Below are 144,179 nucleotides of genomic sequence, written 5' to 3'. Positions count from 1 at the left end.
GCAACTTTTCTAGTAGTGAAACGTTTTTAATTTTGTGGCGTTATGTTCGGACGCTTAGTTCTAAAGCAGATGATTAGTTCTACCCAAAAAATTAACTTATGTAAAAAATTGTCCATGTATATTGTTAATGTTTTGCTTTTTTTTTTTTTTATAAGAAAAAACTAAAAGGTTTTTCTTGTAGACATTGTCTATGTTGGACTAAATCTCCGAAGTGGTCCTTCAGATTTGCCTCGTGCACCAATTTAGCCCATTAGATTTCAATTGCACTATTCTTGTCCTTAAGATTACGCTCCGGGTTACATATTTGTTTTTCACTCGAATTCCGGCGTGAGTCAGTAACGGGCTTGCTGATATGGCACATCCACTGTCATCTAGGATCTCATTATGGATAGATGACATGGATTGTGTTTAATAATTTTTTAATTTGGTCTCTGTCCCACCTTAAAGCTTCATCTGCTTCCTCTTATTCTGGTTCTCTCCATCGATGTCTCGTTCTTCATCTCTTGTCTACATCAATAGTTGTCCTCCATGAGAGGAACTGGGAGCCACGTTGCAGGAAGCTCGAACCGGTCTTCATCGACAGAGAACTGGACAAGAAGCACAATGCGAAGCAGGCATGGGCGGGTTTGGGAGTGGTGCGGCTGTGGTTGTCGCCCTATGCTTAGGTGGTCAGTGACAGAGACACATCCTAACAAGTCTTTCTTTGGTTGTTCAAACTATAATGTGAGTGAAGGTAACTTCTTTGTAATTTAATTTTTTTATGGTTGTGACATTAATTTGCAGAGGGTTGTTCGCAGACAAGTGAAAAAAATGGTGTGGGTTATTCGTTTGGGCAGATTGTGTGCAAGAGGAGCTGACTAAAAAAGCTGTTCCAGGAGATGATGATGGTAAAATGAAAATGAACTTTACATGGCGGCTGGGCAAAATAGAAACAGAATTTAAAAATCTAAAATTCATGATTCAAGTTCTTGGTTTTGGGTTGTTAGTAGTTATTGTTTCTGTAGGAATGATGGTGTTAAAGAGTTGGGAACATGGCAATGTAACATTATGTAATATAATGAATGAACGAAAATTGTTATTTTGATTAATGAATGTTCTGTTATTAATATAATATCATGTAAAATGAACAGACGATACAAGTTAATAATTAAGGGCAAGGTTGAATCAAACCATCCATAAGATTACTTAATCTAATAATTAAGAGCATTCATAGTTTTTATACAATACAGTCATAAGTATTTGACAAAAACAAGTAATATGACATACTTGGCTAAACTTAACAAAATGAACAAAGTATGCTTATAATGAGCATAGTCACAGTCACAGTTTCTTTTTCTTAAACAAAAGATGAACAGTTCGCTAAACTAATATCCTAGTCTTAAGTTTCACTTCTTCCGTGGGTGCTTAAATCCAGAAGTGGGTACAAACTTCAGAAAATTTGGGAAGCGTGAGGCAGTGGCTGAACTTGCTCCCTTCATTGGATCCACTGCTGCAGAGGGTGTTGAAGGTAGTGATCTTCTTCTAGAGGGTAATTTTGCAGGTCTTGCGGCCGGTTTAGCAGTTGATTCAGTTAACTACACAAAAGACATACAAGAAAGAAAAACCCAAATTCATCAGCCATTACCAAAGAACCTAAACCTTTTTTAGAGTTGTTAGTGAAGAATGAATAAAAAAGCTAAGTGAAAAATTATTATTAAACTTTTTGAGTCTTCTGGTTCAGAACAATTTGGCTGTGACAGATCATTCTCTGAAGCTTGACTAGTTGGAACAGCAGTACTTGTCGCAAGGATATTATTTGTAGCAGTAGCAGTAGCTGTACCAGTAGCAGTAGCAGTAGCAGTAGCTGTGGATGTAGTAGCAGTGGCAGTGACATCTGAGGTTGCAACAATAGTAGCGGTTGCAGTGGCCTGAGTAGTAGCATTCTTAGGATCTTTAGCAGCTTCGGCAGCCTTTGCAGCTGCAGCAACATCAGCTGTAGCTTGAGCAGCATCAAAAGCCCTCTTATTTTTACACCCTCTCTTGGCATGACCCTTTTGCAGACAATACTTGCAGGTGAATTGTCTTAACTGTCTTTTCATGGTTGAACTTGGCTTAAATTTTTTGTTAGAACTGGTGCCTTCATCTGTATCCTTCCTCCTCTTTGTTTGAAGGTTTCCGGCTTTCTCTTGATTGGTGGGGCCGATGGCATGTTAGACTGACTTTGTTCCCAGAAAGGTTGGCCAAGTAGAAGATTAATGTCGTACTTGTATGTTTCTTTGTAAGACTCTATGGTTATCAATTTGTGGTAAAATTTCTCTAGGTGCTTGTTCACTCTAGCAAGTGCTACACAATCATGAACGCATGGAATCCCTACAAATTATCATTGCAAGACATTAAAAAATACAACATTGTATAAGACAACATTAATATGCAACAAATCATGAAACGTTTGATAAAGTGGGTTGGAAAATTAATAACCCGTCGACATCCAAAATTGGTAGGTACACAGTCTTTTTTCCAAGTCAACCACATGGTTGGTAGGGTTCCCATGAACCTAAAACTTCTCATAGCCAGTATCTCCAGCCCAGATAGCATGCCAGTTTTTGGACTCCTTCCTTACCTTCTCAAGCCTACTGTTAATTACTGGTGGTAACAACTCCAAATGGCTATCCAATTTTACCTTGTTCTTAGCTATAGTCCTCATGACGAACATCCTCACCTCTTCTAGAAGATAAATTATTGGCTTTCCCCTTACTTCCTTGATCTTTTAATTGAATACCTCACATGCATTGTTGCAAATGGAGTCCAGTTTCGGGTTGTGTCTGAACTGTAACCTCATCCATGCCTCTCTAGGCCACTTGTTAAGATATGCCCATGCATCCTCGTTCAGCCTCTTGATCCTATCTATGTATTCCTTGTGAAGCTAAAATGTTGAATTTAGTTCTCTTGAATTACAATAACTTAGAGATATTAACATTAAGCAGAATTGGATTTTGCATAACCATAAAATAAGGACCAAGCAGAACACATATAATAAGACTAACTAGCTAAGAGACACTTTAACTTTTGACACACTTTGAATCACAGTATCAATACCTTAAACTCTTGAAAGGTAGTTGCTCGTGTGCACTCTCATAGTAAACCCCTCAACTCCAAGTCCTTCCACTGCTTGTTAAAATTTCGTCATAAATACCACACACAGAAACGGTGACCCGCGTCAGGCATCACCTCTTTCACAGCAGGTGGTAATCCCTAAAGACAACATAGATCATGTTATAGACGTACATATATTCAACAACAATAATCATTCACCATATTAGACCCTTACTTTATGAATCGTTCACCATAATAGTCCCTAAGTTTAATAATCATTCACCGTAATAGTTCCTAACTTTACACCACGTTCACCATAATAGTACTTGTAGTTAAGCAGCGTATATCTAAATTAAACCATTCAGTGTCTATCTAAATTAAACCATTTAGCAAGTATTATAGTTTATAGTAATCATTCACTGTTCTACCAATGATGTTCCAATAAAGTGCAACAAATAAGAACACAGTTTACACTATATATATCTAAGATCAGAGAGGTGATGATAGACAAATAGAGTACTACCTTTTGCATATCAGAGATGAAGTTTCATCCATGAGTCTTGTAGTCTCCAAGATCTTCATGTAGCAACTCTAGGAACCACTTTCAGTTTTTCTTGTTCTCCACTTCCACAATTAGCATCTTGTCCAACAGAAGATAGAATTTGCCCCCTGAATACAGTCTTCAAGAAGGCATCATCAGGTCTAATTAATGGACGACAACCAGCCCTGAAACCATCCTTGCACCCACTCAAACAGATGTACATCCTCTAAAAAATTACGTCACCATTAGATAGTGGCTTTGTGCATATCTGAACTGTGGAGCCAAGATTGGTCTTCAACAGTCTCACCATAATCTCTCACCATGGCATATTGTTCCTTTGCATCCCCATAAACTACATTCCTAGCATCAGAGAGTGCACGCAATATTGAATTCCTATTAAGTGACAAATCATATTTCGTATTGAAAAATGTTGTAGCCTTGCTGTTCCTGAAATTGGGATATTTTCTTAACTTTTTTTACCAACTTACCTGCAACCCAGTTTCTATTTGCTGCCCTGTTCCTATCCTCCCCTGGACAGGTGTGATAATTCAGGAATGCCTTAACTTGCCAACAACTATCCTCGTGGTCCCTCGAAGCGTAACTACCCACTTGCATTCATTCACCTTACATACTGCCCTTACCCTTTTGCTACCGTTCTTCCTGAACCTCATCCGTCTTCCTTCTTGTATACTAAACTCCCTCACTGCCTCTTTGAAATCCCACTTAGTGTTGAACTTCATGATTACTTCAAAATGCAATTCTCTGAACCTAGCACCATGCCTAAACACGGGAAAAACTTCCTTCAAATCGTCCTCTACATCTAGCTCATCCTCTGAATTCAGTGGGGTTTTCATCTCCAAAGAGTACCATGAATTTGCACTATCCGAATCTAAACCCGGATCATAGGCATCATAATTATCAGTTCTGCCACCACCAACAAATTCAATATTAACATCTTCATCGGAAATGTCCTGCACAAATGCATCATCATCAACACAAACCTTAGCCTTCCTTTTTTCCTTTCCACTCTCCTGCTAAACCTTCTTTCTCGCATTGTATTTTCTTACTTTTTTCTTGGACAAAGGAATTTTGTCTCCAATGCCCGATTCACCTGAACTATCTTCCAGCGATACGGGCTTATACGCCTCGTCCTCAGCACTCTTATAGCTGTCATGAGAGTTTGAGTCAGAGGATAGCATTACATCATCACCTCCATCTACCTTTGTTTTTGAAAAAGCTTTCCATGAAGCCTTGGGGGTCGAAGATCTCAAACAGTATCTCCTGGTCTTTGTCACTTTGTCTTATGTGGGTGTGGGTTTGGGAACTGTCTTAGGCTTAGGCTTCAGTTTCAAATTGAAATTGATCTTCCTTGGTACTGTTTCTTTAGCTTAGGGAGTATTGGTTACTATGCTCAAACTCAACGGAGGTTGCTTCTCGGTAGTAGTTTTCAGAAAAGGGTTTGGCACAGTCGTAGCATTTGACTTTGCTTGCTCTCTAAAATTTCTCACTTGGTCATCAAGGTGCACAACAACATCCTGCCCTTGTAGTATCTCAGGTTCTGAAATTTCATGTTCGATGTAGAAATCAATAACACAGTTATTTTTTCTACCATGAGAACACATCTCTCTCAGCTCATTATCAGAGTTTAAATGCCTAACCCCACTTCCAGGCTCCTTCCTGGCACTTGCTACCAAACTTCCTTCATCCCCTCACACCCTAACTCTTTGAAGTAGTTTCTCAGATAGAATACATCCAACCTGTCCACATCAAGATCACCTAAACAGTGCTTATTGTCAAGATAATATGTCCACCTTCCATCATTATCATTCTTAAAATTTTTCCATGATGAAACATTATATCTAACACTTCGGCGTCCATCTGAAACATAACAAAAGAAGAAAATAATTTAAAACGCATGCAACCCAAAATCAATAAATAACAAACATACACTGCACAATCAGAGATAGTCCCTGTTCTATTCAAAAGAAACAGAACATCCAGTAGTAGTTCAAACATACCAACAACAAAAACCCTAACAACATATCATTTCCAACAAAATCTTAATGCAAATGATAAGGCAAACTTAAACAACCTCTCGTCGGAAGAATGAAAAATGAGCCAAAAAAAATTTTTTGAAAAAAAAAACTGACCATCAAGATAGCTTAAACGGTTTTTCATGCTTTGCTTCAATGACTTCCCACGAAACTTCCTCCAACTCTAGCGCAACAAATGGTAGAAATCAGCAATCAAGCAGCAGTGCCTTAAGCTATCGCCATTGTCTCCAGCTATGGAGGAAGAGAGTAAGTGTTGAAATTATGAAGAAATTAGGAAGAAGATGTATCAAGTGACCAACCCTTCACCCAAGCAACCATTTCATTCTACTGGGAGCAAAACGGCAACGTTTTTGTTTCAAAACGTTTCACCCATGAAAATGCGTCGTTTAGTAGATTCTAGGTGGCAGTGGCTGTGCCACATCAGCAAACTCGTTGCTTACTTACGCCGGAATTCGAGTGAAGGACCAGTATATAGTCCGGAGCGCAATGTCGAGGATAAAAATAGTACAATTAGAATCTCAAGAACTAAATTGGTGCACGAGCCGAATTTGGAGGGGACCACTATAAAGATTTAGTCGTCTATGTTGAATGAAATATCTCCATCTTTATTAAAAATAAATATATTAAAATATATCTTAATGTACATACAACTAAAAAAAAATAATCTTTTCACACTAATATTTTAAATAAAAGATTTGGTTCAAGAATATTATAAAGACAATGGTTAAAAATAAAAAATAAAAAATCAACATCTTTTATATATGTTTTTTTATCAAAGATAAGAAGTCTCGAACCCGAAACTTCTTAAGTGAGTATGGAGAAACTATACTATTTGAACTATAACTCATTGATAACGATTTCTATACATTAAAATTACTCTTAATTGATATTTTTATAAGATTTTTTTTATAATATCCTTAAGTATGATCCTTACAATTTGTTAGACACCCCAATTTTTATATTACTAATATATATTTACAAAAAATTAAAATAAGAAAATTTATAAATAAAAACAGAAATAATGATCATTAAATTTATAATGTTATTATATTTTATTAATCTAATTTAAAAATAATGACATCTTTAATCCTCATGAAACTTGGCTTCCGAAAAAAGTGATTTGTCTGGCATTAACTTTAGAAAAGAAGCTTAAGAATATTTTTGAATTACAAAGTATGTCGTTTTTCTCTGCTCTAAATGGTTTTTGGAATCTCCCATCCATTGGTACTTTTAAGATTAATTGTGATACTAGTTATCTTGATTCGGGTGATAGTGTTTGTTTTGCTTGTGTTATTAAAGATTGTAATGGGAGTTGGCAAATGGGGTATTTGGAAATGATTAAGAGTAATAGTATTCTTCAAGGGGAATTATTTGCTATTTGGAGAGGATATCTCTTAGCCTGGGATGTAGGTCAATGAGATGTTATTTGTGAGACAGATTGTGTGGAAGCGTTTAATCTTGTTACTAATCACTAAGATGGTTTTGAGTTTATTGATCCATTGGTACTCAAAATAAGAGATATCATGCATTGAAATTGGTGTGTTGACTTTCGTTTGATTATGAGAGATGCAAATACGGTGGTAGACACTATGGCAAAGATGGCAATGAAGTTACAACATTTTCATGTAAAGCTTCCTTTACCTTGGGAGGAGTTTAATAGTAGTTTTAAACGGAATTGTCCCTCTATTTAAGCAGTTTCTTTGTTTTGTTTTTTTTTATTTAGTTTATTTTAGTCACAAAAAAAAATATTTTAAAAATAATTAAATTTTCATTTTTTTATTTTATCGATTTAATTTAGAGAAATTTGTTCCTTTTGGGGTTCCCACTTTCGATAGCGAGGCTGACGTCATAAACCATGAAAGCCAAGAGCGACAAGATTAAAGTGGAAGAAGCATCAGAAAATGGATGAGATTCAGAAACAGAAACGGGAAACTGAAAAGAAAGTAGGATTAGGAATGCGTGAGGTTTGCTGTGATTCGCAACACCCTCGTGTGATGGTCCCCAACTTCCTCTCCCCTGAAGAATGCAAGGTTAGGTTCCCTTTTCAGATTCTCTTGTTCGCTTCTTCCCTTCCCTTGATTTATTCCATTGTCAGGAGCTGGAATTCATACACAAGAGTAGCAGCACTGTTGGCTATAGACCCAATGTCTTCTCAACCACTCTCTCCCATCTTGTTGCCACCAACGCTTCCCACTTCCTCATTCCCTTCATTCCCATCCGAGGTACTCTCTTTCTTTATCATCTTTCCCTCCATCAAAATTTCCAACCTCAATCAAATTTCTTCACAGAAAGGTTGAAAGACAAGCTAGAGGAGTTTTTCAACTGTCAATACGAGCTCTTTGTTGAATTCACCGCTCTAATCAGGTTACTACTCTATCTTAAGGACCATCAATTGCTTGTTGGTTGTTGCTTCTTTTACAATCTTTTACCTTATTTTATTTATGAATCATCAAACAGCTGGAGCAGAGGTGCAAGTATTGGGTGGCATAGTGATGATAACAGACCCTACCTCAAACAGCGGCACTTTGCAGTCAGGATTCCACTTTCCACTACTCTCTTTTATTAAATTTTATTTAATACTGTTGCTGACAACTTTTGTTCATCAAAGGTGGTGTGCTATTTAAATAATTATGGCAAGGATTTCAATGGTGGACTTTTTCGTTTCCAGGATGGCCAGCCAATGTCAATTATGCCAATGGCTGGAGTGAGTTTATACTCTTTCACTACTACCACTTGTGTTTTTCTTTTCTGGTCAAATGGTTTCTACTGCTAAATAAGGAATGATTTCTCAAAATTTCGTTATTGAAATGATTCAATGTAGGAGGAAATGTTTCGCTTTTTAATTTATGTTACCCTTTTTTATCTTTTAACAGGATGTTCTGATGTATACTGCTGACCAGCGTAACATTCATTCTGTTGATGAGGTATATTCAATTGTGCTCCTTTCTTGCATGCCCTTACTTACTTGGCCGTGTACATAATCAGCTGTTTTATTTCGATTTAAATCTCCTTCTCCCGGACTCTGTTTCCTCAGAAGAAAAGGGATAGAAGAGAAAACAGGAAATCATAACTGTCATCTTTGATAGTTACCTGACGGGCAACCATATTAATTCTCGAAAAGAGTACTTACTTTAGGGTACCATTCTAAAGATTCCAGAATTATTTTTAGCGTTTTGATTCCTATCTTTAATATATATTAGTTTCATCAATAAGTTAGAGTCAATGAAGTCCAATGTGGTAATTAGATAAAGTAAAAGTTGTTTTAGATTCTATAACAGATGAAGAGAAAATAATGAGTGGGTAAAATCAGGATTAAAAAAGAGTAGGAACTAAGAAGTTTGTAGTTATCTAAATTATTGGCCGTCTTAAATCTTTGTTTTGTGATATTTTTCATTGACAGATAACTGATGGAGAAAGACTAACGCTTACTTTATGGTTCACTCGTGATGGTTCCCATGATGAGGATGTGAAGCTTGTTTATCTCCTTTCACAACACCTATTACATAAGGACATGGCTGCATCGTATCTTCCTCTGCCTGCATCCTTTGATATGTATTGTTTTTCGCAGGATCAAGCTTCCAATGACCAGTTCGGTTTTAATATATGTTGGGCCAGACTTCATATTCTTGGATATGGCATTTCTATATCCGAAGACGGTGCCTGTGACTCAGATGTATCTGAATTACTGGTGAAGCCAGTCCAGTTAGTAAGAGGAGATGAGTTGTTAGACCATGAATTTGTCAATATTTTGCAGGCACTTCAGGTATTTATAAGAATCCTTTTGGTAGATTTATTCATTTATTAATGAAAAAAGGAATTTATTAAGAAAAAGAGATGATGATTACAAAGAGAGAAGAAAGAAACCTATCAGTTTATTCAAAGTCTGGCCGTTCATCAATGCAGGAAATTCATGCAATTTGATTTACAGAGAGAATACTTTACATCAACTAGTGCTTTCTGCATTTTTATTAAAATAGAATTAACAAGTTTTGGTTTTTTGAACTAAAATATAGTCCTCATTTTTCACTAACCTCATTTACTACAGTTGTTTATGCATTGCTGATTTCATGTAATTTATTGTGGAAACATTTTGGCAACTACTGACTGAAGTCCTTCTGCCAAACAGGTCGTCCATTTCTATTGTTGGCAAGGATCTGCCTTAAAGACCAAGGCATTGAATGTGCACACGAACGTGCTAAAACTTTCAGATAAGGACAAGGAGAGAATCAACTATCTGAAGTCTGTACTTTTGAATGATGAAGATTTGGTATTGAAGGTTTTTGGGAGTATGCCTTTGGAAGAAAATGGAGGCATTTGCTTTGACTGGACAGGAATTGTGGCTGCAATTGCTGCTTGGGAAGATTATGTGACGAAGTTAAGTAAACAAATTCATTTAGAGTTGCCTTATTGGAGAATGCATGAATCTATATATACGGTGCAACTTGATGAGTAGTATACATGATCAACCAATCCAGGAAAATGTAGCACCTAAACGTTGTGCCTGGGCCTTGGAATTAGAAAAAGACAATGATGAAAAAAGTGGAAGATAGTTTATGAAGCCTTGTTTGATAGCATTCCGAGTTAATATGCTTTTGCGGAATTTTATAACGAAGTTTCTTAAAGAGAGATGAGGAATTATACTCAAGTTTATCCGCGAAATTTTCATAGTATTAAAATATTACAGGTACAAGATGGCAACTACTAGTAGTCTAGTACATATACTTTATGCCTTTGTTGATAGAATCCCGGTAGCTCTGGTTTTGGCTGTAATATTATACCTACTGCAAGCTCATTAAGACTATTTTCAAATTCATTTCTCTTATTTTGTTTTACAGATAGTGAACCAGTGCAACAAACTTTCAGCCAAAGTGATCCCTGTCCTAATGTGTTTTTGCATGCTTTTAGCTTATTTATATTGAGGCTGCATGGTTAAGCTTTTTGGATAAGCTCCACGTATGCAAAACCTTGCCATAAATATCATAGAACACTATATCTGCTTTGCTTTCAGTGATTTGCAAAGTCATGAATCCTTGTCCATCATAATATAACTTCAATTCCTCTTGGTTCCATGGCTTGATATCACCCTTCCATGCCTTTGATCCACCTCCGCTTGTTAGAAAGTGAATTCCACTGCATATTTTTGCAGGTCATATAAGCTTTGATTTCACAACACTGGTGGCATTCTAACTAACTATTTGCAAGTATGTTATGCTTACCTCTCTGCATCAACTATGTGCTCCAAGCAATGGTCATGTCCATTTATGTATGCATCAACATTTCTTGCCTGGACCAACAATGAAGAAATTGGTTAGAACAATAACTAAGTAGGCATTGGCAAAATATGATTTTCATTTGTTACCTTTAGGATGGGAAGGAGTTGCTGCTCAACCTCTACAGTATTACCATGATGCCCAGCACTCTTGATAGTATGATGACCCACCACTATCTTCCATTTTGCCTTGGATTGCCCCAATGCAAAATCAACATCCTGCAAGAAGAAAGGATTACAAGAGTTATCAAACCATAACCTGTCTGGACATATATGCATGATAGTAATCAACCTCCAAGAGTCCTGAAAGGTAAGCTTCACGAGGAAGCACGCCACTCCAGTCATAGGTATGGTCTTCTGGGTCCGTAAAGTAATCATCGCGAAATGGAGTTGTGTCCACAAAGAAGAATTCCACAGTACCTGATAAATATGAAAAATGTGTCATATACATGTTCATTTTAGTTTCAGATTTTGGTTGTTGGTGAATAGTATACCTGCATCAAGAATGAAAGATCTCATGCAAACCCATCTGCTATCTTTTTGTGTTAGAATGGGGCTCAGTTGTGCCTCAACATCACCTCTGTAATCATGGTTCCCCAAAACTGCCACATTTCAAGGGGAAAACAAGCTTGGTTAACAGCTAGTACTAGACTACTAGTGTTTTCACTTTTCAAATGATGTTGATGAATGGTTGATTAGGTTAATTGATTACCATTGTACCATATCTTTTGCAAGCTTGGGGCAGTGTAGATATTGACAAATGAATCGTAGAATGCTGGATCATCAACTCCTGTTAGGCCATCATCGTAAAAGTTGTCGCCCGTCGATATAACAAAATCTATGTTTTGCTTCTCTCCCACATCTCCCATCTATCAAATTCGTAGTCCAAAATGAGTTACTAGCTCTCTGCTACAACATTAATAAAGAAACCTTTTTTTTATTTGCACCTACAATATTTTGTTAGTGTTAGTGCAGATGAATTTTGCACTGACAATATATTGTTTTGATGGGTTCATGGGTACTAAAACAATAGCATTAATCATAATGAAATTATTATGCAATGTTCTTAAGTATATAAAAGGAATGTTTCTTTTTCCTTTTGAAAAAAACTATTATGCATAATTAATATGTAGAATGAATGAATTGAGATCGATTTATCATGGCTTGGAGGGGATGAAGTAAATAAATATGTTGTATTTTGGTAATTCATGAAGACGAACTCCAATTGAGATGATCCATCTGAAAATTATATTGGAATTGTGCTTTTTCCTATGTTCTTTATCATCTGTACTTATAGTAGCTACATTTTTACGATGAGTAAAGTATCGTTTTTGTCACCAACGTTTGGGATAAGTTCCAAAGTTGTCCTTAACATTTCAATAGGAATCCGTTAACAGAATTGACAGCGGGACAAAATTGAGACGATTTTGAAACTATAGGGATTTAAATATGACGAAAACGTTAGAAAAAAAATAATACATAAAAATAAATTTTAATTTAATTTTATCTTTCAATAATATTAATTTTTTACTGTACATAGTATTCAATTATTTTTTAATTACATCTAAATAAATTACACTTAATCACATTACTTTTATTTTAAATAAATTTATATTTTTATAATTTTAAAGAATTGATACATTAGAAACAAAAAGTATAATTTATATTTTATTGTATATATATTATTTTTTTCTTTTCTACAAGTTTATATACTAGTCGTTCTACAAATATTTCATGATAACTAAAAATCTTTAAGAGTAAAATTATAAAAAAATTAATTAATTTAAAATGAAAGTAATATGATTAAGTGTAATTTATTTAGATGTGATTAAAAAATAATTGAATACTATGTATAGTAAAAAATTGATATTATTGAAGGATAAAATTAAAATTTATTTCTATGTATCATTTTTGTCCCTAATGTTTCAAAATCGTCTCAATTTTGTTTCACCGTCAATTTTGTTAACGGATCCCTAACGGCAGGACAATATTGAGTCAGTTTTGAAATGTTAGACACTTAAATAGGAGGATTGAAATATTATGGACAACTTTAAACTTACTCCAAATGTTGGGAACAAAAACAACAATTTACCTTTTTATGATTTATTGGAATAATGCTACAAAAAGATTAAGCAGGCAAGGTGCATGTTCAGCCAAATCATACGGTTATTGTGCATGTGGTTTTACAGAAACCAGTTGTGTGGCTGTGGCATGATTCATATTAGTTGGTGTAGGTCTACTCTATATTATTAAATGATTGACGTGTTTTCAATGGTAAATACAAATAGTGATTGATTGATATGCTAAGAATATGCCTGGAATATGCTATACCCAAAAGGAGCCTAAGCCTTTTCTTTTTCTGGGAGCTTTCAGTTCGCACGCAATTAAGAATTAACTACTACACTTATACAATTAACAAAATCAAGCAGTTTCATAGCAGTTTATTGTAAAATTATTTTTCTTGGAATAAACTAGCAATATAATTTGAATTTAAAATTTCTTACCTACTATCTAAATTTTATTATCTTTTATAAAGTATATGGTAGTTGTACACTTGTAGGTAACTAGTTATCTTCATTAGAACCAAAAAAAAAAAAAAATCTTTTTTATAATGACTTGGTAGGAATAATCTCTTCATATTTGTGTGGTTAGTAATATTAAATTAGTCTTCTCGACATTATCATCTATCGGCCCCCAAAAAGAGACTTAAAAACGCCTCTCTCATATTCGTTATAACTTATAATAATTAAAAACTAAAAAAAATAGTAAACCTCACGTTTCTTGAAAAATGTGTCCCAACAATATTTTTTATTCTAAAAACTAAAATCCATACCTTGGGACAGCATGATAGCCAACCAACTCAATTAGAACTGCCTCTTGGACCTATTAGCTCAGCCTATTCTGGACTGTATGTGGCAGCAGTGAAAACTAAATCTAAAAATTCTGAGAATTCATCAATGCCTCAATGGCAATGACCAATGAGCTTATGTATGTTTCCAAAAATATTGAAGTGCTTTTTAATGATTTTAACTATTGATCTTAATTGTATGTATTATAATAAATATTAGCGGTCAAGATCATTAAAATTATAATATTTTAGAACACTTGAAAATGTTCAATTATTATTATTTTTTTTACATGTTCGTATGGTTGTACACATGAGGATTAAGATTTATACTAATTTGTGCACATGATAAGATATAGAGAGTAGCTAATTAACCTGATAAGCGACCAAGGACTGGTTATAGGTTCCTTTTCTTCCCCAGTCTCCGACCACCAGAATGTTCAGAGGTTGATCTGCTTTTGTTGGAGTGTGTTTCAGCTTCTGAAGCTCTGCTATGGAAGGACTTGTTCCCAACAACAATAACACCACCATAACAGGGAGCAACACGCGTTGTTTTAAACACCAAGCCATGTTTTTAATAAGAACCTGCAACTCAAACATTCAGAGAGGGAGAGAGCTTTTTAGAGAGAGAAATTATTGGAAGTTTTGTGAGACAAGTTAGTTATCTATATATATAGTGACAGTTTTTGTATAACATACCGTATTTACTTTATTCGAGAGAGTAGAGACAATCGCTCACGAAAAGGATTACGTATAAGATTCGTTTATCATCCATCGAATCTTTGGATCCACGGTATGCCTTTCATTATAGCAACTCATAATATAATATAATAATGATAAAAGTTCAAATATGTTCTTGGTGGACTAATTTTTTAAAAAAATTTAAAATTAATTCAATAATAATTTTACAAAAATAACTTTTCATATAAGTAAATTATTAGATTTGTCCTTAACTTTTTCAAAATTTAGTTGCAAAAGTTATATATATTTGATACAAATTAAAAATTTAAAAAAATTAAAATAAAATAAAATTTAAGAATATTTTTAAAATTTTTAATAAATTTTAAAGACAAAAAATACATTTTATCTTAATATAATATATTCTTTTTTTGAGTTGGAAGAGAGATAAGGAAATAAGATATTTTTGGATTAACTTTATTACAAAAATGATCTCCACGTATTTAATTTAATGATAATATTAAAAAAATAAAAAAATAAAAAATTATTTTATTTAATATTCATTAATTATTTTAACAACCAACCATTAATAAATATTAAATACAATAAATTTTAACTATTTTTTATTATAAAATATTTTCGTTAATTTAATTATACTAGTTAATAGACCACTTATACCGAGAGAGGTAATATATTATGTAACTTTTATTATGCTTTATATATCAGTAAAATAGTAGGACCTATCACTATTCTATTTCAATGGTAGATGGTTGTTTTTCATGTATATGTAGCATTATTGGTGAGAATTTATTTATTTATTTTTCTTTTCTTTTTTTTCTTTTTTGTTTATAGAGTAGTGAGCTGATGAGAAGTAGATATAGAGGTTAAAGAAATAAAGATCTTTGTCTGGTATCCTATATTGGTGAAAATATGATACAAAGAAACAAACGAATGGAGTTTCGGTGAAATTTCGGTTTGAGACTTTCTACTTAATTTAAGAAATGAGAAATAGAAAAGGAAACCTGTCCGCGTGTGTGTGGGGAGGGTGGGAACTGGGAATTCCATAAGTGTAGATTAAACAATTATTGAACGAGAACCATAACGAAAATTTGGTATTACCAAAGCTTTTCTTTAGTGGGACATTATTGTAGATATCCACCCATTAACTTTTCAAGGTTTAAACAACCTGCTAGCTAGCACCGCTCATGAATCATGTTTGTAACTACTTTTATATTAAAAATAAGATATTTGTATTATTTTTTATTTCTTAATTATTTATTTTTAATATAAAAATAAAAAAAGATAATTTACTTAAATAAAATAATTGGAGTTTATATTTACGTAATGCAAAAATTCAAAACTAATTACATGTGTATTCTATTACAACTCTATATAAATCGTGAAATTCTTATCACTTTTTACAAATATATATAAATCGTAGAATTCTTATTATGATTTATGAACAAACAAGTATACACACATAAACCGTGAAATCTCTACCACGGTTTATGAAGAACTAAGTTTGTACATAAACCGTCCTACTACAACCACGATTTATTAAGAGTTATGGCTCTATATATATTAACTGAAGCCAATTATTTAGAAGAGTGTCATTTTTACAATGGCTAGTGAGGAGGAGAATTTCTTAGTGCTAGTGTATTGTTCTGGAAAAATTCATAAAAGCAAAAGAAAGGGTGTAAAATTCACAGACTAAGAACCCTTGAGTGTATTTATCAGTTCATCGAATACCTTTTCAGATCTAAAAATCAATATATTTCAGAAGCTTGGGGTATTTGGGACCAAGTGGGTGAAGAAGTTATTTTATAAGATTCCTATCGTAGTTGTGTCAACCGGTATAAAGTATGATACTTTGTGATAGGGTCTGATAAAGATCTGCAAGTTCTGTTTCATTGTCATAGAAGTTTTTTGGAGTTCAGAATACACGAGCTGTATGCAAAGTTGGAGGACGGTGTCTACAGTTCTGGGGCATCAGCTCCGAATCCTCAGTCGATTGCCTTGGGAGTGCTTCCAGTTCAATGGTTGTGGTTGCACCAGCTCATCTGTTCATTGCATCTCCATCCTTTGGGGTTGATTTGAACCGTACGGATGAAGATGATTATGTAGCATTGGAAAACCGTTCGTTTCGGCAGTTGGCAGTTGAGATGGCTAGTTCTCCTGTCATGATTTCTGATTGTGTAGGGTTGGGTGAACATGATTGAGTTGAGAATGCAATGCGAGAGGATGATTCAGATGAGGATCCTATCGACATAGTTGGGGACAATGATGAGGATACAAGGAGCAACCCATGTACACAACATGACCCATCAAGTTCCAGTACACAGCAATATCCTCCGCACTTTTTAACCCTAAACTTGGAGGCTATGGGGCAATAGCCGGACGCAGATGCTATCTTCGGAGGGGGGGTTAAGGATTGCGTCATGGATCCGCTCCTATAGAATTTTAGATTGGCAACCATTCAAGAATAAAGAGAAAAATGTGTTGAGTGTGAAGGATTATAGCATCCGTCAAGGTGTTGAGTACAGGGTGTTAGAGTAAGATCATCTTAAGTACCATGAAAAATGCAAGGAATTCGGCAAAGGTTGCACATGATTGATTCGCATCTCATTTTATGCATGAAAGGGTACCTAGGAGGTTAGAATGTATAATGGTCCACACACTTGCTTAGCTACCTCGATTTCGAGTGATCACTGACAGCTTGATTACCACGTCATTTGTGCGAGGATCTTTTCTGTTGGTTAGAGCGGATGCTACGGTTACGATAAAGCTGTTGTAAGAAGCAACAAAGGTAACTTATGGATTCAGGCCTACTTACAGGAAGGTTTGAATGGCAAAGCAGAAGGCAATTGTACAAATATATAGAGATTGAGAAGAGTCCTATAGCGAGTTTCCATGTTGGATGCCTGGGGTCCAGTCCACCATGGCCGGCACTGTTGCAGTATTGAAGACTTCTCTGATTAGAGTTGGGGATCAGGTTGATGAATCTACAGTGTACTTTCATCGTCTTTTCTAGACATTTTCTCTTTGCATTGAGGCCTTTCGACATTGCAAGCCCCTCGTGAGCATTGACGATACCCACTTATATGGCAAATATGGAGGTACTTTGCTGCTGGCTATAGCGCAAGATGGAAACTCGAACATCTTGTCGGCAGCATTCACACTTGTGGAGGGAGAAAATGTGGAGTCATGGTCTTATTTTTTTGTCCAACCTACGACAGCATGTGATGCTACAAGAGGGTATTCTTGTTATCTCTAACAGGCATAACTGCATCAAGACTGTCCTGAAGGCCCTTGATAGTAGTTGGCTACCTCCGCGTACTTATCAAGCATTCTACATTCATCATGTGGCGGCAAATTTTTTGCTGAGCTTCAGAGGTCAAGACGCAAAAAGGCTACTATTGAATGCTGCATATGAGAAGACCGAGGTGAAGTTTGACTATTGGTTTGATATTATGTAGACTGAGAATCCGGATATGTGTGATTGGGCCAACCGAATGAAATATGACAAGTGGATCCAACATTAGGATAGTGGGATACGGTTTGGCAACATGACCACCAATATCAGTGAATGTGTTAATTCTATATTAAAGGGCACAAGCATCAGTCTAAGTATATCATGATCCTCAATGTCGATACCCATGGTAGTGGTAGCAAAATCAATAAAGACCTGAGTGCCGACATCCTCGAACACCTGAGAGCTGGTACTAATAGTGAAATTGCCGCCATCGATCCCAGTCCCAATATCTCCAACACCCACACCCTCAGTATGACCTCCTTGGTCTGCACCAGTGGAGCTACCACTGTCTCCAACCTGTCCACTAACACCTCTCTCCCCATATCGTCTAGCTCTACCTTGACAAACACGATGATCGCCATTGCCTCCCCCGTGATCACCGCCTTCATCCTCATTCATCATGTCATTTAGCCATCGCCACTTCTGATCAGAGGCAAATGTACCAACACGTCGCCACCACTCAACACGCCTGTTATCAGGCACGTCCAGTGCACTTTAGCAGGTGCCTGAGATGACCCTCTGCGATGAGCTTCCTCTAAGATGTCCACTAGCCTAGGATCATCAAACATGGCCTCCAGAGACAAAACACTGTAGGCCACCCAATGCAACCAGTCAAGGTACTATGCCGATGGACCTGGATCAGTAACTCTCTGGATCTGAAGGACGGAATAAACCCTGTTGTTTCAATGTAGATGCCATGTCTAATAATAAGTGGGGAACCATCGATCTCCACCCTTACCATCCTTCGCATAGAGCCAGTCTATGTTCAAAGCTGAATGAGGGAGAAGCTGTACGCCGCCGAGCTGCGGTACCACTCTATCAACTTGATGCCATTCTATCACGGCAAAATATATCAAGCTCGTGACCGCCCTCCATAACCTACGGTGCTCCTCTGTTAGTATCTCCGGATGAACCACAACTACCACCTTAGCAACAGAATAAGATTCCCACAAATATTGTAAAGGGCAAGCTAAGCTTCGTAAACACCATAAAAAGATGCATGACGTCAACTGTGAATCCAACATAAAGCAACATCTAAACAACTTACGTCTCGATCATGAAATCTGTAAAAAAAAAAAAAGACGTATCAATACCACTCTTTGCTCTCTGGTATCGAAGGTTGGTAGATATGTCGCCCACCTACAATCTTCGTTGTAAGCATTGTATAAAAAAGGATAGTACATTAAAATAAATATGTATAACACATAAAACATTAAATGATACCTGGAGACTAGTGAAAATCCAAATATGTCAAAACCACTCGGGCTCAGCATGGAAAACTGCCAAAAAATCCAGGACTGTAGTAGATGAAGTGGTTCGGCCAAGTTAATAATATTTCTATTGGCCACTCGACTCATACATCTATACAACTAGGCCAGTGCATCTGAGTCGCTGCTGTATTTGCCCAACTCGTCAAGCCTCACCAAAAACAGCAACCATTGAAGATGAACTCGGTTCCCATTCTTGTCATCGAAAAATTGAGTGGATAGTAAAATCATAATGTAAGCACGTACATATATACGCACTGTCTCCTCACTAGTATCAGCTGGGAGCACCCGAAACCTTTCATGGAACCATGTGAAATGGATCGTCATCTGCTTGACTATATTCGGTGGCAGTAGCTCGTCAAATAACTCCTGCAACCACTCTCGCAATGGTCTTCTGTTGGGAATGAACTGGTCAAAGTCAGTGAGGCACCCACTAACAGCTTCCCTATTAACGGCAAACCCCAATACGCCATGTCTTACAACGTGATGATGCATTCTTCGAAAGACATGTGAAAGATGTACGTCTTAGGACACCACCTTTTAATGAATGCGCTCAGCAGAGGCTCATCTACCCAAAACCAATAACTGTTCAGTCTAGCCAAGTGATACAAACCAGCGATTTTCAAATAAGGTCTGATCCAATCATGTAGAGGCATATTCTGTTGCCTCTTAACACTATAAATACACCTAGTCGGCTACATTATGCAAAAACAAAATAATTTGGTTCTAATCAAATTTTAACAGATAAGTCTATAAATTTTTTATTATTTATAAATTAAATAACTGATAGATAAAAGTTTAACACAGTAATAAACTAAAAAATTAATTTGATACTAATCAAATTTTAACATACAAATTATTACCCTATAAATTATTTATAAATTAAATAAGTCACAGATAAAAGTCTAACACCTAAATTAACAAAAAAAATAATTCGGTACTAATCAAATTTTAACATATAAATCAATTAACGCCTATTTAATTTTTTATAAATTAAATAATTCAAAGAAAAAAGACTAAGACATGAGTTAACAAAAAAATTAACATGGTACCAATCAAATTTTAACATATAACTCACATTTTCAAATTATTTATAAAAATACCCTAACCATACAACAAAGTGACATGAGATATGAACAGAACAACAAACAACTAACACCTAAAGAGAACAACATATAAAGAACTAACATCTTCATTGATGTTTCCAGCTATATGAGTAACGTCGTTCAATTGGTACAAATGATCTTGTTTTTTCATAACCACACCCTGCCAAAATATCGTTGTCACCGGATTCTCTCTCAACTCCTTTCAATTCCAACTACTCACACTCTCAAGAATGCAATATGTCCTTTGGTCTCATAGTTTATGTACAAACTTAGCTCCTTATAAACCGTAGTATGTGTAAATCATCCTCTTCATAAACTGTGATAGGAGTTCTACGATTTATGTGTATACTTACTTGTTCATAAACAGTAGTAGAGATTCTACGATTTATGTGTATTTGTAAAAAGTGTTAGAGATTTCCCGATTTATATAGATTTGTAATATATAGATTTGTAATAAGACATATAAAATTAATTTTAAAATGTTGCATTTATATAAATATAAACTCTAATTATTTTATTTAAGTAGTTTGTCTAATAAAAAATATGAAAAATATAAAAAAAAACTATACACAAAAATAATCTGTATAATATTTTTCTAATCCTTTTATATATAAATGGTGCACATTATACATTGCACGTAACTAGTTTATTTACTCTATTGTACACGGATATTTGGGTAATTTCTAAATATTTAGATATACTTGGTTTGAAACAGAAGGGTGTCAAGTGTGAAGTAATTTACAACAACATTATTGCCAACAAAATACATGTTCAGTATATTTTTGGTATTTTAGAGTTAAGAAATAAAAGGATAATTTTGTCAAGTTTAAAGATATGAATATTAGAAGAATTATATGATATTGGTCTTGTGTAACACTTTATCACACAGAACTTTACGCTTAAGTTTGTAAATTAAAAGTGGTGAAGTATTATGATCTCTAAAAGACAAAATATGTACTTATGTATAATTGAAGAATAGTTTTAGCTAGGAGCCTTAAACAAAGGATAAACAAAATAAACAAAGACCGCGTCGCACTCGAAACGTGAAGAATATAAAGCGAGATAACGGAAAGCAGAGGAAACAATATATATATATATACACACACACACACACTTAGATAAAGAGGTCCAACAACCTCTAAAAGGGACAAAAATATAAGTTTATACAAAGTGGAGAGTACTATATACTAATATATAAAAAAATGCAAAACACAATTATCCCCCAAAAGTAGTTCTTCGCTCCCAAAGATTCTCTAGCACGCTCAGCATGGTGCTTCACGTCCTGCATCTGAAAAATAACAGAATATGTATGGAATGAGAACCGGGGGTTTTCAGTATGGTAACATTGCCTAAATAGTTAAGATATAAGGTTTCGGGAAGCCAGAGACATTCCTAAACTCGAACAACCCATATCAAAATCCTAAAGTTCTCCCTAAACCAAAAATAGGGTGACTAATAAATGCACACTCAAACCAATATAAATGCACACTCAAACAATTCATACAAGTGCATACGATGCATGTCTACCCTATGACTGATGAGTCTCATTTGTCGGTTATACAACCAAACCCGATATGTCTGGTAGTGAACCCTGGACAGGAACACCATAACATAGAGCAAGTGGGACAAGATCACAACCCTTGCATCTTACCTACGTAATCCGGAGCAAGGGGGACAACCTCACCCTTGCCTCTTACCCAAGCGGTGTTATAATTCTCAACCTGGAGCAAGTGGACCACGCCACTGCCTCTTACCCAGTGTCTCGAACCTTTACCCGGAGCAAGTGGACAATGCCACTACATCTTATCCGGAATCTCAACTTATACCTGGAACAAGTAGACAATGTCACTACATCTTACGCGGTGGTATATCTCAATTAGATTCAATTTTCTTATCAAGTTCATCCTCCATCTTGTTGCATTTCATTCATAATCATAATCATCATCATTTATCAGTATCATAATCATACTCATCATACCTCAATTCATCATCAATCATCTCTCAAAATCTCAACATTCATAAATATATTTATTCACATAATTCTCATCCTCATCATCATCTCGCAAACCATGCATCATCCCTACCTCTTCTACCCTCTATTTCACCGATTTTAGACCCATAACAAGATTTAAAAGGTTAGAGAAATGATTGAAAACACAAAAATTTTATTTCAGCCAAAACAAGGTGTCGCATACGCGAACTTCTTCCGCGTACGTAAGCATGTCAAAACACCAAAGTCGTGTACACAGTCCTCTTCTACATACGCGAGGGTGTGGACAGAGTCCAATACCCGCGTATACATGACTTTACCGCGTACGCATGCATATCAATATTCCCAAAAAAGCATTTAAGTTTAGAAATCAATTTTTTCACACCAACTTCAAATGTGCATAACTTTTTTATTAAAAATCATTTTCAGTTCATTCTTTGAACTTTATAAACTTCTCGGACCCAATTCTTATTCAAGATAAGTTTCACAAGATTTGAGAGTCCAGAAGCCAAGTTATAACCCGACGAAGTTGGTCAAAATCAATTTTGTACCAAAATCCTCCATTTCCAAAATCCTCAATCAAATTTCAAATTTAACTATACCAATTCCATACTAAATACTCCTACACTATAACAAATACTCCTCAATTACTTTTCAATCATTCTAACATCTAAACCATTCAATTCCCAATTTATTCATTTCAACAACTTCCAACAATTACCCTCTCCGCAATAATCACACCAAATATATACAATTCCAATCCATCACAATCATTATACATCAATATAACATTCACAAGCTCATATCCAACCTTCATTCAATTAGTCACATATTGCCCATAATTCCATCAACCAAAACATGCAATTCAATCCTCATCAACACCAATGTAAATATCATTCAATACTCATCAATAATCATCATCATTCAATATCATAACAACACTCCTTCATATACAACCTCATTCCACATTCTACATCATCCTATTCATTCAATCAATTAATTCATGCAATTCAACCTATCAAAAGACTACTAATCTAATGTTCACACAACGTTATATATTAACTACAAGAAACTGAAACTATACCTTGGCCGATTTCTCCCAAAGCTTAAAACATCACCGAAAACCTCTTTTTGACAAGCTTCCAAGTTTTCAATTTGCCAATTTAGCTAGTTCCAGCCAACAAAGCTCCAATTCAAGCGCTCAAGTTCACCAATTTAACTCCAATTCACATGTATTCAATGTAAATTTTACACAATTTACCAAAATTACACTGGGATTCCACTAATTCATCAATTTACAAGAGTTTAGTAATTTTCTACCTTACTCATGGATGCTTGGGGTACAACTCGATAATTACCCAATGCTAGATTATACCTAAACCATCAAAATCATGAACATCTCTCAATACCCGTAACTAAAACGCGAAATCAGAATGGAAAAAGGAATTGGGCAAGAAATTCAAAGTGGCTTACCATTTTGTTCATATAGAATTGAAGAGATCAATGAGATGAACGCGTGGCCACAAACGGTGTGACGATCGGAGCTCCGGATTGAAAGTTATGGATAAATGAAGTTTTGAGTGATTTGGGGATTTAGGTTTTGTTCCCCTTCCCCTTTTTTTAGCATGAATGCCACAATTCAAGGGAAGGTGTGGCTGAGTTAATGTTATATATGTTGGGCCTTGAACCCAATATGGGTCCGGTTCAACCGATTTGATTTGTTGGCCTAATTTCGGACTAAAATCTTTAAAATTAATGTTTTAATTCGTATTTTAATTACTTTTACTTCTTCAAATTATGAAATTTAATTTACAGAATTTTACATCTTGAACATCAAGAAGACCAAGAGTTCGTTGAGAATGAATTTGTCAAAGTCAGTGAGGCACCCACTAACAACCTCCCTATCAACAGAAAACTCCAACTGATACGCCATGTCTTGCAGCATGATGGTACATTCTCCGAAGGGTATGTGGAAGGTGTGCATATTAGGACGCCACCTCTCAATGAATGCGCTCAGCAGATGCTCATCCACTCAGAACTAATGACTGTTCAATCTAACCAAGTGATACAAACTCGCGGTTTTCAAAAAAGGTCTGATCCGGTCATATAGAGGTATATTCTGTTGCCTCCAAACACTACAAATACACCTAATCGGCTGGATCATGCAAAAAAATAATTTAGTTCTAATCAAATTTTAACGGATAAATCAGTAAACTCTTTATTATTTATAAATTAAATAACTCATAAATAAAAGTCTAACACAGTAATAAACTAAAAAATTAATTCGATACTAATCAAATTTTAACATACAAATCACTACCCTATAAATTATTTATAAATTAAATAAGTCATAGATAAAAGTCTAACACATAAATTAAAAAAAAATTAATTCATTACTAATCAAAATTTATCATATAAATTAACTACCGCATATTTATTTTTCTATAAATCATATAATTAAAAAAATACTAACACATAAGTTAAAAAAATTAACATGGTACTAATCAAATTTTAACATATAACTCACTAACATCTTCAAATTATTTATAAAAATATCCTAACCACACATCAAACTGACATATGATATAAATAGAACAACATATGAACTAACCTCTTCATTGATGCTTCTAGCCACGTGAGCAGCGCCGTTCAAACAGTATAAACGATCTTTGTTTTTCATAACTCCACCTGCCAGAGTATTGTTGTTGTCGGATTCTCTAGCAAATCCTCTCAATTTCAACTACTCACATATTCAAAAATGCAACCGTTGTTTGGTCGGTTTACATACAAACTTAGCTCCTCATAAACTGTAGTATGTGTAAATCCTCCTCTTCATAAATCGTAGTAGGAATTGCACAATTTATGTGTATACTTGTTTGTTCATAAACCGTTTATGTGTATTTGTAGAAAATGATAAAGATTTTACGATTTATATAGAGTTATAATAGGACACACATAAAATTAATTTTTAGGATTCCTAATAAGGTATTTTAGGATACAATTTCATAATAATTTTTAGTTGTTAATATAAATAAATAAATATAATATATGAAAAGATGTTTGAAATTTAACAAACGAGGAGTGCTAGGAGCTAACAGATTTTGTGATTTGTAACCATTAATTAGTTATCATTAGTATTTTTAATAGTATAAAATTATATCTAATAGTATGAAATTACTCATTGTTTTTATTAGTTAAATACGAATCAAATTTTAATAAAAATGCTGGCCCTAAATTTTCTCATAACGAAATCCTAATCTCCATGCAACGTTTGGAACCATGCGACTTTATCGCTCTTGTAGAGTGTTTGGCCATAGTCACATCTTTCTGCGCAAGCAATTCAATGGAAATTCAAGCAGCCATGCAAGTGATTTGGGAATTTATCTGTCCTAAATCCAAGCTTGGTGTATGTTTATTAATTGAAGTATGATCTGTTTTTATTATTACTTACTTACGAAGTTTTTCTTTTTTCTTTTTTTTTTTTTCAGCAGGCACTTAAACTGCGTTTGTTTTTTAGAATAAAATAAGTTAAGACACTGAGAACAAAATACAAAGGACAGAGATACAAAATTTTGTGTTCTTATCTTTTGTTTGGTGATAAACTAGAACAAATTATAAAAATCTAATTTTTTTTTTCATTCAAAAAATTTGAAAAGAAAATATAATAATAAAAAATATAATTATAAAAAATTAACAAAAATAATAAAAAAAATAAATGGTATCTTTTATTAGTATCTTTGTATTCTTTCTATCAAAATAAATACAAAATATACTAATTTAATATTTTTAAACATAATGTCTCTATTCATATATTTTGTGTTTTTGTATCCATATCTCAATGTTCTTTTCTTGTAAACAAACGCTGCCTTAAAAACTATGTCTTTATTAATACTCTATCAACGTTAATTTATGCTTGGTTGTTTCTACTTTCAAAAGTAGATATGTGAAAAATCATCTCCGGTCATTGGCAAGAATAAGTACATTAATTTTCTATTTTATATAAGAATTTAATTTTGATGTATCAAAAATATAAAAATTATTATTTTTTTAATATGATAATATATAATTGAATAAGTTTAAAAATTAATTTTTTTTATAACGTGATAATGCATGATTAAATCTCTATGTAAACTTCTTTCACACATAAAAATTAATTCTTTAATATGATCTTCATTGTTATAAATTATAAATAACAGAAAAAAAATATACATCGTACAATTTTGTTTTTTGCGGCTAATTACCCAGTGTTAAAATCCATAAAATTGATATTTATTTTGAAATTAAAAGAAATTGACAAATGTTTAACTTAATAACTTTGCTTTAATTAATGATTCTTGATGTAGGGTAATTTCTCGGTTCTTAACATTACTCAAAGAAGATGTAACTTGTGTTGCTGCCGGTGAAGCATTAGCTTTGATATTTGACTGCGATAAAATTGACAAGTTTTTTGTTAAAACTGAAGAATTATTATTAGAGTCTTACGATGGATTAAGAAAATACATCAAAGACATTATTTTGAAACAATTAGAGAGTACTTCAATGGAAGCTAAAACTGCACTTCTTCTGAAATAAATGTTCAACAATGCTGCACTTTCTCTTTTATGAATAGCTCAAATTTCTCAAGAATTTTTTGGGAGAAAAAAAATTTTCAAACTATATGATGGTTAGCTTTTAAAAAATTACTACATAATTAATAAATATAACTCTTATTTATTATCAAATATTTGAATTTTTCTATCGTTGTTATATTAGGAAAACAAAGTCATTCAACAATTATTTACATTTGTACCTTATTATGAAGAGGAAGACACTCCATACCTGTATGAACCTACCTTAGAAAAGGTTAGCAAAACGAATTTTGTTTTTGTTGGAAAATACAATTTCTTAGTTTATTAATAATTTACTTCATTTCTAACAGATTATCTCTGTGCTACTTGAGAGAAAGATCCTGAACTATTAACAAAAAGTAAAATAAAAAAAGAGCGAGAACAGGTATAACCAAACTTCTTTTTTTATATCCATATTTTCTCATTTACATGAATATTTATGTTACTTCATCATTTCATGATTCATCTTTCAGATAAAGTCAATTGTTGATGAATCAAAGACTAAACTTATGAAAAAAAGGCGCACATTTGCAGAGGTGAATCCTTAAATGATCTTTTTCTATATATATAAAAATATGTTTGATTAACTAATTTATACTTAAATTTATTTTGTCTCAGGAGAGAAAAGGCAAGGCATATTGTGATGAAATTGAAGCAGAAATTCTCTTTGGGCTAATTAAACAATATTACTTTTGTACATGATTAACTTTGGAATCCTTTGGATTTTTAATTACTGAGTATTATTAGATTAGTGATTTTTTATGTTTATCTTACCTTGACATTGATATACATAAAGCCACTAAATTTTTAACGTGATTTCTGAGGTTGACATCGTGCACCAAAATCGTCTCTAAGATTTTAATTGTACAACGTCTTTGAAATTGAAAAAATTATACCATATTAGTCTCTCACCCATTTTCTGTTAACGACGCGCTGATGTGAACTTTTAGTAACACATGTCACCTCATGATTTGATTACGTATACCGATATGATGACGTGTCGGTCATTGACATGTGGCATATTAACGTGGATCATTATACCACATATCACAATGCTATTTTGTCACGCGTCAGATTATGCCACGTGTCATAATATTATTTGTCCACGTGTCATCCACTATGTTATCATTACATATGCACCAAATTGGTTCCTTACTTTATATCAAATAACTCATTTTAGTTGCTAAAATTGAATGTCGTGCACTAAATTAGTCTTTTCGTCAGTTTTTTCTCTTTTTTTTTATAAATTCAAAATTTTTAATTTTTTTGAATACACTAATTTTAATTTTATCTTTTCACAAATTATTTAAATACAAGTGCTTTTATAAAATATTTTAAAAATTTTAATTTTAATTATACAAATTTTTTCTACAACATTTTATTAAAAGAATTATATGAAATATTGATATTGATTTAGTAAAGAGTGTAAGTTAAGAGTATAATAATATCTCTAAATACAAACTTTTAAATATTTAGCATCTTAATAAATATTTTAAAAATACTTGATAAGACACTTGTTAACTAATATAAATTCATTATTCCCATCCATTTTAAAAATGTCTCATTCTCCATCTAATTGACTTCTCACTAATTCATATATTACACTATTAATTAATATAAGTACTTATTGTAACCATGACTTGAACAGTATTAAAACAAATACAAATAAACACAAGAAGCAATAATAAAATTTTGGATTTAGCTAACATGTGCTCTATTAATACAAGTTAAAATTATTAATTAAAATTTTATTATAAAAAATTATATAATAAAAAATATAATTAAAATTAGTGTACCAAATGTCACTGGCCAATACATCATCATACCATTACACATGGACAAACCATTAAGTGACACATGTCACCAAAAATCCACCTCAGCGCGCATCGTTAACGAAAAACAAGTTAAGGACTAATATAGTACAATATTTCCAATCCCAAGAACATAATTGGTGTAATTAAAATCTTAGGGACGATTTTAGTATACAACGCCAATTTCAAAAATCACTTTACGCTAAATTGAAAATTCACCCGGGCACTATAAATCAAATTGACAGATTTAACATATAAATAAATCTAATATCTTATAATGTGAATTTCATATGCATTAAAACATATAATGAGTAAAATGTATATATTAAGGATAATACTGATTTAGGGAGTTGTAATGTTAACTTTGTATCACAAATAGAAACTGGAATATAAGCATCATGCATATCTAACAACATAGTCACGTAGACAATGCTCTCTTGTTTTTGGGTCCATGTTTGGGGGCTTCCACGTCCCTTTGAATAGTCAACATAAACCCAACAATAAGTGGAAAATCTAACTCTAAATGATGCTTCTGTAGACCTGCGTTTCCAAGCTCTAACAACATAGTTGAACTCTAAGAAGTAAGAACCCATCATCCTCTGGTCTCATCAATGGTGAAACTTCTATCAATAGCATAATCCACAAAACTGTAAAGAGGGACCACACGCTCCCCATACTTCTCAAATCCATCCAATTCTTGCTTAGCCTTTTCTCTAAGCTCTTCAGCCACCTCTTGTGCTTTCTCAACACCATAAACTTCCACATAACTCTTACCCTTCTTTTTCCCGTCATTACCACCCTTAGCTTTCAACCTCTCTTCCAAAATATCATCCACAACTGCATATAGTACCCCAACAGCTCTCCCATACCTCCTCAGTCTCTCTATTTCATCATCTTCAGCACCAGCCAACAATCCTCCACACACTGCAGAACACTCCCCCATTTCACCGTACTTTTTGTCTTGTATAAATCCAACTGCATTTGGTCCTCCTTCGAGGTCCAGGAACTGCCCTGCCGCCATACCAGTGGAGCCTACAGAGCGGGCTATCTCTGCAATAACACGAAGGAGGTAGCGCTCGGGCACAAGGTCGAGGGGAGTATGAGAAACAATGTGACGAAATCCAAGGGGAAAGAGTGCATCACCCGCCAGAATTGCCATGTCAACACCGTGGACCTTGTGGTTTGTTGGTCGGCCACGACGCGAGGGAGAGTCATCCATGCAGGGGAGATCATCGTGTATCAATGAAGCCGCATGAACCTGTTTGCAATACGATAAAGATTCATTTTTATAACCATGTATCTTAAAATAGAGTTTATCATAATCTTTTTTAAGAAGTACATATCAGTAATTCAAAAAATCCATTGTGCTTGATGAGAAGTTCCAGACAGAGACAAACTCAGAGAAACGGTTTTGTTATATAAAAAACAGTGCAAACAAGGGATTTGTTGTTACAATAAAAGATTCTTAACAGTTTCTTATTTTTATGCAGACTGCTAACTACTGAACAAGCAACTAAAGTTGTTCTAATAAATCAATAATGGAAGGTGAAAGGAATTCCAGAAGAAAGCCCACCCCCTTTTTAAGTTGAACTTAGAAACAGTTTAGAGTGTTTGTTTGATATAACTTACCTGTACAAACGTCAACACCAAAAAAACTTATAATAATAGACCAATGTCTCTCAAATGACATATCATAAGAAACTTCTATTTTTTCGGGGTTGGGGAGATTACGATACATAAAGGAGGTTACCATTTCAAGAGCACAAGCGGTGGGGAAGGCAGAAAGGCGGCTTCCCCCAAATAATTCACAGGAAGCAATGCACATAACGGGAGGGGCTCTCTTAGCACCCTTGGCAAGGACTGAATACCTCATAGCTTCATAAATCTGGGGAGGATACTGAACTGGAATAGCTTCATTGAGTTTTTGATTGATCTGCACCATTAGGGAAGCCCAATATGTCATCAAATCAAAGTTAGCAGCTTTTGAACGAGTGGAAACCAGGGCAGGAGAAGCAGTGGTGGAGCAGCGAATTGGGAAGACAAGATTTGTTGGCTTCCGAAAGTGGAATATGTGTGAAGAGGGCACCATTGCAGTTGCAAAGGGAGCCATCTTTAGATCTACATGAGAAACAAGAAATAACAAAGAAAGATAACCCCGTCACCAAAAACACTCAGAATCAGATTAGACAACCCTTTTTTTGAAAGAAAAAAAAGCTAGTGTTATCTGTACGAAGAAAGAAAGGCAAAGTATATGAGAGCATCTGAAAATAATTCATGCAAAGCAAGATAATGGCATTTCATCAAGCAGTTGGTGGGCATGAAAATCTTATAGCCGACTTTCAGAAAGTGACAATCACACTGGTTGGATCCACAAATCAAATTCACAACGCACAGTATATCACCAACAATTTCCAGTCTCAACATCGAAGACCAGAACCATCCTTCCCAGATTCTTGGCTAAATAGCCGCCACCCCAAAACACTAAATTGCACAAAATTCAGCATCAGGGTAGCCTGAATGAAAGGGGGAAAAGGAACATTACCAAAAAGTGAATGAGAGCGAAGCAGAAGAGAAGAGAACGAGCAAAGGGGGAAGATTTCCCAAAGTGTATAGGAATGTAAAAAAAGAAAGCAGAGGTAAGAAATAGGATAAAAGAAAGGGATTAGGTTGACAGAAGGGAAAGTGGAATTGTAGGGCAGTGAAGATGAAAGAGAGTTTGTGATAAGCGTGGTGGTGGGTGCATTACGGTAATGGTGGTGTGCCCACCCATTTTACATTAATAATCTCTTGTTTGTGATTTCGGCTTTTTTTTTTTTTTTAATACAAATAAATATATAAAAATAGAGGAAGTATAGGGATTGGGGTATAGGAATGTTCGATTCAGATATAAGATGTTTATTATCTGGTAGCAGATGATTATTCTGGATAGTATGGGTGTATTGTGTTTGAGAAATTAATAGTATTTTATTCTGAATATTCATTTTTTTAATTTATATTGGGCCAAATAAATAGTCCATTGTACACATTGTACAAATATTCTATTGACTCCTTAACGGAATTCAAGAAGTATAGAGAGCCAATACATATGCCGTACAATGCATATAATAGGATTAATTTTAAATTAAAATTAAATTAATATTAGATGTTTGTTATTCCTGATACTCGGATGATTATTTTAGATAGTATAGATGTATTATGTTTGATAATTTAGTAGTATATTATTTTTTGAATACCATGAAGAAAAATAATCATCACAATGCGCAGAGCTATTTTATTACTGACGTTCGGGAAATGAAATGTACACCAATTTTCTCAAGACGCCGGCTAGAGGTGGCAATATGTACCCTACCTACGGGTATCCAATCTGACCCCACCCGGTCGGGTAGGGTTGCCAATCCGATCCGCAGTGGGTAGGGTATGGTGCGAGTAGGGTTTTCGTGCGGGTCGGGTAGGGTGCGGATTGAGCCTCAACCCTACCCGACCAACCCGCACCCTATATATGTATATATTATATACTTATATAAAAATATATTTTAAGTGGATGTTGAACTAAAGACTTCTCACTAAATACAAAAGATCCTTAGTCATTAAAAGAAGATCATTAATTGATAATTTAATAAATTTTTTTTACATAAAAATCAATTCTATTTTAAATTATCATCAAGTTATATAATAACGTTGCATTTTTTTTTAACCCGCGGGTAGGGTCGGGTACCCACAGGTAGGGTTAGGGTTGACTCCAAACCTTACCCTACCCTACCCATTGCCACCCCTAACGCCGGCAAAATGGATAACGAACAACCGACGCTCACAGACCGTCGGTCATTTCTCACCTAACGGACGCGAAATAGATAATAATAATAATAATAATAAACAACACAAATAATAATTATAAGGTTTAATTACTCTGTTGGTCCTTATAATTTTGCGAAATTTTCAATTAGGTCCTTATACTTTTTTTTCTTTTAATTGGGTCTCTGTATCAATTTTTTTTCAATTGAATCCCTACACTTTTTTTACTTTTTATTTGAGTCCTTGTACCAAATTTTTTTTTAGTTGGGTTCCTATACAATTAAGTCAATTACTACTAAGAGGGACTTAATTGAAAAAAAAATTAGTGCAGGGACCCAATTAAAAGAAAAAAAAAGTATAAAAACCTAATTGAAAATTTTGCAAAACTATAAGGACTAACAGAGTAATTAAACCTAATTATAATAACACTAATAATAAATAATTATAACTATAATAGTAATAATAACAATGATAAATAAGAATATTTAAATTACAAAAAAAAAAGATCATTATAAAATATATTGACTTTTTCAATTAAATGTGCAAAAATATGATATTCATCTATCCTATTAAGATTTTTTTCGAATGAGTAGTATTAACAAAATAGGAGTGACGTTATTATAATGTAAATTCATACAAAATATAATGCAAAAAATCATATAATTTTAAGAAGTTAAACCTTAAAATGGTCTATGAAATTGACGTCGTGTACCAAAATCATCTGTGAGATATTAATTGCACTAATTATGTTCTGAGATAGACAAAAATGTACCACATTAATTCTTGACCCATTTTTCTTAACAGCGTGATGATATGGCTGAATGACGTGGATTGTCAGTGACACATGTCACTCAATTTGGCCACGTGTAGTGTTATGATGATGTGTTGACCAATGACACGTGGCATGCTGATGTGGACGATTATGCCACGTGTCACAATATTATTTAGTCACGTCAGTTTGTGCCACGTGTCATCCACTATGTCATCATTGTAGATACACTAAATTAGTTCATTACTTTGCATTAAGTGACTCATTTTAGTCGTGATATTGAATATTGTGCACCAAACTAATCCCTTCACTAATTTTTTTCTCATTTTTTTAATTCAAAATTCTTAATATCTTTAGATGCACTAATTTCAATTATATTTTTTCACATATCATTTAAATATAAATGCTTTTATAAAATTTTTCGCAAGCGCTATTGGAGAATTGGTGTGCAATTCTATTTCGCGGGCGCCAATAGTAAAATGGTTATGCGGTAACCATTTTTCTTCATGTGTATTTATATATTTATTTGTATAAAAAAGTCTTGTGATTGCACAATTAAACCAAACCCAACTCAATATTACACAATTCACGCAAATGAAAAAACGTTACATGGATCTCCCTAATCACCTCTCTATGTAAATCGAATGAATCAAACTCGAGTTAGTTGTTCTCATAGTAAATCGAATGACCCAAATTCGAATTAATAATGACACATGCAAATCGAAACAGCCTGATTCGATTTATGCATGCATGTATCTTGTTCTAATAAATCGAATCAGTGTAGCTCGATTTAGCCATGCACGTACGCCCACAATAATTCGAAACAACCTGTTTTGATTTACATATGGTAGTAATTCGAATTGGGCAGTTTCGAATTACATACAACGTGTGCCCATGGTAATTCGAATGAGACTCATTTGATTTACTACGAGTATCCCTATAAATAGAATTCGAATTGAGCTCATTCGAATCACAAATAAAAAACCCAAGCACTCCAACATCCGAAAAATCTGCTGATGGGGGATAACTCGGACCGTCTTTATCGTTTGGACAGAGTTGTCCATATTGCTGGTGTCATCAATGAAGAGGTTAGTGCATACATTTTTTTTTAAAACAATATTAAATATTTTTTTTTTGTCTCTTTTAACGCTAGTCATTATTTACAATTGTTAAACTAGATAGAGTGGTTAAATTAGTGGCTTAATAATTTTTAGAGGTTTGACGGAGCAAGTCTTAATTTGAATAGTGATTATAAATAAGTAGAAGAATATGAGTAGTGAAAATAATGTGTAGTGAAACTTAGTTAAAGTAAGAGTTGTAATTGGAATCTGTGTTGTGATTCGGATTGTTATTAAAGAAAGTATGGGTATTGACTTGCTTTTTTACTTAGAATTCATGTGACGTGGATTAAGTCAAAATTTTTATTAATATTAAACTTATTTTTATTAGGCCCACTTTGTATTGAACCCCACGTCGAATGCTATAGGTCTTCACGCTTAATACTACCTCCTTTTTATCCTGAAACTGCTGATCAACCTGAAACTCCGCTAGTCCTCCAGTATCCTGTGTATCTCTGACACCAAATCCAACAGGTTCGCTAGGAACCCCTGTTGGTGGGTCCCCAACTAAGTGGGGCCCACAATTTTAAAAACAAAAGAACAAAAATAAAGAAAGTGGCATAAAGCCACGGGAAGGGAGAGAGAGAATGAAGCCTCTCTTTTCAAAAGAAAAGAAAGAAACAGAAAAGGGTTTCGACGTCGAGGGAAGAAGAAAATTGGGGGAAAAGAGCTTTGCCATCTTGATCACATTGACTTGGTAAATTCGCTCCATTTCTTATGAAATTTCAGTATTTTATTCCTGGTATAGAGATGAACATTAGAATATAACTTGTTAGTTGTATTGCCTTCTCTTTTGTCTGATTTAGGATACCCACTTTGTGGAGGGTTTATGTTGATTCCACCAGTTTTGGTGATGTATTTTGTTGATTGTTGAGATGCCCTAGTGTCACTAGGAAGACTGTTTGTGTACCCATTATTCTAATAGTAGAAGATTTTGTTGGACTAGGTCCCGTGGGTTTTTTGTCCCTCTTTTGGGGGTTTTTTCACGTTAAAATTCTGGTGTCTGATTATTTAATTTCTACCATTATAATTGTTGCTTGGAGTATCTTTGGTATTGCCTATTTAATCGCATAGGTTGTGAAAAAATTATTTTTGGTGCTTCCACTGTTAGACAGGTTCTTGTTTTAAACCTGTGTTGAGTTTTCCCAACACCCCCTACTGTCTCATGGCATCCAAGTCCAAATTTGAAAAGTGGAGGAGGTACTGTTGAGTCCCTGAACTAGACGCTCCACCACCCCCAGCTGGATTACTACCTGCTATGTCATCACCACTATCATCGGCAATGATGTTCGGCTCCACATCATCATCGTCATCATCATCCCGTAGTACATCGTCTATACCATCCGGTGTTCCACCCTGTAATGAAACCGGCGCCGTATCAGTAATACCTACTTCTTCAATTCGTCACCACTGCAAAGGATGGGGAGGCAACCAACATTGCCCCAGGTGAAATCACAAGCACGGATGAAGAGGCACCAACAGGCTTCGAACTAGAACAGCAGGTTGCCGTTGCTGGAATTTGGGGATTACGGTTCAAACTTCCTGAGTTGAAGACCACATCTACAAGCTTGGCCAACAGCTCAGGGGTCCTGACTTCGAAAAACTACCGACGACAATGGAACAGAACTTCCAAATCTTCATTACTCCCTATGACAAACGAATCGTATTTTACATCATCCCGCAAAACTGAAATCAGAATTCTATAGAATAACTTCTCAACCCGTTTCACGCCTTGCAATCCCAGTTTTTGGATTATATAATTCAGGAACTCAGTGAAACTCATTGAAGGTTTCAGTGAAACACTAAGGGGATCCTTATCAGTAAACTTAATTCCAGAACGTGTTTTTTTCTTAATCGACCCTTTATAGTGCACCAATATTAGAAAACTATCCTCGCTAGCCATTGTGTTTTACTCTCATAAGGAATTCACGTTCATATCATATTTATATAGGTTGGCCGCACAGTAAATCGAATTTGCCTAGTTCAATTTACGTATGCATAGTAATTCGAATCAGCCCATTTGAATTATATAAGGATAAAACCAGGGGTAAATCGAAACAGCTTGTTTCGAATTACCATGGACCTTACATGCACGCATAAATCGAATCAATGTGATTCGATTTACTAGGCTAGAATGCATGCATGCATAAATCGACTTAGATAGATTTGATTTACATTTTTCCATAGTTATTCGAGTTATGCTGATTCGAATTAGTATGAGAGTTGACAAATCAAATGAGGCTCATTCGATTTATATAGAAATGTACTAATGGGAGATCCATGAAACATTTTCTCATTTGGGTGAATTGTGTAATATTAAGTTGGATTTGGTTTAATTGTGCATTTTGCCCACTTAATTACTATTACAAATTAAATCATTGAAAATTCTAAATTTTTTAATTATTTTTTAAATTTTAAATAAATACAAGTTTAAATATATAATTTTTAATATATTTTTAAAAATATATTTCTATTTTTATTTATTTAAATATTAAAAACTAATTAATATGATAAATTAAAATTTTAATTACTATAAAATTTGCGCTTATGCTTATTATTTGTGGTCCAATATTCCGTTTTATATAACATAATTGTTCTAATAGTAACATGATAAAATTTAGGGTAAAGTACATAATCAAACCAAATGAAAGTCAATATTATATGATAGTCTTAAATGTAAAAACATTACATGGCTGTTTTGTTTGTGTTTATATGTAAATCGAATTTACACATTCTCAAGATAAATCGAATTAATAAGATTCGAATTAGTAAGGATATATATAAATCGAAATAGACAGCTTCAATTTAGTAGACCTAGCACATAGTAAAACGTTGAAATAGTTAGTAAATAGTAAATTAAAATAATAAACTTCGATTTATGCCCATAGTAAATCGAAACTAGTGATTTTGGTTTACATTCCCTGGTAAATCGAATATAATAGTTTTGATTTATGGGCATAATACACTATAACTAAATCAAATGTATTAATTAAGTTAATCTAGCTTTTGATTTGAGTATTTTTTTGATTCTCCTATAAAGATAATATTTTAAAACTATTTTAATAGTTTATCCGATTTAAAAATTTGTAATAAAGTTTGTTATATCAGATAAAAAAATTAATTAAATTTTTACTTATAAAAAAATATTTTGCGATACATGTTACATAAAAGATGGTTAGTAATAATTTAAATATTTTTATCTTTAAATTTAATTATAAATTTTTAAATAATAAAAATATTAATTAGGAATTTAGTGAAAATATAAGATTTAAAAAATAATTAAATCTAATAAATACTACAATAAAAACGTTTAGTATCGTTAGATTTATCGGCTGATTTATTAAATAAATCCGCTGGTAATTAGTTTATTGTTGGATTGAATTTGACGTTAATTACCGGCGAATTTTGTGATGAAAATAAGCAGTTGGTTACCGTCAGAATTTTTTTACGGTAACTTTGGCGCCATATTATGTTATGTGGCGTCTAAGTACTGTCGGATTATTCCGCCGGTAAGTCCAACAATATGCTTTTTTTATATTCTTTTTTATTTTTTGCACAATTAGCCCACAATTAGTAGTCAAATTAAAATTTTTGTTTATAAAATTAGGACACAAATTCAAAATTACTAATAATTTTATTAAATATCAAGAGTCTGAATATAATAAAAAGTCAAAGAAGTAAAATACAATGAAACAGATATAAAGGTCTCCGCTAATGTCGCCTCACACTCCCACGACTTAGACTACACATATTGAAACCAACTAATAAAATAAATCAAGTAACAATTAATTCAAGTAATAATTAACAAAGATTAACAAACTATATACTAGCCTGCTCCTTGTATTCATGAAAGTTGCCGACCCACCGGTATACTTCGACGACCTCGACAAAGCCCTGTTAGTTCTGTTCGTCAAATGGCGACGCTTGAACCCCTTATCAGTACTAAAATAGATGTCCAGTTCCTTCTTAATATCTAGACGGAGCCAAATCATGAGGTGATCATGCCCTTGACAAACGTCCTGCATCATCTGTTGAAGTCGCCTAGCTATCCGGTGGTCGTAGATCTTCCTGATCAAGATATCATGTTCCTTATCCCATATAAATTTCTCTTGTACAAAGTAATTCAACAGCATTAGTTAGCCAAAATAAAATACAGTTAATTTAACAACATTGGATTTTTGCCGTCCACTTATGAAACCATCTCCCTTTGGTCTCAGCAGGGATCTTCGTGTAGTTCGACCATGGATGGTTGTACATGGACTTAATCACATTGAAGATCTCCTGTGTACATGCATTGTTATTTGGTGCAAACCTATCAATGAAAAACTTCATATTAGCAAACACATAACACTTAACAAATTCAAAATGGATTATGGATAAAAGACATTAAAATAGTATGTACTCACGCCTGCATGCTATAAGGCCAAATCCTCATCTGTATGATGGATGGTGGTGGAGGGGCATCTGGTTGGGACGCATTAGAGGAATCACCCACCGCAGACTCTGTTACTGGAGCTGTAGGGCGTGGAGGGGGCATAGCAGAATGAGCTACATAGTTGAGATTTGCGACCATGATGAACTGCTGGTCCGCGGGATCTACCTGTCGACGGGGTAGTCGAGGTTGAGAGCGATGACCGAGAAATCTCTGGAATACCAGTGGAAACCCTCCTTCTACCATGACCACGAGACCCACTCGTGACACCTCTGTTATCTGTCATCATGTCTGCTAAGAGAATACCAATTAACACTAATCAACATATATATATACAACACAAATCCTTCAATATTTATATTATTTAAAAAAAAAATTGACATAACCTCCCATAAAATTGGACATATATCCACATTTACGGTTTTCACAAATCCAACTAACCTCAATCCACATTACCAATCAAAACTCAACTAAATTCACAACAATCCAGTAGAATATATTAACTTGGTTATACTATCATATACATTTATAAGGGCATCATATATTAACTTGTTTATATTGTTGTATACATTTTTGTTTCAATTATGCTAAAAAATTTTAGCAAATTATTGTTATACATGTTCATCCAATCATCATGAGGTTTATTTGACAATAATAACTTCTTAATATATTACTTCATATTTATTTATAATAATTTTATATTTTCTATGCATTCATATATATTAACATAATGAATACTTAATTAGAACCAATTCTTTACGTTCTCATTAATTCATAGAAGTTATTACATTAATATAATATAATTTTTATAATAATAATTTTATATCTTTCAATATCATAAGCAAGTAAATTAAATTTAATAGCTAAAATAATATTTGATATAGTTACATAAAAAAATTCTATTTATTAATTATTTAAACTTTAACAAGGAGATTTAGTATATGATACCAATTTCACTTACTAACTATAATTTAACGTATAACTAAATCCTAAATTAACTTAAACAAAGAAAAAGTGTGATCATAAAACTCGAGCTTCAAAAAGAGGAAGAAGAACTCGAAAAAAGAAGAAGAATCGGGAGAGGAAGATGCAGTTGCAGCGGCAGCCGTTGCTGGTGGAGCGTCACGGCGGTGCTGAAGGGCAAGACACGAATAGAGAGGAAGAGAAGGAATCGCAGCTGACGACGGAGGGAAGAAGAGGAAGAGACTGGTTTTGATCAGGGAGAGAGGAGGCGGTGGCGGCAAGAGCACAGTAGTCTTTGGTTTTTACTTGTCATTATAAGATGTTAGAGTGAGAGAGAAACGGTTTAAGTGTTTAACTGTGAACTAAAATAATTTTATTTTTTTAATCCCTTTCCAATAAAAATAACTCACGAGACATAAGTAGTTATTACTAGTTTAGTTATAAGAGTTAATAAGAATAAATGATTGATAGCGGACAAATTTAATTTTGTTGTATTTGTAAGATGACCAAGACAATACACATATATAAAATCAGAATTGCTTAGTATGTTATCTTAAAAATAATTATTGCATATATAAAGGGATAGATGAATGGTGAAGAGATACAGAAGTGAGTTTGAGAGGCAGTTGTATGAGTAGACTTTCATTTTCTTATCCCAATCAGGATAGATCATAGATATATAATTAAGCACATGGAGTTGGGAAACAAACAACGATGGTGATTGGTGAAATTGATGAATGCTAGCTAGCTTTGATTGTTTATGGTAATGTATGTATGTTGGGCCCACGCATGCAGGAATAATTGGATGATCATGATGACATGGTAAGTGATATAAAGAGCTGGTTAAGCAGCCAGCTGGCTTCTTCATCAGCATGGGCTTCCTCGCAGTGTGTATGTTTTTGGCTGTAGCCTCCTACTCCTCCGCAAAGCTTCACCGCTTTCAACATGCACCTAAACCAGATGGCTCTCTCACCCTCTTTGTCATTGGTGACTGGGGACGAAGAGGCACCTACAATCAATCTCAACTTGCATTTCAGGTACATTTCTTTCATATTATTGCATCATGCATCCAATATAACCATTCCTAATTACCGTTACTGCTTTATAATTATATAGGAGGAATATTAGGGGCCAGCAATTTTGGTGTTTTGTAACCATTAATTGGCCATCAATATTGTTTTTAATGGTGTGAGATTATATCTAATGGTAAAAAATCACTCATTTTTGTTTTGATGATTAAGTGTTGGCCAAAAAACACAAAAATTAATGGCTCCTAGACTCTTCCATTATATTATTTTACTTGGCAGGCACCGAGCCAAAAGTATACTAAAACATCTTTGTTAGCTAATCAACTAAGATGTTCGCCAATTCTAACCAATTATAATATGGGTTGTAATAAAAAAAATCAATGAAATAAAAAAATAATTTAATTATTTTATTGGTTTTTACTGTTTTATTAAATTTATAATTAAATTTATATATATATTTTTTAATTAGATCTACGATACTTTTAATTTTATAATTATGTTAGTTATTTTTATATCAAAAATATTAAAATTAACAGAATATTCTTTCTAAAAAATATATAGTAAAAAATTTAATTAGATTTTTTATTGTGGGTACCTTCAATTTGCAAAAATATTTCGTTAATTCTAATATTTTTTTATATTAATAAAGACTTAAATACAAAATTAAAAACAGTGTAAGGACTCAACTTAAAAAAAAAAGTATATGAACCTAATTGTAAATTTAATGAAATTATAAAGACCAACAAAATAATTAAACAAAAAAATTTTTCAATCTTTCCCAAATCTAATCCTATTTTCACTTTTCAATATTACTCACAGTAAATAAAAAAAAAACACAAGTGCACACATTTTAAAAATTTCAAAAATCGTTTTAAAAAGTTCAAAATTCATTTTAAAACTTTCAAAATTATTTTAAAAAATAAAAAGAAACATCCAAAATGTAACAAAAACGAATCCAATTTTTTTTTTAAATTTCTAGTAAAAAGAACATCCAAAACCTAAGAAAAATCTAAAACTATTAAAAAATTTCAAAATTCAAAAAGAAAAAATATCTAAAATATAAGAAAAAAAATTCGAACTTACGAGAAAGAAACATTTAAATCTGAGAAGAAAAAAAAAACATAAGATGAAAATGAACCAAGTAAGAAAACATAAGATGAAAAGATACCACATTCAACTCAAAATCTTAATGTGTCAAGTTAATAAGCATCTCATCTTATAAACTCCTCACTCTTTCTTTTTTTTTTTTCAATGTGGGATTAATTTTTACACTATTCACACTTACTACTTACTAGAGTTGACAGAATTAGTCACCAAAAAGAGTTGACAAAATTAGCTGGTACCCTAATTAATTTTCTAAACTTTTTCATACTAAAATTATCCCATGTTGCATTTTTAATTATCGTTTATTTTATTTTGTATTTTTTAATTGTTGTTAATAATTAAATAATATTATGTACAAATATAAATATTATATAGATAAAATTATAAATGTTAAATTCAATAAAAAATATATTTTAATTGTATACTAAAATTAATTACTAATATATAATACACATTAAAATATAAAATATATATAAAAAATAAATAATTAAATTATACATATATTTATACACACAAATTAAATATATAGAGACTAATTTTAATATATTCAAAACATATTTTTATAGTTAGTTTTAGGTCTGAATTATTATCATTATTGGTTTTAATTTTATAACGTTATTAGGAGCTGATAATTAATTTCATCAGAGTTCAATTGGAAAATAAAACCTAAAAATATAACAATACATGAATTATTATTGGCAGATGGGTATTGTTGGAAAGGAATTGGACATCGATTTTGTGATATCAACGGGCGATAATATTTACCCGAGTGGTTTAAAAGGAACAGATGATGCAGCCTTTGACTATTCATGCACTCAAATCTATACTGCTCCAAGCTTGCAGAAGCTATGGTACACTCTGCTGGGTAACCATGATTACAGGGGAGATGCTCTGTCCTTAGACACGTTGATAAGAGATGGATATGCTTCAGATCTTATGTTGTGGATGCACGAGTAGCTGAGTTTTTCTTTCTTGATACAACTCCCTTTGTGGATAAGTACTTCACTCAACCTCCACAACATGTTTATGATTGGAGAGGAGTGTTGCCTAGAAACCGATACATTTCCAATCTCCTCACGGATCTCCATTTTGCTCTCAAACAATCAAATGTAAACTGGAAGATTGTGGTGGGTCACCATACTATTCGAAGCGCCGGCTTCCACGGCAACACACTAGAGCTTCAAAACCTTCTTCTTCCTATTCTTCAGGTACCATATATACCTACATATATATGTATGTAATGTACCTTACTCTATTAAATATAAGCATGAACAAGTGTTTGAGGAAATGATGATTTCAATATTATAAACGGTAATATTAGGAAGACAAAAAAATTCAAAATTTATTTTGTTTAGTATTCATTAATTTAATTAATACTAAATAAAATAAATTCTGACTGTTTTTGACTAATTATTTTCAGTTACCAAATATTTTCGTATTATAAGTGTGACTTGTGTTCTGTTCTCCAAATTAAATTCCAAGTTCTTTAATTTTAGTGAACAAATATATAAGACAACATATAGTTACGTAAAACATATATATTTATTATTTAAAAATGATGAATCGGGTTAGTGGTTACTATTATATGCTTATTTACCTAATGCAGATGATGTTTTGCAAGGCTATAAATAATCTGCAATTGCTTCCATTAACAGCCAAATTCTTCTTTTTATTATTGTTTCTCAGGAAAACAACGTTGATCTTTACATAAATGGACACGATCATTGCCTACAGCACATAAGCAGTCTTGAAAGGTTTGTTATGTATTAATCATAATAAACTTGTGCCTACTTGCATATACATGAGCTTCACACATTATATATGTCACATGTCTTTTCATTTGAAAGCGAAACGAGGAATAATATATACGTTGGAATCAAACAAAATTATAGTATAAAATGATTTTAATTATTTGAGAGCTATAATAATGGATATGTATGTGCATGAATTTGACCAGTCCAATCCAGTTTTTAACTAGCGGTGGTGGGTCAAAGGCGTGGAGGGGTGTCGTGAACTGGTGGAAGCCAGAAGAGATGAAGTTCTAATGTTCTATTATGATGGACAAGGATTCATGTCTCTTCAGCTTACTCAAACTCAATTAGATATTGCATTCTATGATGTCTTTGGCAATGTTCTACACAAATGGAGCACCTCTAAGCACATTCATTTTTCAACCGTCTGAGCAACTTCAAACCGTGGTTCGTGTGGTTTCATATTTTTACCTACTAAATATGTAGTATTAGTATATGTACTTGAATCTATAATAATCCGTTACAATATATTTTCTTAAGAGAAAAAAATAATATTATATATATATATATGGCTAAAATAAAAGATAAATTACCTTCTGTGATTTATATAGTGCCTATAATTATAATTAAGTTGAATGTTAACTATAATAATTAGGTATATGTTATCTACTTTTTTTTCTCTTTCTTGTGATTATTTAAATTTAGTTTAACACCACCAGTCTACGGTGGTGGTGGCTGTCACTACTGAAAAAAATTTTTGCGGTGAAATCACAAATCCATCAACAAGGTGCAAGTACGTATTCAGTTTGTTACATGTGGCAACATTTGTGTTACCGAGGTACGGAGAATTTCTACTACATAGGCGCAATTCCTTTCCAACCTCAGCGTACATCCACTGTGCCTCCTCAATTCCTTTCCAACCTCAGCGTACATCCACTGTGCCTCCTCCACCCTCTTTTGTATGGTGATAACATTCTCGGAGTTTACTATCCGCAAAACTTGTCACATGAAAATGATTAAATTCTTGTGCATAATTGTCACCTCATCTTGCAAATTTTATTGATCTTCACCTCATCAACAACAATGTCTTTAATCTCATGAGGATCCAAATCTACAATTTTTTAAAACTTGTATTTAACAGTATCTTTAACTGTGTTTATGACTTAAGGATCTAAAGAATCTTTTCAAATGTCTTTATGGCTTCTATCATTATGGACCATAAGCTCTCTTCTACCTTAAGTGCATTAATTGCATTCGTAAAGATCTCTTTCACGTTATAAGACTCAACTGGTGAATCACTAATATATATTACAAGAGATAATTTATCCTTTATTTTAGAAAGAGTACGATAGAATTCATATGTGTGTGTGTGCGCGCGCGCGTGCGTGTGTGTCGAGCTTTTCGTCTGATCTCACAAATCAACCGAAGATAAGGTTACAGTGTTCATATAGTGGTAGTTAAAGTATTATGGTTCATGATTGGGACAGTATGATTCTATATGATTTATATATGCTAGTAATTAATTGTTAGCATGTAGTGCAAAATTCCGTCCATACTGTAATCTTAATCTAAACACACATATTATTGTTGAATCAAATTTCATGCATAATATGTATTATGTTTATTTGGACACAATTTAATAAAGTATATAACAATTACAATAACTACGCTTCATCATATATGTTCCACAAATCATAATTCCTTCTGCTTTTTTCAGACAAGCCACTAGGACTCTGAATTATTTCTAGGATGAGTATTTTTGGTGAACACAGTTAAATAAAGTCAAACATGCATTCAAAAGACAACTAGCTATTACCGTATGCGTTCAGCCCACAAATCATAATTATATATATTTTTTTAACGTCAATTAAATGACTGAAATGTTAAAAGATTGGAAATGTTTCTTTCAAAATTCTTTGGTCATTGGGCACGCAATAAGGGTATACATATCTAAGATGATCCAACCCTATTTGGTTGGAATCTTCTTCTTGAAGTTGCTGACCAATTGGACAAGGACAAGGCCTACTTAATTTTTTTCATGTGGACTGAAAATATCGATGGGTGATTATTATTTGATTTTCAACGTGACAACCAATGAATGTTGTTAAAAAAATTTAATTAAAACAACTTGCAGTTAGTTTAAACCTTCTTCCAGCCCCTTCTTTGATTTTTCTAAACGAAATAAAAGTTTGATGAGAGTGACAATTATTGACAAATAAGGTAATTATTCTTGCATATCTATCTTCCACGACCAACTTTCCTAAAACGAGAAAACTTTGCGTTTTAGTTTGATAAGCAGTGTTGAACTCATTAAGTTGGAGAAATACATTCTATATTTGCATGTTGGTATTGTCTAAGTTTCTATTTATATTCTACAATATATTGTAGTTTTATACTTTTATTTGCTGATGATTTTTGTCAGCGGATTACTACTAATAAGGTTAGATTAAGTAATGACTTACATATAACCTGTCGTCCAGTTATTCGTGCTGATTCATCACATGGGGGCTAGTAGTGTTAATTAAATATAAGATATATCAACGCAATTAACCAATTGATGTTAAAATTCAACATTTTTTTGTTTTTTTTTTCTTTCTCTTTTGATGCATCAACATTTGTTTTCTTATTGCTATAAGCAAAATATATTGAGCAAAATATGGTTCAACTATTTTTTTGATGATAAGCAACATTTGTTAGCAAAATATGGTTCAACTATTTTACATATGATGAAGTTCTCTCTGCTTTTCACTTTTCAACTATTATATGGTTCAACTATTTTTTGTTATAAGCAAAAATATGTTGGCACAAAAAAATTCCGATACTAAATAAAAATCTTATGGTGTTAGTTGGATATCAATGTTCTAAGTATTTGATTCTTTAAAAATTTGTGTTGTATATCAAAATTTTTGTATAATGCATTAAAATTTTTATGATGTAAATTGAAATTTTTGTACTTTAATTTTTTGAACATATAAAAAAAGAAAAAATATAAAGACGACGACTTGGTGATGATAATAATAAAGGAGGCCAGGATGAAGAGAAAAAATAAAAAAAAATAAAAAGAAAAGAAAAAGGATGACAACGACATTGTTGAAAAAGAGAAGAAGAAGACAATGACAATAATAATAACTATGATGTTATTGAAGAAGAAGAAGAAAAAAGATGATAACAATAACAACTAAGTTTAAAAAGTTTCTACATATCTAATTAAAAAAGTATAGGGTACCAACATATTATCAGTTAATTTATTATTATATTTTAAACACATATATAAGGAGACACATCCAGAAAATATATCTATAAAGACACTTCTATTAAACACAACCATAAAAAAAATATTTTTATTAGACACATCCATAAAAATATTTCCATTAAATATAGTTATAAATAAAAATTGACAGAAATTAGCAGAAATATTGTTGATAACGTAATAAGATTGTATTTAATTTAGTTGAGACTTGTTCAATAAAATTGTTTGACCGCGTAATAACTTTATTAGTAGAGTCAATGTACTCACTTTTAAAATCTTTTGCATTCGTCAGATTTTATTTTAACACATTACATAATTTAGTGATGGATATAAATGTTAGGGAGAAATTAATAATTGATATTATCCATCAATAAAAACAGCATTGCTGATAGTTTTTGACGAAAAAGTTTTCATTCATCAATAATTTGTGACTGAATTTAGTGACGGATGGTGTAACAAATTTGTTGCTAACCTGAAGGGAAGAGAAATTAAACTCCTCTTTTAGACACTTTCGTTTATCCATAGATAACTTTGGCCAGAAACATATTTTTAGACTAGCGATGAAAAATAACTAATTAATTGTAATTGAAATCTTTTAACGCACCCTTTTAGCTTCAATTAGATTACTGAAAGATATTAGTAGTTTTCATTCGGTTTAATTACTTTGCGAATCTATATATAATTTCACTAAATTTTTAATTAGGTCTCTATATTTTTTTTAATTAGGTCCTATATTATATAATTTTTTTAATTAAATTCTTACCGTGACAAAAATGTTTAAAATAATAGAATATTTTATTAAAAAAATAAATATTCTCTTTTTGAAAACTTCCATATTTCAAAAACTCCAAAAAAAAACCTTTCTCATTTGACTGCAAATTCACAGTCCTTAGCCCTAACATCTTTACTTGAGTTTTGGCTTGTAAGTGTTACGTTCAGTAACCTATCCTACAATGGAGATGCTGTTGCTGCTTGACAATTGAGGTGGATCTGCTGTTGGAAATGGTGCTGTTGGTGCAAATGGTGCTGCTGATGGATCTGATGTAAAAGTTCGTAGATTTGAGAGAAGAAGACAGGTTGAAATAGACAAAGAAAAAGGAAAGAGTAGAGAAAGGACTGCTATATCAGAGAAGGAAGAAGAGGAGCAACGAGAAGGAAAGAGATATCAGATCAATTAAGACCCTATTACAAGTGGAAGACAAGGGCTATTAGTAAATTCACAATTTACTAATATTTTTTTGGACTTTGTTAGGTAGACAATGGTTTTTGTGAACAATATGAACAATGAGCTCTAAAATTAGCCCAATAAAATAAAAACACACTACACCTCTAAATTACTCACCTAAATCTTAATATTAGGATAACTATCTGCAAACCTAGTGAATTGAACATTCGATATATCAAAGGTATAGAGACCTAATTAAAAATTCCGTAAAACTATAAAATCTCGCAAAATAATTAAACCTTTTCACTCTATATTTACACATTTGGTCTAGTCTAGCCTTGGATTTGTTGGCGATTTTTTGACAGTTTAATTAATAAGAGTCTCCTTTTTTTGACAATATTAACATTTTTTAATTTTAAATTACAAATCTTAAATATTAAAATATAAATTTTAAATTCTACCTCTGATCTAAAAAATAGCGTTAAAAAATAATTTTATATTAAAAAATTAATAATGTTAATTAATTAAAAACGAATTCTCTGTATTTCTTCAATTAATAAATAATCCCAGCAGATTACGTAATACCTTACTTCATATAGCCTTATTAGCCATTTAACTTGCGACACCTCTTTTCTGTTTAACCGTTTATAATTGACATTTCGGTGCCTATAGATTTGTGGCTTTTAAATTACAAAATTGGCAGTCCATTCCTTATCTTGTTAATTTAATTACTATTTATTTAAAGTTAACATTATTAACCATATCTCACCTTCAAAAAGTGTTGTAACACTTAGTTTTTGGATAAGAAAGTTAACGTCCAATAATTGTCAATGCAATAAAAAAACCAAAAATACCAACAATGAAATACGACATAATATATCATTTATATTAATATCTATAAAATATTTACTACGTTTACGATACATATAAATGAAAGAAAAATCAATAAACAGATTCGAAAACACATCATCAACTCGATGACGGGCTTAAGAAAACAACACCATGCACCTTGTTGGAAGGTTCAATTAGAGGAATAACGACAGCAATAATTTTGTATTAGGAAAGATTATTATCTAAATACGGTTTGAACAATTAAACGATTCAATACAAATGAGAGGGCAACACTTGTTCCAATATATTTGCTCTAATTTGGATTCCAGTCTAGAGCCTTACGCTTACGCATCACTACTTATAATTGTAATAAAACATGTACTATGTTAAATTCATTTTCTTTTTTGCACTTTCTAAATTGAGTGATGAACTCATTAAGATGATGGTGGAAGAGTCTCGATCTTTTCTGTTGTAATTTAATATTATAATAATTTATTTGAATAACGAATATGGCTTCACAATCCATCGTGATTCAATTTATTCTCTATCAAGCGATGAATCCACACAAAGTCATCATATTTGACCAATCAAAGCTACTCGATACAACTGCAACGCATATTTTTCGTATCTTATATTATGGTGGAAACTCAGGTGCAGTCGATTTCACGTGAAGTTAATAGTTAAGAACTGTTAGATGAAAATTTAGTTAAATTAGTCAAATTATCTAACGACTATCAGTTATCAACTTTACGTGAAGTCGACTGCACCTGATTTTTCACCCTTATATTATACTTATGCTCTATTATTTAGTTTGTTTTACTTTGATATACATATACATAGCATTTTTTACTTTTTAGTTGCATATATACCTGGTGATTCACTAGTCGCATATCTCACATGTATTCACAAATAAAGAATTAAACATTGGATTAATACTTAAAATAACTCCTAAAAGTTAACACATAAACCAATCTGGCCTTTTAAAAAATTGAGTGGTACAAATTGAATTGATGATCTTCTATTAAATTTTAATTAACATCGTAACCATTATTATTAGTGCGGTGCATATGCATAATAGTAAGAGTTGATAGAATGGAATGGTTGAAAAGGGGTTAGCTTGGACCACAGGGACAATAACAGGTCAACACCTGTCTGATTTGAACTACACTTTTGGTGTCAGTAGTGCAACTGCAACTTAACTATTCTTTTCATAACACTCCTTCTTGTCTTATCCTTCGTTAATTCGTCCAAATGCATGCATATATATAATTATGCAAAGGATTTTCGAATGCTATGCGGAGCATCTAATCCTCTTCAATTGTTTAATTTGTATTATTTTTACAAAGGAAAACTATAGGAAACAATTCCTCTAGAAGCTAAGATAAACCAACTCTATTATAATTTAAATTTTATAAATAAATAAAAATTTAAAAATCAAAATTTTAAAATTTAAAAAGAATTCTTTCTATATTTATCCTAATCACATTTATAATACACAATAAAAATAATCTATAAAAAATTTAATTCCTTTCTATTTATTTAGAAACAATCAAATCTCTCTTTCCACAAACCCATCGTCTCTATACATTTTTTATTCCGTCATCTATCGACCACCGTCGTGTCTTAAATCGTGTTGCGCGGCTTCTTCCACGCGTCCCGTCGTCATCCTTCTTTCGTCGACGCCGTCGCTTACCGTCCCGACGTATCTGCACCGCCGCGGCTCCATCCGTTGCGACGCAGCCACTATCGGTCCCCCATTCGCGACACACGATCAACTATTCCGATCCATGGCGACTCCTCCACTCGCGATGCGCGGCTTCCGTGGCTTCCTCTTCACAACGCGCCACCACGAGTCACCCACCGTCCACGCAACACCGTCTAAGATGTCATCACCGGTCACCCTACGGCTCTTCTCCTTTCATGTTTGGTTTTGAATAATTCTTTTAACTAGTTTTTTATGTTTTTTTTTCCTAAATTTCGGATGATATTTTTTTATTAGTTTTGAATGATTCTTTTTCCTATGTTTTGTATGTTTTTCTCGTAGGATTTGGATGATTCTTTATCTTATGTTTTGTTTTTTTTTTTTTTAGTTTGGACGTTTTATTTTTGAAAAGAGAAATTAGGATTTGTGTAGTAATAAATGCTAAAAGATGAATTAGAGTAAAAAGAGGCAATTAATAATCATTAATTTTGTATCTTTTAAAAAATAAAATTTAAATAATTATTAATTAATGACAATTAATTAGTATAGAGTGTAGGTTCACTACAAGAAAAATCACTTTTAGCGGCCATTTATTTTGCTTTTAGCGGCAATAAAAATAGCCGCTAATACATTTACCAGCAATTAGACATTAGCCGTCTTATGCTTTGCCGCTAAAAGGTTTTAGCGGCAATTATAACATTTGCCGGTAAAGGCCTTTTTAATGGCCGCAAAAAGTATATAACTATTAGTGGTCATTTTCTTGGCAATTTGTATGGCCACCAAAAGTAATTCCAAAATTACAATATTATTTATTTTTAGCGGCCATTACTATTGCCGCAAAAACCTATTTTACCGGCAATTTATATGGCCACTAAAAATAATTCTAAAATTGTAATATTATTTACTTTTAGTTGCCATTACTATTGCCGCTAAAATCTTAAAACTTTTTTAGTTATATTATACTGATTTTCTTAAAAGCAACGAACTACTTTTTTTTTCTAGAATCTCAATTATTTGTGCCAATTATTATTATTAGTATGCATAATATAAATATACAAATTAATTACTACAAAATGAGATATTTCATTAAACTCAAAATATTGATATATAAAATTCTCTTGAAAAATAATAAATCATGTTACAAATCTAAACAACAAAAATGCTATAAGTCTATAACTATATTACATCAAGTTAGGCTATAAATCAATCCCTCTTTTCTCTCTTTCCTCTGTCATCATAGTCTAGATGGATCTGCCAAGACTTGTTTCAATAATCACATCATCAACATTCACCAAAGTGCTTCTTCCTCTGGGAAAAAATTCATCATTTGTAACAACAATAATTAGGACCTTAAATTCCCCCTGCTCAATTCAATGTAATGCATTGAATTTAGTTTCTAATGATAACAATAATTATAATAAAAATCAAACAACAGATCGTCAAATTATTGCTAAATACGAACCTTTTATTTGGCCTCATGATAACAATAATATCATATGCAATTTAAGGTTCTATATGTAATAAAATGGAGTTACCTTTGTAGGAAGTGGCAACATTACCCATTGATTTGAAGCTGATTTAGCTTTTGATCTTGTCGTTATTCCCACATTAGACTTTGAAAAGCAAATAAGCTCAACTACTCAGCACCACTTCGAAAAGAATGTTTAAACGAATATATTGAATCAATATAATATTGTAATACCTTAATTAGATGGCCTAGTATGTTTACTCTTGCCAATTTATTGTGCCTACTGGCTAGCAACAAAGCCAGAGCAATTGTAGTAATTTTTATTTGATAGGCCCCTTGTATCTCACCTGCCATCACATGCCATACAGTTAAATTTGTTAGATCTTGTTTATATGCATGTTAACCATTTGCTGTTAATCATTCTAATGTTTGAGTCTCTATTAAAAACTCCTCATACACTCATGATAGATAAGATAGCGGATTCAAGTTATTTGCAGCTAGAAAGCTAACTAGCTTTTCACATTCTACAAAGCTCCATCAAGTTAGGCAGCAAAACATCCTTCAGCAAATGAAAATTTTCCAAAGAAATTATAAACTGCATTGATAGAGGAAATCAAATCAGTGTTAATTGAATTGAAGAAAAACAGGGTGAGAAATTACCTACAAGGATTCTACGAATTAATTTTATCCATCACAGTATAAAACATTTATGAGATAAACTGATATCTAAAAATAAAAATAAGAAACATACTAAATTGAACCCTAATTATAGTGTGTAACTGTCTACTCCAGAATTAATAAAAATAGAAGCTGACCTCATGATTGCCATGCAATAAAACATAGAAAGAATATCCTCCAAGAGAGAAGATTCACCAGATTCCACTCTACATGAAAGAAAAAATCACAATCTTCAAATAAACAACACTTATAACAATTTTTTCAAAAATAAAATAAAATAAATAAAATATTTCAATAAAACAAATGCATTAAAAATTGGAAAGGTGCTGAGGATTTACCTAAAGCAAGGATCCTTCTGCTGGATTTCAACAAAGGAAGTTGTGATTTTGACTAAGTGTAGCAACAAGCAGTTAACACTCTTTAACTCCACTAGATTAGTCACAAGTTTCAGTAAAGTAAACATTTTCAGAAATTTAAAACAGTTTTCAAAAAAAAAAAATAAAGGGAATAGAGTCTGAAGTCAGTTTTCAATAGGTTTGTCCTACCACCCTCTGTATTAGGGCTTTGCCCTTAAGAAGAAACCAAACACAACCACTACTCTTTATGAGGAAAGTAAAGAGCCCTTCAATAAAATTATGTAGCTACAGCAAAATCCCAAGTTGCCATAATGCCAACTAAATAATTAAAAGTATGCACTTTAGTTTGCATAGCTCATGCCAAAAATGTACCCCAACTTCCATTCTTTTTTATAGGCCTGTTTCACAAGCATAGAAGAGTTGAACGATTTACAATATCATGTTGATTAAATTAAAAGCATGTAAATTCAAAATATCTTGTTTCTCTACAAATTCATTATTGAAACTACCAGCCTGTAGTTCTCTTGGAGATCTCGCAAGGAGTTGTTAGTTTTTTTCTAATTTTTCCTGAAGCGGTAGTTTAATTTGAGACAAGATACTCTTAATCTGAATAGAAAAATGTCAACCTGATATACCCCAGGGAATACCTTTTGACTAAGGCTGAGGTCCTTGAAATGAAGCCTTGTTGTCTGATTTTATTCAACCAAATGCCAAAAGTTACATTATTGAGCAAACTTGATCTTATAATGTAAGCAAGAAGACTCATGAAGAACACATGCTCACCAATAGATTCTGATAAGCCAGCTAGCCCCCACCCCAACCTGTTGTGAATAGTAGTAGTGGAGATTGTGTTAGTTCCTTCTCTGATCAAAGCAATAGGTACCTAAACTGTGGTTGTAGTGGAAATAGTAAAATTAAAAATATTCCAAACTTTAAATCAGGCCTTAAGTAATAGATCCACCTAAGTCTGCAACTCTTACCACACCTCTGCAAACCTATCACCAACAACCACATTAACAACAACACAGAACAAACCTTAACATGTATCATATTATGAATACTAACCTGCTTGCTTAGGAACAGAGCTCCAACATCCATGACCGTACTTAATGATATGCCTGAGAAGCTTTTCATCCTCTTGAGAGAAATAATAAAAGACAAAAACTAGACGAAAACTAGAATTTTACCATATTGGAATTATTGAGTTCAACCGTTGAAGAATCACCATGAATCAGGTTACTTCTATCAAACCTATTAATCAAGAGAATAATGCGCTAACAGACCAGAGAATCATACTAATTGCAATGGATTCTGCCAGATATCAAGTTAAGCAGCAAATATTGAAGCACATCAACATGCATTTCGATTCATAGCAATACATGATCATTACAAGAGAATCAAACCAGATTTCACATAATAAAATCACAAAATTAACATGAAATTTTCAAAAAATTCCCAATCAGATCAGAATATCAATTAAATCACACAAACCCTGGAAATGAGAATTTTTCAGTTAAGCGATTGAAATTAAATGAGAAAAGGAGCAAAAGGTTATGAGATGCAAACTAAAATCAGAGATCAAAGTATGTGGTAGAGGCAGCAACGAAGACAGAGATTGTGGCAAGAACCAGCGCCAGAGAATGCAGAGTGAGGAGGAGGCGACAGCGAAGAACATCAATTGAGTAGGTCAGTGTAGCACGTGGTGTGAAGAGGAGGAGAAGGTGGCAGTGGTGGAAAATTGAAGAGCCGGCACTTCTACTCAAGGAGATTGGGTGAAGCGACGAAGAAGAGGTGCCATGGGTGGTGGTAGTTCGACGCAGAATGAGAGAAATGCATAGCGAACGAAAAGTGATACTCTTAATAATAGCAGACAAGAATAATTTTATATACTATTGGTAATTGTTTAGCGGCCATTTCCTCTTATTGCCATAACAAAGGAAGTATTTAACGGCAATTATTCATTTGCCATTAAAAAAGTTCTTTAATAATAGAAGTTGTGGCTATATTACTATTGCCGTTAAAAAATTGTCGGTAAAAATCAAATTTGTTGTAGTGGTTAAATATGTTTGTTGGCTTGTTGTTGGCTATACTCCTCTTGGTTTCCTAGCGGGATTATTTTACAAAAGGTACAGTAATTAATGAGCAGTGTAATTTATATTATTAATCCGTTTAAAGGTCTGCATGTACAAGGTAGGATTCAAATCCCCAACACTTAAGTAGACGAATAAACTGACCACTTGACCAATCCAAATTGGTTAGTGTTAGTCGAATAAAATAAATTATAAATTGAAAATGGTGCAATTAGCATCGAAGATTGTACATGATAAATCTTGTCGTCTGTGATGAGTTTTTTGTCGAAATAAGGTTATCACTTATCAATAAGGAAAAGGTATTTAATTAGTTCGATGAGGTTTGTCGAAGTGAAATAGAGCAATTGAAACAGTGTTAGGATCGATGGTCAAGACAGTTGAAGATGATTTCACAACACATATATCTGGTAGGGATAGTTACTTTTCAAGTTTTGTATATGAAACATGTGATGAAATTTGTTTAGTTGAAGAAATCTATAAATATACAAGATTCATAAGAAACGAAGTTGAAATTCGATTTCAGAAAATATTCTCACATATTCACATCTCTAATGACTTTTTGAGTTTGCCAAAAACTTTATTTTCTGTAAAATTTCTCCCATATCTTTATATATTTTCATTTAAATTTTCTATGATTTCCTTTTCAGCAAGTATTTTCCCTTTTGCAATGTACTCTTTTCATTTTTTCTCTTTTCAATTCAAACACTTAAATTTCAGTTTATATTTCTCTTTTTCTTAGTCTTGTTCAAAGAAGAGTCTTTGATGCATATTTAAAAATTACTCCTCGCAAAAAAAAAATAAATTTTGTTCTCAGATAATAAATATTGGACCAACAAAAAATTTACTAAAAATCTACATAATAGTTAGCAAATAATTTCACTAGTTTCACTAAAGTAACACTCAACATTTTGTACTTGATTAGTTTAAATTATCAAAATTATTTACAAAACAAATTGGAAAGGTTGTACGGACAATCATCATCAGTAACATTTATAGCTTACTATATAATAATCCACAAAGCAACAACATCCAGTTTCATTGTATTGATTCACATTTCAGGCACAAATAGTTTAGTTTATTTAATAATATAATTGTCCCATTTTTTGGGTGCTTAACATTAAACTAATTATATCATGCAAAAGTCAGTCTTAGAAGAGGTTCCTTTCAACAACACAGCCAAGTATGTCGGCTGTTTTTTAACTCCAGTTAGAAAATCACAGCCACATTAGTCTACTAATTAAAGAAAAACAATTGATAAAAAATAATTTTCAAAAGTAAAAGTGATGAGAAGGAAAAAAAGATACATTTTTTAATTAATCTATGATTATTTTTAAATGTATGTGATAAATGTGATGACAATATTAGGCAGAAACCAAGAACGTTGGTCCACCAACGAGACGCCGGCAAAGATTGATTGGTCCTTGATTATTTGTATTAAGTTATTCTAATGAGGTAACTAATAACGTTGATCATCAAAGAGTGCATTAAGGGTATATATATTGATGGTGCCAACTAGATATTATTAAAAATATATTATGTGACCTCTAAACAGTAAGTAAATGTGACTTGCCTCCATTTTCTATCTGCGCAATATTATATATTGGTACACGGCTTATAAAATATTTTTGTGAAAACCTTGTTTTAACTTCTTGAAAGTTACATCTACATCTACATATACATATACATATACATATACATATACATATACATATACAGTAATATTACATTATTAGTAAATATTATAATTTGCTAACGAACTATAATTCAAATGGTATAATCTCTTTATATTCATCTAAAAATCATAAATTTAACTCTCACTCCTAACTTTAAAAAAAAAAATTATAATTTTAAATTAGTATTTAGCCAATAATAATTTATACTCATATTTATATTTATATACATAAAATATATAATTTATACATATAAATTAATATATTTTGTATTTATATTTATCAAAATTTACACCTATAAATTAATAAATTTTATTTATTAAAAACACTTTAGTATTTATGTTGAGTAATTATTGGCCAAAATTACTAAAATCGGCAGACCGCCAAAACTTTCTGTATACATATATTACTAATACTCAATTTATATATAAAATAATTAATACTTAGTAGACGGTAAATAAAATTTTTTACACAAATATTTAATGTTTTTTTTTGTTTGTATCAGGATATCTATGAGGTTGGAAGTTCAATGATTAATTTCTTGAATATTTACGAGCAAGCAAGCTTTATTTCTATTCTCTAGTGAGTATCGAACCCAAAAAAAATAGTTAAACAAGAAATACAGATCCTCATCTATATGTACTAACTAGTATTGGTACACAAATATTTAATGATATATTGACAAATTAGTATTATCTAAATACATAAATTTAACTGAAAAATAACATAAATCTTTTTACATAATATCATTGCATCAAAGTTAATTGAACTGGTAATACTAATAGTATGCTTTATAATTATAAATCTCTACTCTATAATCAAATAAAATATAATTTGACACCAATTAAAATAATGCTGTGTAGTTTTCATCATAATTTGCAATGATAGACTTAGCTCTTGTGTTATCGTCATTATTTGATGTATTATCCTCTCTTGTAAACATACTATTGTCTCTAACTAATTATTAATCAATGAATATCTATCGAGAAAAGAAAAATTGATTTCATAATTTAACTTATCATCGATGTAGAACGTCATCTTAATATGCATTTCAAGAAATTTCTATCAACATAAGCATTATTGCAAAGAATATCATTTATGTGTGTTAATTTTTTTTTTTTTTTGTGCCTAAAATTAACACTACTAAACAGAGAACGAAGCTCAGGGAGCAAGAAGATCACGCGGGAAAAGTTCATGAACATCTTCCCCAGGCTATAAGCACTCTATACTATATATATATATAATCAAAACAAGCTGAATTCAGACGTTAGTTCCATTGATATCTTATGGCACCCAAAATAAGGAACAAAAGCTTACGTTTTCTCCTTCATGAAAGCATTATTTAATTTGTACATTATCGAGAAATAAGATTTTTTATTTTGTTTTATGTTCATTATCAATTATCAGCTATAGATACAAAACATCACTCTTACATATAATAAATATACACTACATTTTTTTAATGTCAATTTGCATGTATCCTAATATTTATACACACACTCTCATTAATTAATATCAGATATAAATTTAATGAATTCGAACTATCACAAAGAAGAATAAACCTACCATATGATGAGGCTATGAACAATACAATTCGAATCAACTATTTAGGTTTATATCAAAATCAGGAATTAAAATTAGTTATTATTAGTAAAAAATATATATTAAAATATAAAAATATATTAAAAATACATACATAATAAATTCGAATATTGATATTTATTTAAGCGAATAAGTGAGCTAATAATTAGACCAACCCAAATTGATTGTAAATATATTTTTATTTGAGTAATCATCGATATTATGACTTGCTATCAAATAGTCATTTGTAGTTAATGTTTTAACGGTCCTGCTACATTACTAACAGCATATTTGCCAATTTTTGCCAACTCTTATTTATAACTGTGTTTCATGGAAGTGTTTTCGTGGATGTGTCTAATAAAAATGTATTTTTTATGGTTGTGTTTAATAGAAGTGTCTTTATAGATATATATTCTGGATGTGTCTCTTTATATATGTATTTAAAATATAATAATTAATTATTATTGACAATAAGTTGGCAGATAATATGTTGGTACCTATACTTTTCTATGTTTTAAATGTTTTAAATACCAAAATATTTACGGTGTGAGACAACATCTTCTTTTAAAGTCACAAATTTAGCAAGATCATCACATATGCTACATAACAAATGTGTCAAATTATTTTTCACCAAATAATTCAGTCATGGAGATAATTAATATTTTCAGATATATCATGCAAGTTTGGTTAATTATGATCATTAAGATATATGTGATTCTTTATTATTATTATTATTATTATTATTTGCGTTACTTGCATGCCTGGTTTGCTATGGACCACACTAATCTAATCCCACTTGGAGTTGCAGCCATGTTGAAGAATTTAAATATGCGAGAAACATTAAGATATGGTTTAATAAATTGTAGTAAACAAACAGAAGAATTCAAATGTGCAGAGAAGAGTAGACCCATGTTTTTCTGATAAATTTGCGTCTCTCTCTCTCCCACTAGGACATTGTAAAGGAATGAATTCAACAATGCAGCCAATAATAATGCACATCATCTATACGTCACATGATTCATGAGTCTCTCTCTCTCTCTCTCTCTCTTCTCCATCATGATTCATGATTATTATTGATCTCTCATGTTCTACTCTCACTATATATATTCCTTTCATTCAGTAACCAACTAACACTTTACGATGCCACGCACCAAATTAAAAGCATGCAGTAGTAATGACATGTCAAGCTAGCTAGGTAGCTAGATAGATCCGACCATGTGGCCTACATTAGTGGTTAATAAGATTCTCAAGAAGAGGCTAGGAAGCACCAACTTTGTCGCTGATTATCATCATACTTATGAGCAACCCTTGTTGTCCATTGATGAACAATCCATTCATCATCATCCAAATTACAACAAGTACAACTACAAGTAAGCCTTAATTAGCTTCTTCAAATCTTAAAATTCAAATCTCTTGTTCTACTTCCCCTTTTTCTTAATTTCTTTACTGGTGTATGTGTGTGATCCAAGGGTTTTTGTTAGCACATGGAACGTAGGTGGGGTTGCACCACACCAAGATTTGAACTTGGAGGATTTGTTGGACACATGCAACAACTCCTGTGACATCTATGTACTAGGGTAAGTATGTAGCCTTTAATTAATTATTCTTCTTGTTATTGATTTACATACATAGAAATAACAATTAATGATCATCAGGTTTCAAGAAATAGTGCCTCTGAAGGCATCAAACGTTCTGGGATCAGAGAACAGCGAGGTTTCTAGCAAATGGAATTCCTTAATCAGGGAAGCTCTGAACAAGAAGACAGAAAATGATGATGAGTGGAAAGGAGACCCACAAGAATTCCAGTGTATCATAAGCAAGCAAATGGTTGGTGTGTTCATATCTGTGTGGACAAGGAAAGATCTTCGCCCTTTCATTCACCATCCAAGTGTCTCTTGTATTGGATGTGGCATCATGGGCTGCTTAGGAAACAAGGTCACCTATAATTAATTAAACAAATTACATTTCATTAACCCCACAATTAGTTCAACCGAATTTATTTTATTTAGTATTCATCAATTATTGCTAAATAAGACAAATTCTACCTGTTTTTCTTGTATGTCCGTTAATTTAAACTCTTACATACATACAAACTAACAAATTATTATTGTTAGATAAAAAATTGTCTTTATTGAAACACAACATATTATATATATAATCACTAAAAGTCATATTTGAATTTTAATTTACAGGGATCGGTGTCAGTGAGATTTCGGTTACATGAAACAAGCTTCTGCTTTGTGTGCAGCCATCTTGCATCAGGGGGCAGAGAAGGAGATGAGAAGCACAGAAACTCTAACGTTGCAGAAATATTTTCCCGGACAACTTTTCCCAAAGGCCCTTTGTTTGATTTGCCAAGAAAGATTCTTGATCATGAGTCAGTATAATAATCTTGAAACCGTCCAAATATTTTTTATAATTATTCACCCCCCCCCCCTTGCTTTTTCTTTATTAATTAAGTTCCTTTCTGACAAAATCATCAAAACAAGGTGCCAATATGTATTAAATAAACAGTTTTGTTTTTCATGTGCATATGATTTTCCTGGCTCTTAAAAAAAGAATTCATTTTTTTAGTGAAGAACCATCACCATTTCACCAATCATATATAGTCCCTGGCTTTGAATTTGTTCCTAATTAAATAGAAAACGATGCCGCCAAAACACTAACATCATTATTAGTTGGTTGTTACGTTTCTAACAAACTTTATCCTTAATTAATTCAATTTTAGTAGTAGGGAGGAAATTGTTCTTTTTTTGTAACTAATATTAATCAAACAGATTAGAACTAACATTGTAAAAAATGAGAGTAAAAAACCATTTGCAACTACAGAATTAGTAATACATACCCAAGTAGATTAGTTATTAAATATAGTTGACTTCTTCTTAGTAATCACTGAATGGTCAAATTAATTAACTATTCCCCTGCTTCTTGCATATTTATTTAGATATAATTAGAGAACAAATAATGTTGTATTAATTTTGAGGTGCTACCTAACACACAGTTTTGTCTTTTATGTGCAGCCATGTAGTATTGCTAGGAGATCTAAATTATAGAATTTCTCTACCAGAAGAATCAACACGGTTACTTGTTGAAAAAGGAGACTGGGATTCCTTATTACAAAATGATCAGGTATCTTATTAAGGTTTGAACTTTGAATATAATTTGGAAAATCTTCTAGGAATATTCTTTTCTTTCTTGTTTTTTTATCTAACTTGTATTAGTGGGAAAACTAATGAAGCTAATGATGGAGCTAGAGAACGGAAACATGTTAAGAGGGTGGCATGAAGGGCCAATCAAATTTGCTCCAACATACAAGTATTTTCCAAATTCAGATATGTATTATGGATGTTGTTATCATGGGAAAAAAGCAGAAAAGAAGCGAGCACCAGCATGGTAAGACACAAAAATTGTCAAAACTATATATTTAGATTGATATTAAATAATAGTTAACAAATTGAATTAATTGTTTGTTGTTAATTTAGGTGTGACCGAATAGTGTGGTATGGAAATGGTTTAAAGCAACTTGTGTACAATAGAAGTGAGTCAAAACTATCAGACCACAGGCCTGTGAAGGCAATATTCATAGCTCAAGTGAGGGTTTCAACAGAGCTAGGAAATTTGCAAACCTTGTTTCTATCAGAAAGATTTGAACACATTAAAACTCCTTTTGGAGTTTCTACAACCAATGATGATTTTCTATGTAAAAAACAACTGAGTTTCCGGTTGTGAAATAAGAATCATTATTATATTGTGATTTTGTACAAAAATTCTATTTTATATCTGAAGATAACATATCATAAGTTTTTTGCTGATGAGTATACAGTGAAGTAGTTGTTCAATTTTAGTCTTCATGTTATATAATATGAATTATTAAAGCACTCTGTCTAGTTTGAAAGAAATTAATTTCCTAATATCTTTTGGAGCTTAAATAAATGCAACTTTTCTTCTTGTTTGGAACCAGCAAACCAGATAAATTGGAGCACTCAAACTGCATATATGATAAATAATGATTTAAAAAAAAAAAAAAACTCCCATTCTTCAAAAAGGATAGAATATATTATAAGCCAATTATTGAGCTAGTTGGGAGGACATTAATTGGTTAGTACTGGTTTTGCTATCTATGATAGATAGACTAGCAAGTGGAACATCACCCTCGCTCTTATCCTCTTCTTCGTGCATGATGGAAATAAAAAACATATATATATTTCATGGAAATTGATATAAATCTGTAAATGCATGCGCATATATATATAAGATATCATTTTAGAAATGCAACTTGTGAAAAAAGTATATGCTACAAGTATGGTCATTGTGGCATGTTTCAAAGTTTGAAGAATGATTTTTCATAGATCTTATGACATCCTCTAGAATGGATGGGAAAAAAAAAGACATAAACATAACAATTTGATAACTAAATTAAAGAAATTATTAAGTGCTTTCAATGACATAATGTAATATACAAATTATAGCCCTCATATAGACGACAAGTTAGATATATATAAGTTGAAGAGTACAGGAAGCTAAGGAGTCCATGAGGATAAAATAAAATAATAAAACAAAAAAGAAATTTATATGAATTTGAATTGAAGGTGCAAGCAATACAATTATGGTTATGCAATTGCATGTGAAAAGGATCTTGAATTGTCTCTACACCAATCTTTTTGTGTTGTCGTCACTTACAGGGAACAAGGCCACAACTTGCTTGTTAACTACTGCTATTGTTTGTTAATGTTATACGTAGGTACAAATAGGGTGTTCATAGATTGGATTCGATCCGCATATAACCGAATCCGATCCGAAAATTACAGATATGGATCCGATCCGTAAGGCTTTCGGATCGGATCGGATCCGCACACTAATCGGATCGGATTGCGGATTTTGTGTTGGTGTCCGCATATCCGCGTATCCGCAAAAATAAAGAAATAAATAAGTAAATATTTTTTTATATTTTATTTCAACTAATAATTATCATATATGTTGTATTATTTTAATTTATTATTTAAAAAAATATGTTTAATATTATTTTAAGAGTAAACATATTTAAAAGAATAGAAAAATAAATTTTATTGATATTTTTTTAATAAGAATAAACTTTTTAAAATATTTTTGTGTTTTGCGGATATATCCGATATTCGATTCGCAAATGTGCAAATCGGATCGGATCCAACCTTAAAAACTGCGGATATTGGATCCGATCCGATGATTTTAGTAAGGATCGGATCGAAATTCTGGCCATATCCGATCCGATTCGCTTGCACCCCTAGGTACAAATTCTTTTAAAACTAAATTCTACCACGTCCCATAATAAAACTTGGATGAGCGAGAGTGATGAGAATGATTTTTATTAATATTAAATCAATTTAATTAGATTTAATTGATAAAAAAATTTATACGTATAGTGTTACTCTTTCTTAATTAAATGCTCATATGTAGGATTATAGGTCGAAAAACAGTTTGATTTATGCAGCACTCAATGATATTTCAACCCATCTTAGAAGTGTTTTCCTTTTTTTCGTCAAATAACCTTTAGTTAGCAAATTTTGAAGCAAAATAGAAAAATAGAAGTTGGCATATATATAACATTTATAAATTCCGCAAGTGGTTAAATATCTATTGAATCCAATAATGGTTGAGAAGATAGAAAAAAATATAAGTACATGAATACCTTATTCTAATATATAGTAAATTATTGTAATCTATAGTATAGTATCATTTTTTTTCTTCTTGATCAAACCTTTTTTTTATCATTACACTATTTATACACACACTCACCCACACTATAAAAATCTTAAACGGTTAAACCACATTCTAATCTTAGTTGAGATTTAAAAAGCAATCAATCTATCATCTGATTTAGGATTCAGCTACTTCTTTTTTGTCAACTTACACACCCACCCACGTATAATGTTTGGACGTCATAGTTTGAAAACCAGAGAGTTAGAACTTGCTTCTTTTGATTTTTTTTTAATTTATTAGTTTTTGTTATTTTGAATTCTTTAATTATTATTGAAATAAATAAATAAATTTAAATATAATTAACATATAATTATAAATATTATATATTGAAATATAAGTAACAACAATATGATCAATCTGACAAAGTCCAATAAACATGGTTTTTATTTGTTGTTTTCTTTCTTCTCACCTCTTTATATATTATGTATCAATTCAACTAGGTATCCTTCAAAAGTTGTACAATATTAAGTCTTTTATTACAATAATTTAAAAAAATTAAAACAAACACATTTAAAAATTATAAATAAATTTAGTGTCTTTTTAAAATTAAATACACATTCAAAATACAAACTAAATAAAACTGAAATTTAAAATTTCAATTTCAATTTTAAATTTCTGTTTCAGATTTAATATATTTAATTATTAATATATTACAATTTAAATATACATCCAAAAATCAAATGAGTTAGAATTCAAAATTTTGAATTTAAAATTCTAAAATAAATCTTAAACATCTTAAATCACTAGTAAAATTTTCGCTCCGTAAGGATCCAGAACTGCAGCGCCTCTCCCTCCTTATCTGTGGCCGCTCGTCTTCTCCCGCGTTGCCCACTCCTCTGCGACGATCTCCTCTTTCGGCGACGCGCTCCTCCCCGCGACGCGCACTTCCCTTACGCACACCTCCGCGCCTCCTCCATCGATGGGCTCCTTCCCGTTTCCTCCCTCGCGCCACACACAACCGCCCCCTTCTCCTGTGCCTCCCCCTGTCTTCTCCCCCAAGTCGCACTCCTTCTGTCTCTGGTAGTTCTGCTTGCAAATTTCTAAAAAAATTGGTTGAGTTCATTCATGAAGATATGCTATCCTTTTTTTTCGCTTAATAAAAAGTTCTATTTTTTTAAATTTATGTATAATATTGGAAGTGTCTGTGTTTTTTTTTTTTAATGTATTTGTGATTATAATTTTTTTTTGCACTCATATGTTTGATTTGGGAGTTATAATGTTAACCTAATTTGGATGTGTTAATACTTAATTTTGGATGTGTTTATGTTGTTCATTATGTTTTTATGTACATATATAAGTTTTTTTACATGAGTTTTGGATGTGTTGATAAAATATTTAGAATGCATTTTTATAATTTTGGATGTGTATTTGAGTTTAATTTTTTCTGTGTTCAATATGTAATTTTGAACTATAATGACAATAATTTAGATGTGTTAATACATAATTTTAAATGTGTTTATGTTGTTTATTTAATTTTAGATGTGTTTTTGACATGAGTTTTGAATGTTTTGAATAAAAAAAATAATTGAAGTGAGTTTAATTGATTTTGAAAACTTCACTAATTTTTTAAAAATTAGTACACGAAAAGTTGTTACGAGTTTTATGGTTTGGTTTGCAAAAAATTAATGTATTGCAAGTGGTTACAAATTTTACAGTGATAAGTATTCAAAATAAAAGTAGTTCCTTAAAAATAGAAAATATGATTAATTAAAAAAATTAAAATAATAAAATATTAGATTTAAAGGTTGAATAAATGCTGAATTTTGTTGTATAAGTAGTATTTTCCATTATGTACAGAGAAAGTATAGGGAGACAATTAAATAATTGTACAATGTGTACAATAGAAATAAAAAAATTATATAATATTTAATTTATATAATATTTAATTTATATAATAATTGTTGGCAATAAGTTGACAAATAATATATTGGTACCCTATACTTTTCCTTTGTCTCAAGGTCATTACACTGATACCGCAACCCCCTCCCAAACACTCTCTACATGTGATTTCACGTCTTCGGCGGTCATTATCTTCCATTCTCACTGGTCGGTCGCCGCAAACAACAAACGCCATCACCGCTCAGACCACAGCCCAACACTGCGCTGCCACCGCCGCCCAGACCACGACCCGATGCCACCCTACTCATTGTGGTCGTCCGAACATTCCTGTCACGCACAAAGGTGGTTTAGGCCGACTAAATAACATCGGATTCCTCTGCAGGCCTTCCTTTCTTCCCCGTCGCGCACAAAGAGAGGTTTGGGCGACGTATACAGAAAGGGCCTTGTCATGTAAGGACCAACCCACCCAACACGTATTGTAAAATCCAAAACCCATAGAAACTGCTGCTACATGTGGTTCACGGTGGACTCCAAGTACAGCACCACCGATGAGATCATCTGCTCCGCCACCGAGCTCCATGAAGGCATTTGGTTTAGGAAATCAAGCATTCACAGCCTTCAAGACGTCTCTTTCGACTGCTGAATGTTCAATTCATTAGGTATGTAGATGGTTATTTAATTCTTAATTTGATTCTGTTTAATTATATACAATTAACAAATGTTGGATGGTTATTTCACTAGGTAGTGAAATGATTATTTTAATAATTACGTAGATGATTGTTTGATGGCGGGTGAGAAAACTTCTAACGCCGGGGAGGTGGGATGATTGATGAGGGTGGGGTAGCAGACGGTTGGGATGGGGAGGGAAGAGGGTGTTTGGGTAAATTTCTTTGGTAATAAATTAGGGTTGAGATGATTAATTATTTGAAATAATTGTTTAGGTTTCTTTTTTTTTTTTATTGAACCAAATTCAATATCTATTGTATAAATTGTCAAAATTTTTCATTGTCTCCCTAGCAGAGTTCGTCTGTATATTTTAGAATTGGTTAGTTTTGATGAGTCACTATTCTGTTATACAAATAAGAGTAAATAGTTAAATTAGTTCCTAAAAAATTGTGTGATCTCTAAATTAGTCCTCCGAATAATTTTTACAATAAAAAAAATTATTTTTAACACTTAAAAATTCTATTTTACTTTCAAAATAATTTTACCCGTTGAAAATTCATGTCAACAATCCTTGAATGTTTTGATTTAATTTTCGTAAAAATGCAATTATACAAATTACAAGCATCAATCTAAAAAAAAAGACATCTTTTATGGGATATTGTAACTAATAATGGCAGGTTAATCAAAATCATATTCTACTATTTTCACTAGGTATAAACGTAAACTCACACTACAATTATGCTCCAAATTCTCTAATATCTAACCTACAATATGAAAATCCGAAAGAAAAACAAAAAAATTATAATCTTATTGGTTAACCCTAATTTCAACTGTGGGCTGAATACTTAACTACCACACATAGCAGTAGTAAAAAGAAAAAAAAAATAAAAGAGCATAGAATCACATGAGAAAAAAAAAAAGAAAGGGAGTGGAAGATAAGAAACTAGTGGTTGGTATGACGAGAGTTGATATCGCCGAGCAAGAAGAATGAATGGAAAAAGTGATAAGCACGAAGGTGACAGAACTAATGAAGCTGATGAAGACGATTCTGTTCACTATCGTCGTGCTCTGTTTTGCCTCCACCATTGACTTGCTTCTACGTCTCCTTCACCACCGTCTTACATCTCCTCCTCTTTTCATGGACACTTTCCACTAGGTGAAACAGTTTTTTTGAATGAGAAATTGGAATCAAGCGATAGGGCATCGTTTTGATACACTCAACTTTCCATAAGTTAAAACGATGCCGTTTTATGTGCTGAGGTGTAAGCTTTTATTAACACTGTTAGCAGAAAAGTGACAGAAGGACTAACGCAACTAATTTTAAATCTTTTAAAGATAAATTTGATTAAAAAAATTTTAAGGATTAATTTAAAAATCGCGTGATCTTTCAGAGACCAATTTAACTATTTACTCATACAAATAATTTTATTATTAGATTTCATAAATTCTCTAAAGATTTGGTAAACTATACAAATTATAATATAGTAGTATTGCACTAAAAGGTGATACAGTAATACGCACAAAATATTCAGTGCCTATCTTATCCATTTTTATCCTCTGTTCTTATTATTATATATAATTAAGAATATTAAATTAAATAAACTAATTTTGTATTATACATATTCGCTACCTATTGCACTATTGCGTTACCGTTTGTCCAAAGTTTTTCACTTTTTGGAAATTAGGCCATTTATCCAAAGTTTGAATGGAGAATAGTCCATGCATACTGGAATGTGTTGAGTAATTTGGCTGGGCCTATTTCGACTTTTTATTTTTTTTCCTGATCTGACAAATTTTAAAAAAACGCGTGGCCAAAAATATAGTAAACCAACAAAAGATATCCCATGACCAAAAACAAAAAACAAGATACCAAGACTGAAGTTTATTTTCTCTTCATATTTTGAAAACTACCCAAATCGAAAAGTTTTATTGTGACTTAAATCTATAGAGAGTTCTGACAAAAAAAAAAAATCTATAGTTCATGTCCGAAAAGTAAAATTTATAAAGAATTCCTCCTACAAAAAAGTCAAAATTTCATGATGTAAAAGTGATCAAATTGATAAGTATCTAAAATACTAAACGATTATTTTTATTCGAAGTAAAATGTTGACAAATTTATTAATAAAGAACTAATTTGTATTAATAAACTTATTTTTAAAAAGTTAGAATACACTGTTCAATCTATTAATTAAGAAAATTAATGTTTTGAAATTTTTTCACATAAAAATTATTTTTTATGGAATATAAAATTAGTTTTTTTATTTATCAATAAATTTGTCAATATTAAAAAATAATAAGTATTGTTTACTCTAAAAATTCTTAAACTTTTTATAAGTGTGAATACTTCAATCAAAAGTTAATAAAATCTTATAGTTAAATGTTATATATTTTAACCCTTTTATTTGCTTACTTGAAGGTTGTTCCGGTCATGGTGTCTGGGGCCTCAAATAGTCTAACGACGATCTAGACCTCAAATCCAAATTTTTTCTACGGTCCAAACTAGTCAGAAAGCCGGGAACCAATAACTAACAGTCAAATTTAAATATTTTTTTTATTTTAGTTAATAAAATAAGATAGCAAGACAATCTATATAAAGAGAGTCAAGGGTTCCCTCAGGAACGTTATACACTCCTAATTCATACATATACTTGATGAACAAAAACTGAAGTTCACAGATACCGACAAGTGTACTGTATCGTCCAAGTAATATCACAGTGAGTAGATATTGCCAGACTCCAAATTTTGAAAAATATTTTATGAATGATAAGGAAAAATATTTAGAACATAAACTCGAACACTTATCTTAAAGGATTTGGTCCAAAATAGGGCTAAAAGAAAATTTAACTACCAATTCTAAAGGGATTTTGGCCAAATATTATATGGTATGAGGTAAGAAAACTCTCTCCCTTTCAATTTTTTCTATATGTGCTAGTCCTAGTTGAACTATGTGTGGAATTTGGTGAAATTAGAGTTGTTTAGTTGATTTTACACAAATTGGGTGTTTGGTGTGGTTGGAGCTTTTGTTGAGGCTTGAATTGAGGCTTGGGCTGATTTTGGATCAATTGGTGGAGACTTGGAGGATTGATCAAAGTTTGGGTCCTTTCGGGGTGGAAATCCAAGTGTTGGGACACCGCCGTCAACAAGGTAGGAATTTTTCTTAAAACCGTTTTATTACCAAAGATTGTTATAAATCGATATCGAGATGAAAATGATATTTTTGATGATTATGTGAGTCCCATGAATTGGTATGTATGATTGTTAATGTACTTAAATGATGAATTAGTGTAAATATTGTGTTTGATTATGGTTGAGAATGTATATTTGATTAGTAAATGAATGTTGTGATTTTGATTACCTTGTGATGAGTTATATAAAATTGAGTTGAATGATATTTGACGTAAGAGTTTAGGTCTAAAACTGTAATAGAGTGAGGTATCCCTTACTTGGTGAGTTACGGTACGTGTATAAGTGCCATATTGTGATTTATTGTGGATATGATGAGAATTAGTTGGACATTTGATGTGTTGTGGTTATTGTAATGAATGAAAATTGTAATGAGTTATGTTGTATGAATGAAAATTGGTTGATTAGGTTCTTGATGTAATGGATTTAGTTGTCGAGCTTTAAATGGCTAGGGAATGGATTTGGAATTGATAATTGTGTAAAGGGGTTTCTAGAAATGGTCTTGGGTGGTGTTAAAATAAAATGAATTGAAACAATGTAAAAGTGTATTATACATATTTTTGGGTAAATTAGTTATTTTGTCCAACTTTGAAGGGCTATAACTTGGAGCTTTGAGTTTGAAATTTGATGAAATTTGTCTTATATTAAAGGTAATGATGAGAGCTTTAAAAATGTTTAAGAACGAAGGAAAACGGAATTTTGTAGAAAAAATTATGAATATTTGAAAACGGGTATAAAAATCTGAAAAACTGAAATTATGCAGAAAACCAAAAATTCTGATTTGCGTATCCACGCACCATATGGTGCATGCGCACCATACAGAACTAGTGTAAATGCTCATGCATATGCACAAGGGTGTGTGTACGCACGCCAAGGAAAATTTACAAGTTGTGCGTACGCATGGATCCTATTTTCTTAAATAAACTCTATTTTTGACTGCTTGACTTTTCTAGCATGCTTGTAAACCCCTGTAAACCTCGTATGATATGTATAACTTGTTTTTAAGCTCTGAATAGAGTGTGGCTAAGTACAATGAATTAAATTGAATTATTTCTGAAAAAACGCTTGGTTAAACCGGATGACATGGTTGCGGGGATAGTGGTTTGTCCCGCCCTTGGTGAAGACGGTTGTGTTATCCTACTCACGAGGTAATAGAATTGATAATTGATAAGAGATTGGGATTAATGAACCTAAGCTTGATAAATTAACAACGATTTGGGGGTTAACGAGTTTAGTAACTTATGATATTGCTAAAAGACATTGACATTGATTAATGGTGGGCAAATGACTGGGTTGGCAAGGATGGAGGTTTATCCCGCTTGTATGTTAATTAACAATGGTTATATTTGATGTTGGGGGGTAGATATCATGAAATTAGTAAGTCCTTTCCCGATAAAGACTTGTTGTGTAGGGGGTAAATATGATGAATTTAATGAATCATTCTCCGATAATGACTTGATTTGTGAGACACTTACACCTGGTAGACGCAAGGACGTGGGTCTTGTTCCGCTTGCTCGGTGTTGTAGTGTAATTGTGGGAATAGTGATTCTGTCCCGCATATAGTAAGGACCGTGGTTTTATCTCGCTCACAGTTTGAGTATGATTATGTGTGATTGTGATTACGATTATTTTGATTGGAAATATAATTAATGATTATTACCTACCTGGGTAGATGCAAGAGTTGTGGCTTAGTCCCACTTGCTCTGGGTTAAGGTTTGAGACACCTGGGTAGATGCGAGGATTGTGGTTCACCCCACTTGCTCTGGATTGAGATTTTAAACACTTGCCTGGGTAGATGTAAGGGTTGTGGCATTGTCCCACTTGCATCTAGAATTGTGGTGAAAGGCACCTGCATGGGTAGATGTATGGGTTATGGTGTTATCCCACTTGCATTCGGGTTATGGTGTGAAGCACCTGCAAGGGTAGACGCAAGGATTGCAGTTAGTCTCGCTTGCTCCTGATATGGTGTTCTATGTCGGGTTAGCTACCGGATATGTCAGGTCTGGCATTATAACCAACACGTGAGCTCATGACCAGTAGGATAGACATGCATCATACTGCATTTGCTTGCATTTGCTTGGGTCTGAATAATTACTTGGTATGCCTAATTGACATCCTGTTAATTACTAATTATGCTACTTGTCATACTTGCTCTCTATGTATGATTGTGACTCGTTGGTTTGGATTATGGTGATTTGAGTGTGATCGATTATATTTGGGCCAGAATCCGTGATTTGATTATGCTTTGGGTTGGAAGCCACGATTTGATTATGTTTTGGACCGGAGGCTGTGACTGTTTGGGCCGAAGGCCGTAATTGGGCAAGCTATATGCCTTGGTAAGTTGGTGAAAATTTTGATATACACTTTGACTTGTGGTAGGTTGGATGTTGATTGATTTTGCTTGGGTTGGAGGCTGTGATTAATTATGTGATGGGCCGAAGGCAGTGAATGATTTATGTTTGAGGTTTAGTGAAGTATAAAAAATCAAATTATTTCAAAATCGACTTAATGAACCTATGTTTGGAACATGCTAGTTATTCATACAATTTAAGTAACTTTTAAGATTATTATAATTGAACTATGAATTTGGATTTTGGATAAGTAATTGTTGATTTTCGAAAGGGTTCATAAGATGAGCGATGATCACTGCGGTTGAAAACAACGTTCTTTTTATATATTCTCTTATGACAATTCTAAACTTCACGGTGAGACCGTTTGGATAGATTCTCACCCCCTATAGACTTCTCTTTTCAGGATGGACGAGGTAGCTTATGAAGTTTCTTCTGCGTGTCTAGTTGTATATCTTAGTTATGATTTTTTCTCGCCTTTATTCTTATAATTTTGTAAGAGGGATAAGAGTCGAGATTGTAATGACATGTATGTATGTAATATTTGTAAGTTACTTGTATAAAAAGTCCTTTATATATATATGAAGTGTTGTGATTTGTATCTATGCATGTTTGTACAAAGAAAAAGTGTTTTCGGCTTTTCAAACAAACAGCGATATGGTTTCGAGTAAAGACTCCTATTTTATTATTATATATGTATGATAGTCGTCGTAATATCCATTCTATCAGAGTAGCGCAACCAAAAGCGTGACATTTTGATAGTAAGGATGTTATAAATATCGTTCCCATATGGATTAAAGGATGGAGCACGCAAATATCGAGTTAAATAACTAATTAGATCAATGAAACCTGGATTGATTAGGGTTGAAAACTTGTCTTGTTGGAGTCTTGGAAGTTGAGTGCTTCTGAGGCAAGCAGTGATGTTGAATCGAGAGAAATCAATAATGGAGAATGTCAATGGCTTCAGAGATGTTTAAACCCTAGGAAGATCAAACCTTGTGTTCCTATTCTAAAGCATGCAAAGATCTTTTCACGACGAATCTTAATTAACCGATTTTCAATGCCTTGACTCCTCGGTTTCTCCTCAATTAACCAACCGCCAATGTCTTGGTCAATCAATTAATCAATGAGGTTAAGTGCAAATCCGATTCAGTTCCTCATAAGATTCAAAAGTAGTCCTTAGGTCGGATTATATGTCACGTATCCAAGTTAGTCCTATCCGATTAAATCTTATGAGAAAACACAATTTTCAAAAGTTGTTCTAATCCGAAATATATGTCACATATTCAAAACTAGAATGATTGAAAATTATGTATGTGTCGCACACTTTAAAAACCACTATGTCTAGTCAATTTAAAAAGTCATGTGAAAGAGTTTTCAAGCATAATTCGGATATTAGTTCTGTCGAATTAATAAACAAATTCAGGACGGGATTAGCACACTTTCAATGCTACTAATTTGTTTACGATGAAGAATGAATAACTCAATCATGAAATAGATCAATTGAACACTTTGAAATAAAAGAAAACACATATTAATAATCTATAGAAATATAAACAGAGCTCCCAACCCTTTGACACAAGGATTAGTTACTCATGGAGAATGGAAAACAACAATAAAACCAAACTGCGCCGAGGAAGCTTGATGTCCTCTCTGTGAATGTCGTTCACTTATTTATACTTGGGGTTTCTTCTAAATCAAATTCAAAAACTAAATCTTATCTTAATAGAATAATTAAGATAGCTCCTAATAATTCAAATCCTAAAAACAGAATCAAATCAAATTTAAATTATAGCAGAATCTTCTTCAATCTTCAACTAGGAATCACATCTTTGAGGTTGGGCTTTGTTGAAATCATTTTTGACGTTGCATGGGACCTGGTGGCGTGTAACTGGGTCTAATTCTTTAGGCTTGGGCGTGTAACGCCAAGCAATAGCGTTACACGCCAATTTATTGGGCCAGTAGGGTGTGGCACGCCCCAATAGTGGCGTTACACACCAGGCTTGGGCTGCTCCCTAGGGATTGCCTTCCTCCAAGGCGTGGCATGCCTCCTTCACTGTGTGACACACCATGCCTTGCTTCCTTCATGGGCGTGGCACGCCATGTCTTGAATCCTCCAGGGCGTTGCACGCCCTTCTTGTGGCATTGCATGCGACTTCAGTGGTAGTGCAGGGCGTTGCACACCCCTGCTTCTTCCTCCAGGGCGTTCCACACTCCTCTAATGGCATTGAACGCTGGCTTGTGCTACATGGGTTGCATGACTTTAATCCTTACGTACTTTAATTACATGCTTTTTTCCATGGCCTTGCCCTCTGATTATGCTTTATTTGCTACTTGATTTTCCTTCTTAATCCTGTATTTCCTTGAAAAACACATAAAACACACCTTAGTACCAAATGGCAATATCCTTATTCTCAGATAAAAGACCCTCATAAGTTATCCTCGTGAGATAGGAAGCTCCAGCCCTAAAATTCCAATATGGATCAATTCGGTGCTCCCCCTCCTGGGATAACCAAAAAGGCTGATGACCTTGGACCGAATCCTCAAACAAGTCAAAGATCCGGTGGTTTGGCTGAGCATGGAAAGAAATATATCCCTTCCAATATTTTTTCTCCTTATGTGAAATGGTGCACAGAAAGAAAAATAAAAAGACTTCAACCCGAGTCGGTATCTCCAAAAATTCACTCACCAGCTCGGAAGTCCAGATAGTCGCCCAGCTGTTTGGATGAAGTTAAGACGACGTCGCGGAAACATGATTCAGAAGGGCCATGACGAACTCGGAGAAAGGCAACCAAAATCCCAAATTGGTAACAAAGGTTCGTGCACCCATATCCAATCGGGAACCTACGGGGAGTTCAGATGAACGTAGCACACCCTCTCGTTTTCACTGGAGAGCACAGGCTCTTACTATTGCTCTGTCTCGCCTCCTCCCAACACAGGCCCCTCATCTCGAAGTCTCTAAAGATCCCCCTCATCTAACCGGGAGGGTGTACCTTACACATCGGACATCACCCAATGGTGATGATCCGGTACACCTCCAGCCGGAAAAATTGGACTTGGATTCCCTTGAACTCTCCTCTGCTACACTATACCTATATCTAAACGAGGGCACCACTATCAACCCATTCCCCAGAAACATAGAAAAACAAGAAGACCCCCTAACTATATCAAAACTATGCCAAAAATCTACCAAATCCCATAAATCCTAAGCCATAATAGAACAATGACATCCCCTCCCCCCATTTCCTCTATCGCGACACGAAGGAAACCTAAAAAGAAATAAGCAGAATGAAAACTAAAGCAACTAACAAAGCACGAAAAACAAAGAGGAGGCACTAACCTGTTCTAGAATCAGCAAGAAAAGAAACTAGATGAGCAAAAATGCAACAACTAACAGCGGTCAATCCAAGCAACAATACAAGAGACCAGAAAAATGCTAGAAAGGAACAAATGAGAAAGGAGTAGTTACAAGAATATAGAAGCAAAAAACCCCCCAAGTTTATAGAAATACCAAAGGACCAGCAGGACTGAAAATGGAAAAAAGGCAAAAACCCCATACTCTCTCTCTCTCTCTCTCTCTCTCTCTCTCTCTCTCTCTCTCTCTCTCTCTCTCTCCGTGTCAATCTGCTATCGAAAAACGCAATGGACAAACGCAAAAACAGCTTGCACTCTGACAACAATCAAATGACCTTCCAAACCACAAGGAACCGAACTCATCAGCCAATGATGAGACCAAGCGTATACTTGCTCTCATGCTGCAGGGGCAACTATTCCAGTCATGGTGTTTGGGGCCTCAAACGGCCCAACAACAACCCGGACCCCAAACCTAACTCATCCCTACGACCCAAACTGGCCACAAAGTTGAGAACCAATAACTAACATTCAAATTTAAATACCTTCTTTATCTTAGCCAACAAGATAAGATAACAAGACAAACTATATAAAGGGAGTTAAGGACTCTTTCAAGTACGTTACACGCCCCTAATTCATACCTATACCTCTTAAACTCATTCTGATTTAAACGTCAAAGTGTCTTTATAAATACCACCCCTGCCACTTTAGAAGTCCGATCCCGTTATCGCCAAAACCGACGAGTTCTTGATCCTTCTTTCAACATGTACCATTGAAGTCTAATACAGACGTGATATTAGAATTTATCATTTCTGTACCTTACACAAGAAGGACAATATATATATATATATATATATCACATTTGTAAAATTGTTCTTCCTTTTCTTTTTCGGTAATACATGAGAAAACTTGGTATGATACATTCGAATTCCTTGGACTAAGTATAGATTACTTCGACGTAGTTAAGATTAATCAAAAATTTGATTTAAGTTAATAAATTAAATTGATTTTAAATGATAAAATTGATTATTAAATTAACAAACCGATTTTAAAAATAAAAACTGATTTTGTATGAAAAATTGATTTTTGCATATGAAATTCGGTTTTACATATAAAAACTGATTTTGCATATAAAAACCAGTTTTCCGTACAAAAATTGGTTTATTTCAAAATCAGTTTTTTTAAAAATAAAACAGAATAAAAAAATAATTTTATGCAAAGTCAAATTTAATTTAAAAAATTAATTTTAATTTATGAAATACTATTTTATTGATAAATTAAGAGTCTAATTACCCTATGGGTGTTATAGAATTAATAGGTGTGGTTTTGGTTTTTATACTTATTTTATAAACTCACATATTTAATTAGTTTTATATAGTTTTGATTCATCGGTTAAAAATTAATTTTTAAAATTTGATTTTATTAACTAAAATTTAAATAAATATGATTATGGGTTTTAAAACCATTTTAAAAAATTTGTTATTCAAAATGTGATTATAAATTTTTATCGGTTAACTATAATTTAATTTGGATAATTATCTCTGTTTTTTTAAGATAATTATTTTAATTTATTTCTTGAATAAAATTGGTCTAAAACCAGACATCACACATAATAATGATTCACATAAAAAAGTTTTACTAATTAATTAAATAATTATGTAATTGAAGTAAAGAGCACTCTACTATATAAATTAAAATTGTATAAAAAAAATATAAATTTTTTTTATAGTGTATTTTATTTTTATTTAAAATGTGGATCTTAACTTTTTTAATTTTTCTTTCATCTTATATAAAATAAAGATATATAAACTTACATCTTTATCATATAATTTATCTTGAAGTAATAAAAAAAATAGGTAAGATAATTTTCAAGAAGAGGAAATAGAAAGGCATGCTTTCGAGTTTCGAGCATTAGACGGCTAGTTTATGTGAAAGTCTGGTCCAAAATCTTCATTTCTTTGTAAGTCATTTTAAAGGTTAGCTTTTACTTAATTTAATATTCATCTCTAAAGCAGGCCTCTAGGCTCCAATCAACGGCTGCTAGTGATGCCTTGGAATTAAGTTTAGACTTTAGATGAAGCTTCATCATAGGTTACTTTTAACTTTTAATTATTTAATTCTATTAGTACCTCTAGACGTTTGTTTTACATATATATGTTGGTCATAAGATTTTCTATCTGTTCGATGAAGAATGAAATTTCTTTGATAAGCTTTCATACAATTTCACAATATTATTTTACATTTTTCAACATTTAATTCATTCAAAGAAGAGAAGAAGATACTGATGACAAGTGCTACATAGCATGATAGCAAGAAATTTAAAACTAACCAGAATGCTTGTTAAAAATTATAGCCACGATTAGGTGATAAAATGGATAAAACTCACTATCTTATCCAAATTCTTAGAACAATGCATGCATTTTGAATTTTTTTTAAATTGTCTAATTGTAATGATAATAGAAAAAATATTAAATATATATTAAAATCAACTATTAAAAATAATTATTATATATTTATATATAAATATATATAATTTAATTTATTTTTAATATATATTTTATATTTTAATATATATTTTATATTGACAACCATTTAACCATCGATTCGATTTTGGTAGCATGGTTGAATAATAACATATATAAATGATTAATGATGGGTGGATATATAAATAGCTGAATCACATCAGCGACGCACATTTTACTTTATATGATTATTGTTTAAAAATATTTCAATTATGATATTTACTGTGTGATGTATATGGAAATAATAACAATTAAGAAATTTGGATCTTAAAACGAAAAAGTTGATAAAATAGTAAAATAAAGAGTTAATTGTTATTAATTTTGTAATTTTTATGAAATGTATATCTCACTATCTTAATTTAAAAGTATTTAACTTTTTATTTTATTATTTTATTTTTTTTTTATTTTAAAAAATTTTGATTTATAATTAAGATATGAATATGTATTAAGTTAAAGAAAAAATTTAAAGAGTTAACTATAATATAAATCAATTAGGTCAATTTTTTTTATTTTTAATTTTAAAATTAAAAAAATTAAGATAATAAAAAGTTGTTTTTTTTTTATAACGGGCTTATTTTTCAATTAATTATTTTGAGTTAGTTTTCCTTCTAGTTGATTTTTCTAGGCGAACTCTAAGTTAAATATTTTGGTTAATTACAATTAATCACCTTCAATTATAGCCTTCTGGGTGATGTAACATTGGTGATGTTACAAAGTGAGCGTGTGTCATGCATGTATGAAAAGAAGGTTGCTTTATGAAAGCATTGGACGCACGATAGAAGCAAAGGAAAAGAAAAGAAAGAACACAGAAAGTATGTCTGTGTAGGGTGAAGAAATTAAAGAAAAAAGAAGAGGAAGAAAAGCATTCAAGTGGTGGTGTCAATGTCAACAATAGTACAGTAGTTATACACTAGCTAATTTATGGTCAATTATTTTGCATTGCTGCAATATAATGCAAGCAACTTTATGGCCAAACCTACTATCACTACTCCACCTCCGTATAGATCACAAGCACAAGCATAATCATGTGCCTATTCTTCCGCTGGTGGCAAAAGAGTTCAAGGGACAGTAACCCCGAAAACTCTACCACGTGCCGCCACTTTACCATCGCCGAGATAAGATCCGCCACCAACAACTTCGACCAAGCCCTAATCATAGGCCGCGGAGGCTTCGGCAATGTTTATAAAGGCAAGTTCCCCAAGCACCGCTCCCCCGTGGCCATCAAGCGCCTCAATCAGGGTTCCAATCAAGGACTCCGCGAGTTCCAAACGGAGATCAAGATGCTGTCCCACCTCCGCCATCCTCACCTCGTCTCCCTCATCGGCTACTGCCAGGACGCCGCCGAGATGATCCTCGTCTACGACTACATGGCGCGTGGGACCCTACGCGAGCACCTCTACGACTACGACACCAGCAACAACCAACAACCCCTCTCGTGGAACAAACGCTTGGAGATATGCCTTGCTGCGGCGCGTGGGCTTCACTTCCTGCACACAGAGAACGTGATCCACCGGGACGTGAAGAGCACGAACATACTGCTTGACGATGATTGGATCGCGAAAGTTGCGGATTTCGGTTTGTCGAAGGACGGGCCGAATGGTTCCCACGTGACAACGGACGTGAAGGGTAGTTTGGGGTATTTGGACCCGGAGTACTACATGAGTCAGTGGTTGAGTCAGAAGTCTGACGTGTACTCGTTCGGGGTTGTTTTGTTGGAGGTGTTGTGTGGGAGGCCAGTGATCAAGCGTAGGATCGAGAATAGGCAGGAGGAGTCCCTTGTGATTTGGGTAAAAAGCTGTTATCAAGATGGCAACGTTGATCTGACGGTGGATCCTGCCTTGAAGGGTACCATTGGGCAAAAGTGTTTGGACAAGTTTGTTGAGGTTGCCTTGAGTTGTTTGAACGATCATGGCAAGGAACGCCCTTTCATGAAGGATGTGGTGAAGGGCTTGGAGTGTGCCTTGAGCCTGCACCTCACTGGTGCCCATCCAAAAAGGGGCAAGAACAACAGCGATGACGTGGCAGTCAGCTTCACCGTCCTTGTGGGCCATGATTATGATGACAATTCTCGGGGACTAGTCATGACCGACTCTCAGTGTATTATTACTACTACCAGTAGTAATGCTGCAACTACCACTACCACTACCACTACCAGCACCACCACAAGCACCACCACTTCCAACGAGGAGGAGAAAGCTTTGGTGCAGCATGGGGTCTTCTCTCACCTTGGTAATCCAACACCTACATACTTATCTGTTTGCACTGATAAATGACTTATCTTTCTGTATTTATTTAGAATTTAACATCGTGTATGGTAATTATTATGTTATATTCTACGATAACGACTTTTTCACAGTCCACTATGATGCCTTCTCAATGGCCATTATTGTGTGGTGGCTACAATGTCTACCCTACTTGCACTAATTTATGAGTTACACGTGATTAAGAGGAACTTCTTTAATTCTTCTTTTGACATTGTTAGCACCGTAAGAGAGAGTCTAACAAAAAAGCTCTACGTGCAATTAATTAGAACAATTTTTTAAAAATTTCGATTTTGAAATTCTAAAAGTTAGGATTAGGTTTAGAAACACGCTCCTGTCAATATCAATTACTATGTTGATCAACTCCCGCCTCTCCCGCGTGTGCTACTCTCCCCTGCGGCCACCCCCTCCGACGCAGGTGCCACTTGCCCGTGTCCGCCCCATCCATTGCGCTTGCCAGTCGCCCTTGCGCCCTCCACCGCGTCTCTTGGCGGTGTTATCCTCTCTTCATCAGATTGTGTGCGACGCAAGTCTCCTGATCGCAGCGACGTAGCGCACTCCCTCCAAGTAGCGCCGCCCCACACACACGCGTAGCGCCCTTCCTCCATGAACGCAATCTTGCGCGTCCAGCCGCCGAGGGTCGCCGCTCGTCGTTGCTGTTGTCGCAGACCACCACATAGCCAGGTCGCTGCTCATCTTCTTTCTATTTTTTTAGATAATTTTTTTTACTAATTCTAGGGTTTCTTCTTCTAAGTTTTAAATTTATTATGTTTTGAATGTTCTTTAGTTTTTGAGTTTTAGATATTTTTTAATAATTTTAGATATTTTTTATTTAACTTTTAAATATTCTTTTTTAATGTATTTTGAATGTTTTGTTATGTTTTAACTATTTTTTTTATGTTTTGAATTTTTTTATTAAGAATTTTATAATGACTTTCTAAAATAATTTTAAAATTTTTAAAATATTTTTTAAAATAGTTTTAGAATTTTTATTTTAGATGTTTCATTTTCACTAAATTTTTTATGTTTCGTATGAAAGTTTAAATTCACGTTTTTTTTAAAAAAATAAAAAAAAAGTTGAATGTACTTCTTAGGGGATGTATATGGCCCGTCTGGACGTGAAGATCCAGTCCGTTCTCGAACACTTTAAGGGCTAATTTATTGGGATTTTATCGGGGCTAATTTATAAGGGTCTCAAAAATAAACTCAATCATTATTTCGGATTGGGTCCGAGCCATAGTTCGGATCACTCGAACTCGGTCCAGTAGGCCCGTCATCATACACAATTAATATTTTGTGTTATTAGTGATGGATGATGGCTATTCTTATATGGAATTTAAATATTATAAACCTTAATATTTTGTGTTATTAGTCATTATAAGATTATAAGTTAATGTTTTATGTTTAAAATGTATAAGACTTTAAACTAATACATAACATTATGTTTTTTGTATTTATTTAAATATTTGGTATTATTAGACAATATTAGTATTGATTATGGTTATGCTTTAATTTTAGAGAAAGGTTAGTTCTTGTTATATTTTTTTAAATGAATTTTACAATGTGAATTGTGAAATAATGGTTGGAGATTAGATGATTTTTATATGCTAAAGACCCGATTTTTACCCGATTTTTCCTCGACCCGAAGATGCGTAGGTTTCATTAGGTCTAAAATCGGATTAGAATCTAAAAATTACACCCCTAGTACTTCTAATAAAATTGATAATAAAGTAAAAATATTAAAATACAGTAAATATATGGTACTATGATTAGAATTAAAATAAGAAAAAAATTGTCAAAAAAATTAAAAAGAAATAGAGAGCCCAAACATATTAACAACTAAAATGAAGCAATATACCATGCCTATTTTGACAAGTAGTAATGGTAGGGAATCAATAATTTAAAGTTTTTTATTTAAATTAATATCTATAATTATATATATATATATATATATATATATATATAATATTTTAAAATTATGTATTTATTATATTTAATATTATATTTATTTTAAAAATAAATAATAAATATAAAATAAAATAATATTAGATTAATTTAAGATAGTTTTTATTCTCTTCCAAATATTTTTTTTGACAAAGTTAACCCATTCCCACCAAGAAACACTCACCTTCCTGTCCAAAAAAAGAAAAGTCACGCTTCTAGTCTTCAAACTCTTGTACCACAACCTCAAACTTCCTTTCGAGAAACACAACACACCGAAAAAAATCAAAGATACCAATCCTACAATATTTAGCACACTGCGTAACGCGTTTCAGACACGAACCAATATGACCATCTTCCCCTTCTCCACCCATTAAAACGCGATGAACTTCACATTCCGAATCCACCTTCAGTCGCACCTACGGCAAATAAGCCCATCACGTTCGAAACATAACCAATATAATATGTGCTTCCTCCACTTCCAATTGCCTACATCCATCAAAGTTGCCTGAGCATGTAGTCCATCTCCGGTCACGCATGAAGTCGTCGAAACCCATTCTACCAAATGACATTCATATCCTTCGGATAATCTATTACCCATAATATTCCCACCGTAATAAGAAAAACATTTATCGTGATTAATCTCTTAACAAACGTGACTTAAGAATGCTTACGTTAACTGCACTTGTCAGCTTTCTATTGAGCAGTCCGTGTTTAGGCACCTATAACCACGAAGAATGCGGCTTTCTAATATATTCCTAATCTAAAATATTTGTCATTTTAGTAGTTTGTGACATTTATAATTCAATATATCTTTTTATATATACAAATATATATTAAGATATATTGAATTGTTAGTATATTTTACTCCTAAAATAACTTATATTTTAAGATAGGAAAAATATAAAAAAATAGTTATCATATAATTTTTTTTCCTAATGGTCTTGCTGGATTAATTTTTTACCGGTTGTTGTAACTTGTAACGAGGGAACCACCTTGCACTAACTGTGTGTATCAAAGTCTCAAAGATGATTGAGATAAGATAAAAACTGATGTGTAGTCGACTTCATGTGAAGTTAATAGTTGAGAGTCGTTAGATAAAAATTTAGTTAAATTATCTAATAGCTCACAACTATCAATTTCACGTAAAATCGACTGCACCTGAGTTTCCACCTTAAAATAAAGAAATATCCCGTAAAGAAGCCCCAAAGTTGTAAGTGTGCATTGGTATCCTTTTGATTCTTGTACCTTAAAAAATGTTAATGAGTAGTTAGCTTTTCATGATAATTGGAAAAATATTGTACGAAAAGTATGTGTGGCCCTTTGTTGTTATGATAGCATCAATTGACAAAATGTTATATATATATATATATATATATATATATATATATATATATATATATATATATCAATCATATAAAATATATATATTAAAGTTAACAACTAATATAAAATATATATTAAAAATAAAGTAAATTATATATATCATCTTTCTCTTATTAAGTCATTATGCATCGCAATTGAGAAAAAGCATTCCACGCAAGACTAGTACAGTGGCTATGTTTGATTAATGATAAAATATCATAATAAAGTTAAAGATAGATGAAAGTAGGGTAGTGTCTGTATTAAAATTATTGAGTAGGGATAATGATAAGGTCATGAATAATTGAACATAGAGCTATCGTTATCTGGTGTATATCTTTTTTTTCTTGCATTGCCCTCAAATCGATAGAGATATATATGCAACAGAAAAAGCAAGTGTTACCCACCTGGCGTGGGGTTTAATTTGTGTGACAAAAGGATCAAATCAAAGAAATAATGAATTAACGAGGATAAATTAATTTAAAAGTTGGTCTTTAATGATGCGTCCGTATAATTAATAATTTTTTAAATATTTTTTTCGTATTCTTTTAAAGATAATTATAATTTTTTTTATCTAAACCGATTGATTTGAGGTATTTTCTGTTGCTAATATATTTTTTAAGTATTTTTTAAAAAAATAGGTAAAGAAAAGAAAAAAAAAAAACATCATTCTTAGACAAGTAAAGAAAGTGGCATCCGATGTCAAGTATATGGTGTTTTAAGCCATGAGAGTGGCGTGCAACGCCACATGAAGGGCGTACAACACCTTCCAAGTCAAACCAAATGGCGTGCAACGCCTTCCAAACCAAGAGAAAGTGGCATGCAACACCATCAAAGGCATGTAATGCCTTCGAGAGCCAATAAGCTGGCTTGTACTGCCACTTTTAAAGGGGGAAATGGATCCTCTCAGTTGTTAAAAAAAATTGAGAATGTAAAATGTAATTTTTTATTTTTTTATTATTTTATTATATTTATTTTTAGTCCCATTTATAAAATTATTGATAAAAGATCACACTTTACTCTTTCAATTGTTAAAAAAATTAGAGAGGATTCATTCCCCTTTAAAAACATGTAACGCCTTCAAAATCTGAGAAGCTTTGCAAGAATTGGCAACGCCTTGAAGCTCACAATAAATTGGAGTGCCATGCCACAATCCTAAGTGCAATGCCAATCAAGGTCCATTCTTTTAGAGATGCAAGTTAGCTTAAAGTTATGGAAGATTCTGTTAAGATAAAATTCAATTTGAATTAGTTTTAATTAGGATGTGAATTATTATTATTAATTATCTTATTCTTCTTAAAAGATAACATAAAGATTTATTTTGAATTTATATTTTAAATAAATTTAAGATATAAATAAATGAACATAGTTCACAAAAAAAATTTAAAATTCTAACTAAATCTTTTAATTTTAATATTATTTTCATCTTTTTCCATGAGTAACTAATTTCTCTTGTTAAAAGTTAGGAGTTTTTGTTTAATTTTTTTATGGATTATTAATTTAAGTTTTATTTTATTTTGAGGTTATGCATTAATCTATTTTCAAGATTGAATTTTCGTTCTTCATTCTTTAAAAGTTAGAAGTATTGAAAAATATTCTAATTCTGTTTTAAATTCTATTATTACTTTGGAAATTTAATATTGAAATTAAGTTTAAAAATTTTTTTCATGATTTTTTTATTTGACTAGAAATATCACTTTAAAGAGTGTGCAACATTTATTTCTTATAATTTTCAATTGTTTAGAACTAATTTTAAATACGTGATATAAAATTTGAACTAGAATTATATTTGAATCTTATTTAAAAATAAATCAGAATTGTGTTAAATCTCTTTCTTAATTGGTTGACCAAAAAATTGACAATTGATTAATTAAAAATAAATTAAATTGTTAAGGAATTGAAATTTAATTATTTATTATTTGTTGTGAAAAGATCTTTAAATGGATCAAAATAGATAAACATAAGATTTAATCTTTCTAAAAAATAAATATCCCCAAAAGTGTTGACATTTTCAATTACTACTGTTCATCACTGCCTTCATAATCATAAATCATTCAAGTATTCAAAGCTTCAAGTAAGACACGGTTCTGTCCTTCAATAATCTAGGTTCAATTGATTTAATTAACAATTCAATTCGATATTTACTTGCTCAATTTCTTAATTTTTATGAGAATAATATCTACTTATCGTGGTATTATTTGAATGATTTGATGTATTTGTTAGTATTCGTAAACACTAATTTTTTGTTCATTATTTAGACTACTTTATAAATATAATATTTTTTATTTTTTATTAATATTTTAATACTAAATTTAAAAAAATGCACAAAATAACTGTATAGCTAAGCTAACTGCGGCAAAGTTGAAAAAGCTGATAAATAAATTGGATAAATAACTTAAATAAATTAATTGAGTATAAAAATTATCAGTTGTCCTAAATGATAAAAGAAACATTTTTATCAACTCATTTTTATATAAATTGTGGGCCTGGTAGTGGTTTTAAAAAAAAAAAAAAAACTATGATAATTACCACAATTTAATTTATGCATTGATATTCTATGGTGCTTAAATTCTCCTGTTGATCATAAATCATGGCCCCAAGCTTAATTTTACACCAAAAAATATAAAACATAAGTGATTCTTATGATTTATCAAGTGAGAGACCAAAACCAAAAAAAATTTCATGATTTACGTACATCTACTACAAAATATCTACTACAAATATATAATGTTTTGATTTTAAATGAAAAGAAGGTACTCCTGCGGCCTGCGAATTTACTATCAATTCACTAAAAAGATACATCCTATTACAATCTAAGACTTACTTTATATTTATATTTTTAAATAGCTAAGCTCCATTGGAATTTAAAATAAATAAAAATAGGACATATGCGTAAATAATGTTGAATAAAAAAATTGGTTTATTAAATAATTTTTATTTGTTTATTTAGGTAAAAAAAAACCCCTAACTTATTATATATAATATAGTTTTTCTTCCTCAAATATTAGTAAATATGTATTTTATTTAAAATATTATTTATATCTAAATACATGAAAAGATTAAACTTTTTTTTCTCAAATTTTTAAAGGTTTTTGAATTATTTTATTTATACTTTAAAAAAATAAAAAAAATTTAGTATTTGTTTAAATTTAGAGTAGTTATTTTGTAAAAATTAGAGTTAATTATTTAAAATTTTGTGTTAAATATTAGAGATATTTTGTTAATTATTTAAATTAGTGGAATTTAAATTATTAGAGAAATTAGTATATTATAGAAAATATACATTGAACATCAGTCAGTGTAAATTAAATTATTAGAGAAATTAGTGTAAATTTATTGTGCTTTAGTTTTTGTATTTTTTAATTTTAATTATTTAGAGTTATCGATATTACTTATTTAATTATTTGTGATAAATTTTTGTAGCTTTTATTGTTAACTATTTAGAGTTATTGATATTAATTTTTTAAATATATTAAGCTTTTAAATATATAATATTTTGTAATAGATGTACATAAATCATGAGACTCCCTTTAATTTTAGTCTCTCACTTAGTAATCATGGGAATCACTCATGTTTTACGCTTTTTGGTATAAAACTAAGATTGGGGCCACTATTTATAATAGGATCCCGCTAGGGAGACAATGGACTATTTATACAATGTGTACAATGGGTTATTAAGTTAGAAAATGAACATCCTCCTTACTATCTAGAATAACCATCCGAGAACTAGCGATAATAAACATCTTCCCAAAAGCTTAAACTAATTTTGGGGTTCACCAAGGATCGAACTCTTGACCTTTCAGATCTAACACTCTAATACCATGCATGATACCACTCATTCCAAAAGCTTCAGCTGATGGATAAAAATAACACTAATGATTATATCTCTAATACTCCCTAAATCTCCATTGTACGCATTGTATAAATATTCCATTGGCTCCTCATACTTTCCCTTTATAATAAGAGAAAGTCTAGGGATAGCATATTTTGTGGTTTTTTGCCATTAATTAGCTATCAATGATGTTTTTAATAGTGTAAAATCATTCAATTTTCTTTTGATGGTTAAGTATTGGCCAAAATTTAACAAAAGTGCTGGCCCTAGCACTCATCTTTTTTAAAATTTTTATATAAAAAATGAGAAGACAAAAATATCGTCCTTTATCATTTAGGATAATATAATAGTTTTTATACTTAGTTAATTTATTTAAGTAATTTACCCTAAATAATGTCTCTCTCTGATGACAAATTGCAATCTGCAAGCATAATTCATCAGCACGCACTGATCTGCCTAACCTTGCCAAAGTGGAGGGCTTGTTTGCCACCTTATAGAGTTCTAGAGGTATGATCTCATGAACTTCTACTTCCTCTCTATTCATGATACTATGGATCATGATAGCCCGGTCTATTGTAACTTCAGACCGGTTGCTAGCAGGAATGATAGAGCGTTGGATGAACTCCAACCATCTTCTAACCACAGGCTTGAGGTCAAGCCTTCTCAGTTGAACCGGCTTGCCTTTGGAGTCTCTCTTTCATTGAGCTCCTTCCACACAGATGTCCATGAGGACTTGGTCCAACCTTTGATCAAAGTTGACACTTCTAGTGAAAAGGTGAGGATCTCCTTACATTATTGGCAAGTTGAATGCCAACCTCACATTTTCCAAACTGAAATCCAAATAATTCCCCCGAACCATTGTGAGCCAGTTCTTTGGGTTCGGATTCACACTTTGATCATGGTTCTTAGTGATCCATGCATTAGCATAGAACTCAGCTAATGAAGCTAATAAAGACTGAAAACAAGGTACAGATAGGCATGACCTTGCTTGTATATCTAAACCACAAGTCCACAACATATATATTAGGATTTTGAGAGTTAAAAAGCAAAATAACTCCAATCATGACGTTATATATTTAATTTTAGAAAGAAATGTATAACAACAAAAAGAAATCATCAAATGCACGGTGACCATGCTTTAATTATTTGTTCAAAGGTGAGGAATTCACAAACACAAACTTACCACTAAGTCACAATTTTAATATGAAATATGTTATGGGGATAATAATTTATTAGAAAAAATCTATGTAGGATTTATTTCACACCCTTGCTAGATATCAAATAAAATAAGAAAACATAGTTTTAATTAATATGAAACAATGAGGGTGAATGGTATACTAATAATTACACATTTCTTGTAATATATAAATACAATAGTATACTAATGTCGTTGTTGTTGACATGAGGTAGACTATATACCTTAACAATCAAGGAAGATCATTAAATACAAGAAGAGGATCCTAAAACATTATTAGAGTTGCTGCAAAACATCCTTCATTAATTCAGGGTTGGCCCTTTGAAACTGAATTAATTCTTCAAGGGTAATATAGCCATCACCATCTGCATCAATCTCATCCATTTGATAGCTAACTTCCTCCTGCGAAGTTAAGCCAAGCACTTTGAGAGCATCAGCTAACTCCGTCAACGATATCTTGCCGTCGCCATTCACGTCAAAGCGCTTGAAAACGCGCTCACATTCGGCTCTGTCTCTATCATGAGTTGACATAATATTTTCTTTTCAATTTCTTGATGATCATCAAATTAAAGGCACCTCTTGGATATGAAAAATGAGGATATTGTTGAATGAGTGAGTCAAGTTTAAGATTGAACCAATGGGGGGTCATTGACTCGGTCTTCTTTGCTTAATGAACGGATGGCCTTTACATGTTCATGCAAAGCCCAAATTCAATAAATTTTGATTGGTATGAGAATTTTACGTGACCGACCAACCACATTGATTTTCAAGTCTCAAACTTTTCTTTGCCTTTCTATAGCCAGCAGTGCCCGATATACATGCCTTGACTGACCTAATTAGCAAATATATACGTGTGACCAAGTTGAGTTGAATATTTGTCTCAAAAAATGGGAGTATTCTGTGGCTCAGCAACGTAACCTTTAATTTGGGATCGAGCGAGGCTAAAGCAGAACTGGGGCATTCTCTCTCTATTTCATTTGTGTATAAATGTATTCATGGTAGCCTAAGTTGAAGAGCGTTAATACTTACCTTGTTCAGCATTGCATCGCTTTATCTCTAGCAGAAAGAAGCTTCAGACAAATCTATTTTGTATCTATCATATGCTGATAAATACTCAAATTCGTCTCTGAATCATCATTCATTCTCTAAATTAGTCCCCAAATTTTTTTTTAATCAAATTCATACTTCAAAGATTTTAAATTAACCACATTAGTCTTTCTGTCATTTTTTTATGACGCCAAAATTTGTTAATGTGACACGTTAAGTGATACTACAACTAACACATAAAAGTCTTAATTGACTATTAGCATGATAAATTTATAAAATTAGATCAAATCAAAACCTAATTAAGAGGAGAACTTGAGATATTTCCTTAATTTGGGATTGATTTGATTTAATTTCATAAACTTATCATATTAACCACCAATTAGGATAATTAAATGTGTGTTGTGGTATTATTTAACTGTCACATCAATCAATTTTGACGTCATTCGCAAAGAAGGTGGCGGAAGAACTAAAATGACAAACTTAAAATTTTTAAAGGACAAATCTTATTAAAAAAATCTTTCAAAAACTAATTTAAAAAATAAGTAATCTTTTGGATATTAATTTGACCATTTATTCATCTTATGTGCTACCATATGTCTCTACAAGTACAATTACCATCAACAAATCTGTGGTATCTGTTAACATCCCTCACAATAATTTCCCTCTGTAAAATTCTGGTCATATACTTAAAAGCTTCATGACAATCCTTACAAATCCTCAAATTCTTCACAATTCTCAATGGCTTTCCTGGTGGTGCAGACCCACATAACACACCAAATGCCACTGCCAACTTCTCGCTGTGATGCCACAGAGCCTCCTTTCTCTTTTCTTCCTCCACATTGTGCAACAACTCATCCCAAATTGGAACATATCCCAATTTCTCAATCTCCCCCATGATCTCTTGTAACTTGCGATAAATTTCCGCGGATCTCTTATGCTTCCAGTCCCCTGCTGCAAAAACATGTACTTTTCCCTGAATTTCAATCCAGCTTCTCCCTCCTTGTTTCTTCACCCTCCGAACTCTCAACATTTTCCTCAATTCTGCAACATCATCCCACCTTCCTGCAGCTGACAACACATTGGCAACAATAACATAAGCCGAGTCATCAAGCGGTTCAAGTTCCAAAACCCTCCTGGCCATAGACCAAGCCTTATCGGCTTCACCATGAAAAGCACAAGCTGACAGCAAGGCTCGCCAAACTGCAGCATCTGGCTCATATGGCATTGTCAATGCTACCCTCTCTGCCTGTTCCAAGTGCCCAGCACGGGCCATTGCACCTACAAAGCAAGTATAATGCACCAGAGTTGGCTGCAAACCATAATCCACTTTCATCCTTGTCAACCACTGGTCAGCCTCAAGAAACATTCCAGCATTATAGAGTGCTGTCAACATTGCCAGAAAACTATACTCATCCGGCACCAGTCCTTGGCATTCCATTGAATCAAACAGTTCGGAAGTAGATTTATGATCTCCTTGCTGGGCATAACCGGCCATCATAGCATTCCAACCCACTAAATTCATCCAAGCCAAATTATCCTCAAAAACCTGCCTTGCATTCTCAACAACGCCGGCTTTACCATAACCATCAACCAGAGCACTGCCTACCACCACATTTGAATCAAACCCAGCAACAACCGCATGCCCGTGTATCATTCTACACTGCTCCAATGCTGCCAGCTCAGCAGCAGCACGCAGACCCCCCGAAACGCTATGCTCTGTGGATGCAAAACCACGATGCCTCATGTCAGCCAAAACCAAAAGCGCATCCACAGAGCGGGAATTCTGAGCTAGACCCACGATCATAGCGGAATAACAAACACTATCTCTATCAGGTATTTCATCGAATACCTTGTGTGCGTGGTCTGGCATACGGCACTTGAAGTAAAAACTGAGTAGCGCAGAACCGGCAAAAGGATCACTGGAAAGGGCGAGCTTGAGGGAGAGGGAGTGGAGGGAAAGGGCAAAGGGGAGGGCAAAGAGTGCAGCTGAGGTGCGGAAGAGGGAGGCAAGGGTGCGATTGTTGGGGAGTGTTGGGTGGCGAAGCATGGAAACGAAGTAACGGAGGGCGAGGAGGGTATTGGAGTGGGCGGAGACAAGTGCGGTCCATGACACAACGTTGGGACTCCGGATTTGGCTGAACACGCGGACAGAGTAGGACGCCAAACTCTCCAATTTCGAGTAAAGCGTTACCAGATTGTTGAATGTCGCATTGTCCGTTGCAACTGATTTTATAGCCCGTGCGTGAATTGCACGCGGATCAGTCTTAGTGGGAGATGGAGACGGTGGCAGCGGCCGCGGTGGCGCGCTGAGGTCATCATGTTGCGCCATGATTCTCTCTCTCTCTCTACATAAAAGAAGCAAACTTTATTATTACCAAGGTTCTGAAAACCGAACCGGTCATCGAACCGTTCTAGCTACTGGTTTACTGGTTTATAAGTTCAACCGTAGTTGAACCGAAAAAACCGTTTTATAAAAAATAATAATTAAAATATAAATAAACACACAAAAATATAATTATAGACTAATAATCTTTAAAATATTATCCAAATTAAAATTATTACAATCAACCACAATATTATAATCTCATCCAAATACAAACACAAAAGTCAAATAACAAAAAAAATAAATAATCAATCACAAACCATTCAATTATTCACCATATTCATATTACATGTCAATTTGCTGCATAGAGAATACTAACATTTTGAGTGTTGTTCACTCAGCAATAGAGAGTATGTAAAGGTAGGATGGGGTGAATTAGAGAGATGGTGTATTGAGGCCACTGATGAAGTGAGCACCAATCAACCATTTGAGATCATTCCTTCTATTCCATATTTATATCATAACCTGAATCTGTCATGCACAGTATGTTGGCTCAGCTTGGGAGGAACTGAAACATATTGAGCAAGCTGTAGGATTCCTAGTAAAAATCAGTTTTACAGAATCTTGAATTCATATTCAAACAATCAAACGAAAAGAAAGTCAATATTGCTCATCTTCCATTCAATTCTTAATCTCAGGTATTGCATTAGAAACCCAAAAAAACATTTAATGAAGTAACAAAGGAGCTCTGCCCAATGAGTGTCCTCTTTTCAATTTATAGCTACCTGTAGATTGATATACCTCAATTCCATTCTCTTTCTAATAACAAGAACAATTAATTAAGATCAACATCATGAACAATTTATATACTTAACAATTTATAAAATTAACAAATTATCAAAAGGTCAAGAACAACATAACAACTTAACAATCTAAAATTTAAAAGTTAAGAACAGCACTAAAACATTAATTTATCAAATTAACAAGTTAATAAGATCAATTAGAATTGAAAATCAAAATAACAAGAACAACTAAAGCTTTAAAATACAGCAAACCAACAAGAAAACAAAAACTTGAACAACATACTAATCATTAAAAACAACAATTAAATAAAATAATAACTGAATAATTAATACAAAAAAGAACAAGTAAAGGAAAATAAATTACTTTAGGCTGGAGCATGTTCTGAAATTCGAACAGAAACAGAACGGTGGTACATGACAGCAACCAGCAACCAGCAATTACAAAACAACAATTACACTAACATTGGTACACTATGAAACAGAGCCAGTAACCAGAGCAATTACAAAAAATCACAAAATATTAAAATGAAATTTTGAACAAAATTTTCAGAAATTAAAAGGAAGAAGAACCAAGTATTCAGAAATTAAACAGAACCAGTAACCAGAGCAAAATTAAAAAGAAGAGCCAGTAACCAGAGCCACTAACCTTCCAAGCAAACATGAGAAGACGGAAATTCCAGGGAATAATCTGACCAGCAACACCGATCGGTTCATACAATGTTTGCACATGATATTGCCCATCAGCAATGTTTTCAATGTTTGCAATGTTTCCAATATCAATATTACAGGCTTACAGCAACCCATTAATCTCATAGATAATTTGCATAGTGATACACAATAAAAAAAAATTAATAGTAGCAAGGTTGAAATCAAGGATATCAGAAACAAATCACAGATTAACTGATTAACCAACAAACTAAAACCACAATTACAGTTACAAAAATAAAAAATACCTTCGAGGGAAGGGCTGCGCGATGGAACAGAGCAGACGCCGCTGAAGGGACAGGAGCGCGGTGGAACAGAGCTGGCACGGCGGGACAGTGGCTGCGCGATGGAGGCTTCGACGATCGAACGGTGGCTGCGCGATGGAGGGAAGGAAGTTTGCGACGTTTGCTGCGCGAAGGAAGGGAAGTGAGGGAGCAGGCGGTGGCTGTTCAAAGTTGGAAGTTGCGACGGCGACGGTAGCAGGCGATAGTTGGACGGAAGTGAGGGAGTGAGGGAAGAGCAGGAGTTCGATGAGAGAAGCTCTGGACAGTGGCTAAGTGTGAGAGAGGCAAAGAACGCGTTTTGGTTAGAGATGAAGTTAGGGTTCGGGGCTCCTCCACACAAAAACGACAGCGTTTCAGCAAAATTCAAAAAACCGGCCGGGTCACGGTTCGGTTCGATCGACCGGTCCCCGGTCGGTTCAACGGTTCAGCGACGATTTTTAAAATTTGCGGTTTTAGCATCTGATCGATTCGTTTTTTGTGTCGGTTCACGGTTCAACCGGTTCGACCGTTTTGTGATTTTGAAAAAAAAAAAAACCAAATTCTGAAACACCCCCTTCCCCGAATCAAGATCCCAAGAATCATTTGTGCACCCCCATTCGCCCCTTCTGAAGCAACGCGAAGAGAACCCTAGCCCTAGGATCCTTGCCGCCGCCGTCTCCAGGTTCTCGGCGCCTCCACTTCTTCCCCTTCCCCCTGTCCGGAACCCAGGTAGCACGGCTCGTCATCCCCATCTTCCCTGGCTTCTCTATTCGTGGCTTGGAGCAGCTCGCCGTTGGGTCACCGCTTGCCGTCGCCTCGCCTATCGTTGTCGTCTCGCCGGTTGCGATCCGTGTCTCCGTCGAAGGTTAGTGATGGATCTGTTTAATTTTGCTTCTGGTTACTGATGGCTCTGTTAGTCTGTTTAATTTTGCTTCGCATCCGCCCCTTCCTTTTAATTTTGCCATGGTTAGTGGTTACTGATGAGTGATGGCTCTGTTTAATTTTGCTTCTGGTTACTGATGGGTTTGTTTAATTTTGCTTCGCATTCGCTTCTTCCTTTTAATTTGCTCTGTTTACTGATAAGTGATGGCTCTGTTTAATTTCTGAATGCTTTGTTCTTCTTGTTCTTTTTAATTTCTGGAATTTTTGTTCAAATTTGTGTGTAATGTTTTGTAATGTTTGATAATGTTGCTGTTTTGTAATTGCTGGTTGCTGGGTGCAGGTTTAGTGTCATCACTATTTTGGAGTGTTTATGTACTAATGTTTGTTGCTATTTTGTCATTGCTGGTTGCTGGTTGGAGGTTTAGTGTGATTATTGGTTAATGTTTTGTAATGTTTGTTGCTGAATGCTGATTGTTGAGTTCAGATATGGTCTTGTTGCTGAATGCTGTTTGTGCTGAATGCTAAATGTTTGTTGCTGAATGCTGCTGCTGTTTTTAATTTCGTGAATGATTTATTAATTTCATTGTTCTTAACTGCTGTTCTTGTTAAAAAATTTGCAAATGATCTTTTGATTGATTATATGCCTCATGTTTTTAATTTCACTCTGCTTCTAGGCTTTGAAATCAGTTTATGATAACTGATGCAATTATTTAGTTGAATAACTGATGTAATTATTGAGTTCAAGAGATTGAGTTTTTCTGTTCTCATTATTAGTAAGACATGGATAGTTTAGAATTTTCTATTTCTTTCCCTTACTTCTAAAGTTCATTGTTTCAGAAGGTTTAGTGTTGGCTTCAACTTTCAAATGGGAATTGGGAGCTGGTGAAGATAATAACATCTTCTGGAACTGTTGTTTTACTGCCTGATGGAAAAGTAAGATTTGATCTAGAATTACCATAGTACACAGTGATGTTTGTTCCATCTAGCTGGACTCAGTGAGACAACTGGAAAGTGTTCTTTTAATTTAACCTTGTTAATCATATCTTGTACAATTTTGGTTGCCATAAATCCCTTCAAGAAAGTTCTTCTGTATGGTAATGATTATATTGAAGCCTACAAGCGTAAGAATTAAAAGGGCCTGTTTTGTTTTACTTTTTGACTTAGCTACATTAAGGCTATATTCTCTATTTTTAACTTGTGCACTGCAATTCAATCCAACTATTTTTAAAGGAAGTATAATTATGTTAAATGTCAACATATTTGCTGTAAATTTGAGTATTTTGATGATTAATTACATTTAGTTGGTGATATTTTATATAGGTTTTAAATTTGAAAGATACTTTATGATGTTTATTTATAATTTATTTATTATTTTATTAAGGAACAGTTTTTTCGGTTGAACCACGGTTAGACCGGTTAGACCAATAAACCAGTGAACCAGTGACTAGAGCGGTTCAATGACCGGTCCGGTTTTCAAAACCTCGGTATTTGTTTTTGCCAAAAACTTGGAAATTGTTATTGAGTATTTTTTCAATCTATTTTATTTTGTTGTTGGAAACTTTTTGTTGAGGTCTTGTTGGAAATTTGTAAATTGTTATCGAGTATTTGTTCAATATATTTGATTCATTGCTGGTTATCGATTCATTGTTGTGACTTGGTTAATTTGGTTAAATTATACTCAGCATTGTTAATCATTGCTGTTTATTGATTTATTGCTGACTTGGTAATTTGGTATTGTTGCTGCCTTGCTGGTAATTTGGTATTGTTGCTGTCTTGCTGGTTATTGATTCATTTATGCAGTTTGATGCAGTTTGACTGGTGATGAAGACAAACATATCAAGATTATTACTCGGAAAAATGGAGCAGTGTTGATAATTGTCTTGGACATAAAGTGCAGTCCTGTGGAACCTATTTTTGTATCTGCAGCAGATCTGGAGGGTATTTATCAAATTTTATATCATTTTTTGGTTGACATATTGATTTTTTTGTTTGGTCATTTGATATTCTATTTTAACAGTATTTTACTCCAATTTAGTATGATTTATTACTTTTGTTTCCAATTCTATATATATGGGGAATTGGTTTGTTAGCAGCAGGACAAAGTAGCACAATTACAAGAACATATGCAGGACAATTCATAACTGAAGGGTTTTTGAAGCTAAATATAAAGAAATGGTTAAGGTCATTGATTACACACAGCAAGAGTAAGCCCTAGCTACTTCCCAACCCAAAAATCCAGCTTCTTGGACGGCACCGCCGCCGCCGCCGTTCGTCTGTGTTGGCGTCTCAGCGGCCTCTTCCTTCTCCTTCTCCACGGCGTCTCCCCTTTCTAGCTCGGCACGTCTTCCATTCACAGGTGAAATCGCTGCTCGAGGCCTTCAGCTGGTGCGCCGTGGTGTCGCTGTCGTCCCGCTGTCGTCTTCCTGCTGTCAGTGGAAGGTTAGTGAAACTGTGATTTACTGATTTGAGGTTATTGGAAAGTTGAGTCTGTTACTCTGTTTCAAGGATTTGAGGTTGAATTTGTGATTTGTGATTTGTGATTTTTGGGTCTTTTGTAATGCTGTTGATTTGAGTTTGGAATTTGTGATTATTGACTAGTGACTTGTTAAGCTACTGTTTTGTTATGGCACTGAGTGTTTTGAATTTGGAATTTGTGATAAGTGATTTGTGATTAGTGATTAGTGATTTTATTATGCTGCTGTTTTGAATTAATTTAGGGGTGATTATTTGTTATGCTGCTGTTTTGATGGCTTTGTTTTGTAATTGTTAGTTGCTGATGGCTTTGAAATTTTTGTTCAAATTTACTTACGGCTCTGTTTTGTAATTACTAGTTGCTGATGACTATGAAATATGAGGGGTTGTAACTTTAGTTAAATCAACACTAATTTAATGGCCACTTTAATTTCTTAAGAAAATCCTTCTCTCATTCACTTTTTAGATTTTGTTCTATGTCTAAATCTGGAGAATTTGTAAATTTTTGTGCCTTGCAAATGAATGAATGATGATGCAGGTAACATGAAAGACAAATTTTGCCGGATGTAGGTGAAGATATAGATGAGATGTATGATGAATTGTTTAAAAATTATGGAAAAGTGGTATTTAAGAGGAAAGATTAAAAGCCTGCTACTGCAGAGGTTGATGATGATGCCGAAAGCCTATCGTGTAAGCCTCAAAAGCAGTATATTAAACTTGCAACTTCGTTTTTATATGCAATCTATCACTTTTAGTGTCGTGTGTCTTATATCAGGTTTCTTCTTGTATTTTGATAAAGATCATATGGAAATAAAATCAAATGCTGGTTGTTGCTGAATGAGTAGGTAGCTACCTGCCAATGCCATATATAAATAAACTGATGAACGATGATGATGGTAGTGGAAGGAGAGTCAAAGTGTATAGGTAGTTGGTGATATGTTATGCTTTCTTATTCAATGACTACTTGTTATGTTGATACTTCAACTTGGAAACAACACTAGATCTTGTTTATGGCTTGCTCAACAAGAAGAATATGTTGCTAAGAGAGCTCTCTTACAACAGATGAACGCAACGTTGTCTAAGATTAAACCGAAAAGGTCATCTTGCAAGGTTCAGGTTCATGTTCAGTTAGCATAATACCACAGAATGATCAACATTTTCTAACTGAACTAGCTCAACATTCTTTTGAAATTGATAATCCTTTGTCTCCTTACATTTCTAGATTAGAATCTGAGGTGTTAAATGATCCTGTTAACCCTCAAAGTCAAAATTTAATATTTAGATATTTCTTTTTACTATTTAACCTTTGAGTTTGTATTTGGATAAGATCATATGAATTTGGTTGATGATTTTTTGTGTAGTGTTTTAAATTTGGAAGATATTTTAGGATGTTTATTTATAATTTATTTATTATTTTATTCTAAAACGGTTTTTTCAGTTGAATCACTGGTTGGACCGGTTGGACCAGTGAACCAATGAACCAGTGACTAAAACGGTTTGATGACCAGTCCGGTTTTCAGAACCTTGGTTTTTAGGTCTCACCTGTTGTCCTCTTCCCCCAACGCCACAAGATAGCGCCACCGCTGCCACCATCATCACCACAATCCTTCTATGCTGTTGTGGAAACGAGTCCATTTCCACAATGCTTCCGGACTGCTCACAAGGTTCCTCCCTCGCCGATCGCAGCACCACTGTTCCGCTGACGCAGACGCCGTTGTCGTCACGCGAGATCTCCCTAATCGTAACTGGCGACTCCCCCTCCGTTTCTGCGTATGGGTCGCACTCAAGTTCGAGAGCCTCGTGGACCAGCATTCCCGTAACGAGGTAAGTTGCACTCTCGCCACTAAGGAGTGGTGCTCCCTTTACTGGGACGCGCTCCAGCTTCTGAAGAAATCTGGGATTTTCGTAAGTTCTGAATCTGTTAGAGCCCTCATAAGGACCTATTCCTATATGGATCTTGCTGAAGAAGCCATTCAGTGTTTTGATAGAATGTCTGAGTTCAATTGTGAGCCTGATGCTCACGCCTATAACACTATCTTGAAGGTTGTGCTCAAGAAAGACTTGTTTGTGTTGGCTTTTTCGCTCTATAATGTTATGCTTAGGTCTAATTCTTTGCCAGATGATCACACTTACACTCTCTTGATTGGTGGATTCTGTAAGATTGGAAACTTCAATGCTGCCCTGGAGATGCTCGATGATATGAGCAAGAGGGGTGTGCTGCCTGATGTTAAGACGTATACGGCTATTATTTATGGCCTCTGTCAGTGGAAGAAGGTTGATGAGGCGTTTAGGTTGTTTAACACTATGAAAGAAAATGGGTGCTTGCCTACTTTGCGCTGTTATAATGTCTTGATTGATGGGTTTTGTATGAACGGGAGGACAGATGAAGCGCTTTCTTTGCTGTCTTTGTTGAGGAAAGATGGTTTTGCTCTTAATCTGCAGAGTTACCGTTCTCTGATAAATAGCTTCATTCACGCCAAGAGATATAGTGAGGCATATGTATGGTACACCAAGATGTTTAAGAGGGGAATTGTGCCGGATGTTACTTTATATGCTATCATGATACGTGGTTTGTCCGAAGAGGGTAGGGTTGGTGAAGCTGCAAAGATGTTAGATGAGATGATTGGGATGGGTTTAGTACCAGACGCCTATTGTTACAATGCATTAATCAAAGGTTTTTGTGACATAGGTCGTTTGGACCAAGCTAGATCTCTTCAGCTTGAGGTTTCCAAGGACGAACAGTTTCATAATGCTTACACCTACACCATTCTCATCTGTGGCATGTGTAGGAATGGAATGGTTGGAGAGGCACGGGAGATATTTAATCAGATGGAAAAACTTGGATGTCTCCCTTCAGTTGTGACCTTCAGTGCTCTGATGCATGGCCTTTGCAAGGCTCACAGAATTGAGGAAGCACACCTTTTACTGCACGAGATGGAGATTGGGAGAAGCCCATCTTTGTTTTTCCGGCTTTCTCAGGGTTCTGACAGGGTTTTTGATAGTGTTAGTCTCCAGAAAAAGGTGGAGCAAATGTGTGAGGCTGGTGAAGTTTTGAATGCTTACAAGCTTCTCAAACAACTTGCTGGGAGTGGGGTTGTGCCTAACATTATCACATACAACATTTTAATCAATGGTTTTTGCAAAACTGGTAATATCAATGCTGCTATCAAGCTTTTCAAGGAGCTGCAACTAAAGGGGATCTCACCTGATTCTATTACTTATGGGACACTTGTTGATGGACTTTATAGGGCTAACAGAGAGGATGATGCCTTTAAGATCCGTGAACATATGTTGAAGCATGGTTGTCAACCTGGATTATCAAATTCTAATGCCCATATGAGCTGGTTAAACAAAAAGGGGAAGGTCTCGATGGCCTTCAATCTTTACTTTGAATATCTGAAAAGCCTTCCGAGGTGGGATAATGATTCAATCAACGTGTTGGAGAACCATTTTATCAGAGGAAATGTGAAAGAAGTAATTCGAGGCTTACTGGAAATGGACTTCAAGTGTAGAGATTTTAATTTAGCTCCATATACAATTCTAATTACTGGGTTCTGTATGGCAAAAAAGGTAGATGAAGCATTAGCTATATTTTCTGTTCTTGGTGAGTTCAATATTAATATCAATCCTACAAGTTGTGTACATTTGATTGATATTCTCTGTGAGGAAGGGAAGCTGGATGATGCAGTAAACATATTCCTCTACACCCTAGAAAAAGGTTTCATGTTGAGGCCAAGAATTTGTACCAAGCTCCTCAAATGTCTCCTTCTTTCGATAGATAAAAAGGACTATGCTATTGATCTTGTTGACAGGATGCAGTCCAATGGATACTGTTTGAATTCACATCAGTATGACAAAGCAATGTACGTTATTCAACGGTTAAGGAGAAGGAGGAGCAATAAAATGCAGAATTTTGAAATGATTGAATAACTCCGACTATTCAAGATGGATATCATTCTTTATTTCGCTCCTCATTGATATCCTGTTAAGGGAGAATGGTTATGAATCGGGTTGCTTGCTACACTTTCAGGATGAACCAAAGGTACGGTTTATTACTTATGTATATGCTGAAAGTTGTCTTATCTTTCCAGAGTTATGGTGGAATAATTTTAGGGATCATTTGTCTCTTCACCCTAAGAGATTCAGACTAGGGAATGAGTCACCTGGAACTAATAAATCCATATACGCACTTCATACTACTAATTTTTCTTCATTTCTAAAAGAATTCAAAGAGTGAGAGGGAGTGAGTGGGGTAGTAGTTCGTTTAACCTTCAGCTTTGAGGAAGCTTAGCATGTGCTAAGAAATGTGGACTCCCAGTGAAATGCCCAAATGGTTTCTTGTTTTTTCTCTTTTTAGAGTACTTTCACCTTTCTTCCTTTTGTTGGCATCAGATAACTCTCTATTCCCTTGTATTTTTTGAATTTAAGTTGGTCTGTTTTAGGCTTTCTATTAGCAAATTTTATTTTTAATTTTCTAATTCCATGGTTTAATTCAATTCTTATTTCTTCTAGTTAGCTTTTAGCTGAGTTTTGAAGCATTTTAAGCGTTTCTTTTACTGTGTTTTGCAGGTACAAGGGATAGGAATGCTTAGCTGCAATATCTGGCTTGAGCATTAGGCCCGAGCCTAGCTATGTTGCGAGTGTGCTCGAGCATGGTAAAATTTTGACAATGTGCTCGAGTACAGCATAAACACACTCTAGAACAACAATGCATAAACAGAAAAATCTGTTCTCAAGCTTAATGATTAGTAAAATGCCCCTTAGTAGGTATAAAGTCAACATTGGTGCATGCCTAACCTAACCTAACCTAACCTAACTTCTTCCCAGAAGACTAAGGAAGCTGAGGAAAAGTGTTTGAGAGAAGACTGAATGTTTTGGAGGTTCATTTGAGGCACTTGAGACTTTCTCAGGCTCGTCTTTGTATCTCATATGGAGGATTCCACCTGTACTTCATTTTCTTCACTTTTCTTAATATCTTTGTGGTTCACTTTCCCATAACCTGATGTGATGTTTAAGAGTGTGTACCATAAACTAATAGGATTTCCTTCAAATTTAGAATACCTGAGAGTGAAAATTGGATTGTATGAACATGCTAGTGATTGAGAGTTACTACAAGTGACTACTCATCACCGCTTGCCCTGCTTTGTTCAATGTCTTTTCAGTCATTTAATTGTTTCTCCTCTTTCCTACTTTAAGTTTTGCTCAGGAGACTCTAGATGTTCCAGATTGCTAGGTTTTGGAATTTGGGTACAAAAGATGCTATGCTCTTTTGCCTATTCTTACCAAAGAATTTGCTTCTAGTTATATGTTTATAGGCAAAGTATTTGATGGAACTCTCCAAGAGAGCTCCATTAGATGGAGTTGCCCAATTATTTACAAAAAGGTCCCAACTCACTATGATATATTTACACCCCAAGCGACAACCAGCGGCGAGATCTTAAATAGCAGAACAAACTTGAAAATTGATCTGAGACAACTTCTTGGGACAAAACCCTGTTATCCAGGATGTTGCATTCGCTTCCCTCTCTTGGCGTGTATAGTTAAGCCGAAATTGAATGTTAATCTCCCAATTTGCTTATATAGTCAATCTCTACAATCTCTAATATACTCCATTAATAGTGTGTTATGTAGTTTGTGAGTTTTATCATTGTGTATGTGTTGTAATCACTGCTACCACTTGCACTGTTATTGACTATGTAATCATATCTAGCTTTGTTAAAGTGTATAAGAACAAAAGGATCAACTTGCTATACCAGTGAATCTCTCTCGAATTGCTTTCTAATTTGCCCTTGTAATTTACTTGAACTTCTGATTTGAAAATGTACTGATTCTTCAAGCTAAACTTTTATTACAGTATTCCTGAAATTTTCCGGTTGTTTTCTTTTTAAAAATATTTTTTTAAGAAAAAAAAAAGAATGAAATCCACCATTGAGTATATGCCCTCATGCCCAGATTTGCTTCTGTCTCATCTATGTTTTTTCACATCAAAATTGCCATTTTCTATTGGAAATCTGGACCTGTATGTGAGGTTGCATTGTCATAGTTACTTCCTAGTACAAGTACTTAATTGGAATAATCTGATAATAATGCGCTTGTTTGTGCTAGAATTTGTCTCAACTGTCAATTTCAGGTTCTGATGATATGTCCCTTAGTTGATATCAGGTTTTTCACTTTGTGGATTGTATATGGATAAAACTAGAAGTGGTGAGGATCTCAGCCATGAAGAAGATAAGGTTTTATTCTGGGATGATGTATCTTTTTTCAGTGGGGGCTGAAGACTCTCATGATGCAGGGAGTTTGCAGATGTTTGGAGTTAGACTTTGAGTTTGCTTTAGGAATATTACTCGTCTTTTATAGATTATGGTATAAAATATTTATAAAATCAAACTACTTTTATAAAAAGATTACAGGAACAAAAGTCCTCGTTAACTAAGAAAAATAGGATTTCTGTAAACAAAAGTCCTCATTAACTAAGAAAAATAGGATTTCTGTAAATCAAAAAATCAAATAATATGTTTTTTAGATATTTTTTTCATCGAAGAAATCTGAAATCGCTGTTGAAATCACTGCTACCACCGATGCCACCAATGCTGAAATCGTTGTGGCCGTTGCTCCTGTTCTCCAAAATCACTGTTGAAAAAGGGAAAAAGAGGAGATCTAAAATCGTTGTCGCGGCCGTTGCACTTTTTCTCTCTCTCTATTTGCTATGTCAATGGCAACAACAACACTCAATTTTACCGGTGTCGTCCCTTTTCCTCCTCTCTTCTTCTTTCTCCTTCTCCTTCTCTCATTCACTTTCTCTTCTTCTTTCTTTTTTTCTTTTCTTCTGAATGTGTGTGAGCTAGTGAGAAAAAGAACATCAGAATCAAAAAAAGAAAGAATGAGTAGTCTGAGAGAATAGAGATGGTGATACACAGGATTAGTGAGGTGAGGATAAAATAGTCAAAAGAATGATTTTAAAAATAATTTTAATGTTAAAAATCATTTTGAATTAAAAATGTCAAGAATGATTTTGATTTTGATCCCAAATTTTAGAGATTAAAACAATATTTATTTCTTATAATATATTTTTTTATATAAATAATATTATCTGATTTTTTAATTATATGTAATTATAACTTTAATGTATTCTTATAATTTTATGAATTTATTTGAATTATATTATTTTATTTTTTGTAGAACATAAAAGTAGAAAGAACTAGAGAATAAGAAAAAGAAAGAGAGAAAGATTCAGAAAAATTAGGAGAAAGTGAGTTTGTTAATTTTGAAAAAAAAAATATTTTAATTATATTGAAAGAATATTTCATATTACATTTTGATTTGTCAAATTAATAATATAAAATATAAATTATAAGTTATATATAAACTGAAAAGGATAAAGAAAAATAGAAAAAGGGAAGAGAGGTAAATAAGATAATGGAAGAAAAAAATTCATTAATTTTGAAAAAAAAAATTTCATTTTAATTTTAATAAAAGAGTATCACGTGACACGTTTTGGTTGTTAAATTAGTAATATAATATAGTTATATTTTAATTTTAATTTTAATTAGAGAATGTTATATTAATTAGTTATTAATAATAATATATAAAATAGATAAAATAAATAAAAGAATGAGATAGAAAAAAAGAGAAAAGATGAGAGAATTTTTTAGTTTAAAAAAAATTGATTTTAATTATAATAAAAGAATAATATATAATATATTTTAATTATAAAATTAATAATATATAATAAATAAATTTTATTGCTCATAGGTAAATATATCATAGTCAGTAGGAATTTTTTTTTAAATAAATTGGGCAACTCCATTTAATGGATTTCTTTGGAGAGTTCCTTCAAATACTTTGTCAATATCAATTCTTTATCTTCTTGTTGGCTGTTACTTTTTTTCTTGGTTTTTTCCCTGTACATAGTCATAGATAAAGATTTTTTCTTTTGTAATTTATCTATACATTGACGTATTCTAATTATTTATTCCAATTATTGATGAGATGAGATTTTTTATTAGACTTAATAGTATCATTTAATTCATACAATCAATTCTATTCGATAAAATAGGGTTTTTTCTTAAATATTTTATATTATATCTGATTTAAATAAGTTTATGTCTAGTAAAAAAATAAAAAATAAAAATAATTGTTTTTCTTTATTTTTTTAATTTATTTTCTCTTTTGTTCATCTAACTATTTTCAGTTTTTATGGTGTAATTCTCTTTATATTAGTTTATAATTAGAACTAATCCACTTATTATGAGAATTTTTTCTTGATTTGCAAGAGTTCTAGAAATTTTTTTCCCTTTTTTTTTTCGGTGAGTAGATCTCTCGGTTAATCCAAATTTGAGATAACGAAATTTAAAAGTGTTCACTAAAAATTAATTATTAAATTTGTTATTATATTTTTTATATAAATATATATTAATATATATATAATTTATATTTTAATATAAAAAATATTAAAAACATCAGAATTTATTTGTTTTGTCTATTATTTAATAATTAATTTAATTTTTTTAGTCTAAAAATCTAACAATATATTTTAGTTTATATTTTTAAATATTAATAACTAATTAATAATAAAAAATAATAAATTTAATAATTTTTAATATTTCTTTTTTAATATATATTTTACATTACTAACTAATTTTAATAATTAATTTTAATATATATGTATTATAGTTGACCAAAATTATCATGCTCGTAAATGCCTACATGTTTCATGTGTTTCCTTCTTGATAAGGATATCTTTTCAAAATACACTGGGAGAGTTATTGGTTCACACAATCACACCTAATTAGCATCAACTTGCAGAGATTATCATCATTCTACCCCAAGCTTCTGAGCTGATATAAAACTTGAAATCTTCTACTCATCAAAACTTGAAGATAAGTTCAATATCGAGATAAAAGAACTTGGAAGACCAGGTCAGATTCAAAGCTTTGTCTCTCCCAAGCAGCGTATCTATTGTGGGGTATATGGCTTGCAAGGAACTTGAGCTTGGAGAAATTTTGTCCCCCGCTTTGATTTTAGTTGATGAATTCGTCAGACATGGATTGCACCACCACACAAGCTGAAATCCACGTTCGTTCTTCCTTTTTTTTTTCTTTATTTTCCTCTCTTTTGACACATTGTTTTTACCTTTTTGTTTCTATGTTTGGGAATACCCCCACTCTCGTTGTGATGCTTTTTCAGGCCCATAATCTTTCTTGTATCGTAATTTTTGGTGTTTTTTAAAATTGTGGGAGTGTTTAAAAAGTTGAAAAAAATTCAAACTACCTAAATTGGACCCTCCAATTTGTGTTAAAAAAATTGAAAAACCTGAGTATACACCTCGGACTATGCGAGTTCTTCAGTCATGAAATTTTGCTTCACAAATCGCATGATCCGATTTGCAGTTGATGGAATTTAAAATCTGAAACGTGGAATTCGGACCCTCCATTTTTCTTGTTCTGGATAATTTTTTTTTTACATTAAGTTCTGCTTCCTCTAATCCCACAACGAGGTGAAGCACCCCTACTTCTCGTACACGAGTCTAACACTTCCTTTACTTCCATATTCAAATTAAAAAGCGTGTATTTGTACGTTTCATTGCAATAAAGAATATCTTAGAGAGAAAAAAAAAATTATGATCATCGTCAATAGCGGCACCGGATTGATAAATTGGATTGTTATTTAATTATTTTGTGCCAACAAGTCAACAACCATCACTTTTGGAGTTTTGGTCACTGATAAAATTGTGAAAGAATAAGAAAAGAAAAGAATGCGAACTTTTATTGATTATTGATTGATTGAATTGTACTGAAGTGTGTTGTAAACTATGAGGGTAAAACTAAATATATATAGAGCATTGTCCTATGAAAGATAAAAGCAAATAAAGATAAGATAGAGATAAAGATAAAGATAACTATAAGATAAGATAAAGACTAAATTATAATTTAATTTGTGTATTCTGTTGGGCTGAATTTGTGGGCCACAAGACTTCTTTATTGTTGTCATGGGCTAATATAGAAGTGTAGTTTAATAGTCACACTAAAAAATAAGTAAAGTTCTCGGGCGATACGTCCAGGGAAAAAGAAAAGAAAATAGTAGTGGCTAAAAATGACTTAAAGAAAAAGTTATAAATAAACAACTCAATAATCGGTCGATTTTAAATAACTGCAATTAATAATTATTAATTTTATATTTTTTAAAAAATAAAATTTAAATAATTATTAATTAATAATAATTTTAAAAAATAAAATACAATTTAAAATATTTTTTTGACTTGAAGAAAGAAAGCTACCATTATTTGAGCTGCTCATTATTATTGCTAATTTGCTTATGTAAACTTAGAAAGGTTATATGGATCATTAATCAAGTTAGATTGATTTAGTATGTGACTTAGCTTGAGGGTGGTAGCAAGAGGAGATTCCTTATGCATTTTTTCAAAGTAGAGAAAATAGTTTCGTTTATAATGACGTTAATATATATGGTTTGGTTAAGCAAGAAAAATAATTTTACACTAAGAAATTAAATGCATGGAAATGAAATTGATAATATATCTAAAAAAGTAGTCGTTTATGTAAGCCAACGACATATACATGTTGATGAAATAAAGTATGTTTTCATTATGCAACAGCAGATGTTATTAGTGATCATCAGGAGAAGTAGTTTTGATCCTCATATTATCCAAGTGCGCTTTGCCATTGAGCTTGCGGGAAAAGTAGTCTTTGACGAAATCTTCCATAACCATTCTTCTAAACAAGGGTGGGTTTTCTTCACTTATCAAGCTCTTTGCTGGCCCAATCTCTGCCTCGTATTTTGGGTTCATGAACATGGCAATAGAAAGTCTCCCCTTTTCTTTGTTGACTACTACCCTATGCTCCATGCTGTTGTAGACCCCATTGCTTACTATCTGCTCACCAATTATGAAGTTCACTTTTATATTAATTCTTTGCCTGGTTGTCAATTGAATAAAGACTAAGAAAAAGTGCAAGTCTTATGATGAGTATGGTACTGATTTGTTTGTTTTCTCTAACTAGTTATTTCCCACCACATACTACTACACATGCAAATAGGATACATACTCCATTCAAAATATAAAAAAAAAAATGTATGTGAATCAGAACTGGATTCAATAAACCACGTGCTAGCTAGCTAGGTAGCTTTTTTCCATTAAAAAAAATGAAAAAGAACGTGTGGATTAGGCTTGTATTTTAATTTTTTTTAAAAAAATTAATATGAAAATTAAGAAAGAAAATAAAAAGAGGCAAATAAATAATATTGTGATTAAAATATATAAAAGAAAGAAAAAGGAATTAGATGAGAAACCTGAAAGATGTCACCAACCAAAACAAGAAAGGCGTTGGGGTGAAAAGACACAGGAAGCCAAAGGCCATGTTTCTTGATTTGGAGACCCTCAATTGCGTTGACCTGGTGAAGTATGGTTATCCCTGTCGAGTCGGAGTGAGGAGTCAAACCTAAAACTAGCTCCGGATTGGGGCATGGCGGATAATACGTCATCCTGGTTGTCTGCATCCCGTTGTCAAATATGTGATCCACTTCCTCTATCTCCATTCCAACTCCTTCTCCCAATATTCTCAGCAGCCCCATCCCGATCTTCCTCAACTCCGCAAAGTATGTCTCCAACGTCTCTCTCAGCAACAGAGGCAGCTTTTCGAACAGATCTGCCTTTCTTCTCTCCAAAGGGTTTATCACCATGAAGAACCTCTCCCCCCAATCAACCTTCTCATCCTTGCTTCTTTTCACGTTTCCATACCCTTGGAAATCTCCCTCTTCCACTTGGTATTTGCTTTTCTCCTCCTTCGACAGATTGAAGAATTTCTCCATCTCCACTTGCAAATTCTCTAGCACTTGAGGACTAACACCATGGTTCCGCACCTACACGTACGTCACATATATTACTGCCCTGCATAGAGGGAATACATATAATTCATATATTGGGATAATAAACTTAACCTGAAAAATCCCCCACTCTTTGCATGTGTCGTACAACTCGTGGAGTTGAGTGGTATTGTCGTTTCCAGCACAAAGCAGGGTTTTGAGGTCAAAGATGGGAATTGCTGCGGCTTCATGATCAGATTGGATAGCAGTAGGTTCCAGTTCGGGGCGTATAAACATTTCCGGTATTGCAATTTCTGGTTGCGATGGTGATGCCATTGTTGGTAGATAGCTAGAGAGAAAAGATCAATGTAATAATGAACCGTGCATGGCACCACTCTAAGGTGTCACGGCTATTTATGCAGCCACCACCAATCAAAGACAACATCACTATCCCTTGTGGACCTTTTTTTTTTCATTTATTAAATAGTTATTTAGATAAAGATGTTAAAAATATTTTTTTATTTTAAAATATTTTTAAAAATTAAAATTTAATACATATAATCAATTAAATTATTAAATTATGTTATTTTTATTAAAATTAGACCGAACAAATTAGTTTAACTAAAAAATTAATAAATTAAATTTTAAATTAGTCTAAATTAATATTTTTTATAAAAAATAATTATAATATTTTTATTATAAAAAATAACTAAAATATTTATATTTTTTATATATATATTTTTTGAAAATTATAAATCCCAATCCTACGATAAAATTGCTAAAATTTAGAATTTTAAAATTAATATATATAATAAGAATATTTTAGTTATTTTCTATAATAGAGGTATTATAATATTTTTTATAAAAAAATAATATTAATTTAGACCGATTCAAAATTTAATTTACTATTATTTTATTAAATTAATTTGTTTGATCTAATTTTGACAAAAATAATACGATTTAATCGATTATATGTGTTAAATTTTAATTATTAAAAAATATTTAAAAAAAAACGTTTTAGACGTCTTTATCGAAACAGCTCCCTTAATTAAATAAGGTCATTATTTATTTGGAAATCTCTTAATATAATAGCTAAAATTAATTAACAAAAACATTATTTATATCCTAAATTAGCTACTAAAATTAGTTATTATGTATTTACATATAAATATATATATTATTTAACTCATTTTAATATGTATTTTATATTTTAACATATATTTTATATTATTAATCGATTTTGATGAATATATGTTATATTTAATAATTTAATAAAAAATATTAAAACAACCGATAATTAATTACTTATCTAAAACAATTTTTACTTATTAAGGCATCATTTTTCTTCTTTTCATATATATATACAGGATTAATTTTGGCTCAAACCTCACTTAGCTTACCACGCTACAAAATTGATATTCTATGTGGAACTTTGCTTCACCGAAATAATTCGTCATTATTTTTCAATTTTCATTACAGGAAATTCTTAATAAATACTTAAATAAATATTATTCTAAGTCAAAATTCAAAAAGAAAGAAGCAGGTAAGTAATTAATATGCGGCACACTAACTTATCATGGTCATTTTCCGCAAGAGAGGGGGGGTTGGTTGGTTGGGGTTAGGGGTGTTTAAAATCGATTCAGACCGAATTAAACCGATCAACTGAATCGAAAAAATTGAAAATCGAACAAATTGAAAACAAAAAAAAACCGAAAAAATATATTTTGTTGTTTTTGTTACGGTTCAGTTCGATTTTCGGTTCTGATATTGAAAACTCCAATCGAACCGAACCGAATCGAAAAGATAAGAAACCCTAAAAAAATCATGCCCACTCCACCCCCAAATGCACGTAACCTAGCCTATCCCAGCAATCCCCAAGCCCCACCCCCAGACAAAGAACGTAACCTAGCCGCTCTCTCCCTAGGTCTCAGCACAGCCTCGCTCTCTGCACCTCTCAGCATCGACGAGGGTCTGTTCCTCCCACCACCTCGCTGCGCCGCTGACCTTCCTCGCAGCGTTGCCCTTCCACTCCACCCTTACCCCCTAACCCCCACACCCCACCCCCAAACGAACGTGACCTAACCTAACCCTCTTACCCCCACACCCTACCCCCAAACGAAATCTAGCCAATAGCCACTCTCTTCTCACACTCTCGCTCTCTGCACTCTCGAGGCCTGCGGCGAACCCACCTAGCGCCGGTGAGACCGTTCCACCCACCACCTTGCAGCGCTGCCGAACCCTCCCCCTAGCGCCTCCGAACCTTCCTCCCACTGCTCCCAGGACCTCCTCGCGGACAGAGCACAACGAAACCCCAACCCTAGCCAGCAGTGAGTAGCCCAGCACCACCCTCGCACCCAGCAGTAGCACAACACCACCCACTCACCCAGCACAGCACCACGCCACCACCCAGAAGTGTTTCTGGCCACCCACAACTTAGCACCTCCCACCCAGCCACCGATTCAAGTCAGATATGGAGCCGGAGCCACCAAGTCAGGTATGTAATTTGACTAATTTCTGTTTTGAATTACTGAAAGTGCTTCTGTTTGTATTGTTGGTAGCTTGGTATTGTTGGAAAAATAATATAAACTGCTTCTGGTTATTATTAGTTTTTTTGGAAGAATAATATAAAATAAAAAGAAACTTTTGAAGTGATTTAGTATGAAATCCGATTTGAAATCAGATAAACTGGTTTTGGATCTTGATATGAAAATATTGAAATTAGATTTGAAGCAGATTTGAAGAATTAAATTTGGAGCAGATTTGAAATCAGTGTATTGTTGCTAATTGCTGGTTGAATTACTTTTGATGAATTACTTTATTGTTGGTATTATTGCTGGTTGCTGGTTTTGTTGCTGATTGTTGCTAGTTTTTAATTTATTTGTTGTTGTGTTTTTGCTGGTTTTTAATTTATTTGTTGTTGTTGACAAGTATGGAGCTTTCAGGATCTTTATCTCCTTTTGTTGCCAATATGACAGCTCTGACTAATATGTAAGTGCTTAACTCTAAATCTCAGTTCATTGACTCTGGTATTTACAAGTTCTAATTGGAAAATCATTGCTTTTTTGTAGCTGGCTTGGGAATAACAGTTTGTCAAGGCACATTCCTGACCTAAGTTCACTAATACTGTTAATTAGAAACATTGTAAGTAACTCATTGTGTATGCAATTCCATGATCTAAATGTTTGAAATCAAAGAACTTTGATGTATTCATGCCATGAAGCTCACTATTTAGATATTATTATTGTATATAAAAGCACTTGGAAGACAATCAATTCGACGGAGAGATTCCTTCATGCCTAGGGAATATAAGCACTTTGCATAAAGTGTAAACTCTGTCCTCTTTATACAAGAGAATTAAACTGGTTTTTTGTGCTGTTTCTTGAATTCTGAGTAGATATTTAAGTCAGCCCTGTACAACTATGTTGTTTACATGAGTGTGGCCCAAAAATAGTACAATTTATTTGAATTCCTTTTGCTGATAAATTTCATTGGATCAAGACTTTGTTACCTAATGTGTATTTGTGTTTGTCGATTTCAATTTTATGACTTTGTGACATAGCTTGGCAGTATTTTTTTTGAATTGATTGAAAAACCGAACCAAACCGAACCAAACCAAATCGATTTTAATTGGTTTGGTTTGGTTCGGATGGTCTTGATAAAAAAATCAAACCAAACAGAACCGCAATTTAATTAAACGATTGGATCGGATGACTTTTCTCTCAAAAACCGAACCAAACCGCACCGCCAACACCCCTAGTTGGGATTGTTTAGAAGTCATTTTTATTTGAAAACATTTTCCATCCATTTTTTGCTCCAAAAAAAATCTGCCTAGCTATAGGTGAAAAATAAAATCCTTGCAGTTTTTGTTTGTTGCAAATTTCCACCGTCTCTACCCGCAAATATGCTTGGGTCTTGAGCCTGAATAAAATCATGAGGCTGCAATAGTATTCCCACCTCCGGAGAGCATATAGCTTTATTGAAATTAAAGTTGGGACAATCAATTTGAATTGGTTGAATACAAGTTATTGGTCTCTTGTTTTGTGCATGTAATCATTTAAATTTATAATAGATTAATTTTTACTGGATGTAAATTTCTGTTCTTAGATGTTAAAATTTGTTTAAAATTTAATAACAATGATTATACATTAAAAATATGAATTTTTTATAAAATAGTCCAAAATATAATAAAAAAACATGGGAGTTATAAATTGGATCCGATTCGCATATCCACAGTATTTATTTGAATCTGATACAAAAATTATGAATATTGATATGATTAGCAAGATAATTGGATCCGCAATAAATAAATATATAAGTAAATATTTTTTATATTTTATTTTAAATAATAATTATCTCATATATTATTTTATTTTATTTTTTTATTTAAAAAATATATGTTTAATAATATTTTAAAAATAAATATATTTAAAAGAGTGAAAAACGAATTTTATTGATATTTTTTAATAAAAATAAATTTTTTAAAATATTTTTAAAACGTGGATATTTGATCCGATCCAATCCGATAATTTCAGTGCGGATCAAATTGAGATTTTGACTATATCCGATCTGATTCGATTTGCGTTTAACTCTAGTTAAAAAAGAGTAAATTCTTGCTAGCGGTGTTGGACTAAAAGGATAAAATCCAAAAACAACATCTTGAAGAATTGAATTTTTCTTTTAGTGGGTACTAAATTAGTGAAAGTGGATTAGTTTGATTTGAAATGTAGAGAATACCATCTTATTTAAAATGAACCAAATTAGATATCCCTTCACTAATATCACATGTCATGAGCATCCTTTTACTCTGACACCTCTTTGTCACGAAGCAATGTCAGAACTGCTACCTCAATTTATGGAGATTAGCTTTCTACTTATACCTATTTTTAGTTAAAAAGATTTAAAATAATAGTAACATCCAAAAATACATGTTGCTAATTATTTTATTTAGTAACAAATTTTGAGATAAAAGGAATAGGCTGAATATGACATTATAATTATTGGATAATATACTCCCCTTTTAAACTAGCATGAGACTATAAAAAGACTTTAACCCACTTCTCTTAAGAAAAATTTTTCTGAAATTTGAGAGATCATTTCTATTATTTACTTTTCTCCAATTATTCTCATTGTTCTTCATTTTGTTCATCAAATTCAAACAAAAAAAATTCATAACAAATTTTAATTAACTTTGTTCACTTTAAAAGAATTTATTCATCTTCTTGTGATATTATTGATAAAGATCTCAACATTTATTATTTACTATTATTTTTTATCTTTAATTCTTGTATTACTTATTTGCTACTAATAAAAATATTTTTTTATAAATTATTTATTTTTAATCTCTTCTCTTATTTTTTTTTTTCCTTAATCTATTTCTATAACAATACACCCAAATCAAACGGCAATCACTTTCAAAGTTGCGTTTCTTTTCATGCCTTTAATTGCACCACCTGTCTCAAATGCTTTGATTGTCAACATATTATGCGCTTTGCTTACTAATAATATATACTTTGATCATGAAACCAATCACATTGCATTAATAGCTTGCCCTTTTTATTTTTAATGTCGTCGACATAAACTCTCTGTAGTTACCTAGTCCAAAGACTTAAAGAATTGTCGATCCAATTCTTATATTATTTTGCTTGGACATCGACATGCATATATTTTATATCTTGTGGACAATGAAAAATTATTTTCATTATAACACAAGGTTTTGAATGTTTGATGTTGCATATATTGCAATGCTTCACATGCTTCACGAGTTAATCTCAAATCTTTGGTGTTAAAGTTACTTAGTTGATATTTTATTCGGATAGTTCCATACAACGCCCACCGTAACAAAAACATGTACGCCATACTTTTTGATCGGTGTCCAAATATCTCAAATACACAACGTTATACTTTGGAACTGATTATTTAAATTTGGACAAAAAATTGGTTTAGATTAAAAAACCGTATTACACCTCTATAGTAGCTGCATGAATTTCGGACTATAAAGAGCGAAGTCGATTACCGCAATATGGCAATAAATAGAGACCCATGCGAGCTATAGAGGAACATCATATGCGTCAATACACAAAGAAAAGGATAGTAATATAGTATTAGAATTATTCATTCTGTAACTGGATATTGACTTGGGTGCTGGAATTTTTTTTGCAGGTTCCACACGCAGTTTGGATTGACGAGAAGCTCACAGTACAACGCACTTCATCTAGGAGCATCATTCAGTGTGACCGAGCTATACTTCGGAGACCAGTTTCAGACCATAACATTTGGCGTTCACCGTGGGACTCGAATTTTTCAAATAACCTCACATCGATTTCTTGTTATTATTTTGCAGGACTATGGGCGATGATGTCATGCTTCCACCTCCTCCTCCAACTCATGATGAGCTAGGGGCTATGAACATCGCCCTTTAGGTAGAGGTTAAGAAAATAGCCGATCTCCTAGCCGATAGAACCAACGAGAGTAAAGACGATGGAGATAGGAAGAATGCTGATAAGGAAAACAATGATGAGGAAAACCAATCAGAGACAAACACAGCAATGGATGTAAAACCTTTGAAACCCGCGAGAAGGAAAACGAACCCTTGATCGAAGGAGATAATAGATTTTCAAATGCCAAAAAGCTTCACACTCCTAACAGCATTGAAGCCGTATTAAGGGATTGGTGACTCTAAAATACATGTTACAAAATTTGAATCCATGATGTTTTTAAATCGTACATCTGAATCAATCTTATGTCGTTCTTTTCCTAACTTTTTGGACGGAGCTGCTTTACTTCGGTTTTCTAGTTTACCTGCAGGATCAGTCACTAACTTCGACGAGTTCGTTGAACTATTCATCAATCATTTTGCAGCATCAAAGATCTATGTGCATAATTCTGACTACATCAGCACTATCAAACAAGGCCAGTACGAAAGTCTAAAAGACTACATGACAAGATTTGCCAACATTGCAATGAAGATTCCTAACCTTAGCCCTGACGTACACCTACATGTCCTGAAAAGCAGCCTCCGCCCGGAAAAGTTCCAAGAGACAATCGCTGTCACAAAATTCAAAACACTAACCGAATTCAGGGATAAAGAGGCTAGACAAATAGAGATCAAAGAGCTCAGACAAGCCAGGATGGCCGAGAGACAAACACCTAGAAGGGATGAGGACAAGCACAGAAGGCCAAATCAAACGTGAGATTAAAAAATCATTCAAACTAACACTTAAATTTGACTTGTACACGCAATTCAACACAAAAAGAGAAGACATAATCAAAGAAATCCTCCACGTAAAAATCATAAAACCACCCAGCAAAGCAGGCACTTATCAGGATCAGAAATACATGGACAGGAGCAAGCACCGTACATTTCACCAGAAGTTCGGCCACACAACTGATGAATGCATGGTTGCTAAGGACTTGTTGCAATGGCTAGCATGACAAGGATTACTGGACAAGTACGTTAACAGCCGAATACAAAGAAACACAATAAGCTGGACTAAAGACTAAACAACACCATACGGAATCAATTCTGCGAATCAACTCAATTTACAACACCGATGATATGCCGAGATTAAATGAACTCGACCCTCAATTAAATCGAGATGAGCAAACTACCCCAACCGATGACCTCCGAAAGGTAAGTCTTACTAATTATGAACTACAAAGCACTAAAATCGGCTACGCCTTGAATGCAGGTGAAGTACAAAAACTTGTTACACTGCTTCGAGCAAATGCTAACCTATTTGCTTGGACCCCAGCCAACATCTCCGGGATCGATCCATATGTGATATGCCACAACCTTGCCTTAGATCCAAAAGCTCGCACAATAAAACAAAAGAAGCGTGACCTCAATTGCAAAAGAAAGGAAGCCGCCGTTACAGAAACACAAAAACTATTAAGTTCAGGGTTCATACGAGATATCTGATTCACATCATGACTAGCAAACGTTGTGACAGTGAAGATAAATTCTGGCAAATGGCAAATCTGTGTCATACCCACTATCGTGCATTGGCAAGCTAGTTGATAACACTTCAGGTTTTAAAGTTTTAAGTTTTATGGATGCCTACTCAGGCTATAATCAGATACTAATAGATCCCACAGATGAAGATAAAACAGCATTTATAACTGATTATGGAAATTTTTGTTATAAAGTAATGCCTTTTGGTCTCAAGAATGCAGGTGCAACCTATCAAAGGTTAATGGACAAAGTATTTCAACACCAGATTGGCAAGAACATGGAAATATATGTCGACGAGATGGTGGTCAAGTCAGAAACTGAAGAGGCTCTTCAATCCGACCTCCTAGAAGTTTTTGAATAACTAAGAAAGCATGACATGCGATTAAACCCCAAGAAATGTGCATTTGGAGTACAAGGGAGAAATTTCTCGGTTTCATGCTGACACATCGAGGAATTAAAGCAAATTCTGAACAATGCCAAGCAGTATTACAAAATGAAGTCACCAACAACAATCAAAGAAGTACAACAACTAACCCGAAAAGACTGGCCGCCTTGGCACGATTTTTTCCAACATCGGAAACAAAGTCGTACCATTTCTTTAACAGCTTGAGAAAATCCAAAAGCTTCACATGGTTGGATGCATGCGAATGGGCATTTACCGAGTTTAAAGAACTTCTCGCTTCCCCACCCATATTGCACAAACTAGTACACGGTAAACAAAACGCAGAAACACAGTACCCGACTATTGAAAAACCAGCATCTTCTCTGGTAATTACAACAAGGCGTCTCTGCCATTATTTTCAAAGCCACGAGATCATAGTACGGACCAATCAACCATTGCGGCAGATACTTGCACGGCCTGACCTAGTAGGAAGGTTAATCAAGTGGTCAATCGAGTTGTCAGAATATGACATTATGTATTAGACTAGTGGTTCACTAAAGTCCCAGCTGCTCTCCGACTTTGTCGTAGAATTTACCACAATAGACAAAGTTCTTCTTGAATGGGAACTGTATATAGACGGAGCTTCCAACAAGGATGGCAGCGGGCCTGGCATCATTCTCAAAGACAAGTCGGGGGGTTTATGTCGAACAAGCAATAAAATACTCATTCCCAGCTAGCAATAACCAATCCGAGTATGAGGCTTTACTCACTGGTTATGTCTAGCAAGAGAAACCAATATCTAACACCTGAAGGTATATTGTGACTTACTCTTGGTCGTTCAGCAGGTAAATGGAAACTTCTAGATGCGAGATCGTCTATTAGAACAATATTTGAATAAAGCAAAATATTTGGTACAACAATTTCAACATTTTCAGCTTATACACATACCTAGGGAAGAAAACAATAAAACCGATATCCTGTCTAAGTTAGCTACTTCGAGAACACCAAATACAGCATCAAAATTAACACAACTAACATTAGAAGAACCAAGTATATATAGCCTTCATGTTTTGAGTTTGTAACAGGATGAAGACTGGAGAACACCATACATTAACTACTTGAGAAATAGAAGCATACCATCATTGAAAACAATCCAAAACTCTTCCAAAAAAGGGCAAGTTTCTTTACTCTAACCAGAGACGACCTATACAAGAAAGACTTCTCTCATCCACTTCTAAAATGCCTTGGAGCCGAGGAATCACACCTTGCAATGTCAGAAATACATGAAGGAATATGCGGCATGGATATTAGCGAACGGAGTTTAACTAAAAAACTCCTAAGAGCAGGATACTACTGACCATCCCTCAAGAGGGATTGCATGAAGAAAGCCCAATACTACAACAATTGCCAGAGGTGTGCACCAGCAATCTACAACCCATTCGAGTTGTTACATACCTTAAATGTCGGATGGCCCTTCCACAAATGGGAGCTAGATATTCTCAGACCTTTTTCTTGTATCACAAGGGCAGGTAAAATTTTTACTCGTCGCTGTGGACTATTTCACAAAGTGGATAGCAGCACAACTACTTGCAGAAATAACCTCGGATAAGGTACAATCTTTTATTTGGAAGTTTCTTATATATAGATATGGTTTACCCATGGAAATCATTACCAACAATGGTAGGCAATTCATCGACAAAAAGGTAGCATCTCTTTTACAAAACCTAAAAATAAAGCATCATTTTTCCTTGGTAGAACACCCCCAAACCATTGGGCTTGCCGAGGCTGCTAACAAAATTATTTTGTAGGCATTAGGAAAAACGTTAACCGAGGCAAAAGGTCAACGGGCCGAGATGATCCCCGAAATCTTTTGGAGTTATAATACAACACCACATTCTACGACAAAGAAAATACCTTTTCGACTTATCTACGGAGCAGACTCGATGATTCTAGTAGAAATATCTCTGAGATTGCTCCAAACCAATCTCTTAGATGATGACACTAATTCACAAGCACGAGATGCTGAACTCAATACTTTGGATGAAAAACGTGATTCTGCTAGAATAAGACAAGAAGAAATGTAGCTCACCATACAATGCAAATATAACAGAAAGGTGAAACCACGCACACTACAACAAGGAGATCTTGTCTTTCGTAAACTAGAAGACGTCTGAAAACCCCCAGAGCAGGGTAAACTCGCCGCAACATGGGAAGGTCTCTTCCGGATATCAAAGGTACACAGACGAGGAGCATATTCTTTGCAAACTCTGGCAGGAGCCAGGCTTCCAAACACTTGGAATATATCATCACTACATGTATACTATAGTTAGCAAATTTACAAATCGAAGGTGAACGGTACTTTTTTTCCCTACCATCAAAGTTTTTTCCCGAAACGGGTTTTACTTAAGGAGGTTTTAATGAGGCCGATCACTTCGAGGTTAGCAATAAAACTCTCATATGTCAAACCCTATTACAAATTTTCTATCAACATCTACTCAACATACAAAACATTGAATACAATAAACCATACGAGAATATATCCATAGCTATTTCAACACGACATACAAAGTCAAAATGTCAACAAAAGATAAACCCTTTACAATCCAACAAAAGTCTACAAACAAACGACAAAGTTCATATTAAACAACTACGAAATACTAAAAATAGTCAATCTTCTTTATCAGCTACTCTGACATTCTCATCTTGGGCTTCCCCGTCGGGCTCATCGTCAACAAGCTTACCATTCACCACTATTTTTGTCACATCAAGTTGACCGACCTCAAAGTCGGGCGCAAAGACCGATACTTGACTAACAGCATGCTCAAACTTGCTGCAAACATCTCCAATCCTTCACCTTTAAGTTCACGAATTCGGGAAGTCATTTTCCCTTTTTCAATATCAGCTTCTTTCAGCTGACCTTGCAAAGTGCGAATTTGTTCTTGCAAGTTTCCCACTTCTTCTCCTAGTTTCTTCATCTTTTTAGTTAAATCCACAATTACCCCTTCCCTTTCCATTAACGATTTCTCCAGCTTCGGCACTTTCTCCATTTCATTCCTCGCTGGAGCTCCTAATAGCTCTATAGTAGGGCCAATACACAACATCTTGGTAGCAATCACCTATACAAACAAAAAAAATTAAACAAGGCAAAACCCAACACAATATATTACAAAATATTCGTTACCTACAGATATTGTCCAACAACTTATTTTCCCATGTCCTGCAAAAGCTGCACATCATTTGGATGTTGGGCAACCTTATCCGACAAAGCGGCAAAGGAAAATTGGTCACCCCAGATCGATTCCGTACTAGCACCACCTACGAATCCATGCACCCACATCTGTTTTCTCATTTCATTCTTAACACGGTCGGCGGTAGATAAAATCTCCAATGAGTTTTCAGAGTCAGGTTTCTTTCTTTTTTCACCATGAGGCTGCGCACTAGACTGCGCAGCATCCACAGCAGCATTTCTGTCTGTTCTACTAGCTGAGGTTTCTTTACTCTCAAAGGGGGTAAAACCTTACACTCAAACTCTGAAAATGAAAGCCTCACATTAAGTTCAGTCAACACACAATTATACATATAGAAATAGGCCAACTCATCCCGTTTTTACAAACCCTTTCTTCTCCATTGCAAGGAAGAAGTTCAACAGCAATGGCAGAACCACTACGAGCCCAGCTAACTGCGCTGAGTTTTGTTGAAGTCCTTGCATTCTGATAAAGGGATGCACTTACTTCACATCCGCATGAACCCATTCATACAAGTCATCTTTTACCTCAACAACTTTGTCTTTCATCTTCCTCATCACAACAACAAAACTAGAACAGAAAGGTAAAATTGTGGTACTAATCTTTCGAAGTCATTTCTTTGCCTTTTGATAGATTGAACTCCAACAATGCTTTTTCCAACATACACACGGGCAAAGGCATTAAAAAATACTAACACCACTATTACACAATTCATTTCTCCATTTATTACTAACCATTCAATTGACAAACTATTCATTTTTCACTAAAAAATTCAATAGCCTTGATTACCTCGATTTAACCGCTCAAACATTTATTACAGCACAATATCAGGCGCATGTTTGAAATTTCCCAAAACAATACAGCACAAGCTTGACTATTAGTTGACTCGGCAGCACATTGAGCTTGGAGGCTCAGGTGCTGACACAATATTTTACTCCTCCAAAATATAACATCGTCCATTTAGATAAAAGCTCAACTTGTTACCAGCAATAGCAAGTCAAGTTTGTGGGCTGTGATTCGTATATATCCAAAAATATCTCGGATACACGACGTTGTATCTAGGAATTGATTATTCAAACTCGGACGAAAAATTAGTTCAGATTAAAAAACTATTTTACACCTCTATAATAGCTGCATGAATCTTAGACCACAAAGAGAGACTTCGGTTACTGCAATATTAATAAAGACCCATGCGAATTATAAAGGAGCATTATATGTGGCAATACACAAAGAAAAGGATAGCAATATAGTATTAGAATTATTCATTCTGTAAATGGATATTGATTTGGGCATCAGAGTCATTTTTACAGATCCCACGCATAATTTGAAATGACGAAGAATTCGCAGCACAACGCACTTCGTCTAAAAACATCATTTAGTGTGACCGGACTATACTTCAAAGACCTGTTCTAGACCAAAATACTTTCCATGAGAATATGCATATTAAAAGAAAGTACATACATATAAGATCAACGAAGAATTGGTTAATATTAAATAAAAAAATATTGATTTCCTAACATCTTTTACAATATACGAATGAAATAAAATACAAAAAATAATATTATATGATTAATAAATATGATCATTTTTTGTCAAAATTTAGCTAGTAATAATTTGCATTTATATTTACAAAAAATTTATATACAAAAAATATATTATTTGTATTTATATGTATCAAAGTTTTACGCACATTAAACAATACAATTTACACTAATATTTTTTAAAATTTACATATATAAATTAATAAAATTTATTTATTAAAAATAATTTAATATTTACACGGATAAAATAATGGTCAAATATATTAAAAATTATTATTCCAAAAAATTTCTCTAATAGAAAAACTTTTGTCAAAGAAAAAAAAAAAAACCCGAAAATGCCGCCGTTAGAGTTGCAAATTGGTATTTTGCAAACCCCTTTAATTTGGTGTTATCCACCGTAGCGAAAAGGATGCAGATTGGAGAAGCTGGATTAAGGCCACCTTCCACCCACCGACGTTTTAATAAGATGGAGAATCTTTTTAGTTTCTTCCTCATTTTCTGTTTCCATCAACCTGTCTCTGTCTCTTTCTACGTCAGTACGTTTCGGTGGTTGTGACTTGTGAATACACACATACAAAGCATTCGCATGTTTTTATTATTTCAATTTCAGGCATTGTAATTGCTTCAACCTTTGATTTCAACTGAAATTCATGAAGATGCATATATGTCACCGACCATCCATCAAGATTTTCATGTGCATTAACAAAGATGAAGTTGAAATATATATTTAATGGATACTTTGGGAGGTTAGATAAGTCAACTTTGCTTAAATGATGTGCTTTTGTACCTAATTAATCACTATAAGTAATACAAAAATATTATTAGTACATTAAAATTAGTTACTAAAATCAGTTATCAATGTATTTATATATAAATATATGTATAGTTTAATTTATTTTCAATATATATTTATATTTTAATATATATTTATATTTTAATATGTATTTTATACTAGTGGCTGACTTTGATGGTTAATTTTAGTATATTGGTAGCATAATGGTAAATAATAAATTATCTAATCTTATTGCGCTTCCGAATGGTATAGACTATAGACGTATAGTTCTTACATTTTCTCTTTTTAAAAAAGGAGCATATTATAAGCATCGCTTTAATGTGCTTATGAATAGATCAAATAGAGATTTTTTTTTTCCCTAGTTCCATGATTAAGGCACTTAATTAGTTCCTCACCTCTTAAGTTTCAATCGATTATAACGACATATATATGGCATACACATGTGTCTGAGTGTGTATCCATACCATCTCATCGTCACTTTTTGGACAATAACACTTTAGTTATCTAGCATTTTCAAAACTTAAACCACACACGTGAAGATTTAAGAAATTGTTTTTATTCCATAGATGCATATGCATTACATTCTTATTTTGATAAAGAGTAATGCTATTTAACCAATAAAATTTATTATTTTTAAGTTTGTCAATTTAAATATTAAAAAATAAATTTTAAACTCTAGATTTTATATTTTTAAATTTTAATAGTATAAAAAAATATTAATCTAAAACTATTGGCTAATATTAATAAAAATAGTTATCCTTATTTTTTTTTTGGATATATATATATATATTCAAAGAAAACATTGATATATTGGAGGGAAAAAATTATGGATGTGGAAGTTATATATGGAGTTAAGGACTGTGGGGTTTCTGAGAACTACTTCCATTACGTTGAGGTTCCATACCTTTTTGTTTTTCTGTGGACTTAAGGTTTCATATGTTAAACGTGCGCGTATTACTCTGTTCATATATGTATCACATGGATCAGGAAGTCAAAATGGATACTCTCCGTATTTTTTATATAAATGTGCCTTTAATTTTATAAGTGAGACCAAAAATATATAAGAGAGAGAATAATAAAAAATTAAATTAAACACTTGATATCATCCAATTTTTTTTCCACTAAAAAATATCTACTCCCATAAAAAAATAGTGACGGAGCTTCAACAAAAAATTAATATAAAAATTACATAGTAGTAATATTTATATTAAAATAAAATTTATAAATATAATTATGTTTTAAATTTGTTAAATAATATAATAATAAATAAATAATTCTACATATAAAAGTATATAGAAGTTATAACTTTTTTTAATATTAGTTTTTTTTTTTTAATTTTTTAATTTTTTATCATTATGATTGTACAAAAATTTGAATATATATTTTGTGAAATATGTAAAAAATAATTAAAAATATAAATATTAAAATTTATAATATTTATTGAATTTTTTTCTAGCCAAAAAAATTCAATTAAGGAACCAACAAAGATAAAATAATACTAAATTAAATGAATAAAAAGATTACCAAATTTCATAAAGATGATATGAAAAAATATAATTATTTAAACTCGAAACTTGGTTTGAAAGATTGAAACTTCTTAAATTGTAACTTGTAAATTTTTTTATTAATCTATAAAAATACAATAATAACAATATTCATTGAATATCTTAATATTTTTGTATAATATAAAAAATTAAATTAAATAAACAGTAAAATATAAAATAGCATTAAATTAAATAAATAAAAAATACATAATTTTTTAAACTAATTCCATTATTAAAAAAAATTTTTTGAGATGGGGAGGGGGCGCAATGTTGTGTGAGCTATGGCTCATTGGCCGTGTTTTTCTTATTTGAACAAAAGGCAAGGAGTTTTTCTTTTTTGAAGAGAGGCAAGGCATTTTTTTTTTTCGAACAAGAGTTTTTCGGCACCAGATTCAGTGGTCCCATAACGTTTGGACCATTAAATGGTCCCATAACAAAACATGTTTTTTAAGTTTTTTTAATATTTTTCTTTTTTGTTGCGGCTCTTATAGTTGGGGATACTGGGTTGTCCATATTGATCTCTATCTTGAACGGATCATCGTGAATGAAAGACCTCTTGTCCAGTTCGATCAGATCATCCTCATCGTCTGATATGGCAGTATGAATATCAATATCCGAACTCTTAGCCTTCAATCCATTTGAGAATGGAAGTGTCTTTTGTACAGAAAGCTTGGTCGGAGTTTCGAAATCATTGTTCAGACTGAGTTGTGAAATCATTGTCTCAATGTGGCTTAGAGATTTAAGGATTTTATCAATCTGTTCGTCGCAAGCCATGTTTACAACTCTCATCGACTGCAAACATTTTAGGTAAAATAATATCATATAAATGTAAAAATACGAAAAGAGTGAGAAAAAATGTTCATACTATATTGATTGTATGACATAATTTACAATGCATTACTGGTTGTCAAATTAAATTACCTCCATGCTACGGAGGACCTCTTCCACTTTACTAGACAATTCTTCACTTTTATTTAGATCCTTGCTTTGAATAACACCGTCATTGATAACTAGGTCATCCTGAAATATGAACACATAAAAGATTAAATTACTCATAATACATTCTACTAAAATTTAAAAACTAAAATTTAAAAATTGGTTACGTCTTATCTTAGCACTAAGAATTGTAGTTCTAATTTGATCACCAAGATCAACTGTGATAAGATCATAGTCTGTAGCCAGTGATATATTCTATGTATTACATGCATCATTGAGGACTAAATCTTCTTTAGGAGCAATATCTATGATTAGAGACAACTGAAGAATATTGTATGAGTAATACTTAAAAGAATTTGTCAACGTATAAAAAAATTAGTCGGATTGAACATATATATATACATCCAAGAAAGATAACCAAATTTTAATTCTATCTTTTATAAAAAAATTTAAATTAAGTGAATAATCTTAAAACTGATTAAGATATCTTATCTTTTGGTTAAAATCAAATACAAATCAAATTTTATCTTGATTTTTATTTACAATGTAACAAAGTAAATTTAATTTATTCATATGATTATATCTTATCTATAATTATTTTTAAGTAGATAAATACTCAAATAATAATATTAATAAGATTAGATGCATCAAATTAATAATTAAATAAAAACAGTTTTAAAACTCGTTTGATAGTTACTATACGTACTCAAGCCCCCACCAATCGATTGAAATAATAATTGTTGATACTTTAATCGATTGTTTTTGAAATTAAGGATAATTCAATCGATTGAATTTAGAAAACAATCGATTGAACTAGTAATTAAGTGTAGGTCAATCGATTACAATAACAATACAATCGATTGAAAATGAAATTGAGGCAAATTCAATCGATTGAATTAAAAACCAATCGATTACAATAACAAAACAATCGATTAGAACAGTATTTAATCTCTTAGGTCTCGGGTTAGAAAAAGGAGGATAAACCACAAATAAATTTTCTTACAATTATAAACCAAACGTCCACCAGAAGTCACCTTATATATATATATATATATATATCACAATAGATTTTGTTATCACACATATTTGGCAACAAATAAGAAATAATAAACATGTACGAAATTCGTGGTGAGATTCAAATTATCAAAAGACCTTTTTTGGATTTGGAATCGAGCAAAGAGGAAGATGAATGATCATCTCTTGATAAGTACATTCATCCCTTTCTGTCGGCTGAATGACTCCATCTAGAACAAGAACCTTGCCATATGGATAATATCCCATTTTGGTTTTGTGAAAAATTAAAGGCATAAGGTGTAGACAAATATATTTAATCCCTTGCAAAGAGCTTGAAAATCCACTTCTGTAGTTCCATTAATGATAACAGACTAATATTCAACCAAAATATCTTCATATAACAGAGCAAAGGCAATGACCCTTGAAGCGAATCCAACATAATAGAATATAAAGTGAGTTGAAAATATAGAAAAAAAAAGGAAGGTTGAATCATTTAAGACAATGATTAAGTGCCTCAAAATGGAATACACAGATCTGAAATGCACTTTTATGCATAATCCATTCAGTTAACAAACCAACTCCTCTATCATTTAAGTAGCTCATTTACATGCTTCATCTCATCATATACATAGTAAAAACCTCAAAGTGGATTATACAAACAGAAATAGATATATATAAATAAATTGTTTACATCATACAAGCATTCAAGTTAACTCTCATATGTAAAAAAATAAAAATAAAAATAAAAAACAAAGTCTGCATAGATCTTTAAGTCTCCAATGAATCCATATGTATAGTCATGAAAATATGGAACGCAGAACTTCCAAATGTTCTAAAGTAACCAATCACACTCCATGTTTTTTATTATTTATTAATTACTATTATTAATAGAAAAAAATACTAGTTACTACACCAATCATCAACTCTTAAGTTACAGAATCCTTAAAATCCATGATAAAGGGTTGAAAAAAATTCTAGAAAACAACAGAACCAAGCGAGAAAAAGTCATGTAGTAGTAAACACCCCTGCAAACTAAAAATCATGCTGAGATGAGATTTTATGATTTTGAGACAGAAAACAATTAAACAATCAAAACGTCAATTTCAAAACACAAAACCTGCCAACTGATAGTAAATAAATGATATACCAAACAACTGATTTATTGCCCAATTTGGAATGTAAAAAAAAAATACAGTAAATTTAGATCCTTCATTCAATGATTTTAATAAGCCAAATTCATAAAATTTCCAAACATAAGTCTCAAACACAAGCAACCCCAATATCATACACACAATGACACATTCATAACTGATAGAAGAATTTCTTCATTCTTTGACAAAATTTCTTCATGGTCCAGGCCTTGGGATGATGCCCCTTGAGTTTGTGATGCCTAGATTTGTGTATAGAAGATCAATTACTTCTCCTTGACGATTGATAGCTTCAGTTTGTCTGTCTTGACGCTGCCTCATATCAGCAATTTGCTCCTCCATATATACTCTCATGCTTCACAATTCATCCATCAAATCTCGCATTGTTGGCGAAGGAGGGGGTGGTGGGGGGTGGGGTTCCTGTGATTGTGCTTGCACCTCAGGATCTTGTGGTTGTCCTTGGACCTGAGGTTCTTGGGCATTCGGATCTCTTCCCATCTGTCTTAGAGTGCTGTCATCAATCTTGGCTACATTACTCAAGACGACACTCTTCTCTTCACTCAAGTCAATTCTAAGCCAGGTGAAAATCTTGGTCCAATGGCAAGCATATCCTAAACCAACACTTGATTTTTCTTTCTTCATTTCAAGCATATGATGAACCATAAAATAAGGCCAATTTATCTCTTTTGCAGTTACCATAGCTCAAAGCACTAGAATATCTTCGTTAAACAAGATTCCATGATTATGTTTTCTTGGAATCAACATGTATGAAAACAAATACATCAATATACGCTGCTCATTACCTAACCCACTGCAACTTATATTACCTCTAGCATCCATTTGTGGATTCTCATACTGTAGACTCTGCAAACTAACCAACCTATTATATTCACCCCATTTCTCATCTACCCCAATACCTCCAGTAAATTTTGCCCCGTGATAAACTAAATTCCATTGTTCAGCTAGTTCTTGCAAAGTAACTCTATAATGTTGTGACCCTAAATCAAACACAATCAGCGGCATTACCTCCTCACTCTCTTCATCAGGTTCAGGAACAACATAATTTAAAGTACTATAAACAGCCCTAACCAAGTTCGGGTAATAATCATTCCTAGTTTGAACAAAATCAGTTAAGTGCTGTGTTTGCAAAGCATTCCAGACCAAGTTATAATGTCTACCATGAATGAACTCGGCTGTTATGTACCTGGGAGGAACAATTACCCTTGACTCGAACTTCTCCACATAGTTGTTCAGTGCCCTTGGAGACGGCAGCTACCTTGCCATGTAATGTGATGAAGCAACCAGTCTGACAGAAGCAGAGCTTTCTCCCTCAACCCTGCCTCTTTTAGTGTTCTTAGTTCTGGCCATTTTGGGGATATTAATTTGGTGGGTTTTGTAAGAAATTGGATGAGGATTAATAATACGTATGTAGGACGGAGTGGATGTTGGTGAGATTGGAGAAGAAGAAGAGAGAAGAAGAAAAAGCTTTCTGGATTCGATGAGAGAAGAGAGAGGTACAGAAATGGGGCACCAGATTGTTTTAAAACGTTATAGAAGAATGAATACGCATGGTTTGGGTTTAATAGATAGCGAATTTGAAATTTCAATCGATTGGATTACAATACCAATCGATTGAATGCCGAAAAAAACACATTTACATAACTTCCTAATCGATTGAATTAGAAGTCACGTGCAAAGTTCAATCGATTGGGTAACATAACCAATCGATTGAATAGTGAGACCTCAAGTTGCTAATACACATTTCAATCGATTGGGTAGCACACTTCAATCGATTGAATTTGGCATGTCCATATTTTCATGAATTCAATCGATTGGGTATCACAACCAATCGATTGAATAGTGAGACCCAGGTTGTTTTGAAGCATTCAATCGATTGAAAATTATAAACAATCGATTGAATTATAAAAAATCCACATTTAATTCATCGTTTAATCGATTGGGTAATATGACCAATCGATTGATATTTGCGAAAACCATGCTGCCCAGCAATTTTCAATCGATTGTTTAGTGGTAAACTGTAATCCAATCGATTGAGTTATAATTCAATCGATTGGTTTGATAGTCCAATCGATTGGTTTTCAAGGAAACACGATTTTATGATTCCTCATGAACGTGACTGATCAAATTTAATCGTTTAATCGATTGAAATAGCCAAAAAATTTATTAGGATCAATGGAAGATCTAATTCGTTATTGTTTTTGTTCTTGATTGTTAATAAACATGATAGATTTATGATAAAATAATTATTTATAAAATAAAAAATTGTTTTTATAATTAAATAAAATATATGGGGTTAATTTGTAATTAAATTTAAAAAAAGACTATTTAGCAATTATTAAAAAAACTTAAAAAATATGTTTTGTTATGAGACCATTTAATGGTCCAAACGTTCTGGGACCACCAAATCTTGAGCCGAGTTTTTCTATTGAGTGGAAGTTTGGTATTTTTATTATTGAGAGGCAAGAGATTTAGTTGTGATTTTTATCCTTTTTTTTTGTGATTTTTTTTTTATAGAATCTTTTAAGATTTGACTTGATTTTTTTTTTTAAATAGAATAGAAGATTTCAATGTGTGTTGAAGGAGCCAACAAAAGCCTCTAATATGTTAAAATCCATTTCAGCCCAAGTTGCTAATGCTTGAAACTAAAAATTACTCAATATATGCAAGATGTGAAGATTAACCACGAATACTTTATGTGAAAATGAAAGACTTAAGCTAATTAAGCTAAAAGTATTACTAATTCTTTTATAAAAAGGTTGGGGTCATGATCCCTCATTCTTAAACTAAAGCTCCATCCTGTCAGGAAAAAAGCCAATATTTTATTTATTTTACTTTTCATTTTCAAAGTATTGATATTTTTTGTAATTATTTTAATTTAAATATTTGGTTTAGTCAAATACATGTATTAAGATTATTAATCAATAATTTTTTTATAAAAATATAAAAATTTAACATTTTAATATATTTATTATACACTTATTAAAATAAAAATTATTAATAATAATCAAAGATGCATAAGAATTAAATCCTAAAATATTTGAGGTGTATTTGATTTGTATTTATATTTTTAATCTTTATTTTTAATATTTTTTATTTTATAAAAAAAATAAAAATAATAAAATCTTATTTTTTATTTTATCTTATATTTTTTACAAAATTTTAAATATAAAAAATACTAAAAATAAAAATAAAAAATAGAAATGCAAACTAAAATGGATTTAAGTTTTGTATTTAGAAAGTAAAAACTATGGGATTTTTTTCGAATATAAAATAAAAAAATTAATTAATTTCTAAAACAAGACTTCTGAACTTTATTTTTTGAAATACGATTTTCTTTTCGGTAATTAAAGCAAGTTCGTCGCACCCCCGGTATATAGAGTTTGACGCATTCTCTGGCGAATTTTATGTTACGTTTTCAAAATAAAAGCATGCCTATTAGAGAGCAGATCAGAGAGCCACAATTTTATTGTCCACTTTCATTCTCATTATTGACAGTTTTTCTCTACAATGTCAAAGAATCCATTGTTATCCATTCATTACGATGGTGAAATGGTGTATAATGAAGAATGTTCTATCATTTTTAGATCGGGGACAAACAATAATTACCTATATGACACCGGAAGTCAACATTCTAACAACGTTGAAGAATAAGATATTGCATTCCGTCGGACAGTAAGAGGCAAAAAGGGTAAAAAATTTACTATAGATATCTAACCGAAGTAGATGGGAGCTTGTTTTATAAAAGGTATATTACAGTTGTCTTCTCTCTGTTGCTAGTATATTTATTAGACCACGGTTATGAGAAATATTTCTATTGTTTTGAATTAAGTATCGTTTACACCACGACGAGGACATACGACTTATAAGGTCGTGGCACAAGCGATGAACAAATGTTCATCTGTTGAAATTATTCGTGTTTCTCGTTGAGTTGGGTGGCCGAGGATCATCTGCAGATACTGTCGATGATAGTCCATTGAGTGGAGCTGTTAGACGAACTATCAGAAGGACGATGGTGAATTTAAATATGCCACCTGAAGGTAGTCAAGAGGATTCTAATGTTGAAGTGCGTAATGTTGACTTAATGGATGACGGTGTTGAAAGTCATGAGGGTTCTGCTATCAGGGATCCGATGATGGATCAATATGAAGTTAACCCCCGATGACGGAGACGATGCTGATGAAGAACCACCCAAAATTCCTGATGATGGTGACGAGGAAGAAGAGATGAACTACTACGGTGACACACAAATTGCTCTAACACAGTCTGCCATTTCTCGACCATATGACCGGCCAGATCATTTCACAAGGTTGAATCTTGATGGAATGACTTCCGATTGGTCGTTTACCCAAGGAGGGCTTGAAGAGGATCCAAGTAACGAGTTCGAGGTTGGAAAACAATTTAAGAACAAGGAAGAAGTCATGTTGACAGTTAAGCAATACAACATCAGGAGAGCTGCGGAGTACAAAATAGTAGAGAGTGACCAGTTGAGGTATAATGCACAGTGTATCCAATTCGGACCCGGTTGTAATTGGAGCATACACACATCATATCGTCGAAATTAAGAAAAGTGGGAGGTTAGGAGATACACTGGTCCTCATACTTGCATGCAAATATCGATGGGGGCAAGACTATCATAGGTTGGATTCGAAGGTGATTGCGCAACACATTTTCACAATGGTCAAATCCGATCCAACAATCAGCATCAGGGTTTTGTAAGGAGGTGTGGAGAATCACTTTGGTTACAAGGTGTCCTACAAAAAGGTTTGGCTTGCAAAACAGAGATTCATATGCTAGAATATATGGCGATTGGGAGAAATCATACAACGAGCTTCCTCGTTTGTTATTCGCTATGCAGATGTACTTGGCTGGTAAGATTTATTTCATTATGGTTATTCACTATTAAACAATTCATACATGTACAATAAGCCAACTGAAAATGTGTCTTTAGGTACTTGGGTACAACTAGTGACACAGCCTTGGCCTGGTTCCGCTGACACTGTCACGTTTCATCGAGTTTTTTGGACGTTTCCATCGTGTGTTGAGGCTTTCAAGCATTGCAAGCCACTTATTTCTATTCATGGCACCCACTTATATGGTAAATACGGTGAGACCTTGCTGATGGCCATAGCTTAACAGGCGCTCCTCTGTGGCGTCCTGCTTCAGCTCTTTGCAAACTGTGTTGTGGAACCAAGTGAGCTTCACAGTCCACTTGGTCTGTGACTGTCTGTCCTCTGGGCCGGGAACAACACCCAGAATCTACTCACATAACTCGTCAATGGTCCGTCCTTGATGGTGCTGCTCCCACCCACCTATGCATCCACTTACAGGATCATCGTCGATCTTAAGTCCCAGCTGATAGGCCACGTCCTGCAGAGTGATAGTCATCTCCCCGCATGGTAGATGAAATGTGTGGGACTCAGGCCTCCACCTCTCTATCAACGTTGAGACAAGTGGCCAATCGTGCTCAAACTCAACCATAAGGCCACATACTCAAACCCAGCTCGTCTGAGATATGGCCTAATCTGCTCCGGCAGCCGTGTCATCAAATTCCGCCTGGTGCGCAAGATCTGAGGCGCCTACCAAACGAAAACAATAAATTAAAAAAAAGGAATGGTGAACACATAAAATAATAAGTTCACTGTTTATTAATTACAATAAAATAAACAACAGTGCAAAAATTGTACCACTCGATCTAGCCTGCCAGCAATGTGCTTAGCCCCATCCAATCTATACATCGTATCCTCGTAACCCATCAATAACTGCTACTCCATCTAAACACACTCTAGTAAAATGAAATCACATACACTGAAACTCAGTTCCTTTTACGTTAACTAAATTATCAAAAAATATATTTAAATCTATAATTGCTTATAAACTTACTAATTTAAATTTAACCCAACTACATAACACCGTCAACTAACACCCTAAACAACCCTAATTAATAACTAACTGAACCTAAATTTTACTAATTATGTTTCTTGCTAATCTAACTTAGCCTAATTAATTATTCCACTAATTACCTTCTAATTCACAACTTAAACTAATTATTCTGACTAAACTAATTAACAATTTACTTTGTTATACTAATTAACATGTTGTAGACAATAAACAACAACTCTACTTAAAAATAAGAACATAAAAAATCTAACATGTAAATAATTAATAGTAAGTCTAACTAACATGTAAATAGTAAATCTATAACTCTAACTAACATGCAACCTCTAACTAGTAACTTTATTTAATATGTAAATAGTAACTCTAACTAAGCTAAAAAAAAAGTAACTCTAACTAACATATTATTTACTAATCTGAAACTGAGAATGTTGTCCACAATAAATTTTATGGATGTCTAAAAGACAGAAAGAAGGAACAGAGTAAATTTGGAGGATAGATTAGAAAAAAAAGACAAATAAAAATAGCCCAACCAGGTTTAAATAGTGTGCCGAACTCACCCTAGAGTTAGCTGGGATGCGACAAACTCCATACTTTATATAGAGTTTGTCCGAAGTACAGTAAATTTGCCTTAATTACAAAAAAAAAAATTGCATTTCGAAAAATAAAATTCAAAAGTTTTGTTTCAGAAAGTAATTAATTTTTATTTTATATTAAAAAAATCCATAAACTATGCGTTAATTTCATAGTTTTATATACAGGGGACAGCTACTAATTGGCCAATTAAAACATTATTTTGGGCCTTCTCTGGCATTGGATTCTACAAAGGCCTAAACTAAATTTTGGGCTTTTCACAGCATTAGCTTAATGACAAAAAGAGAAATGAGGAAGATCTTTCTAGAAAGTGGAAATCCCAAATCCAAAAACAAAAATTTCGGTGGAGAAAATATCGACCAAAAAGAATATATGGAAAATGTCTGCCAAACAAAATTAGAAAAATACTGCTCACTGAGGAAAACGAAACACAGAAATGTTGATAATGCCATAGCTCAATTAAAACCATGGTAGCCTGGTAGGCGAAGTTAAAATGAAAATATTATATTATAATAAGAACACCCTAAAACCATATTTAATTTTAATCAATCAATCACTGTACTTGGGTTTGATTTTTTGTCTTGTAGCTATTCATAAAAAGATGAAAATAGCCTTCAATTATTTAAAAAAAAAAAAAGATAATATACGTATCTTGAAGAAACCTGCACACTAGTGCACAGTAAAATCATGTGGAAAAATTTTATTTTTTATTTATTATAAGTTATATTATTTGTGAAGTCTCCTAAAAAAAGATTTTGTTTAGAAAATACTTAAAAATAAAATTATTTGCAGTAATTTGAGATAAACATATAAAAATAACAAATTTACTAAAAGAAATAATACTTTTTTATATTTCAAAAATTATATATATTATGTTATTTTATATTGATTAAATAATTGTGTATCTATTTTATATATTGTTTTTTAATTTGAGAAGTTATGATTTATATAAGAATTAATTTTCACGTACAAGTCATTTACACATATAAATTCATACAAATCATTTATATCTACGCGCCATGCACGTTCTTCTTTTTCTTCGTCTTTTATTTTCATTTACTTCGTCTTCTTTTCCCCCTTCTTTTTTATTATTTTTTTATTATTATCGTCGTCACCAACACTACCACCTCATCCTCCTCCTTATTTCTTTTTCTTGTTGGACTTTTTTTCGCATTCTTCCTTTTTCTCCTTCTCCTCCATCATCTTCATTATCATGATCATCATCGTTATAGCATCGTCGTCTTTTTGTTATACGTATTGTCATTATCGTTATTGTCGTTATTGTTATTATTATCGTAAAAATTTTGTCATATTGATAACGTTGCCTGATCCAAAATTTTTGTCATAAAATTTATTGTTCGATTTTAGTTAATATTTTCGTTAATAATTTACGATTTTGCAAGTAAATAATTTTGTTTTTGTTTGTGAAAATTGTTGTTTATCGTTGATGGTTTGAATTGAATGTAATACAAAGAGTTATGCATTAAAGAAAATATTTTTTTTCTGTATTTGCAGCAAATTTAAATATAACACAAAGATATTTAAGTAGATTGTTTAAAAATTTTCGGTACATATGTAGTGATAAGTTCCGCATTAATTCAAAACTCTTCTCTCTCTCCTCCTCATCTTCTGCTGTTTTTTCTTCTTCTTTTTATCATCATCATCATCTTCTTTTTTTTCTTATTCATTTTTTTTGTTTTACCTTCTAAAGTTTCTTCTTGTTTTACTCTCTTAATAAGAATAAAAACAAAAAAATCAAACAAAGAAGAAGAAAAAACACATAATGCTACAAATTTATTTGGAAGAGGATGAATTTATATTCATGCAACTAAAAGAAAGAAAGAAATAAGAAAAAAAATGCAGCATTATAGAAAATATTTTTCTGTATTTGCAGCAAATTTGGTTGTAACACGATGATATTTAAGTGTATTGTTTAAAAATTTTTGGTGTATGTGTACTGATAAGTTCTGCATAATTCAAAACTCTTCCTCTCCCTCCTCCTCGTCTTCTGCTACTTCTTCTTCTTTTTTTTCATCATCATCACTATTTTCTTCTTTTTTTCTTATTCACCTTTTTTTTTGTTTTACCTTCTCAAGTTTTTTCTTGTTCTACTCTATTAACAAGAATAAAAACAAAAAAAATTAAATAAAGAAAAAAAAAACACATAATGCTACAAAATTACTTGGAAAAGGATGAACTTACATTCATTCAATTAAAAGAAAGAAAGAAATAAAAAAATAAAAAAAAATGCAGCATTAGAGGAAACATTTTTCTGTATTTACAGCAAATTTGGATGTAACACGAAAATATTGAAGTGTATTATTTAAGAATTTTCGGTGTATGTGTACTGATAAGTTCTGCATAATTCAAAATTCTTCCTCTCCCTCCTCCTCATCTTCTGCTGCTTCTTCTTTTTTTTTTCATCATCACCATCTTCTTCTTTTTTTTATTTATTTTTTTCTTTTTGTTTTACTTTCTCAAATTTCTTCTTGTTTTACTCTTTTAACAAGAATAAAAAGTTAAAAACAAATAAATCAAATAAAGAAGAAGAAATACATAATGCTCCAAAATTATTTGAAAAAGAATGAACTTACATTCATTCAACCAAAAGAAAGAAAGAAATAATTAAGAAAAAAAAGAAGAAAAAACATGTAGCATTATTAGAGAAAATATTTTTTTTTTGTATTTACAGCAAATTTGGGTATAACACAAAGATATTTAAATGTATTGTTTAAGATTTTTTAGTGTATGTGTAGTAATAAGTTCTATATAATTAAGAATTCTTCCTCTTCCTCTTCCTCATCTTCTCCTGCTTCTTATTCATATTTTTCTTCTTGTTTTATTTTTTTTTTAAAAATACATAGTATTGCAAAATCAATAGAAAAAAGAGGATGAAAAAAGTGCAGTAACAACAGCATCAATAAAAAAAACGACGAAGAGGACGAAACATGTGAAGAAGAAGAAGGAATGCGAAGAAAAAGGAGAAAGAACGTAAAGAAGAAGGAGAAGAAAGAAAAGGAGGAACGCGGGATACAAATGTTGGAGGAAGAACGTCGTAATTTCATGCGTATGTTATAAAAGTGGGTTTTATTGGGTTAGGATTAACTTGTATAAACTTATATGCCAAAAAAATTTGTATGTGTAGCAAGTCTCTTTATATAATTGGTACATTGATTTTAATTGAAAAAGAAATTAAAATCATAAACTTTAATCTTATCTCACATACATGATACATGGCAAATTATTAAATTTAATATTTGCAAATATGATAACATTATGTTGGTATAATTTATCTTTTCATTGCTCAAATAAAATTATTCAATTTGAGTAATTTATTTTTTATTTTTAAAGGTATAAATTGTAATTATTAATTATGATAAATGATATGCCTAGTAAAGAAAATAATTAAAACTTATTTTACTTCTATTTTTTTAAAATCAAAGTATTATTGATTTTAAAAAAAATCAAATAATTTATATTTTTAGTAAACATTTTTCTTTTAAATGTACCTAAATATGTTTAAAATTTAATAAAAATACTTTATTATTTTAAAAAGTATTTTTTCACAAAAAAAAATCTAATCCAAATAAATACTTTTTTGAGTGATGCTACACATCTAAGTCTTTTTATAAATCAAGTCTAACTAAATTAAATAATAAAACTTGAAATAATACTAGCTATAACTAATTTTTGTTATGTCAAACTAACTTGGTTATACTTGGTTAACAAAAAGACTTGGATGTATAGCATTATTTTATTTTATTTTATTTTCTTTAGGTTATTCAATGTATTTAGTGTTAATCAGGGGTGAAACTAGATGAAATATTAGAGGGGAGTCAAAAATATTTATATAATAAAATAAAATTAAAATAAAATTTTAAGGGGGCTAAACTGAAATTTACATATAATTTACATGTAAAAAATTAAAATTAGGGAGGCCATTGGCCCCTTTTCTACTATGTGGCTCCGCCACTAGTGTTAATATTATTTCTCTTTAATAAGTATAGATGAACTAAAAAGACAATCATACTTGGCTTACATATAATGACTTCTTTAATTATTTTTTATATAATAGTATTTAAATATAGCATGAATATATCACTTTAAAAATATTTTATAATATATTATTGAAATTTGTCTTTTATTATATTATTTTAAATAAGAAAAATGAAGAAATAAAAGAAAAAAAACTGGTGATAAATGTTAAATATATCTCTATAATTAAAAATGATTTTTTTTCCTTTTATTTTTTGTCATTCTTTATTTTCAAATTTTCTGTTTCTTTGCTTTTGTTTATCTACTTATTTATAATATATTAAAGGTGAAACTAAATATTATTATCTTAAAAAACTAACACATAATATAAGTAAAAAATATTATACATACATTTTAATAGTAAAGTTGACATATTTCTTTTCATTCAATGTTTTTTTCATCTATCTTTAATCTACTAATATTAATATTCTTTTTATTTCGTTTACTTTTCTTAATTATCATAGGATATGAAAAAAAATTAATAATAATACTTATTGAAATCTAAATTAAAAGATGATTATTCTAAATAGATTCTAAAAAATCACAACAAAAATGTTCATATGGCTCATTTATTTCTTTGATAAGAATTATCATTATTTTTTAAAATGTTAAACTAAATTTTATTATAAAACAAAATAGGAGAAAAGACTTAAAACAAAAGAATATTAATTTAGCACAATTATAATTCTAAAATTTTTTATTTAATCAATTATAAGTAGCATAAGTAGTTATTCTTTAACTTACAAGTGTAAGCAATTAGTTAATATAATTTAACAAAATAGATTTTATATTAATTTTAAATTTTTTTTATTAAATAGTTTTTTATATACAAAAAAATTAATTTATTATAGCTTTACAAAATTCACGACTCTATAATTCTATTTTTTTTTTTAAATTTGACTACAGATGTCTTTCATGGTTTTCCCTAAAGATGTTAATTAATGACTTAATATTTTAATTTTTTTAATAAATAAATTTTACCAATAATGTTAATGATGAACAAAATTTATTATTTATATTTTTTTATCAACCTCTTATTACTTATCTATTGTCAATTTTTAAATTATTTTTTGATAAGTCCTACCCATAAAATTATCCATACCACTATCCTATATCATAATTTAATTAACAAGAATAATGAGATTAATTTTTTTTAAGGCTTATCATTAATTAATTAATTAAAAAATATTTTAATAAATTTATTTCTTTAATTAACGAATATTAGATAAAATAAATTTATTGTGAAATTATATATTATCCTTAAAAATTTAGCACAATAAATTTAATACTTATACTTTGAAATGAGTTTAGTTGATAAAATTAAAATATAAGTAATATTGTTCTTGCAAAAATTTTTATTAATATTATTATAGTGATACTTACTTGAATAATTAAATTTAACTTATACTAATATTAAAATAGTGTTTTTACCTTTTTTATTTTTTTTTTAATTTTATCTCTTTTTTAAATAACTTAATAAAAATAGATTAATATTTAAAATAATTAATATTTAAAATTTTGAAAAATAATATGCATTTAATAGAATAACATGTTTTCAATATAATGAAAAAAAAATTGTATTAATAAATAAGTACTATATATGTACAAGAAAAATAAAATTAAATTACAAAATAGTATTATCTCATAATAATAATAATAATAATAATAATAATATCCCTAAAAAATAAATAGAAAAATAAAGTACATCGTACCAAAGGAAGTATCTGTTTTGGAGAAATGAAAAGGAGAAAAAAGAAAACAATAGAGAGATCAAATGATGAATGAAAATTGGTTAGAGAAAAAAAAAAGTAAAAATATATCAAAAGGAAATAACACAACACAAGCGTAAGATAATAATTTTTTCATTCTTTCTATGGGCTAAGAAAATAACTTGTCTTTTTTTTATGGTGCTTTCTAAAAAAATAAAACCACTTAATATATTTCTATTCAATTTTATCCTTCTAATTATTTTATTAAAAAAATTTTAAGTATATCAAAAATACTGGTATTTTAATTATTTTAACTGTTGATCTGAATTATAAAAAATATAATATATATATATATATATATATATTAAAATCAACAATTAAAATAACTGAAACACTAATATTCTTGATACATTTAAAATATTTTTATTTTATTATATATTTTAATGCTAAAAAAAATAGAATATCAGTGTACCAAAAAAATATTGTGGTACATGTAAAAACCTTCCAATATTATATTATATTTGCACATGATAAGATAAGATAACAAAAATGTTGCAGCGGAAGGATTTTCAAAGATGAAGAGCTGACATATAAAGAAATGTTATTATTCAAGTTTGACCGGAATGAAGGGTGCGGCCAAAACATCAACGTTGCTACTTCCTGGCCTCACCGATATTTTATTTGTGCGCGTAAGAGTAAGACTATAAATAGTTACGGGAGGAGTACGTATCTAGTTACTTCTAGAAGAATATATATTTTATTAGATGGATTTTTCTAAGCTGAAGCTAAAAGTCTAAGAACCTATCTCTGGCCGGCCACACACTTGCATTTTGCTCTAATCTCTATGTCCACGTGCTTTTCTGACGTGCTACCTAATGGCTCTTGGAATTCATGAAATATATTTATTTATAATCTTTTTTACACTTGTCTTCTTCTTTTTTTTCATTTTTTGGTTAAATTCTTCTTTCTCTTAATACCATCACAATTTCATCATTTGTCATTGACGTTCTTTCGGTATCATTAAGTCACCACTGCTGTAGTGTTATTAATCATTCTAAATTCTAAAGTTTGAGTGTTTTCAAAAATTAGGGTTTTAAAAAGTAATTTTAATGGTAAAATAAAAAAATTGGTTTATATTCGTTGATTTAAAAGTTGATTTTATTTATATTTTCCAAAATTATAATCAAAATGCTTTTTTTTTTTTTTAATGTTATTACGTGTAATGATAAATTGTGATGTGTGTACATGCAACGACAATATTTGAGTTTCCAGCCTGCTCTCTTGTACACTTTCAAGCACTAAGTTATAGTGTATAGATACGCTTCAACTTTCAGTGGTATTGCGCGTTTTTTTCCTTTCGTATTTTTTCCTTTGCATTCCTTCTTTTTTTCTGTATTCAGTTATTGTTTTTTTCTTTCTTTTTTCTCTTCATATTTTTAGTGATTTTTTGTAGTATTATATATATATATATATATATATATATATATATATATATATATATATATATATCTTTTTTTATTTATTTTTTTATTTTTATTTTTGTTAAAAGAATAAAATAAAAAAATGATGAGAATGTGAGATAAGAAAAGAAGAAGAAAGAGATGATAATAACGAAAGGAACTTCGCTAGGGAAACAATGAAAAATCTTGACAATGTGTACAATGAATTTTAAATTTGGTATAATACAAAGAAAAAAAAAAGAAACTCAAACAGTTATTTTAAAAAATTAATCATCCCAACCCTAATTTACTAAAAGAATTCACTCAAACACTCTCTTCTCCCCTCCCCAAAATCGTCTGCCACCCACCCTCATCAATTATCCCACCTTTTTGGCGTTAGAAACTTCCTCATCAGCCATCAGTGTCCACCCCTATAGCTCCCTCTTCCATCACCGTTGCGAAATCGTCATCAAACAACCATCCATGTAGTTATTAAAATAACCATCCAACTACCTAGTGAAATGATCATCCAACATTTATTAATTGTATATACTTAAACTGAATCGAACAAAATAGTCATCCAATTAAGAATTAAAATAACCATATACATATATAGTGAATTGAACATTCAACACATTTGTGGGGTGAAGAAAGTCGACGGCGACGCATGGAGATAGGGGAGGAGATCTGGCGACAAAGCAGCCACGCAACGACAACTTCGACTAGGCGAGGTTGCGAATCTGCTCCGTAGTATTAATCAAAATTAAAAACTAAAATACCTTGGTAATGTAACATGGCAATGGCAGTTCTGTTGTCAACGAGGATGGGCGTCCATAAAATTAAAGGAGAGGCTGCAAGTAAGAATTTGCCGGTCTTGAGGTTGGCTTTTAGAAGAACATTTGTGGTCTGACCGGGTGCTATGACAATGGTGTTTGTGTTGAATGGTTTTATGTATGTGGCATCAGCCTCAACCATCGTGAGTTTGTGCCCTGCTACTTTAAAGAAAAGCTCTTAATTCTTCGCACCATTTATTAGCGGCGTGGGCTGGGCGGTGTCGGCCCGGCTGCGAGGGAGGGGTTGCACGACTGGCGCGTTGCAGGGCTGCGCGAATGACGCAAACTGCGCGACGGTGCTGCTCATTGTTCGTGGTGCACACGACGGCATCAGTCGGAGCTATGGACGACGGCGGCTGCTGTCGGTGGCGGCGCGGCACCGGTGAGACGGGAGGAGACTGGGCGAGAAGGAAGTCACATCACATGGGGGAGAGAGAGGCCATTTTTACGGTGTACATAAATATTACAAATCCTTATTTATTTTGAATTTCAAATTGGAAATTATTAAAAATTAATTAATTTAATTATTATTTTATGTTAATTTCAATTTTATCCACATTGTACGCATTGTACACTAAATTCATTGGCAACGTCCGTCCGCGACACAATCAGAGAAAAAGAGTGGCAGAATAGTGCTTCAATAAAAGTATGAGAGTAAGTACTCCTCATACTCTATAATCTATCTATGTCTAATGTAAGGTGGGATAAAGTTAGACAGCCCCATATTAAGAAAGATCCACGGATTTGGAACTGGGAAGCGTATCTCTGATTAGAGAGTGAATCATTCACAATTTTTGTGGATAATTTACCTGGCAATGTTTCGAAGAAGGAATTGTTTCATATGTTCAAGTGGACAGGAAGGATAAATGACATCTATTTGGCACGTAAGAGAAGTATGGCCGGATCCATCTGTTTGCTTTCATCAGGTATACAACAAAAAGGAGGGGCATTAAAGGCTATCAAGGAGATGAATGGAATGCGATTAAGGAGCAAAGAGATCTTTGTGGGTGAGGCTAAGTATAGGAGGAAGATTGATGTCTGGAAAAAAATTACTATGCACGATGAAGATTCTCCTGATGGAAAACAAGAAAAAAAAATAAAGAAAAGGATATTGAGGTGAACGAGAAAGAGAGAGTTGTCTTGAAACACCATAGAAGTGAAAAACTAGAATTTAGAGGGAACCGTTGTAGTTGGGATGGAATGCGGTAATGATGCCACACGGGCTACGGGAGGCAGAGCATGACAAGGATAGAAAGGTATTTGCTGTTGAGGATTTGGACGAATGGCATGAGAGTTTTTTGAAAATGCGAACGGATAATCCTTTGGTGTATCCAGCAATTATGGTGAGTGCGAAATCTATGGGATCTCAAACAATCAGTAACGAAGCAATCTCTGAAAGAACAGAGACATGAGAATACGGGGATAAACGGAAAGAAGGGGTTGATCTGGTGTTGAACAAAAGTTCAGTTGGGGCTGGGTTGAAGCATATAAGGCCCAATATGTTAGTGGGGTGTGACGGCGAAGTGGCTGTGTGGTACGATGGAGAGTACGTCATTGTGCGTTTTAAAAGGGCCTCCTTGCTGGCTACTGCAGGCGACGGTAAAGAGAGGGGCGTGGTTGGTCATGGAGTTTGCGAAGGGGTTGATGCCACGGTGAACAGCGCCAACAAGGCAGATCTGGGAGCAGTGCGGAAGTCAGCTGCTAGTGGCGGAGGTGATAATGTCCACGCTGAACTTGATGGCGTGGAGGGCAGGGAGGAGCGTGAATCCCCTTATGCACTCGATGAGCAGAATCAAGCCGGAAAAGAGATTGGCCGAGGTGCGGAGAATTGTTCGAACGGTACAGCGGAGAAAAACATTCCATCAAGTGTAGTTAATGAGATCCACGCCAGTTTGGACGAGAGTGGTAAGCAGCATGTTGGCATATGTCTGATGAGGGGTGATGCAGTACAAGATTCAGATTTAGAGGATGAGAATATAGTGGTGCAGAAAACTGGGTTGGATGATGAAGGGGTTATAAGGAACTTGGAAGAT

The 144,179-nt window shown here is 32.6% G+C and overlaps 9 protein-coding genes, 2 long non-coding RNA genes and 1 pseudogene across 36 annotated transcripts; 7 read left to right on the top strand and 5 right to left on the bottom strand.

Moving 5' to 3' along the window:
* Positions 1–7,486: 7,486 nt before the first annotated feature.
* Positions 7,487–10,535, top strand: LOC112734720 (uncharacterized). Its single transcript, XM_025784161.3, has 8 exons — positions 7,487–7,697; positions 7,763–7,889; positions 7,956–8,031; positions 8,125–8,197; positions 8,276–8,371; positions 8,541–8,591; positions 9,068–9,430; positions 9,794–10,535. The coding sequence occupies exons 1-8, from the start codon at positions 7,569–7,571 to the stop codon at positions 10,118–10,120; spliced, it is 1,242 nt and encodes a 413-aa protein (XP_025639946.1). The 5' UTR covers positions 7,487–7,568; the 3' UTR covers positions 10,121–10,535.
* Positions 10,314–14,487, bottom strand: LOC112734721 (purple acid phosphatase 8). Its single transcript, XM_025784163.3, has 7 exons — positions 14,157–14,487; positions 11,649–11,805; positions 11,431–11,538; positions 11,229–11,356; positions 11,027–11,155; positions 10,884–10,951; positions 10,314–10,797 (listed from the first exon to the last, which is right to left on the bottom strand). Exons 1-7 carry the CDS (start codon positions 14,379–14,381, stop codon positions 10,578–10,580), a joined length of 1,035 nt encoding a protein of 344 aa, XP_025639948.1. The 5' UTR covers positions 14,382–14,487; the 3' UTR covers positions 10,314–10,577.
* A 2,008-nt stretch (positions 14,488–16,495) lies between these two features.
* Positions 16,496–17,935, top strand: LOC112735645 (uncharacterized). The gene is made up of 3 exons (XM_025785172.1): positions 16,496–16,654; positions 17,491–17,666; positions 17,737–17,935. Exons 1-3 carry the CDS (start codon positions 16,496–16,498, stop codon positions 17,933–17,935), a joined length of 534 nt encoding a protein of 177 aa, XP_025640957.1.
* An 11,143-nt stretch (positions 17,936–29,078) lies between these two features.
* LOC112734719 (heterodimeric geranylgeranyl pyrophosphate synthase small subunit, chloroplastic) lies at positions 29,079–31,579 on the bottom strand. The gene is made up of 3 exons (XM_025784159.3): positions 31,316–31,579; positions 30,524–30,891; positions 29,079–30,031 (listed from the first exon to the last, which is right to left on the bottom strand). The coding sequence occupies exons 2-3, from the start codon at positions 30,881–30,883 to the stop codon at positions 29,366–29,368; spliced, it is 1,026 nt and encodes a 341-aa protein (XP_025639944.1). The 5' UTR covers positions 30,884–30,891; positions 31,316–31,579; the 3' UTR covers positions 29,079–29,365.
* A 9,029-nt stretch (positions 31,580–40,608) lies between these two features.
* LOC112734718 (purple acid phosphatase 4-like) lies at positions 40,609–44,872 on the top strand (annotated as a pseudogene).
* A 6,869-nt stretch (positions 44,873–51,741) lies between these two features.
* On the bottom strand, positions 51,742–55,071 carry LOC112734716 (uncharacterized). 8 transcript variants are annotated; one of them, XR_011880465.1, is made up of 10 exons: positions 54,246–55,014; positions 54,142–54,175; positions 53,964–54,001; positions 53,828–53,869; positions 53,163–53,578; positions 52,962–53,030; positions 52,604–52,741; positions 52,381–52,493; positions 52,214–52,291; positions 51,742–51,986 (listed from the first exon to the last, which is right to left on the bottom strand). It is a non-coding gene; the product is annotated as an uncharacterized lncRNA (long non-coding RNA). The 8 variants fall into 8 exon arrangements; XR_011880468.1 differs by having other exon boundaries at positions 53,163–53,253; XR_011880464.1 differs by lacking the exon at positions 54,142–54,175 and having other exon boundaries at positions 54,246–55,071.
* Positions 55,072–59,406: 4,335 nt separating this feature from the next.
* Positions 59,407–62,333, top strand: LOC112734715 (type IV inositol polyphosphate 5-phosphatase 9). 3 transcript variants are annotated; one of them, XM_072233710.1, is made up of 8 exons: positions 59,530–59,545; positions 59,642–59,891; positions 59,991–60,098; positions 60,177–60,456; positions 60,714–60,898; positions 61,542–61,650; positions 61,760–61,914; positions 62,004–62,333. In XM_072233710.1, the coding sequence occupies exons 2-8, from the start codon at positions 59,737–59,739 to the stop codon at positions 62,248–62,250; spliced, it is 1,239 nt and encodes a 412-aa protein (XP_072089811.1). In that variant the 5' UTR covers positions 59,530–59,545; positions 59,642–59,736; the 3' UTR covers positions 62,251–62,333. The 3 variants fall into 3 exon arrangements, with proteins under 3 accessions (XP_025639940.1, XP_072089811.1, XP_025639941.1); XM_025784155.3 differs by having other exon boundaries at positions 59,407–59,891; XM_025784156.3 differs by lacking the exon at positions 59,530–59,545 and having other exon boundaries at positions 59,615–59,891; positions 60,003–60,098.
* A 16,580-nt stretch (positions 62,334–78,913) lies between these two features.
* Positions 78,914–80,526, top strand: LOC112734713 (receptor-like protein kinase FERONIA). Its single transcript, XM_025784154.3, has one exon. It carries the CDS (start codon positions 79,192–79,194, stop codon positions 80,437–80,439), a length of 1,248 nt encoding a protein of 415 aa, XP_025639939.1. The 5' UTR covers positions 78,914–79,191; the 3' UTR covers positions 80,440–80,526.
* Positions 80,527–90,352: 9,826 nt separating this feature from the next.
* LOC112734712 (pentatricopeptide repeat-containing protein At4g33170) lies at positions 90,353–94,236 on the bottom strand. 8 transcript variants are annotated; one of them, XM_025784148.3, is made up of 4 exons: positions 93,884–94,212; positions 93,577–93,618; positions 92,507–92,695; positions 90,353–92,149 (listed from the first exon to the last, which is right to left on the bottom strand). In XM_025784148.3, exon 4 carries the CDS (start codon positions 92,131–92,133, stop codon positions 90,391–90,393), a length of 1,743 nt encoding a protein of 580 aa, XP_025639933.1. In that variant the 5' UTR covers positions 92,134–92,149; positions 92,507–92,695; positions 93,577–93,618; positions 93,884–94,212; the 3' UTR covers positions 90,353–90,390. The 8 variants fall into 8 exon arrangements, with proteins under 8 accessions (XP_025639933.1, XP_025639935.1, XP_025639937.1 ...); XM_025784150.3 differs by having other exon boundaries at positions 92,507–92,714; positions 93,884–94,205; XM_025784152.3 differs by having other exon boundaries at positions 92,507–92,658; positions 93,884–94,196.
* Positions 94,237–94,479: 243 nt separating this feature from the next.
* LOC112734710 (uncharacterized) lies at positions 94,480–103,803 on the top strand. Of its 10 annotated transcripts, none has more exons than XM_072228964.1 (7): positions 94,485–94,763; positions 95,618–95,713; positions 96,581–96,718; positions 96,877–97,219; positions 97,791–97,942; positions 98,691–101,294; positions 101,822–103,034. In XM_072228964.1, the coding sequence occupies exon 6, from the start codon at positions 98,864–98,866 to the stop codon at positions 101,180–101,182; it is 2,319 nt and encodes a 772-aa protein (XP_072085065.1). In that variant the 5' UTR covers positions 94,485–94,763; positions 95,618–95,713; positions 96,581–96,718; positions 96,877–97,219; positions 97,791–97,942; positions 98,691–98,863; the 3' UTR covers positions 101,183–101,294; positions 101,822–103,034. The 10 variants fall into 10 exon arrangements, 6 of the variants coding, with proteins under 6 accessions (XP_025639926.1, XP_072085065.1, XP_025639925.1 ...); XM_025784140.2 differs by having other exon boundaries at positions 96,874–97,219; XM_072228962.1 differs by having other exon boundaries at positions 96,871–97,219.
* Positions 103,804–107,688: 3,885 nt separating this feature from the next.
* LOC112734708 (protein SRG1-like) lies at positions 107,689–109,502 on the bottom strand. The gene is made up of 3 exons (XM_025784138.2): positions 109,205–109,502; positions 108,557–109,126; positions 107,689–108,140 (listed from the first exon to the last, which is right to left on the bottom strand). The coding sequence occupies exons 1-3, from the start codon at positions 109,403–109,405 to the stop codon at positions 107,874–107,876; spliced, it is 1,038 nt and encodes a 345-aa protein (XP_025639923.1). The 5' UTR covers positions 109,406–109,502; the 3' UTR covers positions 107,689–107,873.
* Positions 109,503–110,904: 1,402 nt separating this feature from the next.
* On the top strand, positions 110,905–112,500 carry LOC112734707 (uncharacterized). The gene is made up of 2 exons (XR_003168408.3): positions 110,905–112,057; positions 112,138–112,500. It is a non-coding gene; the product is annotated as an uncharacterized lncRNA (long non-coding RNA).
* Positions 112,501–144,179: the final 31,679 nt, after the last annotated feature.

The sequence above is a fragment of the Arachis hypogaea genome, chromosome 3 (assembly GCF_003086295.3).
Source record: "Arachis hypogaea cultivar Tifrunner chromosome 3, arahy.Tifrunner.gnm2.J5K5, whole genome shotgun sequence".
Classification (NCBI taxonomy): Eukaryota; Viridiplantae; Streptophyta; class Magnoliopsida; order Fabales; family Fabaceae; genus Arachis; species Arachis hypogaea.
The sequence above is the reverse complement of the archived record's forward strand: the minus strand, read 5'-3'. Positions and strand labels throughout refer to the sequence as shown.

Bases quoted from the DNA above. Each gene is read 5' to 3' on its own strand.
- LOC112734720 (XM_025784161.3), top strand. From the start codon at position 7,569: ATGGATGAGATTCAGAAACAGAAACGGGAAACTGAAAAGAAAGTAGGA. The intron at 8,198-8,275 runs GTCAGGATTCCA...TGTTCATCAAAG, and splicing joins TCAAACAGCGGCACTTTGCA to GTGGTGTGCTATTTAAATAA. The intron at 9,431-9,793 runs GTATTTATAAGA...TCTGCCAAACAG, and splicing joins ATATTTTGCAGGCACTTCAG to GTCGTCCATTTCTATTGTTG.
- LOC112734721 (XM_025784163.3), bottom strand. From the start codon at position 14,381: ATGTTTGAGTTGCAGGTTCTTATTAAAAACATGGCTTGGTGTTTAAAA. The intron at 11,806-14,156 runs GTTAATTAGCTA...CGAATTTGATAG, and splicing joins AGTCCTTGGTCGCTTATCAG to ATGGGAGATGTGGGAGAGAA. The intron at 11,357-11,430 runs GTATACTATTCA...CATATTTATCAG, and splicing joins ATCTTTCATTCTTGATGCAG to GTACTGTGGAATTCTTCTTT.
- LOC112735645 (XM_025785172.1), top strand. From the start codon at position 16,496: ATGGTTGTGGTTGCACCAGCTCATCTGTTCATTGCATCTCCATCCTTT. The intron at 16,655-17,490 runs GTAGGGTTGGGT...CGTCTTTTCTAG, and splicing joins CTGTCATGATTTCTGATTGT to ACATTTTCTCTTTGCATTGA. The intron at 17,667-17,736 runs GTCTTATTTTTT...TATCTCTAACAG, and splicing joins GGAGAAAATGTGGAGTCATG to GCATAACTGCATCAAGACTG.
- LOC112734719 (XM_025784159.3), bottom strand. From the start codon at position 30,883: ATGGCTCCCTTTGCAACTGCAATGGTGCCCTCTTCACACATATTCCAC. The intron at 30,032-30,523 runs GTAACCTCCTTT...TATTGCAAACAG, and splicing joins CCGCTTGTGCTCTTGAAATG to GTTCATGCGGCTTCATTGAT.
- LOC112734715 (XM_025784155.3), top strand. From the start codon at position 59,737: ATGTGGCCTACATTAGTGGTTAATAAGATTCTCAAGAAGAGGCTAGGA. The intron at 60,099-60,176 runs GTAAGTATGTAG...AATGATCATCAG, and splicing joins TGTGACATCTATGTACTAGG to GTTTCAAGAAATAGTGCCTC. The intron at 61,915-62,003 runs GTAAGACACAAA...TTGTTAATTTAG, and splicing joins AAGAAGCGAGCACCAGCATG to GTGTGACCGAATAGTGTGGT.
- LOC112734713 (XM_025784154.3), top strand. From the start codon at position 79,192: ATGTGCCTATTCTTCCGCTGGTGGCAAAAGAGTTCAAGGGACAGTAAC.
- LOC112734712 (XM_025784144.3), bottom strand. From the start codon at position 93,743: ATGAGATTAATGGGTTGCTGTAAGCCTGTAATATTGATATTGGAAACA. The intron at 92,150-93,576 runs GTTAGTGGCTCT...TCTTTTATGTAG, and splicing joins TTCTCATGTTTGCTTGGAAG to AGAGAGAGAGAGAATCATGG.
- LOC112734710 (XM_025784141.2), top strand. From the start codon at position 98,864: ATGCTGTTGTGGAAACGAGTCCATTTCCACAATGCTTCCGGACTGCTC.
- LOC112734708 (XM_025784138.2), bottom strand. From the start codon at position 109,405: ATGGCATCACCATCGCAACCAGAAATTGCAATACCGGAAATGTTTATA. The intron at 109,127-109,204 runs GTTAAGTTTATT...ACGTACGTGTAG, and splicing joins AAGAGTGGGGGATTTTTCAG to GTGCGGAACCATGGTGTTAG. The intron at 108,141-108,556 runs GTTTCTCATCTA...ATTGGTGAGCAG, and splicing joins TGGTTGGTGACATCTTTCAG to ATAGTAAGCAATGGGGTCTA.